General features: G+C 44.7%; 1 protein-coding gene and 1 non-coding gene across 3 annotated transcripts; one reads left to right on the top strand and one right to left on the bottom strand.

The window, feature by feature from the left end:
* Window positions 1-40625: 40625 nt before the first annotated feature.
* On the bottom strand, window positions 40626-141895 carry FRMPD2 (FERM and PDZ domain containing 2). Of its 2 annotated transcripts, XM_030335233.1 has the most exons (30): window positions 141771-141895; window positions 127009-127134; window positions 125298-125455; window positions 121244-121309; window positions 118611-118802; window positions 116927-117059; window positions 116176-116263; window positions 114020-114155; window positions 112045-112116; window positions 109782-109956; window positions 106280-106430; window positions 105520-105658; window positions 98557-98712; window positions 93434-93619; window positions 87625-87772; window positions 81708-81930; window positions 76185-76285; window positions 74724-74816; window positions 74025-74132; window positions 73819-73935; window positions 70315-70487; window positions 66395-66505; window positions 65245-65338; window positions 64296-64381; window positions 60731-60878; window positions 58569-58783; window positions 56164-56262; window positions 50770-51113; window positions 45259-45540; window positions 40626-41911 (listed from the first exon to the last, which is right to left on the bottom strand). In XM_030335233.1, the coding sequence occupies exons 1-30, from the start codon at window positions 141793-141795 to the stop codon at window positions 41908-41910; spliced, it is 4149 nt and encodes a 1382-aa protein (XP_030191093.1). In that variant the 5' UTR covers window positions 141796-141895; the 3' UTR covers window positions 40626-41907. The 2 variants fall into 2 exon arrangements, with proteins under 2 accessions (XP_030191093.1, XP_030191098.1); XM_030335238.1 differs by lacking the exon at window positions 40626-41911 and having other exon boundaries at window positions 45472-46503.
* Window positions 67948-68066, top strand: LOC115527864. Its single transcript, XR_003973090.1, has one exon. It is a non-coding gene; the product is annotated as a 5S ribosomal RNA (ribosomal RNA).
* Window positions 141896-144179: the final 2284 nt, after the last annotated feature.

The raw sequence follows: 144179 nt of genomic DNA, 5'->3' as shown, positions 1-144179 counted from the left end.
GAAAAAGTGGGGTTGACTATAAAAACTAAAAGTGAACTAGCGCAAAGAACCTACTGGTCTAGTGTGGCCTGGACATTTACCATAATGAAAATGATGCTCTCTTCCAGGATCCTCAGGAACTAACAGAGAGTAGCATAAACTCTGGGCTAGGTAGCTAGCTCAGGGCCTACATGGTTCTGAATAATTCAGAATACTGGACCTGATGCATCAAAATCACCAGAAATTTCAGGTCATTGTGGTTAAGTTTTAAGGAGCCTAAAACATGAAGAAGGCTGATGATCTTCACATAGACTTTGCCAATGGGACATATAAATGGCTAGTAAACTAGTTAAACTAGTAAATGAATCTCCTGTGTGTTCTACCACTTTTGGAATCCTAAAAGGATGACTCTTGACTTCAGCAAACATTGCTAAGTTCAAGCACCCATTTCACTTGCAAGGGATTCTAGGGAAGCTTCAGGGCCATGAAATTCTCCAAACAAATAATTTCCTGGGGTATGGAGGTTTGGGTCATCCTAATCTTACGGTAGCCAGGAAGGAGAACAATTACACTATCAGGATGAAGCAAGCTTCGTCTTGATCCAGGGCTGCTCTAGATTACTCTAGATGGAGATTGGTTTAATCCCTCTTGTTCTTAGTGAAGCTCAGTTCTTAAAGATCATTTCATTCACTTAATGTGTCATAAGCTATCTGTTTGGTTCATCGAAATTTGGCATAAATCAAAACTGCTAATCTGTCATTTCTTTAAGGACAATATATTGCAGAAACCACAGATCAGGGGTACCTCTTTTGTTCTTTGATTTCTCCCACCACTAAGAGCAGCTCTGAAATCATGTTCAACTCAACATTTATTAAACATTATATATTTACAATATACAAAGCACTGAGCGTGCTTAAGCAAAGAGGAAAAAGACCCAACCTTTATCCTCAAGAAGTCTGTACTTCAATAAGGAAGTATAGAAGTAACTATAACATGAGACAATAAAACAAGCACTCAAATAAGAATATAAATAAAGGCTTAAGGGAGCCCAGAAAAGAGAATATAAATTCAGCTGGAATTCCATGAACACTATAAATGCTTTCAAAGGTGATTTGGGGACTGTGTATGTGACTACAGATTTTAATTCATTTAAAGTAATTTAGTTCTTAGGGTGGACGAGTTAAGTTGACAGAGAAGTAGGGAGACCCTGGGCTTTCCACATCCATCAAACACAGCTGTGTTGAGGTCAGATCATGTGGAACACTTAGGAAATCGATCTGTGGCCTGGCAGAAGGATCTCCACAGTTGGAGGGAGACAGCATGGCAGGTGCAAGGCTCATTTTAACAAACAAATCAAAGCACACCTAGTTAAAGGTCCAAACACCACATGACAAGCAAGAAGGAGCTCTGATTGACCAGTGGGAAAGGGCAGCCAAAATGCAACAGCAGAATACACACAGCACATACCAGAAACACTTCCTGAAGCGTCAGGCTCTGGACAGTGTGAGACGCCTTTTAAATATAGCAGTACTCTCAGGTGCAAGAAATATAACAAGCTTTCAAAACACACACAAGACAGAAACATAGCCAAAATGGCAAGATGGAAGAATTCCCCCCCAAAAGAAAGGTCAAGAAGAAATCACATCCAGAGACTTGCTCAAAACAGATATAATAAGTAAGGGGCCCCTGGGTGGCTCAGTTGGCTAAGCATCTGACTTCAGCTCAGGTCATGATCTCACGGTTTGTGGGTTCGAGCCCTGAATCAGGCTCTGTGCAGACAGCTCAGAGCCTGGAGTCTGCTCTGGATTCTGTGTCTCCCTCTCTCTCTCTGCCCCTCCCCTGCTCATTCTCATGCTCATTCTCTCTCTCTCTCTCTCTCTCTCTCTCTCTCTCTCTCTGAAAAATAAATAAACATTAAAAAAAGGTTTTTTTCAAAAAAAAAAACAGATATGGGGTACCTGGGTGGCTCAGTCAGTTAAGCTTCCAATTTCTGCTCAGATCATGATCTCACGGTTCATGAGTTCGAGCCCATGTCAGGCTCTGTGCTGACAGCTTGGAGCCTGGAGCTTGATTCAGATTCTGTATCTCCCTCTCTCTCTGCCCCTCCCCCACTCTCTCTCTCACTCTCTCTGTCTCAAAAATAAATAAACATTAAGAAAATTAAAAAAATATAGAAGCAAAATATCTGAAGATGAATTCAGAACAGTCATATGACTACGAGCTGGGCTGAAAAAAGCATAGAAGACAACAGAGAAACCCTTGCTTCAGAGATCAAAGACATAAAAACTAGTCAGGCTCAAATAAAAAATGCGATAACAGATGCAAAATTGACTGGATACAGTCAAAATGAGGATTAAAGAAGCAGAGGAGAGAATAGGTGATATAGAAGATAAAATTATGGAAAAGAATGAGGCTGAAAAGAAGAGGGAAAAAAAACTATTAGATCACAAGAGGAGACTTAGGGAATTTAGTGATTCCATAAAATGGAACAACATCTGTATCATAGGATTCCCAGAAGAAGAGTGGGGAAAAGGAGCATAAGGTTTATTGGAACAAATTTTAGCTGAAAGGAAATCTGGGGAAGGAAAGAAGTATTCAAGTCCAAGAGGCACAGAGAGCTCCTTTCAAAATCAACAGAAACAAATCAACACCATGACATATCACAATGAAACTTGCAAAATACAAAGATAAAGAGAATTCTGAAAGCATCTAGGGGCAAAAGGTCCTTAACCTACAAGAGTAGGCACACAAAGTAAGCAGCAGACCTGTCCAGTGAAATTTGGCAGGCCAGAAAAGAGTGGCAGGATATATTCAACGTGTTGAATGGGAAAATTATGCAGCCAAGAATTCTTTATCCAGAAAGGCTGTCATTCAGAATAGAAGAAGAGATCGAATTTCCCAACAAACAAAAACTAAAGGAGTTCATGAACACGAATCCAGCCATGCAAGAAATTTTAAGGCGGACCCTTTGGGTGGAGAAAAAAAAAGACTAAAGCAACAAAGACTAGAAAGGACCAGAGAACATCACTAGAAACATCATCTCTATGGGTAACAAATGGCACTAAATTTATCTTTCAATAATCATTCTGAATGTAAACAGACTAAATGCTTAATCAAAAGACATAGGGTATCAGAATGGATAAAAAAAAAAAAACAAAAAAAAAAAAAAAAGATTCATCTATATGCTGCCTACAGGAGACTCACTGTAGACCTAAAGACACTTGCAGATGGAAAGTGAGGAGATGGACAACCATTTATCATGCTAATGGATGTCAAAAGAAAGCCAGAGGAGCCACACTTGTATCAAACAAACTAGATTTTAAAACAAAGACTGTAACAAGAAATGAAGAAGGGCATTATATCATAATTAAGGAATCCATTCATCAAGAAGAGCTAACAATTGTAAATATTTATGCCCCTGACTTGGAGGTACCCAAATATATAAATCAATTAATAACAAACATAAAGAAACTCATTGATAATAATACAATAATAGTAGGGGACTTTAACACCCCACTTACAACAATGGGCAGACCATGTAAGCAGAAAATCAACAAGGAAGTAATGGCTTTGAATGACACACTGGACCAGATAGACTTAATAGATCTATTCAGAACATTTCATCCTAAAGTAGCAGAATACATATTCTTCTCATGTACATGGAACATTCTCCAGAACAGATCACATACATGGTCACAAATCAGTCGTCAACAGTCATCAACATCAATCATACCATGCATATTTTCAGATCACAACACTATGAAAGTTGAAGCCAAAAGCCCTCAAATACATGAGAGTTAAAGAACATCCTACTAAAGAATGAATGGGTTAACCAGGAAATTAAAGAAAAAAAATTCATGGAAGCAAATGAAAATGAAAACACAGCAGTCCAAACCCTTTGGGATGTAGCAAAGGCAGTCCTAAAAAGAAAGGATACTGCAATTTGGACTTCTCTCAAGAAGCAAGAAAGATCCCAAACACACTACCTACCTTACACCTAAAGAAGCTCGGAAAAAAACAGCAAATAAAGCTGAAAGCCAGCAGAAGAAGAGAAATAATAAAGATTAGAGCAGAAATAGATAATATAGAAACAAAAAAAGCAGTAGAACAGATCAACAAAACTAAGAGCTGGGTCTCTGAAAGAATAAACAAAATTGATAAACCCCTAACCAGACTCATCAAAAAGAAAACAGAAAGGACCCAAATAGATAAAAATCACATTTTTTATCACAGCTGACACCACAGAAATACAAACAATAAAAAGGGAATACTACTAAAATTATATTCCAACAAACTGGACAATCTGGACAAAATGGACAAATTCCTAGAAACTCACACACTACCAAAACTAAAAAAGGAAAAAATAGAAAATTTGAACAGATCAATAACCAGCAAAGAACTTGAATCAGTAATTAAAAATCTCCCAACAAGGGGCACCTGGGTGGTTGAGTTGGTTAAATGTCCGACTCTTGGTTTCAGCTCAGTTCATGATCTTACGGTTCATGGATTCAGGCCCCATGCTGGGCTCTGTGCTGACAGCGCGGAGCCTACTTAGGATTCTTTCAGGATTCTCTCTCTCCCTCTCTCTCTGCCCTACTCACACTCTCTTTCTCAAAATAAATAAACTTAAAAAAAAATCTCCCAGCAAACAAGAGTCCTGGACCAGATGGTTTCCCAGAAGAATTCTACCAGACATTTAAAGAAGAGTTAATACCTATTCTTCTCAAACTGTCCCAAAAGAATAGAAATGGAACAAAAGCTTCCAAACTCCTCCTACGAAGCCAGCATTACTTTGATTCCAAAACCAGACAAAGACCCCACTAAAAAGGAGAATTAAAGGCTAGCATCCCTGATGAACCTGGATGCAAAAATTCTCAACATGATACTAGCAAATTGATTTCAATAGTACATTAAAAGAATTATTTGCCGTGGTCAAGTGGGGTTTATTCCTGGGCTGCAGGGTTGGTTCAATATTTGTAAATCAATCAATGTGATACACTACATTAACAAAAGAAAGGATGAGAACCATATGATCCTGTCAATTGACGCAGAAAAAGCATTTGACAAAATACAGCATCCATTCTTGATAAAAACCCTCAACAAAGTAGGGATAGATGGAACATGCCTCAACATCATAAAGGCCGTATATAAAAGACCCACAACTAATACCAATACTGGAAGTCTTGGCCTCAATAGTCAGACAACAAAAAGAAATAAAGGGCATACAAATTGGCAAGGAAGAAGTCAAACTTTCAGTATTTGCAGATAACATGATACTCTATGTAGAAAACTCAAAAGAATCCACAGAAAAATTGCTAGAACTGATACATGAATTCAGCAAAGTCGTAGGATATAAAATCAACATGCAGAAATCTGTTGCATTTCTATACACCAATAACAAAGCAGCAGAAAAAGAAATCAAGGAATCAGTCCCGTTTACAACTGCACCAAAAACAATAAGATACTTACGAATAAACCTAACTAACAAGGTAAAAGATCTGTACTCTGAAAACAATAGAACATTTATGAAAGAATTGAAGAGGACATACAGAAATGGAAAAGCATTCCATGCTCACAGATTAGAAGAACAAACATTGTTAAAATGTCTCTACTACCCAAAGCAATCTACATATTTAATGAAATCCCTATCAAAATACCACCAGCATTCTTCATAAGAGCTAGATAAAATAATCCTAAAATTAGTATGGAACCACAAAAGACCCCTAATAGCCAAGGCAATCCTGAAAAAGAAAAGCAAAGCTGGAGGCCTCATGATTTCACACTTCAAGCTGTATTACAAGCTGTAGTCATCAAAAACAGACACATAGATCAATGGAACAGAATAGGAAACCCAAAAATGGACCCACAACTATATGGTCAACTAATCTTCAACAAAGCAGGAAAGAATATCCAATGGAAGACTGTCTCTTCAACAAATGGTGTTGGGAAAACTGGGCAGCAACATGCAGAAAAATGAAAAACAGACCACTTATTTACACCATATACAAAAATAAATTCAAATTGGATGGAAGACCTAACCATGAGACAGGAAACCATCAAAATCTGAGAGGAGAACACAGGCAGCAACCTCTTTGACTTTGCCATAGCAACTTTTTACTAGACATGTCTCTAGAGGCAAGAGGGAAAAAGCAAAAATGAAATACTGTGACTTCATCAAGATAAAAAGCTTCTGCACAGTGAAGGAAACAGTCAATAAAACTAAAAGGCAGCCTCTGGAATGGGAGAAGATATTTGCAAACAACGTATCTAATAAAGGGTTAATATCCAATCTATAAAGAACTTATCAAACTCAAAACCCAAAAAACAAACAACCCAGTTAAGAAATGAAGACATGAACAGACACTCTTCCAAAAAAGACATCCAGATGGCTAACAGACACATGAAACGATGTTCAACATCAACATTGTTGATGTTCAACATCGTTATTAGGGAAACACAAATCAAAACTGCAATGAGATACCACCTCACACCCGTCAGAATGGCTAAAACTGACAACCCAAGAAACAACAGGTATCGGCAAGGATGCGGAGAAAGGGGAACCCTCTTGCACTGCTGGTAGGAATGCAAGCTGGTGCAGCCACTCTGGCAAAGAGTATGGAGTTTCTTAAAAAGACTAAAAATAGAACTACCCTACAATCCAGCAATTGCACTATTAGGTATTTACCCAAAGGATACAAAATACATATTCAAAGGGGTAGGTGCATCCCAGCGTTTACAGCAGCATTATCAACAACAGCCAAACCATGGAGAGGGCCCAAGTGTCCATCGACTGATAAATGGATAAAGAAGATGTGGTATATACAAACAATGGAATATTACCCAGCCATCAGAAAGAATGAAATCTTGCCATTTGCAAGGACATGGATGGAGCTAGAATATATTATGCTAAGCAAAATAAGTCAATTAGAGAAAGTCATTATATGATTTCACTCATATGTGGAATTTAAGAAACAAATTAGATGAATATACATATGGGAAGAGGGAGGGGAGAGAAGAGAGGAAAACAAACCACCACAAGAGACTCTTGATGATAGAAAATAAACTGAGAGTTGACGGAGGGAGGTGAGTGGGAGATGGGCTAGATGGGTGATGGGTATTAAGGAGGGCACTTGTTGTGAGGAGCACTAGGTGTTCTATGTAAGTGACAAATCACTGAATTCTACTTTGAAACCAATATTGCACTGTATATTAACTAACTAAAATGTAAATAAATAAATTTTAAAAAATAAAGTAACTTGGTTCTTGCTCTCTTTTACTGTGGACTTTATTTTTTTAATTTTTTTAAGTTTATTCATTTACTTTGAGAGAGAGAGAGAAAAAGAGAGACAGCAGGAGAGGCAGAGAGAGAGAGGCAGAGAGAGAACCCCAAGCAGGCTCCACACAGGGCTCAAATTCAGAAACCATGAGATCATGACCTGAGCCAAAACCAACAGTCAGATGCTCAACTGACTGAGTCACCCAGGCACCACTTACTGTGGACTTTCAATCCATCTATATGTTTAACTTTTCAATTTTGCAAGCACACTCTTTCCTCAAGAAAAGAATATTGCCATTCACTAGGTGGCAATAAAGAACAAAGCTGTAAGTTACCATATATATTTAGAATCTAAAAAGTTCTGCCAATAAAATATGACAATTGCTACTTTCATTGTAATTTCTTTCAGGAAAACCCACCCAGTTTGGTCACGTGCATAGTAATTACAAAGGTCTTGGGTAAATGGGTGCCTCAGCTATCTTTTTGTGTGCTGTTTTTGTCCTTTTCAAAAAACCTAAAATAAAGGAATGGAGTGTTTAGAACATAAAATAGGAAAGAAACTGATTCAAAATTGTATTTTAAAAGACCTCAGTAAAATGTATATGTTGATCATATTCTTATGTTTTTTATTTTTTTTAAACATTTATTCACCTTTGAGAGACAGAGAGTAATTGGGGGGGAGGGGGGCCAAAAAGAGAGGGAGACACAGAATCAGAAGCAGGCTCCAGACTCCAAGCTGTCAGCACAGAGCCCAACGCGGGGCTTGAACCCAAGAATCGTGAGACCATGACCTGAACGAAGTCGGACACTCAATCGACGGAGCCACCCAGGCGCCCCAAATTTGATCATATTCTTTAGTAGAAGGTCAGAAGATAATTGATAGAACTGTTGGTGAGTGCATAGCTATCTCAAAAAGGAAAACGCAGAACACACATTAAAAAAAAAATCAAGTTACACAAAATGAAATAGATAATCCTGAACAGTAATCATAGAAATGGAAGAGAAAAGGAAACTCAAGATATCATTTCATAAATTACCTTTCTTCTTGCTGTGATAACACCAAATATGGTGAGGTTACAGTAGAACTGGTATAATCCTGGTAATATGATTAACTGTTTCTGGAAAATAATTTGGCAATAGATAGTAAAAGCAGTACAAAATTCTTGGGGTGCCTGGGTGGCTCAGTCAGTTGAGCGTCTGACTTGATTTTGGCTCATGTCATGATCTCACAGCTTGGGATTCTCTCTCACCCTTGCTCTCTGCCCCTCCCCAACTTGTGCTGTCTCTCTCAAAATAAATAAATAAACTTAAAAAAAAAAAAGGCAATACAAAATTTCAGACCTGTTAGCTCAAGGAGCCCAATCCTGGGAATTTATCCTAAAGGAGGAATTCAACCAAAGAATAAACCTGTAAATGTTAACATGTTGTCAATAGGAATGTCTATGATGGACGGAAGGAAACTGGAAACAACATATATGCTTGGAAAAGTAATACCACAATGAGAAAAAAAGCTGTCTCCACGTCTTTCAGAATGTAGACAGGACCAGAAGGACTTCTGGAGTCAGAGGTGAAACAGCAGAGAAGCAGCCCAGCAAGGAGAGCCCTATGTAGAGCTCTGGCTCAGCCCTCTAGGCCAGGGAGTACCACTGATGACAAGGAGGGCAGTCTAGGAGAGGGACGAGCAGCTGAGCCCAACATGGAAAGAATGAGGACAGGTATAAAAGAAATGTTGAAAAATGATGGCAAGCTGCTAATGTTTGAGACAAGACAATGACAATATGGATCACCTGGGACACAGTGGCATCTCATCTAAACACCGTGTTAGTTATTACATACCAAAAGCCTTCCTTGTGTTTCTGTGCTTGTTTGTACTTTCCAAATTCTCTGCAATAAATACATATTACATTTATTATTATATATAATTATATATTACATGTTATATAGGTAACATATTATTTACATAATTGGAAAAATGTTCTATGGAAAGAGTATAATAAAACACTAGAATCTATTCCTTGCTACTCAAAGTGTGACAGCTTATTAGAAATGCAGAATCTTGGACTCCTGCACAGACCCAGTGAGTCAGAATCTGCAGGTTAACAACAAGTTCACAGGTGGTTCCCACATGTATTTATAGTCTGAGAAGCACTGCTCTGGTTCCTTCTGCTCCACATCCCCCAAAGTGTGTGAGGCATGAGAACCTACCAGACTCTGCTGTGGCCTTCCTAGGTGCAGACATGTTGTCCCCACACCTGGATTAGATGGGTAAAAGGCTTCTGCAGGTACCGAGCCTTGTGCCTTGAGAGTCAGGCAGAAGGTCTGATTAGTATCCTGGGGCCAGCACACAATTGTTGTTCACCTGGTCAAACACACAATGCAAAGAAATTTCTATTAGATTATTACTGATATTTACCCAGTCACTGTCACTCGGTGACTTAATTCTTTGAATGCCACACTTATGCTAAAGTAGGTGTTGGGGATTCAATATTGAATGGGTAAGAACTGACTACAGAGCCCATCTTCAAATAGTTCATGTTCAATCTATAAAAAATCCTCAGAATAAGCATGTTTTCTTTTCTAATCTTTGCCTGTAAATAACAGGCCTGTAAAATCACGGTACATTACTCCTTCTGGTTAAAACCTAGAGTACTTTTTGTTTGGCAACTTCTCCATTAACTACCTGCAAATGATATGGGATTGCTGTAATCTGAATCTAAAAGTTAATGTTTTGAAACATATTTTATTTTTTTTAATTTCTTTAAATGTTTACTTCTGAGAGAGAGAAACAGAGACAGAGCAGGAGCAGAGGGAGGGGCAGAGAGAAAGGGAGACACAGAATCCTAAGCAGGCTCCAGGCTCTGAGCTGTCAGCACAGAGCCTTGACATGAGGCTTGAACCCACAAACCATGAGATCATGACCTGAGCCAAAGTCAGACGCTTAACCGACTGAGCCATCCAGGTGCCCCTGAAACATACAAATTTTAGAATTTTGAGATATAGGATGTTAAAAAAGATTATTTAAAACATGGATATAAGGCAAAAAGGTAGGTGGCATGTCCTTTTAATGTTGACGTTGATATTTAACAGGCCCTTCCAAGGATTATCAATTATGTAGAGAATTGTTAACTACAACTCATTGTTTAAATCCTAGACTTAATAAAATTACATGTTAACCTATAGATTTTTCTTCTAGTAGGAAAGATAACATCAGAGATTATCATCTATTGCCCTGTCAGACCTTAAACCAGGCTTTCTAAATCTAACCTAGAGTTCTTATTCTAACATTCATTCCAATTGCCTATAAAAATCTGGATCATCAAACCTTCTCTGAACTACTTTCACCAACTTCCTGGTTTCTTCATTAATCAATAAATTGAATACAATCTCTATCATGGTTTCACTTCATAGTTTAATGCATCACAGTTTTAATTTTATTTTTAAATGCTACTTTGACGAAAGGAAAAAAAAAATCTCTTCTTTTTAAAAGGACAGCGGTGGCCTCATGACTGGTACTGTGGTAATGGACTTCAGTGGTGAGCCTTCCTTGGAAGCAGACCTGAGAAGTTAAAGACCTCACTGGTAACTAAGAACCACTGAGAATAATGCCCAAGTTTCTGCCTTCCAAATACATGACTGAAAATATTTTAAATGATACAATCTTAACTAAAGACAAAAAAATGAATATTTTTTAGAAATTTTGCCAGACAATTTTAAGATGCTCTTTGGTAACGGAGATACTCTTAATTAAATATCAGGGTTTAAATAGGCTATATACTGGGGGTGCCTGGGTGGCTCAGTAGGTTAAGCGTCCGACTTCAGCTCAGGTCATGATCTCATGGTTTGTGGGTTCAAGCCTCATGTCAGGCTCTGTGCTGACAGCTCAGAGCCTGGAGCCTGCTTCTGATTCTGTGTCTCCCTCTCTCTCTGCCCCTCCCCTGCTCACGCTCTGTCTCTCTCTGTCTCTCAAAACTAAATAAATGTAAATAAATAAATCAAATAATTTAAATATGCTATATGCTGCATTCCACCAAATCAAACATATAAATGGTCCTGCACTCCAACAGCTCATCATCTTTATGTGAATACACACCCCCCACACACACAAGATCTCTCTAGCACACAGGTAAGTAGACTGAAATTCATATTAATCCATACCAACAGTCACCAGTATCAAATCTTTCATATAAGCCAGTACTTCTCCCAGAGCAAACAACTCTGATCAGAAACACATACCCATTTCTAGCATTTATTAGTGCGATGAGTTTGAGACAGCCTATAGAAATATAAAAAATCAAACTGGATGAATTTCCCTTCTCTTACACTTGATCTAGTATATCGCAGGACAAATAGATAAAATAATATCTTAATTAAGCTGATTAACATTTAATTCAGTTTTTGAGTTGCAGCTACTATAGTAAATCAGCAACAGCATAAGATTATAAAATTCATCAAGTGTGTATTAAAGCCTAGAGGCTCTATAAAGTCTACAAAAGTAAATTACATAATAAAAAACAGAATCTTCACTTATTATAATGCAAAAGAAAACTTCTAAGGGAATATAGTGAAAGCTGCTACCATATTACCCACCTCCTCCAATGCTTGACTAAGTAAGCCCCCATCAGGGCTTCCCCCCATAATTTCTGTTTTTTATAATACTTTCTGGACTCATCTCCCCAAGTTGAACCATAAACGCCTTGAAGGCAGGAATTTTAACTTGTTGTATCTTCAGTGACTAACACATTGTACACACTCAAGAAATGTTTGATGGGTTCGCTAATTATTTAATTCCATGAAAAATGTGTATGCATCTGCATAGCATGCCAAGAACTCTGGAAAGTCCCAGAGGTCAGATCCCTAAATGAAAAGTTTCTCTCCCAACTCCTGAAGAAGTTTTCTACACTATAGAAAATCAAGGAATTAACCCTGAGAAGGGGGAAAACATTAAAAATTATTACTTGCTTTGGGATACAGCACTGAGGACAGACAAATAAAGTTCCAATATGGCACAAAGTGGTCCCATGTGACCACAAGAGGAAGAAAACACGTGTTTGGTTTCCCAAGAAACAAATGCAGGACATTTTTCTTTGAGAGGTAGAGTGACACAGAAGAACCAATGAATACTGTACATATTCTCCAATGCTCAGTTAAGGTGCGATTGTCAGTCTGTCTCACATGCTCTCAAAAGTAAAGCAGATGCCAGCAAAGGCCATTCCTGCATATCGGACTTTATGTTGGAAGCAAAATGCCAAAATATAGTTTGAAATGACATGCTCAGCACCTTGTCCTGACAATTCTAACCTCTAGGGCTGAGTACTTCCAATTCTTTTGAAAATTCTTCTCTGAGACCTGTGTTGGCCTAGAAAGAAGAGAATGAAAGAACTCCAAATGTCCAGTACTGAGTAACTACTGCCCTACCTGAAGTGCACCTCAGCTCTTTCCTGTGAACTCTGTATTTCCAGTGACTAAATTCTCAGGGCAAGCCTCTTGGACTAGTATTATGTAGCATGTTTCACGCCACTTAAGAATTGCTTTTAGTTTTGTTGTGTTTTTTAAAGGAATAGTGTTACTGCTTTTTCCAATTATAAAGATAACCGGTATTCATGTAGAAAGTGAAGTTCCCATCAGGAAATTTCACTTTTGATCAGTGCCTTACTAGTCACTCTGAAGTATGTGTGTGTGAGGGTCGGGGGGTACAAAGCAGGGAGGGATGAGGTGCTGAAGTGCACAAGAGCCGCTGGCAGTTCTGGCTGGCACAATCAGGCAAGAAAAAGAAATAAAGGTATTCGAATTGGGAAGGACAAAATAAAACTGTCTTTATTCACATGATTAAGATTTGTGTACATAATTATACCTCAACAAGGCTGATTTTTAAAAAGCCATAAAAAAAGGGGCGCCTGGGTGGCTCAGTCGGTTAAGCGGCCGGCTTCGGCTCGGGTTATGATCTCACGGTCCGTGAGTTCGAGCCCCGCGTCGGTCTCTGTGCTGACAGCTCAGAGCCTGGAGCCTGTTTCAGATTCTGTGTCTCCCTCTCTCTGACCCTCCCCTGTTCATGCTCTGTCTCTCCCTGTCTCAAAAATAAATAAAACGTTAAAAAAAAGCCATAAAAAGATAATCTACTTCAGTAAGAGTAAAATAAAACACAGAGGTGATTGTGCTAAAATGATTTTAAAAATCAAGTTATTAATGGAAGTTTAAACATTAAAGAGCTGTTATCCACCATCATGGAAATGAGAGAACTGCTACCCCTTCGCGGGTCCTTAGCATCTTGTTTGTATTATAAAGCACTGGAAGTCTGTGTCAACAATGCTCAGTCACTTGCAACCCAGGGACTGACATAGTTACCATGAGCCACACTCTGAGCAAATACTTTTTCAATTATTAGAATGGCATTAGTAAAAATAACTACTTACTAACAACATTTGAAAATGACTTCATTACCTAGATGCTTCTGCTATTTAGGTGCCAAGATAAACAATCTTCTACTGCTTGTTTCATTCACGACATAACTTGATTTGGCATCTTCCCTTGAACCTCCTGAACATCATATCCATCTGTCTGTTGTTCTTCTTTTTTTATCTTCCCTCTTACCTTCCTCTCGCCCTTTAGAAAATAAAGTTTGCCAGTAACTACATGAGAGTGCCTGCCTGTTTCAAAATATGTAGCTCCTGTACCTTTAATCAATAGACCTTGGCTTGTATATCCCAAGGAACTATTTATTTATAGGGTACAGCTGAGCCTTTCCATAACTAAGATTATGTCAGTCACAAACATATACACATGACATATGTGTGCAGAACAAGAGTTGACATAGCAGGCCTTAGGCTGCCACACTTAGAAAAACCTACTTGCAAGGGTGGCCCTTGGCTGTCATCCGGGAACTTTCCTGGCAAAGTCATTTCCAGGAATTGCCCTAAATGAGAAGTCATTTCCCTAAATGAGAAGAGTGACTCACTGTGCCTACACTGTATAAATGATGTGGTGTATGCTGAACATCTGTTTTCCTTCTGGACATCTGGAATTTCAGTGACCACCATCAGTCACACAAATACTGTGTGTCTTCATGACTGACCCCCAAGAAAGACCCTCAATGCCTAACCTCAGGTGGACGTACTTCACAGGTGCTGTCACAATTTGTTGCTGGGGGAATTAAATACATTCTGTGTGACCCCACTAAGAGTGGACTCTGGAAAGCTTGCACATGGTTTCCTCCTGCAAAGGACTGAATGTTTGCGTCCCTCCAAAATGCATATGCTGAAACCCGAATCCCAATGTAATGGTATTTGGAGGTGGGGTCTTTGGGAGGTAGGTCGTGAGAGTGAGACCTCATGAATGGGATTAGGGCCCTTATAGGAAGCAGAGAGCTCTCTTTCTACCAGTGAGGACACAACAAGAAGATGGAAGTCTGCAACCCGGAATAAAGTCCTCATCAAAACCTGACCATTCTGGCACCCTGATCTTGGACTTTTAGTGTCCAAAACTGTGAGAAAGAAATGTTTGTTGTTTAAGCTACTCAGTTTATGGTATTTTGTTGAAGCAGCCTGAACTCGGACAAAAATTGGTTCTGAGAAGTGCCAATTTCTCAGGGGTGCTGCTGTAATGCAGGAGTGCTTTAGAACCGGGTAATGGGTAGAGGCTGGAAGAGTTTCAAGGTGCATGCTAGAAAGCCTAGACTGCCATGAAAGGACTTCTAAAGGCAATTCTTGTGAGAGCTCAGGAAGCAAAGAAGAGTGCTACAGACAAAGTTTCTATTTTCTTAGAGAATACATAAGTAACCACGAATAGGATTTTGGTAGAAATATGGATGGTAAAGGTGATTCTGATGAGGTCTCAAACTAAAATGAGGAACATGTCACTGCACAATGTTAAAGGGTCGAGGGGAAAAGTGGACAACATATATGAACAGGTAGAGAATTTAAGTAGAGTGACAGAAACTACTTTAAAAAAATCAAATGGAAATGCTAGAAATAGAAAACAATATCAGAGATAAAGGATTTCTTAGATGGATCTATTAGAAGACTGAACACAGCTGAAGAGAAAAATCGTAAGCTTGAAGACAGGTAAATAAAGATGATCCAAAATGAAATAAGCAGATGAGTGAAAATCAGAAGATCATTCAAAAGTAGTGGATCATTATCGAATGGCCTAATTTCTGTATAAGTGGAGTCACCAAAAGAGAGAATACCTGAGAAATGTCCATAACTAATATATGATAAGAAATCGCAAATCAAAGATGTGTTCAGAACCTCAACTGGGGGGAGGGGGGAGTGTATGGATTACACACATCATAGTCCACATGCTGACAAACAAAGATATTGTGGGAATCTGGGAGGGACCTATGAAAAAACTGACAGAATTCAGGGTCAGCATACTTGCACTAAAAGGTGTTAACAGAAGTTCTTCAAGAAGAAAAGTAGGCCACAGATGGAAATTTGAAGTTACATACCAAACATGTGGAAAATACCAAAAACGGTAAGAATGCCAAAGAATGGTAAAAATATAAAGGATTTTTTAATCTCTTTAAAAGATAATTGCGACTTCGGGTTTAGCTTTAACGGGCAAAGAGCTAGGAAGTCATCACTCTCATCTTCACAAGAAAAAAAGATGAAGAAAGTAAAAATCAATGACTTTTCTTAGATCCACCAGCGGACTGAGGTGGCAGAGAAAATCGCCACTCCAAATCTGGAGAGACAGGCAGATACAGACAAGTGCTGCTGAGATCAGCTTACCTACAACAGAGGCATCAGAGCCGGTAGGGAGTAGGGAGAATTAAGCTCACTGCTTTTACAAAGTGCTGTAGGCTGAGCGTGGACTACTTTGAAAGTGAAAAACCCCTGAGGTGAAGGAGGTCAGAAGGTACAGACTTCCAGTTATAAAGTAAACAAGCCCTGGAGATGTCACATACAGCAGGTGACTAGAGTCAATAAAACTGTAGTGTATATTTGAAAGTTGCTCAGAGAATAGGTCTTGAAAGTTCTTACCACGAGAAAAGAATTACAATTGTGTGGTGACGGATGTTATTTAGTCTTATTGTGCTGATCTCCCAGTATATACAAATATCGAATCATTATGTGGTTCACCTGAAATTAATATAACATTCCATGCCAATTCTATCAATTCTTTAAAAAATGGGAAAAAGACAGAATTCGCCTAAAGGAGGGAAAGAAATTAACAATACGCCTTGAAAAATAACCCAACATGATTAAATAACAGGAAAATGCAAAATAAAACTGCAGTAAGATACCACTACTCCCCCAACTAGAAATCCCAAAATTACAAAGGCTAAAAATTGGAAGTGTTGACATGATTTGGAAAAATTACAAGTGTTGGCAATGATCTGGACAAATTATGTATTCTCACGTATAGTGGGAGAGTGTAAAATGATACAAATGCTTATAAGTAAAGTGTGGCAGTTTCTTTTTACATTACATATGTACTTACCACAGAAGCAGCATGCTCACTCTTAGATATTTACTAAGAAAAATTTATTAAGCAAAATGAAAACTTACACGCACATAAAGACTTGTTCATCAATGTTCATAGCAGTGCTTTTCATAATAATTCCAACCTTAAAACAGTCCAAATGCCCCTCATTGGATGATGTATAATCATAGAATGGAATGAAATACTGTTCCAAAATAAAAAGGGGTGAAGTGAAAAAAACAAACAACTGAGGGTCCAGACTTGGAAAAGCCTCAATACTTATATGAATTTTAGCTCCAAGAACTCCACTGGGTTCCCATGAGAAAAAATATTTTAAAACATACCCTTGTATTTTAGATGGGGGAGGGGAGAACAGCGTAACCAATTTGGGACAATTTGGACAATAGGGACAATTTGCATTGTCCCTAAAGCGTTCTCCATAACAAGAGCCTGCACTCCAAGGAAGAGTACTTGACTAGAGCTTTATCTGACCTGGAGGAAGAGCAACCGCCAACTCTAGCCTCCTCTAGCCATCTGTCTTAGGTAAAGAGATAAGAAAAGAGACTAATCAACGATTCAGAAAATCACATCCTAAGGACTCAGGCCCACCAAAAATACAAGATCTAATCCTAAAATTACACAATGCTTTTCTTCCTCAAAGCCCTACCATATCATCTAGGCTTCAGTATGCTAGCATATGTTAGCAGTGCATTATAACTGAAAAAGTTGCAAGCTGCAAGTTATAAACTCCATGTAAGGAGGAGTTCTTAGGAAAACCTAGAGACAACAGAGGTATGCAAAGATTTTTTTTTAAAAGAAAGAAAAAGAAAGAAACTAGAAGAAACTGCAAGCTCTGACACCTACAGCTATAGGAAACATTAGACAAGAGTCCAGTTTCCAGCCAGACTGACACAAAATCTCACTCTAAAAGCCTAAAGTGCCTGGGTGGCTCAGTTGGTTGGGCAGCTGACTACAGCTCAGGTCATGATCTTGCAGTCTATGAGTTCGAGCCCCACGTGGGGCTCTGTGCTGAGAGCTCAGAGCCTGAAACCTGCTACCAATTCTGTGTCTCCCTCTCTCTGCCACTTCCCTGCATGCTCTCTCAAAAATAATAAACATTAAAAAAATTTTAAAGCCTAAGGACCTCAGTTCTTATTATTCAAATACTATGTCTGACTTTCAAGAAAAATTACAAAACATTCTAAACAAGCAAAAGAAAAACCTTACCATCTAAAGAGACAAAGCAAGTTCAGAACTAGATTCCAATATGACACACATATCCAGTAGGATTTAACAAAAACTAAGAGCTCTAGGAAAAAGAAGTAATAATGTGTAAGAATATATGGGTCATGGTCACAAACAATGGCAAACTGTAAAAATAAATAAATAAATAGGAAATGTTCAAAGTAAAAAACACTGTAACATAAATGAAGAATGCTTGTGATGAACTCATCAGTAGATTGGGCATGGCTGCAGAAAGAATCAGCAAGCTTGAAGACACGTCAACAGAAACCTCCCAAACTAAAAAGAAAGAGAAAAAAGAAGGGGTGTGGGGGATAGAACAAAATATATAAGAACTACTGGACAATTTTAAAAAGTGTAACATATGTATAATGAGAATGCCAGAAGGAGCATAAAGGAAGGGAGGGAGGGAAGAAGAGAGGGAGGGAAGAAGGTGGGGAAGGAAGGAACAGAAATACCTGAAGTAAAAATAATCAAGACTTTCCTCAAATTAATGACAGACACGAAACCACAGAACCAAGATGCTCAGAAAACACCAAGGAGGATAAATATCCAAAGCATATTATATTCAAACTGAAGAAAACCAAAGACAAAGAGAAAATCTTGAAAGCAGTGAGAAGGGGGGTAAATACAATACCTATAGAGGAACAAAGACAAGATTTACATCTGATTTCTTGTAAGAAACCACACAAACAAGAAGACCATAGAGTACTTTAAATGATGAAAGGAAAAAAAAAACCCAATTTAGAATTCTGCATACAGTGAAATTATCCTTCCAATGTGAAGGAGAAATAAAGACTTGCTCAAACAAACAAAAACTAGGGGATTTTTCCCAGACCTCCACATAAGAAATTTTAACAAAGTTCTTCAAAGAAAGGAAAAGGCCAGAAACTAAGAACATCACAGAAAGAATAAATGAAGGTCAAGTAGAATCTCTTGTTTTTCCTATTCCTAATTGATCTAATAATTTTTCAAGTAATAATGGCAACAATGTACTGGGTGATTATAGCATATGGATAAATGAAATGAATGACAGCAATGTCATAAGGAATAGGAGGGAAAAATTGGGACTACTGTGTAATAAGATAAATATGTAAGGCAAAATGGGGAGTACCCATGAAACAGCATAATGTTATTTGAATGTAGACTTACATTTATTATAAATGTATACTGCAAACACTAAGGTAACCACTAAAAAAATTAATTTTTTAATTAAGAGGACAGAAAATGATTTACCATAAGTGACTGACCACAAAATGATCAATTAAAATCAAGGGAGGCAGAAAAATGGAGGAAGATAAAGAAACAAAGAACAAGTACAAGTAGAAAACAGTTACAAACACAGTAGATATTAACCCCACTATATTATTATCACTTTAAATATGAATAGTCTAATAAATACATTCACATGTCAGAGTAGACTTTTTAAAAGCCTCCAATATAACTTGTCTCTCAGAACCCCACTTTAAATATAAAGACAAAGATAGATTTTTTTAGATAGGGAAAGAAATAGATATAGCATGCTAACACTAATCAAAAGGAAGCTAGAGTATCTATATTAATCTCAGGCAAAGCAGACTCCAGAACAAGGAAAATTACCAGAGACAAGGGGTGGCACTACATAATGATAAATCGTCCATTCTCCAAGAGGATATAACAATCCTTAACAGGTACACATCTAACAAAGTGTCAAAATATGTGAGGCAAAAAGTAATAAAACTACAAGGAGAAATAAACAAATCCACTATTTTAGTTATAGAAATCAGCACCTTTCTATCAGTAGTGGACAGATTCAGCAAGCAGAAAATCAGTAAGGATACAGTTGAGCTGATCAACACAAGCAATCAACTGTATCTGACATTTATCAAATACTTCCTTCAACAATAGCAGAATAAGCACTCTTATCAAGCTTACATGGAACATTCACAAAGACAGGTCACATCTCAAGCCACAAAACATACTTTAAGACAAATTGGAAAGAGTATAAATCATACAAAATATGCTCTAAAAACACTGTGAAATTAAACTAGAAATAAGTAACAGAACGATAGCTGGGGATTAAACAATATGTGATTAGATAACACAGAAGTCAAAGAAGTCTCAAGAGAAATTTTAAAATATTTTGAACTAAATGAAAATTGAAATACAACTTATCAAAATTTGTGAGATACAGCAAAAGCAATGCTTAGGAATAAATTTAAAGTACTAAATACATATATATAAAAAAGAAAGATAAAATCAATAACTAAGCTTCTACCTCAAGACATTAAAGAAAAAGGGGCAATATAAACCTAAAACAAGCAAAGAAAGAATAAAAATTAAAGCAGAAATAAATGAAGTTGATAACAGCAAATCAATAGAGAAAATCAATAAAACCAAAAGCTGGTTCTTTGTAAAGATAAATAAAATAGATAAACCTATAACCAGGATAACCACGGAAAAAAGTGAGCCAATACCAAGTACTAATATCAGAAATAAAAAAGGATTATCACTACTGATTCTACGGACATTAAAAGGATAAGAGAGGAATATTATCATGCCCTCATATTTGATAACTCAGATTAAAGAGACCAATTCCTTATAAAACATAAACTACCAATATTCACAAAAGAAAAGGTTGATCATCTGAATGAGCCTATGTCTATAAAAGAAATTCGATCAATAAAAATATACCAATTACCTCCAATCTCTTCCATAAAACAGAATCATAGAGAACACTTTCTAACTCATTCTATAAAGCCAACATTGCCCTAACATCAAAACCAGATGAAGACATTAAAAGAAAAAAAAAAACTATAGGCCAAAATCACTCATGAACACAGATAAAAAAATCAACAAAACTATCAGCAACTGAATCCAAAAATATATCAAAATAATTATACACCATGACCAGCAAAACTTATTCCAAGCATGCAAGGTTGGTTCAACATGTGAAAACCAACTGACGTAATGCAACAAAACAGTCTAAAGAAGAAAAATTATATTATCACGCCAATATACATAGAAAAAACATTTAACAAAATCCAAACACATTCATGATAAAAAAAAAAAAACTCTCAGGAAACCAGGATTAGAGGAGGGGAACTTCCTCAACTTGACAAAGAACATCTACAAAAACATCTACAGGTAACTTAATGATGATAAACTAGACGCTTTCTTCTAAGATGGGGAACAAGGCAAGGATATCCTCTCCCACCATTCCTATTCAAGACCAAATTATAGAAGTCCTACCTAATGCATAACACAAGGGAAATAAAAGATACACAGATTGGTAAGGAAAAAATAAAACTACCTTTCATCTCAGATGACATGATTGCCTAAGAAGAAAATACCAAAGAATCAACAACAACAAAAGAACTCCTGGAACTAATAAGGAATTATAGCAAGGTTGAAGGTTGAAGTTAATATACAAATGTCAATTCCTTTCCTATATACCAGCAATGAACAAATGAAATTGGAAATAAAAAATACATCATTACATTAGCTTCATCCAAAATGAGATACATAGGCATAAATTTAACAAAATATGTACTGAATATGTACTGAAAATTTAACAAAATATGTACAAAATATGAAGAACTCTACAAAACTAATGAAAGAAAGGAAACGTCTAAATAAATGAAGAAATATTACATGTTCATGGATAGAAAGACTCAAAATTGTTAAGATCTCAATTCTTCCAAATGTGTTTTATAGAGTCAGTGCAATCTCAGTCAAAATCCCAGCAAGTTGTTTTGTAGTTACCAATAAACTCATGCTAAAGTATATGTACACAATGGAATACTACGTGGCAATGAGAAAGAATGAAATATGGCCTTTTGTAGCAACGTGCATGGAACTGGAGAGTGTGATGCTAAGTGAAATAAGTCATACAGAGAAAGACAGATACCATATGTTTTCACTCTTATGTGGATCCTGAGAAACTTAACAGAAACCCATGGGGGAGGGGAAGGAAAAAAAAAAAAAAAAAAGAGGTTTGAGTGGAAGAGAGCCAAAGCATAAGAGACTCTTAAAAACTGAGAACAAACTGAGGGTTGATGGGGGGTGGGAGGGAGGGGAGGGTGGGTGATGGGTATTGAGGAGGGCACCTTTTGGGATGAGCACGGGGTGTTGTATGGAAACCAATTTGACAATAAATTCCATATTAAAAAAAATAAATAAAGTATATGTGAGAAAGCAAAAGATTCAGAATAATCAACACAATACTGAAGAACGAAGTAGGAACTGACACTTCAGGATTTCAAGATTTACTATAAAGATATAGTAATCAATACAGCATGACACAGTGGGAAAAAAAACAAATAGATCAACAGAGAGACCAGACACAGACCCACACAAATTTGGTCAACTGATCCTTGATAAAAGAGCAAATGCAATTCAATAGAGAAAGAACATTCTTTCTGACAAACGGCACTGAAACAACTGGACATCCATATGCCAAAAAAAAAAAAAACAAAAACAAAAAAAACAAAAAAAAAAACTCCTAAATAGCTCAACAATTAAAAAAAATATTTAATGGGCAAAAGATCTAAACTGATGTCTCACCAAAGAATATATGCAAATGGAAAATAAGCATATGAAAAGCCGTTCCACATCATATGTCATTAGAGATCTGCAAGTTACAACAATGAGATGTTACTACATACCTATTAGGCTAAAATCCAAAAAAAACTAAGCAAACCAAATGCTGTTAAGGATGGAGATACATTGCTGGGAATGCCACTCTGGAAGACAATTTAGCACATTCTTACAAAGCTAAGCATAGTATTTCCATATGCTCTGGCAACTGTACTCCTAGGTATTGACCCAATTGATTTTAAATGTATATCCACACAAAACCCTGTGTTAAAATGTTGATAGCCGCTTTATTCACAATCATCAAAAACGGGTGGGGGAGGTGGAGCTGGAAATGCCCAAACTGTCCTTCATTAGTTGAATTGATAAACAAACTGTAGTACATCCACCCAATGTAGTATTATTTGGTGATAAAAGGAAATGAGGGGGCACCTGGGTGGCTCAGTAGGTTAAGCGTCCAACTTCAGCTCAGGACATGATCTCACCGTTCCCAAGTTCAAGCCCCATGTTGGGCTCTGTGCTGACAGCTCAGAGCCTGGAGCCTGCTTCAGATTCTGTGTCTCCCTCTCTCCCTGCCCTTCCCCCGCTCATGCTCTGGTTCTCTCTCTTTCTCTCAAAAATAAAAAAAAATATTAAAAATTTTTAAAAAATAAAGAAAAAGAAAAGAGCTATCAAGCTATAAATAGATATGTAGGCACCTTAAGTGAATGTTGCTAAGGAAAAGAAGCCAGGCTGAAAAGGCCACATACTGGATGATTTCAACTATATTACAAGTCTTTTATCATATATGTATTTTGCAAAATCATCTCCAAGTGTGAAACTTGTCTTTATTCTCTTAACAGTACCTTTCACAGAAGTTTTTAATTTTAATAAAGACTAAATTATCATTTTTTTTTCTTTCATGGTGATCCATGGATGATTCCTTTTGGTGTAGTATCTAAAAATTCATTGCCGAAACCAAGGTCACCCATATTTTCTCCTGTGTGATTGTTGTGGGCAAACTGTATTCCCTAAAAAGATATTCTGAAGTCCTAACCCCCAGTATCTGTGAACATAAACTTTTTTGGAAATAGGCTATTTGCAGACATAATTAAGATGAGGTCCTAATGCAATGACTGATGTCCTTTTAAGATAAGGAAAATCTGGACACAGAAGAAAAAATCCATATGACAAGAGAGGCAAAAATTGGAGTGATGTGTCTACAAGCCAAGGACAACAAGCATTGCTGGCAACCACCAAAAATTAGGAAGAAGCAAGGAAAGATCCTTCTGTAGAAACTTCAGAGAGAGCATGGCCTTGCTGACAAAATCTCAGAATCTTGCCTCCAGAACTGTGAAAGAATACACTTCTGTTTTCTTACAGACATCCAGTCTGCGGTACTTTGTTATGGCAACCCTAAGAACCAACACATATTTCGGTACCATGAAGTACAGTGTTGCTATAATAGATACCCAAAAAAAATGTGTAAGTGGCTTTGTAATTAGGTAATGGATAGAGGACATAAGAGTGTTGAGGCACATTATAGAAAAAGCCTAGTCTGCCTTGAAAAGACTGTGGGTAGAAATGTGGACATTAAAGGCGACCCTGGTGAGGGGTCAGAAAGAAAAGAGGGGAATGGTGTAAAAAGCATCTCCAGTCTTCGAGAATACATGTACCGTCCAAGAAAAGAATATTGCTAGAAACATAAACTTTAAAGGTTCTTCAGGCTAGGCCTTAAAAGGAAATAATGAGAGACGCCTGGGTGACTCAGGCGATAAGCATCCAACTCTTGATTTCGGCTCAGGACATGATCTCACCGTTCCCGAGTTCAAGCCCCACGTTGGGCTCTGTGCTGACAGCTCAGAGCCTGGAGCCTGCTTCAGATTCTGTGTCTCCCTCTCTCCCTGCCCTTCCCCTGATTGTGCTCTGTTTATCTCTCTCTCAAAAATAAATAAACATTTTTTGAAAATTTTTTCCAAAGGAAATAATGAATATATTATTGGATACTAGAAGAAAAGCAATCATTGTTACAAAGTGGCAAAAACTGCCTGAAATGTGTTCTACTGTTGGGTCGAAGTAGAACTTGTAACTATAGTTGCCTTAAACAAAGTGGAGGTGAGGGGCACTGACCACCCCCGCCCCCGCCATGGTAAAAAATACACCTATAACTTTTGACTCCCCCAAAACGTAACTACTTATACTCTACTATTGACTGGAAGCCTTACCAATAACACAGAGTCAATTGACACATCTGAATGTATCATATCTACGGATATATCGCATCTGTATGTCTCATATACTGTATTCTTAAAGTAAGCTAGAGAAAAGATGATGTTATTTAAAATATCTTCAGAGAAAATACACTTATAGTACTACATTTATCAAAAAAAAAAATCCACATATAAGTGGACCCATGCAGTTCAAACCCATGTTATTCAAGGGTCAACTGTAATGAACTTGGATATTTAGCTGAGGATATTCCTAAGCAAAGTGTAGAAGATGTGACCATGGGTTCTCCTTGCTGCCTATATAAGAAAATGCAAGAGGGAAGAGATAAATTGAGAAAGGAATTGTTAGGCAAAATGGAACCAGCATTTGATGATTTGGAATATTCTCAACCTATCCAATATATCATGCTCTGGAAACAAGACTAAAGGTATGGTTTGACAAACTTCGGTAAGAGCATGGCCCTGCTAATAACTTGACTTCAGACTTCTAGCTTCCAGAACTGTGAAAGAATGCATATATTAGGACACTAAGAGCACAAACCACAAACGAAAAAATTGGAAGACTCTTAAAAATTTTTCTTAATCCCATTCTTCAAAAGATTACATTAAGAAAATATAAAGATAAGCCACACACTGGAAGAAACACCTATATGGAAAAGGACTTGTATTCCAAACATGTAAAGACCCTTATAAACTCAAGAAGACAAACAACCCAAGTTTTTTTTTTAATGAGCAAAATATTTGAATAGACACTTCACCAAAGAAAAAACTACAGATGGTAAATTAAACATAGGAAAAAAACGCTCAACACCATTTGTCAACAGGAAAATGCAAAAGGAAACAATGAGATGCCACTACACACTTATCAGGATGGCTAAAATGAAATACAATCACACGAACAATACAAAGCAGTTCTGGCAAAAATGGAACAACTGAACTCTGATGCACCGCTGTCAGGACCCCTTTACTCACTACCTTGCTTTAGTTTTCTTAAAAGCACTTTTCATTACCTTCAGATTTACCTATGTATGCAAGTCCTTGTGTATCTGCTCATATGTGTACTGTTTAAATCCCTCCGTATAAGTACCATGAGGCTGGTGACCTGGTCTGTGTTGTCACCACGGTGTGACCTCAACACCAAGATGAATGGTAGAAAGTGGGCACTCAATACATATGTATTAAAAGGCAGTAAGAAGCAGAAAGAAGTGACACAAAGAAAAGTAAATTTGCAAAAGCAAGGAACCCAGTCATAGCAGCCCGCAGAGGGGCAACCTGATGTAAAAGAAAGTAAATTTAGACCGCCAGGACTGTGCGCATTCGAATTATCTGGGGAGCTCTGCAAAATACCGATTGCAGGTCACATCAAATGAATGAAATCAGAGAATGGGGTCCAAGTATTGATCATTAAAGTTCTCCAGGTGATCCTAGTGTGCAGTCAAGATTAAAAACTACTGAGGAAATGGAACCTAGGCTTTGGAGCTGTACCTACTTGGGTGAAAATCTTGGGCAAGTGACATAACCTCCCTCTGCCCCAAAAATCTCATCTATAAAATGGGAACAATTGGGGCGCCTGGGTGGCTCAGTCGGTTGAGCGCCGACTTCGGCTCAGGTCACGATCTCGCGGTCCGTGAGTTCGAGCCCCGCATCGGGCCCCTGTGCTGACAGCTCAGAGCCCGGAGCCTGTTTCAGATTCTGTGTCTCCCTCTCGCTGACCCTCCCCCGTTCATGCTCTGTCTCTCTCTGTCTCAAAAATAAATAAATAAACGTTAAAAAAAAAAATAATAAAAATAAAATGGGAACAATATATACCTCCCAAAGACTGAGATTCTATATAAAGCTCTAAGTAAATGTTAATGTGCCTCTCCAGGGCAAGCTTGATGAAATCTTCATTGCTTGGTATGACAAATGCCAATTCAATCATCAATTCATATCTTCCATTGTTACCTGATTATTGAAGTGAACATTTGCATTGGAGAAGTTTAGAAATGCTAAATTTCTCAGTGTTCTGATGATAAGATGCCACCTGAAGCTATGTCCATTTTAAATCTATGAGTAACTAAACTTTGAAGGGAAATCTAACTTATTATTTATACCAGAGATTCTCAAACCTGGATGCAGGTTAGAATCAACTTAAACTTTTTAAAAAATAACCCATACCAAATGTCCAGACCTTGCGAAAGCCCATTAGATCAAAATCCTTGGGGTAGGTCCAGAGCATGAGTATTCTTTAAAAGGCTAATTGATCTGTAATTCTAAAACACAGTCAGGGCTGAAAAATACTTATTTGCACTAATGACACCCCATGCTAACTACATATCCGAGTCATTTGTGGAGCTCTCAAAAAAAATAGATGGATTCCAGAACCCTGCCATAACTTAGTGATTCCGAGTCCATGGACATGGAACTTGTCATTTTGCAAAGCATCATAAAACTTCCCCCTGGTGATTCTGACAGAAACCTGCAGGGAACCACTACCTTATACTATGAATTTACTCTCCCTGTTGTGTACCAGCAAAGGTCATTTAGAACTTTCCTGGCATGTTTAGAACTTTCATGGCCGCCCATGCCAAGCCTTCCCAGTTTCTTTTAATCAGTAACTGATGCAATACATCACAGCAAGTCTAAAGTCTACAGACCTTTTCAAAACATTTTCATGTGCGGACTACTGACCCACATCATTTACCACACACTGTGCCCAGCACCAGCTATGCAGTCCGCTGGCCTTTCTAACCAAATCCCATTAGGCTGCCGATTTGGGAATGGCAAAATGGAATGCCCAGGCCTCATTTCCCTTTAAGTGGTATGTGATACCAGGACTAATGACATTAACCTCACTGGTGAGATGAGTCTGAATGAAATCCAAGTTGTTTTCTGCACCTAGAGGCAAACTTAAATTTGCTTCCCTCAGACATAATAAAATCTAAGGAAAGGTGATCTCTTAATTAGGAGCATTAACAGAGTGCCCTGTAATTTTCAAGCTCTACTAAACCCAGCAGCAGGACCCTTAGTGAATGATTTTAGGGGAGTCAATCAGTACACATATCACCCTGGCTGCATTACCAGACAGATGGTAATAGCATTTAAACAACCAGGCATTATTCTTAAGCTTATTAAATACATTAATTCATGTAATCCTCAAAATAACCCTATTGAGCACATACTGTACTTTTATTATTCCCATTTCATGAGTTAAAAAAAAAAATACACACGGAAGTTAAATGAGTTCCAAAGACACAGAGCTAGTAAGTGGCAGTTTTTGAACCCAGGCAATTTGCTTCAGTCTGTTAGATGAGTGATGGCCAAACAATCTTTAAAAAAATTTAAAAAAAAAATTTAAGTTAGTCCACAGCAAACACTGGATATCAGACTATGTGTACTGTGGGTAAGTGACTTAACCTCTCTGTGCCATTTCTGCACATGAAAAATAGAGATGACAGTACCTGCCTCAGTGAGTTGGGGTGAGGATTAAACAAGACAATGCATGTGATGTGCTTAGAATGGTACATGACATTTTTAAGAGCTGTCAATGTCAACCATTATTGTTATTTGTACCATAATACGGCCCAAGTGGTTGGGGAGAAATGACAACCTACTAAACTGAAAATCCTCTCTGGTGATCTTAGATCTGTAGATTCTGTAAAGTCCCAGTATATCAGACCCGATAGGAAACACAAAACAGACTTTCACGAGAACTTTGTAACTGTTACTGTGACAAAGCCCCAGCCCATCCAGGCCAAGACCGAATGAGTCTGCCAGTGACACCCCTGTTTGCTATAGTTTAGCCTTTTTAAGCCAACATCCCCTATTATCAGGCTATATAAATACAACACATTAGGAGACAGGCTTCGAAATAACTGCCAACAGTGGACTACAGGACCCTGTCAGTTGTTAAAGGTCAGAACCCCTCCCCCAGTTATATTTGCATAAACCAAAAGAAAAACAAAACAAGAGACCAAAAATAGGTAACATTCATCATGTGCTTGCCACTTATTAAATGTTTTCCATAGGTTGCTTCATTTAATCCTCAAAACACCGTTCCAGGGGCTACCATTCCCAGAGAAAACCACACAACCCCACTGGTCGATCTCACTCTAAATTCATTTCTACACACCTCGAACAGGTATTCAACACTGCCTGACAGTCCAATCCCATTTCCCTAGTCACTTCACTTCTCCACTCTGCGGAAGGACTATGTCACATGCATCTCCTCAAGAGTCTAACACCTCTTCTCCTCTCCCCTACTGTCCTTTCAGTCAATGACTGCATTACAGACAGATGGTGCCACTACCACCTACCTGCATCTGCACCTGTTGTCTCGGCTTCCCCTCTAGTGATACTGGAATATGTGCTCCTGATCAATTCAAAGCCAACCACCCACCTGCTCTGGATCTCCTCCCCTCTCAGATATTCAACGACCTACCCCTGCAATGTTCCCCTCTCTCATCTGCATCATTTCTCCCTTTCTAGGAGTTCAATCCTACTGGCATATAAATATATTCTAGTTTCTTCTATCTTGGAAAAAAAAAAAAAACCCCACTTGACCCAAAGGCCCCTCTAGTCCAAAAAGTTATTCTTGTTAAAATGATTAAAATCCTAATTCCAAATCCATCTTACACAGTGGCATTCGCCACAGTTAACCACCACTTCCTTCTTTTTTTGGCTTCCCTTTTTCTTTTCTGGGTACACTCTCAACCTAGGTGGTTTCAGCCAGTCCCTTAGTTTAAATACCATCTATGTGGTAGTGATTCCAAAGCCCTGACATCGCGCAGGACTTCAGATACAAATTTCCAATGGCCTCTCTGACATCTCAACTTAAAAATCTACTAGATTTGTCATGTATATTTCACCATAATAAAACAAAATAAATCTACAAGGTGACAGATGGAGAGAGGGATGGAGAGATAAATCAATATGTGAGAAAGAAAAAAAAAAAAACACAAGAACAAGTGTGGTTAAATGTTAGTGGTGGGACCTAGGTGGCAGGTATACAGAGTTCAGTGGAAAATTCTTTCCAACTACGTTGTTTGTATGTCGCACGTTGGGGGAAAACCTAGTAGGCATCTCAAACCTAACATATTCAGAACATTAATTCTTGGTTCCACCCCTTCCAGAAATGAAACCTACACCCCACCTACATTTTTCCCCATCTCATTAAACAGCAAGGCAAAAGAGTAGGCGAGGCAAAAACCCAGGACTCAGCCTTGACTAGCTATCTTCCCCCCTGGACTATAACTCCATCAAAGCAGGGGCCCTGCCTATCTTGTTCATGTATATTCCCAACTTCGAGAGCAGTGCCTGGCACACAGGAGGTGTTCAAAACTAGCTGCTGAATTAACTGATGAATCAATGCTCTGTTTCTTGCTAGGCCCCTCAACTCTCATTGGTCCTTGAGTGAGACCGGAGTTCTTGGCCTTGAAACCTCCCCAGCCCAGGCCAGCGAGGACCATACCATGTCTTAGTATCTGATTATGGCTTCTTACCAATCATATCGGCTCCATGCTTCTCAACGAGAGTTCAAGGCCTTTCTTTACCACAGAGCCAAAGTGTTTCCTGCCCCAAACCTGTCACACACAGGAACCACAACACATGTCACAGTACAGCTGGACATCACACTACACAGGATGAGTCTCCGCCCCCCCCCCCCCCCCCCCCCCCACCGCCTTGGCTTCTCTTTGCCCAGGGCCTGCCCAAAACCAGCACCTGCAGGCCTCCCGGGGACTGGGGCCACAACACACTCCTTCTGCCCCTGGGCATCAAAGGCATCTTCCTCTCCGGGCCACCGAGTGAGCCCAAGTCGGCCCTCTCACGCTGCTGCGCAGCAGCCTCCCCCACCCTCCCCGCTGCCACTTGGCCCCAGCCACCATTCCTCACCTGGCCTGCCCCGCCCTGCCTGGCACCAACCGCCCCCTGCCCGCCCCCAGCCCGCCTTGCCAGTTGGGTTCTCGCGGGAGCCCGCAGACCCAATCCCAGCCACGCCTGCGAGCCTGCGCACTGGAGCTTCACCCTGCGCCACCGCCCTCTGCTGGCCTGGCTGGAGCCTGCAGTACCTCCCCTGCTGGCCTTTCAAGGCCATACAGCGCTCCCTGCGGACCCAGCTGACGCCTCCCTGCGGGTCGCTGGTCCACCACCCCGCTGTACATACCCCTTTCCTAAACTAAGTCCTGACGCCAGCAACTCTCTGAGCCATGCCCACATCTTGAACCACTGACTTTGTTCCCTAGGGATGGCCTCTTGGTTCATACGTACCTCTGACTGTCCCCCTCTACTGAGTCGCAGAGCGGCCAGAGTAGGAGTGGATTTGCAGTGTCAGAGCAGGACAGAGTATTTAGGAACGTTGGACAGGATAGACTACTGCAGAAGTCACTAACCCGTGCCGGAGTGCGAGGTCAGTTGGCTACAGGTCGGTTGAGAGTTTCTGTTCGGATCGTCGGTGCAGGGGCAATTCAGGATGTAAACATTGCCTCAATCCACGAAGCTGGAATCTTTTTATCTTGGTGAGTACATCTCTCTCCATTTGGTCCTGACCCGAGCCATTCTAGCAGATCCATTTCCCTTGAAGTCATGACAAGACCTGCCTGGCTCAGCCCACTGTCGTCAGTGTTGGTCCAAAGAAGACAGCCATATCCTTAAGCTGAAGGCGGACTCAGCAAAAACGGCCACCCTCTGTCCAGGCATGGAGGGGTCAGCTTCCTGCTCTAGGAGTCACTGACAATAGGTAGCTGCCTTCTCTCCATCAGAGTCCTGGTTTTCCCTTAGCAGCCAAGGCACCCTCCAGGCAAGCCGTACCAGTGCCAGGGTAAGATTCCTCTTAAAGACGGACCCCCTTGTCTGATGTATCTTTTGTTTTTCATAGTCTCTAATATCAGAACTCTGCCGTGGTCACCATTTCACAAACATGAACAGCATGAATGAATTGAAATCTTATGTATACTGTAATATGTCCCTACATAGAAGGCTATCTTAGGGACACACAGAAGAAAGAATTCCCACCCACAGCGTCAGGAAATCCCCGAATGGAGACTAAATGAACACTTGGTCAAAGTGGATCCTGAGGTCTCTATCCACCAACCTTCTGCTAAACCACACAATAATCTCAGAGGCCACCAACCCAGAAGGCTTTTCTTGGTTGCTTCTGTGGAAAATTGAAAGAACGATGTAGTATGTTACCAAACTTTCTGCCATGCTTTGGAGGCCTTTTCAATCTCTTGTGTCTAACCAGTCACCAGTAGTGCAAAGAGTCTTGCAGGCCTAGATTTCAATCCCTGCTCTGCTACTGAATAGCTGGTGACCTGGAGCAAGTTACTTCCTAATTTCTGCCTCAGTTTCTTTAAAAAAAAAAAAAAAAAAAAGTCCAGGGGCACCTGGATGGCTCAGTCAGTTAAGCACACTCTTGATTTCAGCTCAGGTCATGATCTCATGGTTCATGAGATTGAGTCCCAGCACAGAGCCTCCTTGGGATTCTCTCTCTCCCTCTCTTTCCGGCCCTCCCCCGCTCAAGCTATCTCTCTCAAAATAAATAAACTTAAAAAAAAAAAAAGAGTCCATAGGGTTGTAAGTGCTTAATGAGACAAAGTACAGAAGCATCCAGCACTGTGTCTGGTGCTAAATCCTGTTTCCCTTTCCCAGAAGGATGGATTCACAGAGTTTGCTAGGGCTGTGGATCTTCCAGAGTTTCTGTGCTGTTTCTATCTCTCATTGTCTGTTTCTCTCTAAGCAAAGGACCCGCTGCAGCCATGGTCTCTGTCCTGTTGTGGGTAAGGCTGGATACCCTCCACAAATTAGACCAGGCATATTGATGTCGCGGTCATTCCAAAAGCAGGTCTAAGAGACTAGGTTGCTAATATTCCCTTTCCTTTGGGCTCCAGAACTCAACCTTACAGGACTCTTCACCACACAACCCTTGGTGCTTACTGCAGGCCTGGTCCCAATGTGGTCCTCCAGCCCAGTTCTGCCTCTTGTAGTCCATCCATCCAGGTTCCCTTTCCAGGCTAGCTATGGAGTCTCTTGCTTATCCCCTCTCTGCTCCCCCCACTCCCCCCCCCCCCGCCAGACACCACCTCCTCCTGTCCTGCTTTGCCTGGGGCTCACTACAGATCCCTGGGAAGGCTCAGATGGGAGAATAGCAGTGACCAGCACAAAGAGGTAATGCTGATTGTTGTCATCTCACAGTCTGCACCCCCACCCCTGGTCTGGACATCCAGGCTCCCTCTTGGATGCACCTGAAGGCCAGCCAAAGACCTGCTCTCTGCTGAGGTGGGGCCCTTCTGATTCTTTCGAGTACAAGAATTTACTGACAAAATGGCCCCCCATCCCAAGCCATGGGTCTCCAGACACAATCAGAGAGGACCCATGAGAGGCTTCCAGACTCCAGTAAGCAGTGTGCACCCAGGACCTCAGAACCCAAAGGCATGTTTTCACAATCCGCAAGGTCCACGCTCCAGTCCAGAGTTTTCTAAACTTGGTTTGACCCAGGGAAGAGCACATAACTAAGAATAAGAAACACCGGCAGGAAAGAAAAGAATCTTTTCAGCAACACTACCCTTCCGTCGGATCCGTCACGGCCCAGGCCTCTGCTTGGCAGCCTGATTTATTTTTAGATGATGTTCTTCACACCCAGCGTCACCAAGTGTGAGTGAATGGGGATCGTGAGCTTGGAAGAAGCCATGGGGCCTTTCTGTGTGTTTCTTTCTCTCTGCTTAGCTTTGAGACACTTCACATAAAAGGCTCTATAAAAATAAATTGTGGAAAGTGCAACGCCAATAAAAAGCCCAGTGGGAGCCGAAAACTGTTTTATTTAAAGAGCAGAAGGACACACACTTACCTCGTTGTGAATTCCCCGCTGCCCGGTCCCTGAGCCTGGCACATGGTAGATGCCCAATAAATATTAATTGATTGACCATTAGCTGCTGCTCATCTGTTTGCAGAGTGTCAACCAGCCCATCGTTCTGCAGGCACACACCACACGGAGAGGGAAGGAATCCGGAGGCTTTGACAAGGAGAGTCGCTAAGTTGGCAGGCTCGCCTGCCACCAACTCTTGTACATAAATGCCCCGCCTTCCGCTTCCAGCTCTACTTATTAACAGTAAAATCATGATGTGGCAGAAAGTGAACTGCAAACACTGACAGATTCTAACAGGGGAGCTGGATGGATGCCTTTCAACCCTCATGTATTACCGCTTGGTCTGTGCCAAGCCCTGGGCTCTACAGCAAGAATACAGATGTCATCAGCTGATTGCATCTTATTAGCTAGACAGAATAGGGGGCACACGGAAGACAACGTCTTTGTTTCCTTCCAGTGCCATTCAAGTTCAATATCCAGATGCATCTTTTTCCTGGGCCCTTGTATATCAAATCTTGGGCAGGCCCATAACTATGAGCACCCAGAACAGTCCCGTTTCAGTGTAAGATTCCCTCTGTCTTCTGATCTGTTAAGCTCTCTGCCCTTGAGGCTGGGACTGCTTTGGGTTGGAAACGGGTATGGGAAATGGACGTATCAGTTTCTCCTCCTCACTCAGCTTCACACCCACATCCTACTTTGTAGACCCAGTGCCTGATATCTCTGCAGCTGGAACGCAGCCCTGGGCCCTCTGGGCTCTGCAGGTATTTTGAGTCAGCTGTTTGTGCTGGGAGAGAATCTTGTGGCTTCCCCAACAACTCCCCTGCAAGGTGTCTCCAGGCGCAACTCCATTGCCTGGGTGATGTTGTCTCTGGACAGCTGTTTACAATGCCCTCCCTCTGCCCCCCCACTCCAGAGTACCAATGAGTTTATGTACTCTGTGCTATGAGTACAGGTTCCAGACAAATGGGTAAGTGGGGGCCAAAATGCCAACTTGGTTTTTGTCCCCCGATGAGGGGTTTGTCAAAGGGAGAAAAGGCCACCTTTGTATAATGTATCAGCCACAGAAGGGGGCTTTTTAGGATTCTCACTGACACACCCTCTGTGTGAGCGGAGGCTCTGACACTCCTCTCTCTCTCTCTCTCTCTCTCTCTCTCTCTCTCTCTGGTTGGGTCATGCCTACTTATTTTACAAGAGCTGTAGGCTGTGCCCCACCTGTAGGGCCACTTGACTGTAAGAAAAGCTTCCACGTCCTTACCCTACCAAGGGTATGACAATTTATTCCTGGGCAGTCCTTTTTCTCTTTGCTCCCCCACCAGGCTTATTTTTTCTGCCATCACCTCTCACCTTTACACAGCTCAGGCATGGATTAGACACAAAGACTTTTGTCCCGTACGTGCTGGATAGCTAGCTTGTGCGAGCACACTGTGAGTGTCCATGTTCATTGCTGTCTTGAGAATGCAGAGATCCCACCCTCCTTGTATATTCCCATCAAGAAGAATATGCAGAAGAACATGTTGTTCAGCATTCAAGGTCAGGGGCTCTGGGGGTAATCAATCCAGAGCGTCTCCCTTGTAATGAAGAATGTCCAGACAGCAGGCCTTCATCTCCTTGGAATGCTGGCCATGTAGGAAGGAGAGGCTACAGATAGTTGCTAGGCTAGTTGCTACATTATAAAAGCTTGCTGCATGTAGATCCCAGCAATGGTTGCTTTGTCCAGTCAGCCACTTACGGACTCCTTGGATGTAAGTTGCAGGAGTAAACCGATGTCTTGACATCTGTGTCTGGGTCGTTTCTTTGGCCTCACTGGACCATCACCCACACTTGGCTTCAAGTCTGTTGGGATGCAGCTACACACCCGTGTGTCCCCCCCCCACCACCACCTCCAACTTCAGGAGACACACATCAAGCCTTATAAATTATTCTCTTAAAGTTCTCTCATACAGGGAAAAGCACCACCCTCCCTCACAGGTATGGAAGGGAAAATACCATAGCATTCCAACATCTGTTTTCAGGGGAATTGTCCATTACTGGCCTCCTTACCCTCTAAACCCTTATAAGCTATGGGTGGGTGATCACCAGTGCTGCTGGCTTGCCAGGGGAGGTGACTGGAGTAGTTCACCGAATGAAGAAGGGAGACCGCTGCATGGGGCTGTCCCTCTGCTGCTGCTCCCTTTATATGTTAGCACCTCATAGCACTGTTAGCCTTAGGGTCTGTTCTATAGAAACTCTCGTAGATAAAACCACACCATGGCATTACCTTGAGCCCTCAGTGATGGCGCCCTTTGCAATGGAATTCATGATGATCCCATCTTAATGAAAACATCCTTCTGGGGTACCTCAGATCCAGAGACATCTCAAATTCAGAATGCATAAAACCAAACTGATCACCAAATATGATATTCCTTGATCATCCCCATCCTAGTTGATGGGCCCACCATTCCTTCTGCTCTGGAATCAGCAGTGGTCTCCAAAGTGATCTGATTACTTTTTGTCTCTCCCTATACCAATCCTTCCTCCACCCCACAAACCAGACTAATCTTTCTGATGAGAGTTCTTATTATAACAAACACTGCTGAAAAGCCAAGCTTAGTTCATAATCTGTCCACACCCTGTCCTCGGCTCCTCTCCTGCCTCTCAGCCCCCTGCTTACTCTGTCTTTATGCTGAATCATTCCCATGCTCTTCAAGGCTTATGCCTCTCCTCTTAGAGGAACATCTTGCTACCCCATTGCAGACCCTCCCCTCAGGTAGCATTAATATTTCCTTCTGGGGAAAAAAAAATCCCTTCTCTCTCTACATTACTTTTTTCTATACCATCATTCTAGCACTATTCCCATTGATAGTAACGTGTCTGTGTTTTATCTCCTTCACAAGACACAAGCCCCCAGCGAGTAACTGCCATCCATGGTCATCTCTACCCCCTGCGCCTTGCCCAGAGCCTGCTATATGGTAGGTACTCGGTGAATGTGTGTCAAATGGAAAATGGGGCAGAAACATGTAGAGCTGTTCCGATATTCTTCCTGATGATTTCTCTCTAGGATTGCTTGACTCTGAAGCTGAGTCACTTATTCGGCAGCCGAGATTTGTGTAGCTGAAGGATGAAATTGCAATTTATGAAAAAAATATATATACTTGAAGTGTCGCAGCAATAGCATGATGTAGATGTACTGTGGGAGAGTCACACACAGACTGGCGGCAGAAGCTGAGAGCTCTCACTCTTGGTCAATGGATCTATGACTTAATGCAGAACCCGCCCTGCCAGTACGTGGAGCAGCCGCAATATGGTTAAAGCAGAGTTGAGAAAACCATTGTTTTTAATTAAACTTTTTTATTTTGAGGTAATTATAGATTCACATGCAGTTATAAGAAACAATACAGATGATCCCCTGGACCTTTACCAGTTTGCTCTAAGGATAACAACTTTATTATTATACAACTAGTATAGTATCACAACCAGGATATTGACATTGATCTATCTCTCAATCAGATAGATTGAGTGTGTGTGTGTGTGTGTGTGTGTGTGTGTGTGTTCTGTTCTATCCAATTTTATCATATGGGTAGGTTCTCCATTTCTAGAACTTCGTCACTTCAAGAGTGTCATACAAATGGAATCATACTGCACACACTTTTGTGACTGGCTTCTTGGCAGAATTCTCCAGAGAACCATCCAAACATGCATAATTCACCCTTTGGGGTATGGATATACCATGGTTTGTTTAACGATTCGCCTGGTTGAAAAGCATCTGGATTATTTCCAGTTTGGGGCTATTATAAATAAAGCTTCTCTGAACATTAATATACAGGTCTTTGTACGAAAATGTTTCCACTTCTCTGAGATAAATGCCTAATCTCAAGTTCTGAGTCTCATGGTAACTGCATACTTACTTTTTTATAAGAAACTGCCAAACTATTTTCCAGAGTGACTACACCATTTTACAGTCCCACTGGCAATGCATGAGTGGCCCAGGTTGTCCACATCTTCACCAGCATTTGGTGGTGTCACTATTTATTTACCATTCTGATATGTATATAGAGATACCTTATTGTGGTTTGATTTTTGCATTTCCCTAATAGCTAATAAGGTTGAACATCTTTTCCTGTGCTTGCTTGTCACCTGTATATAATCCTCAGGGAAATACCTGTTCATACCTTTGCCTATTTTCTAATTGGATTTTGGCTTTTTACTGTTGAGTTTTGATAGTTCTCTGTATATTCTACATACTAGTCTTTGTTGGATATGTGGTTTGCAAATACATTCCCCCACCTTTTTTTTTTTTAGAGAGATAGAGAGAGTGCAAAAGAGAATGCACACATGAACAAGAAAGAGGATCAGAGGGAGAGAGAGAGAGAGAGAGAGAGAGAGAGAATCTTAAGCAGATTCCATGCTCAGCATGGAGCCCAACACAGGGCTCTGTCCCACAAACCTGGGATCATAACCTAAGCCAAAATCAAGAGTCAAATGCTCAACCAACTGAGCCACCCAGACACTCCTGTTTTTTCACCCTTTTAATAGAATCTTTCACAGAGCAAAATACCAATTTACCATTTTCGTTTTATGTGTCATGCTTTTGATGTCAAGTCTAAGAACTCCTTGCCTAGCCCCCAATCCCAAGGCTTTCTTGTTTGTTTTTGTTTGTTTTCTGAAAGTCCCATAGTTTTACATTTACATTTAAGTCTGTGATCCACTTTGGGTTCATTTTTGTACAAGTTGTGATGTTTAGGTCAGTCCTTTTTTTTTTTTTTTTTGTCTGTGGATGTCCAAATGTTTCAGCAATATTTATTGAAAGGCTACTTTCTCTCCATTAAATTTCTTCTGCACCTTTGTCAAAAATCAGTTGGAAATATATGTATGGGTTTATTTCTGGGTTCTTTATTCTATTCTATGGATCCGTATGTCTATCCCTCTGCCATACTACACTTAATGAAGGTAGCTATCTAGTAAGCCTTGATGTTGGACACAGCTATTCCTCCCAATTCATTCTAAATGTTCAAAATTATTTTAGTTATTCTAGGGCCTGTGACTTTTCAGAACGTATTTTTTATTTATATAAATTATATTTAAAATACAAAATGTATAAAATAAAGTTTAGAAGACACTTGTCTATATCTGCGAAATACCTTGAAGGGAACTTGACAGGAATCCCATTACACCTCTAAAGTAAACTTTGTCAGGGAGAATTCACATCTTTGCTAAGTGGAGTTGGGAAGCCCGTCTTAGCTCTACAATTTAGTGGTGACCGTGTATATGTTTGGGCAACCTCATACACATGGCATACTGGCACATAACAGAAGCTTAATAAATATTTATGGCAGAGAGGAAGGATGGGAGAGCCAAGCAAAGACTTGAAGAGTGTGCATCCATGCTTTCCAAATCTGGCCATATATACGATCCTCTGCTGAGCTTGATAAAAGGACAGTTCTCTGGTTTTTACCCCAACCCTGCTGGTTTAGAATCTCCAGGGGTGAGGCCAGTGAAGCTGTATTTTTAACACCCTCTGTAGTTGACTTAGGTACAGCCAGATTTGAGGATGTGCAATGCAGAAGCCAGACAGGGAAGCAGTTTGCGCTCAGTGGTCTGAGTCCCTTAGGACTGCACTGTCCTTTCCAACATTTGCCCTGAAACAAAGCAAGTAGCAGCTGCAGTCAAGTCCACCCAAGGCAAATTAACATGTTCTTCATGAGATATGGCTCAAATGGGTTAACAGCCCTGGGGGAAAGGGGGGTCCTTTCCCCTAAGGAGGAGGACTAGATTCATTTTGAACCTGTAGGCATCCATTTCTTTTCCAAAAAGGAAATAAGCAACCAGGGTTCAGCAGAGCACAAGCAGTTCCAAAATTGTAAATACTGTTATTTATTCACTTCATTGCATGCTTGATTAATTCCCTAAACTTGAGGTCTGTGAAACCGTGTAATAGTGCACCGAGGAAGCTGGCTCCAGCCCTGAGTGCATTTGAAACAAGACTGTTCAGATGCCCGGAAATTTCTCTTTAATTAATAACAAAACAAGGCAATGGATCTATCAGACTTCTCTCATAAAGAAAACAAGAAATTAGGAATCAAAGCACATGGAGAAGAGTTCGTAAATTAAATTTTAGAGCATAGGCTTTTCTAAACCTTTGTGTTTGTCTGTTGTCTCTCTCTTTTTTTTTTTTTTTCTGGTCCAGTCTTTTTATTTTCAACTTAAAATTCGTTATACAAGTAATATAGAAAAGTAAAGGTATTTTTTAACAAAATGTATTCTCTTAATCTATCATCCAACCCCTGGGTGATTTCTACTCCCTCACTATACTAGTCTGTGTGTATGTGCATATGCCTTTCTGTGGATGTCATTAGTACGCCATTTCAACATGCAACTTGATGTTATTATACCAAACACTGCTCTAAGTCGTGACTTTCAGTATTTGGTTTATTGTCCTCTTCCCTACATAATATCCCATTATGCTACCATCCCATAATTGTCTCTCTTTTTTTTTTTTACCATACTGTCTTTAATATCACCATATTTTATTCTCTGCCATTTTCATTCTATTCAATTTTTTCACCATGCTGACATAGCTGTCTTTAACATTACTATATTCTAAGGGATTTTCACCATTTTCAAGTTGTTTTCAGAGAGAGCACTCCAATGAACATCTTGAAATATGTGGGTATTTTTTTTCTTATTCTGAATTATTCCTTTAGGATACATTCTGAAGACTGGCACTGTGAGGTATTGGGCATAAGCATTTATACGGCTTTTGGTATTTCTGATTATACCAATTTCACCCAAATTTTGCCAAAATTGGATAGTATTTTTTTTTTAATTTTGCAAATGTGAACACAAACTAATCCATTGAGATTATTTTGATTAGACTATGTATTTGTCAGGGTGCCTGGCTGGCATAGTCGCTTAAGTGTCCAACTTCGGCTCAAGTCATGATCTCATGGTTCACATCTGGGCTCTGTGTTGACAGCTCAGAGCCTGGAGCCTGCTTCGGATTCTGTGTCTCCCTCTTTCTCTGCCCCCCCCCTGCTCACACTATGTCTCTCTCTCTCAAAAATAAACAAACGTTAAAAAAAAACTTTTTTAAACAGAATATGTATTTGTCCACCATTTGCATTTTTATTGTGTACACCAGCTACTGAAATCCTTCATTAATCTATTATAAACTATAATGGGATTTCTAAATATTATAGGTATTAATCTTTATTCACAATTATGTTAAGTGCTTCCCCATCCATTGCACCTATTTCTACATTAATTTTGTCGTTGCTGCACAGAAGTTTTTACGTTCTCAATACTGTCAACTCTGTAGTTCTTCCTTGTTATGTTTTTTTATTGCTGTAGGCCAGAAGAAGTGTGTTATTCCTGTGTAGATCTGGTGAGACTAGAATCTGCTTTCACCAGCTTTTCTCTGTGTTGCTTTTTTTTTCCTAATCAAACGGTCTGTAATTTTAATAGATGAAGTGAGATTTGAATCAAATCCTCTTTTCCAGTTATGTGTGTGAAGGCGTCTTCCTTCCCCATGTTGAAATGCTGACTGCCACGTATCCCCTCTTGTGTCATGCTAAGCGTGTTCCTTGGCGCACACTGTGTCCCCCAGCTAATCCCACATAACATTAGCTTCTTACTATGGCCGTGGCTATATATCATAATATCTGATAATGCCGGATCTACCACTTTGCTCTTTCTTTTTTATTACATGTTCCCATCTTATTTTTCCTTCATAGAATCTTTAGGATCAGGTTGTGGAGTTCAAAAGGAAAATGCTTTTAAAAGAATCTACAACCATATGGAGTTGCACAGGAGGAACACAGAAAGATGTCAAAACACATTACTCCCATGGCCTTTGAGCCGTCTCTCAGCAGATTCCCTTGAGGGAACTGACAGCACTTTGAAGGCCATGGAAACTCCTTCAACCAATGGAGAACTAAAAAGTGGAAACTGGAACACTGCATCTGTCCCAGAAGGTGTGTACCAGGGCAGCAGCGAGACCTCACCCTGGGCTGGCTTATCTTGACATAGGTGGTTGGTTCTCAAATCCTTTCACAAGGGGAAGCCCTTGCGAGCGCACTTGTGCACGCACGCACACACACACCAAGCTTTATTGGACATAAACCCCAGAACCGAGGAGAGGTCATGACCACTATTCAAAATGAGTCTCAGAACTGACAGGCGTGATCTTCTTGAAGTTAGTTCTCAACTGGGCCAGACCCTCCATTCCATGTTGCCTTCTCGGGGACCCACAGGCTTCTTTCCTGGTTGTAGAGCTCGTGCGTACATTCTCCGGACTGAGGGCATCTGAGGCCTCTTCCATGTGATCACTGTCAAAAGGATGTGTATGCAGAAACCTTGGGTTCTGCCTTGGGTGACTGTCCAACTTTCTCTGTTCACCTAAAACAATAGGCAGCTTTTACTGGTTGCCCTCACCATTTGGCCCTAGCCTTTCCCAAAGAGAACAGTTTAATTGCCTTCTCGATCCCACCAGACAGCAGGGATTGTTTTAGCCTCCTAAGAGAGAAATACTTTGTGAGAGAACTAGTAGGACTCATGACATCTGAGGCAAAGACATGTGTGTTACACAAGTGCATGTGGAACACACATTCTAGAGGAAATGTAAAAATGCACCAAGAGTTCAATCAGACAGATGCAGCGTGAATCTGCCCCTTTTGGCTGTGTGATTTTGGGCAAATTAAATAAACCTTCTAAGTGCCATTTATAAAAGAGGAATAAGAATATCTTTCAAAGTTGATATGAGGGCTAAATGAAAGTATTTATTATCTCATTGTCTAAAAGGACCAAAGAAAATAACGTTATATGGTTTTAAAGAATGCATGACTCCATCCATAAGGAAAATCCTCTTTATACCCTCCCCACTTCCAGGATGAAAGACAGAATATATACAACAGAGATCCTTAATCTTTAGGGGATTGTGGACCACTTAGAGAATTTAAAGAATGTTAAGAGTTGCTTTTTCAAACAAAAAAAAAAGAGCTGCTTTTTCCAAAAGAAGCATGCAAGTCAATATTCTAACTGTAGAGATGCACAGATGCCTTGAAGCTCATCTGTGGGCTGCTCCGAGGAGCCCAGGCTGAGAGCTCACTTAAGCACTCCCCTGCAGGCCTGCCTTCTATCAGCAGCGTGGGATAAGTGACTGTGGCAGGCCTAGGCCTAATGACATCCCAAGCCACTGTCATAGCAGAGGGCTATTCAGTCTACCCAGATCCTGACACCCTTGCCATGGACCAATACTTCTACCCACCCCTCAAGTTAGAGGGCAAGTCTGAAAAAGGTGCCCAGTTCCTTTGTCTACACAGAAAAAAAAAACAAAAACAAAAACAAAAAAAAAACATTATTGAATGGGTTCCTAAGGTTGCACCATCTCACTGGAGAGATAGTCTCCTTTGTGATTTATGACTAAAATGCACTAACACTTCTTGAGTCCTTACTCACCAGGCAGTGTGCTAAACCCTTGACACGCATTGTCCTCTCTTACAGAATGAGGTGGCTTTTGCTATCTCCATTTGGTAGTCAGCTGAGTCTTAGATGGTTTAAAAGTCGTTTGCTGCAGGTCACCCCCCTAGTAAGTGATGGAGGCAGGCTTGGAGCCTGAGCCCCTCCAACCAAAAAGCTCTATTGTCTCTTCTCTGCTATCTGCTCCAGTCTCCAGAGGAACAGCAGATTTCCTGGGACATTTCATAAGTACTGACACTTGGGGTCCTTACTTGTTTCCCTGTAGGTCCCAAAAGCATTGCTTACCCCATCTTCTCTTAGCTCCCCAGCCCTGAGGAGCCCACTCTGGAAATATTTCCCTCCACATATAAGCCACACCCTGCCTGCTCCACACTTGTATGAATCCATCATTGCATTATCCCCAAAGCTGTCAGTGTCCAACTTTCCCATGGATGGCAGGCATGGTCTTCAAAGCCCCCACGTGATCTCCTCTATGAACTTGTTGCTTTCTATTTCAGATAAGAACCAGTCCTTTTGTCATATTTGAATTTCAAATAGCCACCCACCTTATTAGCTTGCCTGCCATTGTCCTCTAAGAAATCCAGGTCAGTCATTTGTGGTGAAAATGTAGCTATGACACAATGGGCTAAAAGTGAACAAGACTGTCTCAGGTACACCCAAATCTTCATGAGCTGATGCCTCAGTAAGTTTCAAGGTGCCTTGAAAATGTGTTTATATGAAAGTTTCTTGAGTATTTAGCATTTTTAAAATAATGGAACAATTCTCTGTCTCCCTCTCTGCCCCTCCTCTCTCTCTTTTTTTCTCTCTCCCTCACACACACACACTCAAAAATGAATAAATGTTTAAAAAATTTTTTTTAATTTTTTAATGTTTATTTATTTTTGTGAGACAGAGAGAGATAGAGCACAAGCAGGGGAGGAGAAAAGAGGGAGACACAGAATCTGAAGGAGGCTCCAGGCTCTGAGCTGTCAGCGCAGAGTCCAATGCAGGGCTCGAACTCACAACTCACTTCAGATCATGACCTGAGCTGAAGTGGGATGCTTAACCAACTGAGCCACCCAGGCACCCCTAAAAAAATTCTTTTTTTTTTTTTTTTTAATTTTTTTTTTCAACGTTTATTTATTTTTGAGACAGAGAGAGACAGAGCATGAACGGGAGGGGCAGAGAGAGAGGGAGACACAGAGTCGGAAACAGGCTCCAGGCTCTGAGCCATCAGCCCAGAGCCCGACGCGGGGCTCGAACTCCCGGACCGCGAGATCGTGACCTGGCTGAAGTCGGACGCTTAACCGACTGCGCCACCCAGGCGCCCCTAAAAAAATTCTTTTAAAGAAAACGGGGCACCTGGGTGGCTCAGTCAATTGAGCATCCCACTTTGGTTCAGGTCATGATCTCCTGGTTCATGAGTTCAAGCCCCACGTTAGGCTTTTTGCAGATAGCACAGAGTCTGCTTCTGATTCTCTGTCTGTCTGTCTGTCTCTCTGCCCCCCCCCACTATCTCTCTCTCTTCCTCTCTCTCTGTTTCTCAAAAATGAACAAACATTTAAAAAAATTTTTAAATAAGTAAATAAATAAATAAATAAATAAATAATAAAATACTGGAACAACATATGTTATAGGCACTTTAACAGAACGTTGGGTGGGTTTACCAACCTGTCAAGAGTTTAACCCGCTCTGCTCCTAGTCAGAGGATTTTTGTCACATTTACTCTTCCCTCGTCTTCATCGGTACAATCTGCCTCCAGCTCTCTGACCCAGTCCCAACTTCTGGTGGCATCCTGAGTTAACAGAATGACTTCCTCGATCAAAAAAGAGCTCACTGTGAGCCACAGAGGCTGTTGAGAAGGACTGCACTACAGGGCACCGAGACACTTCTCTGAAATCTATGTAGCCCAAGGGTAGGCAAGAGCACACAAAAGAGGAATGAGCACTTCACAAGCAGCCCTCCCAAAAGAGACAGGGCACTGGGCCACATATAGATGGCAGCAGAGGAAGGCCCCGAAAATGTGGTCCATGGAATAAAAGAGCTGGGATGATTTATGGCTGTCACTTACCCACTGTGTGACCTTGGGAAAGTCCCAAATGGGAATGACAGTGACCCTATCTTATAGGGTGTTGTCATGGAACATGGGCCGTGGTGAATGCCATGACGAGGTGTGACCCCCCCCCCAAGGGGATGCAAGGGGAACGAGGTGATGCCCACAGACCATCACCCAGCCAAAGTGGACTGAACACTGAGCCCAGCCTCAGTCCACCCAGAGTGACACCCACCTGAGGGTGCCATCTTCCGGGTCCACAGCCTCCTCCAGGTCTTCCCATTCACTGTCACTCTCACAAGCCTCTTCTGCAGGCAAAGACTCCGAGAGGGCACTCCAAGAACAGAACTGTGGCAAGGGAATGGTCCCTGAATCTTCCTCCAAACATTCTTCACAGAGTAGCTGGCCTTCCCATGCAGAGTTGATGGTAAGATAGGCTTCATTTTCCACAGTGGGAGAAGTGGCTTCAGGTAGATGGCACATGTCCCCTTCCTCATCATCCCTGTCCAATTCAGGACTAGAAAACAGAAACCCATGTGTCTTCCAGCATTGATAAGAAACTCCTCTCCCCATCTTGCCTTGCTTTCAGGATGATCATCACAGCACATCGTAGGAGAGCCAGCCAGGGTCCAAACAGCTCCTGCCAGAGACTGTTCTGAACATTGGATAAGATATGGATGGCCCCTGTGCCTGAGGATCCCCTGATTTAATGGGAAGAGTGAGTGGTGAACAAATGTTACAATCCAGGGAGAAAGTGCTATAGGAGCGGCAGCACAGAGCATTATGGGAGCAAGGGGAGCTCCTTACGGAGCCCAGGAGACCATGGGGGACTTGCCAGAGGACATGGCATCAAAAGCAGAGCTATGCCTCCGTTCTGGGCCATGACTTCGGTTCTCGGGAAAGCTTATTAACTTCTCTGGGACCTCAGTTTTCCCATCTGAAAAGTGAGAAGGTCGAGAAATTTATAGGATTTCTGGGATGCTTGGAATACATAATTCTGGTACATCCGTCCATGGCTCCTGGTGCAGGGTAAGTCCTCAGTAAATAGGAGGGGCTGTTATCGCTATGACTATGAATGCCGTTTCAACAGAGGGGTTAGAGGGAAAGGGCCAAAGCGGGAGGCTGGGAACAACTCAAGCAGGTGACCTTCAAAGCACTCTGTGCAAATATCGAGTCCTTTTCTGAGCGCTGAGAAAGTGCCTATTTGGAAAAGCAGCCAACTGGAGTGACATTTACTCCCGGTGTGACACAGGAGGCAGATGAACGGTGAGTGGGGCGCATTGTCTGGCAGTGAAGACGCAGACACAACATGAAGAATAAGCCTTCCAGGGGCTGCCCAAAGGTCACCACACACGCCTTTTGATTAGAAAAAGCAGTCCATACAGACGGCAGAGCATTTTGTACAGTGCTTCAAACATGCAGAGAATGTGCTCAGAAAATATCTGTCGAAAGCCTGGTTAGAGAGGGTGAGTAGGAAAATCTAAAAAAAAATGCACAGGTTTAGCTTTTCACCAAACACGCAAATCCTCATTTATCAGCCTCTGTCACCACACCCAAAGCAATGGGTTAGCTTTATTATGTGCCCGCTATCCTCCCTTCCCTTTCTCGAAACGCCTCTTTCTTGTAAACTCAGCTCTGGTGCCCCTCAATAGCTACAGGCCCCCAAACCCCCAGAGAGCCTGTCCTCCTCCCTGGGAGAAGTGGCATGTCTGTCCCAACCTGAGTTTCACTGTCAAAAAGACGTTATTTCTGCTCAGGAGACCTACAGGTATATGTCAATGTGTGTTTCATGTAAATATATGCACATTCACATGCACAAAAAGGAGACTGTATGCTACCAGGAATAAAAGGAGAACACTCACTTTAAGAAAGTAATATTTAAAATCACTAAGCACTTTGAGGAAAAATCAGTTTAAAACCTTAAAGCACTTGACCAAATTGTGTAGAAAATGCATTTTCTTATAAACATGGAAGGGGACAATGTGGAAGTTTCATCAGAAAATGGGAAATCCAGCCTGCTGCCGAGGTCAGCCCACACCGCACCCCACCCTGTCCATAGCAGGAACCTGCCTACCCTCCTCCCTCCAGGCAGAGGACAAGCAGGTGGCAACACGTGCCCACGGGCCACTGCAGTGCCTGATAGTTCACCCCTTACCGCCCACCACCATCTTCCTCCAATCTTTCTAGTAAGCTCCTTGCAAGAGGTGAGGGGGTCAGAGTGTGTGGAGAGGGCGTGGTAGCCCCTAGGCCAAGTGGAAGCCTTGAATCTGCCATCCCCATTCATTCCTCTGAGTCCAGCATTTAAAGATAACCATTTGGCAGACAGCAAGGCCCTTCACCTGAGGCTCAACCAAAGAAAAGGTGATCTGTCCCCCTACCAGGGGAGCAAATAACATTGCGCCTTCCAAAGTGATGTTCCAGGGTGATGTGACTTGATGTGATTTTTGCCTTATGCCCTAACTTTAGAAATAAACCTTGCATAAGATGCAACTCTAGCCAAGTGTCAAGCCATCCTGCCAGCAGGCACACAGTTCTAACCTTCCTCCATGGAAATATACTGTACTGCTTTATTAACATGCTTTCTAAAGATCTACTGCGATATGGCAGTCTCCAGATATACAACTGTAAAAGAAAAGAGAAAGGAAGGAAGGAAAAGTAAAACCTCATCTTCTCTATGACTACTCTGGGCTTGCTGAGGTGCCGGCAGCCACCTGGCTTTAAGAGTAGCCACCTGGTAGATGGTAAATTCTGGCAGTTTGCTGGGAATTTCAGTTGACAGGACCTGTTCTTTAGCTGGAAATAATTCAAGAAAGAGAAAGAAATTGACTTGTGTTAAGTTCCCGCTGCGAGCCAGGAGCCAGGCGCTGTGATAACACTCTGCCTGTGTTACTTCTTTTGACCCGCGAGGTGCCCTGTGGGGCTGTTGTGGTCTTTGTTTACATTTGAGAAACCTCAAGCTCCGAGAAGTCAACACTCCAGGCACACACAGTATGTGGTAGAGCTGAAGCCAAGGCTAGACAGTCAAGGAGTCCATGCTCTTTTTGTTCTAAACTCCAGAAAGAGCAGTTGCCTGGGACAGCCACCTCAGAACTGAGGTACAGACACTTCTAAAAGGCATCTGCGAAGAGCCACAACCCCACCAGGAACTGGGGGAATGTGTTCAGAGACGGCTGGGCATGTGTCGTGCTTTTCTTCCCATAGGAGACAGTCACTATATATGCATCTAGAGCAAGCTAGTGTCCCATTAGAGGAGAAGCTAACGTGGTTTGAGTCCTTCCTTCAGAGACAGAGAAAGGTCCCTGAATAGGGGGAAGAAAACATGGTAAAAGTGAAGTAAGGAAATGTGAGAAGACAGAGCATCATCATTACCAGGACCATCACAGGAAAGGTCAAGTGCAAAGGGAAGGTGTTGACCACGGAGGGAACCAGGACAGAGAACCAGTAAGACCGTCCTACTTGTGGCTCCCTGGACCACATCGGCCTGGACAACAAGCATGGGGCAGCAACCACAACCAACTGAATATCAAAAGCACTCCCAGAATGTTCTGGAAAAGCCCTCAGGATTCTTGTGTAACTCTAGGAGAGAAAAACCCCCTCCAAAGATGGAATATTTTGGACATCGGGTACACCCTTTCAAGTAGGAACACTAAGTCAAATTTAATTTGATTCAGAAAAATAATGTGATATTTCTTGCAAAAATAATGACAAAAAAGATAGGAGGACACAAGCATCTATGTATAAGTAGAACAACGGAAAAAGGCAGATTTCACTTTAACACAAGGAAGCACTTTCTGATCAACAACCACATGGTGATAAAATGGGCCACTTTAAGAGGTAGCAAGTTCTGGGGTGCCTGGGTGGCTCAGGTGGTTGAGTGTCTGACCAGCTTAGGTCATGGGTTCGAGCCCCGAATCGGGCTCTGTGCTGACAGCTCAGAGCCTGGAGCCTGCTTCGGATTCTTTGTCTCCCTCTCTCTCTACCCCTCCCCCACTCATGCTCTGTCTCTGTCCCTAAAAAATGAATAAACCTTAAAAAAAAAAAAAAAGAGGTAGCAAGTTCTGCATCCCTGGAGGTATTCAAGCAAAGCAGGCCCCCTACTGCAGGGATATTACACAACAGATTTCACGACGGGATATGAGGTTGGATTAGATCATTTTTTATCGAACAACCCCCAGATTCTGTGACTCCATGAATGAAACAGTGACCAAACTAACAATTAGTAAAAACAAACAAGCCAATTATTAATAGCTGATAACTATATCAGATTACAAGCACATGGCAAGTTAAACTCCAGTATTGTACCTAAACCCACAGTCACTTTATAATCCAATGCTCGTCATTTCCATCCATCACCCTGAACTCTCTGGCAGTAAAACTTTTAAAAATCCAAAAGAGGAGCTTCATGCCTATAAGGAAGTACAGTTCCTTCTATATTTCCTATAAGATAACACTAATAGTTGTCCTTGGATAAACCTCTGTAGATTATTTCCTTTATCATGTGATCAAGTGTATCTATTACTGCCTAGAATGCAATTGTAAGAAGCTATAAATACACTTGTATTTATGCATTTTCAGACAATGAAAATGAATTCTACTGGTGAATCGTGCTTGCCCACTCTGTTCTACTTGGCACACTAGTTTTTGTTTGGCGGGTGCAGTATACTTAAAAAAATTGTGTCTGGATGCTTTTAGGGAACACATGCCTGGCACCTGTTAGTCACAGATCTCGCCCTGCCTAACTGCATTCATTACACCTGCTGCCTCAGACTTCATGTCACCTATCAGTCCCTACAGATCTGCCCTAGTTAGTCTTCCAGGATGAGCAACAAAAAAGAGCCATTTCATAGCAGTGGGTTTATACAGCGTCAAACACAAACCATTGTTCCTCATTATTTGCCTGCTTTGTGCCTGTGTATCTAGCTAGCACGTGCCTCAAAGTAGTATCTCACCCTTTCTTAGTATTTGTACCTTCTCTCTGCTCCTAATGGGTTCCCCTGCACCTTGACTCTACATGATAAATACCGTCAAATTGAATCAAAGAGAATGTTTTTCAGCAGAACAGGATGGAAAACTGGAAATACTTGTGGGGGATGGGCACAAAATGAAGCCTGAGTTAAAATGGCTATTAATGGGGCACCTGGGTGGCCCAGTTGGTTAAGCATCGACTCTTGACTCTCACGGTTCGTGGGTTCAAGCCCCTCATCGGGCTCTGCACTGAAGGTGCAGAGCCTACTTGGGAGTCTCTCCCTCCCTCTCTCTCTGCCCCTCCTGCCCCCACCTCTCAAAATAAATAAACGAACTTTTTAAAAGCGGCTATGAAAATGAACGTTTCAGTCTGGTGTTTGAAGACATAGATTTTTTTTAAGCTGGTATTGACTGTAAAGTGTAACATTAGCAATAAAAAATGGTGATGCATACCAGGGACCTTCTTTCTTACCACAATGCTTTAAAAAGCCATGCAGAATGCAGCACAAAGGTTTGTGTGCTGGGAAAAAACAGAGGCCTGCCATCCTCAGGCTCCAAGGGTACTAGGGGACCATGGGGTGAGGGTAGCTTTCCCAAAAGCTCACAAACTGTGGTTGCAGCCACTCCAAACCTTATGCTTCTTTTTTTCCCACCTCCCCTCCAAAGGCCTAGCAGAGTCCTGGGCCCAGTAAGCATCTGAACACAGTTATTAACTGATTGCAATTTCTAGCAATGAAATGCATACCATTTACAAAGTGTCTGCGAACGTGGTGATTCTTACCTTTCAAGTCCCCTGATATCGCAAACCGAATAGCAGTTTTGCCTCATATCCCTTTCCAAAGAGGTGGCCAATGTGGATGCATCCATTTCTTGCTGAAGTCTGCATAAATGAGGGGGGGAATCCTGACGACGCATCGAGGAAGTGGCCCAGGGTCTCTCTATGTCCTGGTCCCATTGTGCCTTGCCAGTGGCCTTTTGGAAAGACTCGGGCCTGGGACCCAAGCTTTCCCCTGTGTCTGGGGAGGCACTGTCCCTCCGGCTGTCCTCTTGATCCAGACTCGGGCTCTGCTCAGAGTCAGTGCAAGTTGCCCTGATGAATTCTTTGTCTGCTGAGAGCACAGGTGTCTATTAAAAGAAATGCTAAGGGTTATTGGATCAATGGTGCACACTAAGCAAAGTCTAAAAAGTGCTTCTTTTAAAAATAACCATTTTTTTTTTTTTGTGATTGTAGGGCAAAGCAGTTAAAAGATGGACTCTGGGGTCAGTCTCCCGCTGTCAGGACCCCAGCTCCCACTGGGCCCGAGATGACCCAAGTAACCATCTCTAAACCCCTTAGCTTCAGGCATTGGAAGCTCTTGATAAATGTAAACATTATTTTTAATAATTTAAAAACTTCAAAAAAACATGGAAGCAGAAGTAACACTGACTCTTTCTCTCACTTTCCAATAAGAAATGAGTTTTGTAAACTCTTGTCTTTATCTGTCCTCATCCATGATGGCTCCTTTTCACAGCCTCATCTCCCTTCCCATCCTGATTCCCTTCCCTAGGTGTCCCCCTCACTTCTCCAAACATTACTTGATTGCTCTCAACTGTTTACATCCCTGTTGGGCCTTTTAGGTTCTGATTTTGATGACACACTGTGCACATTAACACCGTTCAACTTTCTATCGGAGAAAAAAATCTAGACGTCGATGGAAACTATGCATTGTTTACAGCACAACTTTCTGGGTTATCTGACTGTACTGTATTTTCCACTTTGAGCTATTTCATAACTCTGTATAAACAAATTTGTTTTCCTCTGAAATCTCTTTCGAACCAGTTTTAATATCTACCTGGTTCCTTCACTGAATGGGTTAGATAAAATCTTTAACATATATTCATTTCTACATCTATGTGAGAGTCATGATTTTACCTTTTCCTGAAAATTATCTTTTAGCACTTCCGTCCCATGACCTACACCCCTGATGTGACAGAGAACACAGACTTTAGAGCCAGACAGGGCTGAGCTCCCATCCCTGCCCTCACCTGTAACACAGATACTATTGCTCTGCCCCCGACACTGGATATCTCCTCGCCTTGCCAATTGCCCACTCCTCCAAACGAGAGGGAGCTATGTTTCCAAAGCTACACTTTTATTTAATTATAAACCACGAATTCTTATTAGTCTACTGATACACAATGTAAATTATAAGGGATATACCAAAAATTAAAATTTGAAGTGGATGAGATAAGAATAAATAGTAAGAGCATTTATATTTTCTCTTGTAATGAGACCTCCAAAATCTCATTTTCAACCATTCCTCTCCCGCCAACTCATCATCCCCAGTACTCACTCTATAGCGATCCTTCACCCTCTTCAAGGCTTCCAGTCCATGGTACGTTACCACCACCACTTCCCTACTAACTCCACCCTCTTCCTCTGCTAAGATTCCATGGTTCTATCCCATAAACACGCCCTTAAAAATAAAGAAAACCCCGAGTTCCCATTCTGTGTTACGTGCCTCCATTTTGCCTCGATTCAGTGTTATATGCAGGTGCCATATTGTAATTCCAATTCCTAGTGACATTCTATGTGGGCTTTATGCCTGCTTCTGAGCCACTGACTAATGCCAAACGTATGGGCACAGGTGTCAAGTGGGCACTCAAGACTTCTAGATAATCGTTCTCCACTTCCTTTGTGAAGTCAGTTTCCTGTTCTCTCCTATTCTCTCTCCCTCTACTCTATTTCTCATCTCTCTCCTCAACCATCCCCCTGACCTTGCCTCTTACTTGACAGTGAAAATGGGCACATTCAGATAAGAATCCTTCACCTCCCCACAGCAATCAGTCGACCAGCCTGCATCCCTGTCCCAACCTCCTCCAAGAACCAAGTCATTCATTTCTCTGTTCTTCAAATGCGTGCCTGTACTCACTATTTCTGTCAGTGTCTCCCCACTTCTCCTGGCACCCACTCCACCCAGGCCTCTGCCTACATCATTCAAATAAAGGAGCTCTGATCAGGGTCTCCAGTGACCTATGTCTTCTAAAGCCAAAGGACAATTCTCTGTCTTCACCTCACTCTGTCTCCTGGCAACATAACTGGTTTCTCCGTCCTTGAGAGCATCCTTTACTCACTTACTCTACTTGAGTTTCCTTTGAACTCTGCCCTTGCTGGTTTTCCCACCACTCCCAGGCCCCTACTCTTCTGCTATTTCTTTTTTTTTTTTTTAAGTTTATTTAGTTTGAGAGAAAGACAGTGCGAGTGGGGAAAGGGCAGAGAGAGAAGGAGACAGAGAATTCCAAGCAGTGTCCACATCATCAGCATGGAGCCCAGTGCAGGGCTCAAACTCACAAACTGTGACATCATGACCTGAGCTGAAACCAAGAGTTGGACACTTAACCGACTGATCCACCCAGGTGCCCCTGCTGTCTCATTTCTTTGAACTGGACCTTTCAGTGTGTGGGCAGATCCCATGGCTTACTTCTCTGCACTCTTTCCCAAGGTGATCTCATCCACGTCATGGCTTCAAATAACATTATTTGCTGACAATTCCCAAATCTACCTTTTCCAGCCCTGACCTCATGCCAGGTCTCCATAAACAAATGCCTAATTGACATCTCCCCCTGACTGTTCTATGGCATTTCAGTTCTAGATGCTATTAAGAACTACCACTTCTCTGCCGCGTACTTTAAGCTGCATTCTGTAAATACATTCCATCTCGGCAAGTAGTATCGTCATTCAACCAGTTGTCCAAGGCAAACTTTGCTCTCTTTCCATCTGACCACATCTAAGCCAAAAGTAATCCTTTGGGCTCTACCCCCCAGATGTATCCTACATCTGACTACTTATTATCAACTATTTGCCTGCAACCTGATTCCAAGCTGCATGCAGTATCTTACTCGAATGACTGAGGGCTTCTGTGCTCCAGTCCATCTCCAGCTCAGTGGTCTTTCTAAAGTATAGACCAGACGAGGGTATGCTCCTGCCTAACCCTTCACCCTCAAACCACTTCCAGCCCCGTGGCCTCCCATCGCAGCCAAGATGCAATCCGCACATGGCCAAGACCTATAAGTCCCTACACAATGTGGCCCCTGACTCCCGCTATAGCTTCTCCCCTTCCACATTCCCCTCCATTAACTGCAGTCCAGGCACACCTGTTACTTTTTGTCCCTCAAACATCCAGGTTCATTCCTTCACACCTGCTATCACTTCTGCTTGGATTGACTTTACTCTAGATTTTGTATGACTGCCTCCTTTCCATGATTACTTTATTCTAGTTATGAACTAAATGCTCCCTTCATTGGTCTTCTATCTGACCTCTGAAGCCACATGAATGAATGAAAATTCCTCTTCCACTTGGCCTTCCAGTCTGAGGAGAAAGAAAGCATGCCTACCACACCTCACTCCAAGCCCTCACACGGGACTTTTCTGGGTCCTCCCAGGTGGATCTATTCTCCAGAACAGAAGGACCATTTTTTCCTGGCATTTCCCAGATACCTCAGCAAAAACACAAGACACAAGCCCTGTGGCCTGATCTTTGTGCGTGTGAAGCTTGACCTTCGCACCCTGGTCAGTTGCTCAACACAACTGCTATACCTACCTTCTTTTCCAAGCTGGCAGCTTTCTGATTTCCCTTCCTTGGCAATTTTATACACCAAAGTGTATATCAAATGACCTCTTGGAGTCCAAGAATCAAAAGGATCTGGGTCACAAAATCCCCTGTGATATCTCTAGTGACTGTCACCCCAGTGATAAGGGACCGATTTTATCCACATCTTATAAATGATGACTCATGAGACCTAGAGAAGTCAGGCAATTGTCCCAAGGTCCATGCAGCCAGTGAGTGGCAGAACAGGTGCAGGTGATTGCAGGGTACCCACACAGATCCCTCCCCAGGACGAATCCCTCATCTTCCAGCTGCTGGGAATGCTGGGTACTGGCAGCTCACAGCTAGCCTTTCCACAGGAATCATGCTCAACTCAAGGGAGCTGTCTCAGCCAATGTCAGGTCCCCTCTGGGGCAGCCCCACTCCAGCGCTGGTTGATACAAAATGCAAAGGCACAGGTTCTCTTGCCCTAATTCAAGACGGCTCAGAGGGGCCATCCCAGCTCCAAAGCTCCCTGTGGCATGAACACAGGCCCCCGTTGCAGCTGCACACAGTAACTTCCCTGACTGTCCAACCCTGCCTCCCTCACCCTCACAGGGGTGTCCCCAAGAGCTGGCTCCATAAACCTCCTGCACTCAAATCTCTGCTGCAGAGTCTGTGTCCCGGGGACCCCACAAGTGGCATTGCGATCAATTTTATCTGTCAACTTGGCTAGGCCACAGAACCAAGGCACGTGGTCAAACAGGAGCCTGGATGTTCCTGGGAAGGCATTTTTTAGATGAGATTTGCATTTAAATCAGCAGATTTTGAGTAAAGCAGATTACCCTCCATGATGTGGGTCAGCCTCATTCAATCAGTTGAGGGCCTTAGGAAAAAACAACTGACATCCCCAAGAAAGAAGGAATTCTGCCTCCAGTATGCCTTGGGATGCACACTGCAACACCAACTCCTCCCTAGGTTACCAGCCTATTCTTCAGAATTTAGACTGCAGCCCCCACAACCACGTGAGTCCATGCCCTAACTGCCCCCCACCTCCAACTACCCATATACCCGTACACATACACACCCCGTAGATTCTATTTCTCTGGAGAACCTAATATAGGTATCAAAGCAAAAATTCTGAATTTTCCTGATTTCGATGCCTCTTCTTTGCACTAGACCATACATGTCTAATTCATGCTTTAGGAGGGTGGACATACACCCTGTTCTCCATTTCATTCCTCACAATGGAAATTCTTACCTTCCCTCAGTCTGGTTTTGTATGGATTCCCCTTGATCCTCGTTTCCCCTCTCTGAGGCTTGGGCTGCCAGAGGCCCTGGCTCCAGAAGATTCACAGACAAGATCTAAACATGTTACTTCTCTACAGGAAGACCCAAACATTGGACAGGCAGAGTAGGGAGGGCAAGGAGAAGAGAGAGATAGAATCTCATGAACTTCTCACAGACTGACGTTTGGAGGCCAGCTATTTTCCTGCCCCAGTGGAAGAAAATGGCATTGAACCCTACCTAAAACAAAGTGGGGTTTCTCAGGACCCACCAGACAAGAAAAGGGGTGCTTGAAGGCACCAGCGGGTACCACCCCATCTTACCTGCCATCCCTGGTCTATCTCAGGCAGTGCACCTGGAGGGGGTCGGCAAAGTAGGAGCGTGACTTCCTGTGATGCCCCTCGCAGTAAATGGAGCACCTCCTACGAGAAACCAAAATCTGTGGTTAGATGTGGGAGTGGCATAGCTGTGACAGCTCCTCCTTCGGGCTCCCCACTATCTCTCTGGCACCATCCCCTTGATCTGTTTCTCGCCTCCAGAGAATTCTGGAGAACACTGCTCTGGGCCTGACTTCCTGAAGGGAGAGAAGCCAAAGCCACGGGCCTGAAGTTCCCATGCAGGCAATGCAGACGTGCTGGGCTAGAAGTGGCCAGGGTCTGCCCAGGGTCTTTTCATGGCAGCACCTGCCAATACTGATGCCTTTTCTTCACTGAGAGAATGACTCAAGCAAATAGCTATTCATCACTTCAACCTCCCTTTCCTCTCAGCACCCCCTCATCTCAGGGGCCATCAGTCATGTACGCTCCGCCACCCCAATCTCTAAAGATTGCCCCTTGGCCCCGAGCTTTGCTCCACTGCTCAGCTCGGCGTTCAGAAGCTCTCACCTGTGAAATTGCAGTGCCTTCTTCTCTGCTCCCTGCCTCCTCCAGTGTCACCCACCTCCCTTCCTCCACATTGTTCAAGAGAGCTCTTTCCAAGCACAGATATAACCAGGTCCTTCTCCTGCTGAGCTCCCCCTCTGGCTCACCTCACACTCAACGAGCTCTGCAGCCCAGCACGCAAGACCCGTTCTCACCTGCCTCTCGCCCCCACTCTCTCTCTCCCACCTGTCCCCTCTGCTCCCATATCCTAAGCTCCCACCGTGCTGAGCCTCTCCCTCCAACCCACTCTCTCAGAGCCCAGGGTGCCTTGACAGCTCCTGTTTCTTATCTAGGCCAGGATTTCTCGGCCTCTCGGCATTACTGACATCTTAGTCTGGATAACTCTGTTGTGGGGCTGTCCTGTTATGGTAGGATGTTGAGCAGCATCTCTGGTCCCTGCCCACTAGATGCCAGATGCCAGTTGTGACAACCACAAACATACGTGAATTTTTTGCCAAATGTCCCCTGAAAGGTAGTATCATCCCCACTGGAGAACCGCTAATCTGGACGCCATATAATACCCGCCCCCCCCCCCCCTTGGCGACAATGGACTTCCACAGAATGTGTTTCTTCCCTCCCCGGTTCCCCGGGGCAAGCAGCTTTGTCTCTCAGGACACTTGTTTTCCACAGTCGGGTCTGTTTTCTTGTTTGTCCACACCACTGCGAGCTCTGAGACCACGTGTATGGCCCGCCTCTGTGTCTTTAGTTCCTCAGAGAGCTGCTGACCCAGCACTGGTTCTCTCAAAACAGTTGGCTCCCACACTAGATAGATGAAGGTATCACCACCCAAACATACGCTGTCCCGAGGATTCCCCACCTCTCACAACCTGGTCCAGAGTGACTAATCCACCTTGCTCTGTGCTCTGGAGGTGGGCCTGTGCAGACTGAAGCCACGATTCCTGTTGGGCTCAGCCAATGGGAGCATGGGCAGGGATCAGAGACAGGAGGAGAGGGAGGTACTTCCTGTTGGGCTCAGCCAATGGGAGCATGGGCAGGATCAGCGGCAGAAGAGAAGGGAGGTGGATGTCTGTTTTTCTGTCTTCCTCCTCATGGGGTTGTGCAGAATGGCTGGGTCTGCCACCTAATATCACAGCTCATGTCACCACGTCCACTTCACCAGCTCTCTCAGTTTCCCGGGTTGTATAATTGCTCCTTCCCATATGCCTTTGGACTTGAGAGGGGTGGACGGGGAAACTGCACCCATTGTTCCCAGCCCCAGGGCTCTATACTCTCCATTGAGCTTCTTAACAACCAGCTCACACCTTTATTAAACTCTCCTCAAGTGACTCAATTTCCGGCCAGGACCCTGACTGATATGCATAATACTTCATTGAGATTTTGTGCATATGCATAATATTTCATTGAGATTAAGACAAGTGTCCACTTTTCACTCTCTCCCTTCTTTTAATTACATTTTTGATCACATACAGGACAACCAATGCAACACGACACATCAAAAACTGTAAATTTAAAAGAGAAATGTGAGGAAGGGCAGAAAAGGACCTACTGTAATCTCTTCAGCCCATATATCCCCCTTCTGGAATTTTAGGTGTGCTTTAGCCAGCACAGAGCCAGGGTTTTATCTTCGCTTCCATTATAAACCTAATTAAAAGCAAGGCTTACTCAAGGTCAGATATTTAAGAACTGAGACAGAAAATTAAATGTGAGAATGTTCCACCAATTGCTCTCTTTATCTGATCCAGGCCCCTGGTGTGACTTTCGAGAGCCCAGGGTATTCCTTATGTTAGGTGGGCCTGAAAGAAACATGGGTGGGGTCAGTGTGCACACAGGGCCAGATGGTCTCCTACCTGGAAGACGAGGCCTTCTGTGGGCCTTCCATTCACCGCCAGGATAATGTCACCAACTGCAATGGCCCCGTTCTCCTCAGCCGGCTGCCCTGGGAAAAGCCTCTTAATTCTCACCAGATCATTCTTGAGATGGCTGCAGCTCTCTCTTTCCATCTGCATGAAGCTGAATCCCAAGCCACTGGCATTCTTTTTCAGAGTGACTTCAAACTTAGGACCTGTATTGTGGGATGCGAACAAGACAAATCTGACAGCAGATTACGAACGAAACTGACCAGCCTTAAAATGCAAACTGTCAAGCAGGCAAGAATTATTTCTGCTTTACACAAAAAGATTTCATTTTGCTAATTTTTATGACAGAGTCCGTTACACTTAGATCCATTAGATCAGTGCTGTCCAATGGAAACAAGGTGAGGTGCAAATGCAAATGACGAACCATGTATGTAATTTCAGTTCTCAAACAGCTACATTTTAAAAAGTAAGATGGGGCACCTGAGTGGCTCAGGCCCTTAAGTGTCCAACTCTTGATTTCAGGTCAGGTCATGATCTTACGGTTCGTGAGTTTGAGCCCCGCACTAACAATGCAGAGCCTGCTTAGGATTCTCTGTTTCCCTTTTCTCGCTGTCCCTCCCCCACCTCTCTCTTTGCCCCTCTCCCACTTACACTCGCTCTCCCTCTCTTTCTCAAAATAAATAAGCTTAAAAAAAAGTAAGAAGAAATAGGTAAAAATAAACTTAATCATATAGTATACTTAACCCAATATATCTACAATATTACCATTTCAACATGTAATCAATATGAAAAAATATTAGTGAGAGATTTTGCATCCTTCTTATGAACTAAGTCTTCAAAAATTGAATATGTATTTTATTAATTTGGATTGGCTATATTTCAAGTACTCAATAGCCACACATGGCAAGTAGCTACCATATTGGACAAAGCAATTCTAGATAATCGGCAAAGTTTATATGTAAAGATATAGTTTATAGACAGACATAATATGCCCATATCGTTTAGTAAAACGTATATCATATATATTCCTACTACTCCTTTAGAACCTCAATCACTTTTAGCACACTTCAAACAAAATTTTGATCACTAGACCATGGAGAAAATTATGGTAAACTCTGTGGAAATTTTTTAGCTGCTGTTTTGTTCAGCCATGTGGATGGACCATAAGACAAAACAGCTACCTCTGGGCACCAAAGAGGGACACAGCCTCAGGAACCTCCATAGTCTAACAGCAAAAGAGGTCTCTGGGTCTCTCCTGGTCTGCCTTCAACTCAGTTGGCAATCGATCAATAGGACAGAGCACTGGCTGGTAAACCTTAATTTGGGGCAAGAATGAAAGCATCTAACGCTTTTAGGTTCAGGTGTATTGTGCGACCAACTTCACCATCACTGCCATTAGGCCCCTCCCCCCATCTGATAGTTTGTCAAAGGGCCTCACTGGAGTGAGCAGAGGAGCAATGAAAAAGGAAACAGACTCATCTTATGCACACGTGTCCCCCTCCACCCAACCCCGTCACTCACTATGTCTACCTTATATTCAACCTGACTTACACCTTCAGGAAAATCTCTATAAAGGGATTGAAAAATGGCTAAGCTCCAAATCATGAAATACAAAAGAAATACATGTTTTCCTAGCAGGAAACAAAGTCACCAGGGAAGTGCAAAGAGGCCACCTCTCAGAAGATACGCAAATGATGTCCCTGCAAACCTATGGAGGTTTACGGTTTTAAATGATGCTAATAGCAAGGTTAGATTTCTGAGCACCTTCCTCTCCCAGCCTGCCTCATCATTCCCCAGATCTTTTGTTACAAATATCTTGGCTGGAATGTGGAGATCTGGTCAGGAAATGCATGATCCTTTCATTCCAATTTCATTCCTACATATTTACACACAAGCATTCGGGCAGCTGATCAAGAAACCTCGGAAAACTGGGGGAGAATTATGCCTAGCAATTGTTTGGGGACAATGTATTTTTTTTCCCAGAAACATATTCCATCAGATTGGCTTCCACTGCATCCGAAAGCCAGCCACATCGTGCTCACTGTCCTTTGAGAACCCAGAGGAAGCCTTCCTGCTCTCTCTTTTGAGTTGAGAATTCAAAGGCAGCACAGGATGACATAACAATAGTAACACTCAATTCTCTCTTCTCTCACCATCTGTCGCTGAGACACAGCTCGCAGGCCTGCCGGGCAAGGCTGTTGCCAAGGAAACAGCCGTGCATCCGTCTGCCATCCTGCCATTAACAGAAGGACACTGCTGTGTGGTCCTGGGGCCTCTTCTCTCTAAGACCAGTCTTGCAACCTAGAAGATGGGTGGACAAGCTCAGTTTACACTTCATGTAGCCACCAGGAGGCTCTCCCTTCGCCCTGCAATTGCTTCTTAATTTTCTGATACTTCCACCAGCTGCTTCATTTGAATCTCAAATGAAAATCTTCAATCTAGCCTCCTTGTTAGGATCCAGAGCCATATTTTCAAGTGCCTGTTAGACAAATGTTCCTGGAGGTAACACATGTACCTCCATTTCTGTGTATTCAAGGCCACATTCATCTTCTTCCTCTCTCACATCCTCACTACCCTCTCCCCATACTGCCTAAAACATTCCTCCCCCCGCACCTGCTTTCTCAGAACATGGAACCATCCCTCAATTAATTTCCTAGAGGCCACACTTGCAGTGATCCAGCTTGCCCCCTTCTGCCCTCCAAATGTCCATCTGCTTTCTAAGACTTGCCTGTTCACCATCAGAAACATCTCCCCCCAGGGCTCCCCCTCCCCCATTTCCTCCCCTATTGCCAATGCCCAGCTGGACTGTGGCAAAGCTCCAGCTAACTTGGCTTCCTGGACCCTATCTTCTCCTCCTCAGTCCATTCTGCCCTTGGCTACCCGTGGATTGATCTAAGACACAAACTGAACATGTAACACTTTTTTTTTTAACTTACACCCAAGTTAGTTAGCATATAGTGCAACAATGATTTCAGGAGTAGATTCCTTAATGCCCCTTCCCCATTTAGCCCAACTCCCCTCCCACAACCCCTCCAGCAACCCTCAGTTTGTTCTCTATATTTAAGAGTCTCTTATGTTTTGTCCCCCTCCCTGTTTTTATATTATTTTTACTTCCCTTCCCTTATGTTCATCTGTTTTATATATTAAATTCCTCATATGAGTAAAGTCATATGATATTTATCTTTCTCTTACTGACTAATTTTGCTTAGCATAAGATCCTCCAGTTCCAACCACTTGGTTGCATATGGCAAGATTTCATGCTTTTTGACTGCCCCGTAATACTCCATTGTATAGATATACCACATCTTCTTTATCCATTCATCCATCAATGGACATATGGACTCTTTCCATACTTTGGCTATTGTGGATAGCACTGCTATAAACATTGGGGTGCGTGTGCCCCTTCAAAACAGCACACCTGTATCCCTTGGATAAATACCTAGTAGTCCAATTGCTGGGTGGTAGGGTAGTTCTATTTTTAGTTTTTTGAGGAACCTCCATGCTGTTTTCCAGAGTGGCTGCACCAGTTTGCATTCCCACCAGCAGCGTGCAACACTCTTGATCAAAAGATATTTGAAAATGACATATCGGATAAAGGGCTAGTATCCAAAATCTATAAAGAACTCACCAAACTCCACACCCAAAAAACAAATAATCCAGTGAAGAAATGGGCCGAAAACATGAATAGACACTTCTCTAAAGAAGACATCAAGATGGCCAACAGGCACATGAAAAGATGCTCAACATCACACCTCATCAGGGAAATACAAATCAAAACCACAATGAGATACCACCTTACACCTGTCAGAATGGCTAACATTAACAACTCAGGCAACAACAGATGTTGGCAAGGATGCGGAAAAAGAGGATCTCTTTTACATTGCTGGTGGGAATGAAAACTGGTGCAGCCGCTCTGGAAAACAGTGTGGAGGTTCCTCAAAAAATGAAAAATAGATCTACCCTATGACCCAGCAATAGCACTGCTAGGAATTTACCCAAGAGATACAGGAGTGCTGATGCATAAGGGCACTTGTACCCCAATGTTTATAGCAGCACTCTCAACAATAGCCAAATTATGGAAAGAGCCTAAATGTCCATCAACTGATGAATGAATAAAGAAATTGTGGTTTATATACACAACGGAATATTACCTGGTAATGAGATAGAATGAAATATGGCCTTTTGTAGCAACGTGGATGGAACTGGAGAGTGTTATGCTAAGTGAAATAAGTTATACAGAGAAAGACGGGTATCATATGTTTTCACTCCTCTGTGGATCCTGAGAAACTTAACAGAAGACCATGGGGGAGGGGAAGGAAAAAAAAAAAGGTTAGAGAGGAAGAGAGCCAAACCATAAGAGACTCTTAAAAACTGAGAACAAACTGAGGGCTGATGGGGGGTGGGAGGGAGGGGAGGGTGGGTGATGGGTATTGACGAGGGCACCTGCTGGGATGAGCACTGGGTGTTGTATGGAAACCAATTTGACAGTAAATTTCATATTAAAAAAAAAAAGTTTCCAATGATTCCCATCACCTAGAGTCCAAACCCCTAGCAGGGTATCCTCAACCTCTGCCAATCTGGCCTCCCTTTTCTTTCTGGTTTGATTTCCCATCCTTCCTCCCGACACACTCTTTACTCTTGTTACACAAAGCATATTTCAGGAACCAGTGGCTGGACATCACCTGGAAGCTTTTTAGAAATGCCAAGCTTCCATTCAGGGGCTTTGGCCCTGCTAACATTCCTTCTGCTGCCATTGTCATTCAGCACCAAGCCTGTGATCCCAGAGTGACAATTCCTACCTGTTATCGCTGCCAGCAAGATGCCAGCAGCAAGCAAGAAGTACCTTTTCTAATCACGTTCATTAGAAAAAGTCTAACAGAGAGTACTAATAAATTATGACTCTGTTCTCAAGTTAGGTCAACCAAGATCACCAGCATAAGTTAATTGCACTACAAACCAGAAGACTGCTTTTGGAAAGGAAGCAAGCAGGGGCCCTTCTGCTCCCTCAGTTTGCCAGAAGGGCCCACAGGAGTCCTTCCTCTCTCTGCCAACTCCCCAGTTACTTAGAGGGCAACGCCAGCTCTGTGGCTTAGACACTGAGACATTAAAGGCTCCCACCTTCAGGACAAGAACTGAACACAGCATGGTAACATCCACATGCTGTTTGGGCGCTGCACAGAATAACGGCTTCATGCCTTCGGCTCAGGGTGTCTTGAATTTCTACTTCACTGGGAAAAGAATCCCAGGACAATGTGGCCTGAATTTACCCAGGGTGATGGGAATAGCATGAACTGGGAAGAGGGTGCCTACAAGTGCAAAGGCCAGCTGGTGACCGGTCCTGAGAGCCGATGGAAGCACTGGTCAGCTCAGGCTGGAGCGGAGAGTGTGAGAGGGCAGCCAAAGCGAGGCGCAAGAAGTCGCTCCAGCACATCAGCTCTGTTAAGCTCTCTGATTCTAGAATCTCAGCAAGGGAAAAGCAAGTTTTCCAAGGGTCTTTGCAGGGGTGAGGTATTCCACTTGGGAAATCTTTCTGCTTCCTCCTGGCTTTCACATCACCATAGAAAAGTGAAGAAGTGAAAGAGAACAAAAAGACAAAGAAGAAAGTCTTGTTTGGTTTCCTGCCTGTCCGTCTCCCACCCAGAAGCAACTGCAGCTTCTGATGTTGTCCAGGAAAGCTCTGGAAGGAAGAAGAACAGCTCCCAATAATGGTGCACTCACCTGCCCAGAACCCTTGAGGCACTGCACAGCCTGCTTGTGGGTGAGGCCACACAGACTCACTCCGTCCACCTGCAGGAGCCGGTCACCTGGGAGGGGGACAGATGTCATGTCTCTGAGCTCCCGAGGCTGAAGGAAGCACTCCTCTGGGAGGCCCCTGCCCAGCACCCTTCCATGCAGCCTCAAGGAGGGACAGGAAGCTGAGCTGTGAGGAGCCCAGATAGGTCCTGGCTGCCAGCCACCTCTCTGGACATCTTTATAGATAAATGATACAGAAATCTTTCTATTATTGGCTCACAGAGAGGTTGAGCCAACTCTGTAGAGCCATATCCTTCCTCCTGTTTTCCTCCGAAACCATTCTTGAAAGTATTTTCAAGTCACTTAGGGATTGTATTTATATCCCGAGGATGTTTTTTATCTCAAAACAGGTCAGAAAGACCTGGTTGATGCCAGAGACACAGGAATTCTAGAGAAATTAGAAGTGACTAAGATCCGAGGTTCCCTTTCTAGCTCAACTGGCCATTTTGGAGAGCAATAAAAGTCACCCCCTTGCTTCAGTGTAGTGACTGTGAGGAAGGCCAGAGAGGAGGCTTGCCAGTGTCCTCCCTGGATACCAAAAAGTGGGGTCACCAATGCATGCTCTGTCCTCCATGGGAAGCACTACTTTCTCCCATGAAGGCCAGCAGCAATGGGCTTATTTAAAATCTCATATTTTAAAATCACCTTTTGCTTCCCAATGTGCCACTACAAACATTTGATCCCCTTGTTAACTTATCATGCAGGTGGAACAGGTTAAATCAGCCCCTTTCCCAGGTGAGGAAACCAGGACCTGGAGAGGCCATCATTTGCACAAAGTCTAGGGTGGGAGTGAGGCAAGGCCTGGAGGCTGGACCCCCCAGGCCAGGGCTCATCACACGACTCAATGCAGTTCCCAACATACTCTGTCCCTTACCCCGCAGGATCTGCCCTTCCTTGGCAGCTGGCCCTCCAGGAACGATGGATTTCACGTAGATACCCCCACAGGGCACGCTTGTGTTAATGCCACCCTGGAAAACACAATGAAAAATTCACCACCTGTCTGCCCCCTCCTGAAAGAGCCTCCCCAGCCTCCCTAAGAGATTCCCCCATCTGCCTGACACTCTATCCCAATACCTCATTTCCATGTGACAACGTCACATACTCACTTGTTCGTCCAGACTACATTATTCGCTGTGCAGCAAGGTTAGATGCCCAAAAGGAGTATAACAACACAGCCAGCATGAGGGAGCTGTGCCCCACACCCAGCCCAGCACTGACCCATGGCAGGTGTTCAGAAATTGAAGTCACATCGACGCGCCACATCATCTCTCCATAAGTAGCAAACAGCATACATGGATGCAGGCACAGGCCCAAAGGCGGGCCTGACACATCTTGTGTGCTTGAGTTTTGATTTGTAGGTACAAACTTAGAATTAACTACACAGTGTTCTATTACTTACGTTTGTTTTTCTAACTTAACAATAGATCGCGAACATCCCTACAGGTCACGAGATGAAGATCTAAGTTTATCTTTTCTTCTGATTTCTTCACACATGTATCCAGCAGTGGGAGTATATCATTTTTGTGCAGTTTTTTTTTTCCCCCTTCCCTCCTCCAGGGTCTGCAGATAGAGCTTAGAAGCCAGTGCAAAGTGATCACCCTGGACTCCACTCTGGCCAAGGTGACTCTGTTCTGTCCTTGGAAGTGGGAGCACCAAGCTTCACCGTGACGCTGCTCTGGATGACCATGGGTCACCCCCACTCACCTTCAGCTTATGTCCCTGCAACCCCACTCTGCTGCGCCTTCCTGGTTGTACAGCATGACCACAGAGTCAGGACCCCATCACCCAATTCCACCTGCACTGCTTGGAGTGCCTGATCATCCTAAATCTCCCAGTTTGTCTTTGAACTCCTAGCCCCACCCCAACGGAGGCCCCACTGACTTTCTTGGCTCACCACTTCTTGCGTGCTTCTTGTACCCAGGACCACATTATCAGAGGTTGCTATATGAGTGGAATGCCCACCAAGGCTACAGATGAACATCTTTTCAACCGTGTACTTCCCGAGCTTGCCTAATAATTCTTACAGTCACGCTGAATCCAAGTGTCCCATCTTCTTTAACCAGTTCCACAAAGTAGATTTCACTGGCATTGATTTCTGAAGGTGGTGGAGGACAAGACGTACCAGCATCCTGCCCCTAAAGAACACAAAAATAAAGAAGGCATGAAGGCACTTGCCCTTCGTAAGCCGATAGCACCTCTCAGCTCTCACCAGGATTACGCACCAAAAGAAGCATGAATTTCAGCTTCAACAGGGATCATTTCCAGCTTTATCAGATCTTCCCTACATGACCTTGGCCCAGTCCCTTGGTCTCTCCAGCCTTGGTTTCTCAACCCACAGAACTGGCATGAGAGATCCCCTTCTCACTGTGACTATGAATCATACCCAGCACATAGCAGGGCTCAATAAATATAGGTTCCCTCATGTTTCCACTCAAGATGCACATATCATTTTGAGAACTAAAGCCATCTAGGCACTTCCTGGTAGCTTCACGCATGACACCAGCTAAGCGATGTTGGATACCAGATATACAGTAGCTTCTTGAACAGAAAAAACCTCAGGGGAAACTCCGATCATCCCTAGCAAGAGTAGCTGCACTGGAGCTCTACTTAACAGTGGTTGAATGCCTGAGGAAAGGTCAGAAGACAAGAATTATCTACCACGTGCCAGGGATTTAACTCCATACTATGGCAATTATCGTGTGTGATTTGTTTGTTCATTCATCCAGTCATGTAACAACGTTAATTGAGCACCAATTATGTGTCAGGCATTGTGCAAGTTGAGGGGACAGCAGTGATAATACGGACCTGCCCCTACTGAACTACTGTTTAGTAGGGGAGAAACTTTTAGTGAACTGTACCCACGGGTGGAGATAGAGCCACGGACTCTGGAGATAGAGCCACACAGACTTCTGTCGTGTCTGCCCCCTTTACTTAGTTGCTTTTGGTTCACCATATTGGAAAATACCATTACTACAATAGGAAAATAAACAGGCTGAAGTAAGCTAGAAAATTATCAGTCCAACAGAGGAGGTTCCAAAGAGACCGGCATAAAACAGACGAAACTCCAATTGTTCCAGAGACAGTCTACCCTACAGAGTCTGGCAAGATGTTTTGTCCAAACTTTAAAATCCAAAGAGTAAAGCAGCCACTAAGGGTGAAGTCCAAAGCAAGAGTATAAACCCCACTATGCCACTGAAAGTTACCAGCCTGCAAAACTGGCCTTGTGGCCCAGAAGAGCCTGTCTTGCACAGGTTCCATAGCCTGTGCCATGGTCAGCTGTGGCTTTGGAACACCATCACTCCCGTCAACTGCTCACCAAAAACTAGCTCACAGGTTTGCAGCCTCAGAGACCCCAACCTGAATCCCTCTTGGCCCTGCTTCCTGCCAAGGAGGACCTTCTGAAGTACAGCCCTATGGTGAAAGCTTCTGCTCTACAGTCCCACTTCGCGGATTCAAATCCCAACTCTACCACTCACTCCCTGAGAGACCTCGAGCATATTCCTTTCCTCTCGTGCCTCAGGTGCCACACCTATAAAAAGGGTTGATGATAATAATTATCTCATAAGCTTGTAATGGCATCTACGGCCATACCACCCTGAACGCGCCCTATCTCATCCGATCTTGGAAGCTAAGCAGGGTTGGGCTTGGTTAGTACTTGGATGGGAGACCACCTGGAAATACTGGGTGCTGTAGGCTTTTGCCTTTGGCCTTTGGCCTTTGGCCTCCTTTACCTCTCCTTTGGCACCCTCCCTCCCCAGGGAGCACGGCTCCGGCCAAGCTTATATGATATAAAACATATAGATGCTCAGGATCCTGCCTGACACATGGTTAATCACTCCATAAATGTCCGCTGTTAGGATTATCCTCATACTGACCCCTTATCCCTGCTCTTCATGGGGTACACTGTCCAGCTGAGGCACCATGACTGATTAGGAAGGAGCTAACATTCCTGGAGCCCTACTGTGAGGCAGATCCCAGGCACTTCTGTCCCCACAGCTCTGTGGATAGACATTACCTCTACTCATAAAGGATAAAAATGAGATGGAGAGAAGTGGGATAACTTGTCTGTGTGAACCAGAGTCCCAGCAAGAAAGCAAAGGTGTACAGGCTCAAACTGGGCCATGGAGGAGAGCCTGTGTGAGGCCTGCTTTCAGAGGTGGTGGCATTTAAAGAAACCAGCAAGGAGGGCTAAGGACACTGGGGCCAGAAACAGTAGGGTCTCTTACTTTCTCTGAGCCTGAGAAGCAAGAGGAGGGAATGAGTGATGGAATCTACAGGGTAGTTCTATGGTGAAGAGCACCTCATACGAGCTGTGCTTTCAGAAGAGGGACGAGGCCAACCTGAGCACAGGCAGGGTGACAATATTGCCCCCACCCACCCCCAACTACTGACTCAACCAGGGTATAAAACAATAGCATATACATATATTGGTCTCTCTTCACTTCCTGGCACAGAGCTCCTTCTACCCTTGTAATTTCTTAAGTCTTAAGAGACTGGGAGAATATTTTATACTAATTTTTGGTCTTTGACCCCAGTTCCTGACACAAAGCTCTCAAATCCCTTGGAATTTCTTGAGTAATAGTCTTTTGTTCTAAAGGGGCAGCTCTCGGTGGGTTTCTGGATAACTTCAGGATGGGGGCTAGTTACCAGAAAGACCAAGCCATGATTAGAAGCTTGGAACTTTCCACCTCACTCGACTCCCCATTGATTTTGGGGGGGGAGGGGGAGGGTGAGAGGAGCTGGAGAATAAGTTAATGATCCACCATGCCTATGTGATAAAGTCTCCATAAAAATACCAAAAGCATGTATGTGCTGGAAGGATGGCATACCTCAACCCCATGAGGACGAAAGGTCCTGTTTTCAGGATCCTTCCAGGCCTTGGCCTATGCATCTCTTCACTGGTTGTTCACTTGCACCCTTTAAAACATTCTCTGTAATAAATTGGTAATACCGAGAAAACTGTTTTCTTGGGTTCCATGAACTGCTGTAGGCAATTTTCAAACCCAAGGGGGAGACATGGGAACCTCCAATTTGTAGCCAAATTTGGACAGAAGTGTGGGTAACCTGTGGATCTACTACTTGTGATTGGCTTCCCAGATGGAGGCAGTCTTGTGGGACTGAGTCCAATCCCACAAAACCTGTGGGACCTGGTGCTAACTCCACTCAGTTACTGCCAGAATTGCTTCTGGTGAGAAACCCACACAACAGTGCCGTAAGTCTGATGTCGTAAGTGGGGTCCTGGTGTGAGAGTAAAGGAAAGCAGAGAGTTTTTTCTAGACATAGGGCCTCTCCTGGGCACAGCCAACGAGTGGACAGAAGGCTGACACCATCTATGAACATCAGCTTCGTGGGGCCCAGAGCAGAAGGGAGAAAGTTCTGGAGGGCAAAAGGAGACCTTTCTACCAAGTGTCCAAGGAGACACAGCTCAAGGCGGTGGTGCTGGGACTGAAGCTCATAGCCCTCTGTATCCCAAAGGTGGCTTGTCTTCTTCCTCCCTGGCGTTGTCAAGAGAAAAGCCATTGAGTTGGATCTCGAGGGACAACTAGAGGCCAAGAATTATGGAATGCCTGATTGTCCATACATGGCCCTTGGTAGCAGTCAATGTTATTACCAGTAACAATTATAATCAGTGACTGAGGACACTGAAGGTTCAAAGACTGAGCCCTACAGCCCGGGAACGGCCCAGGCATGACTTTGCCTTTTCCCCTTTATGTTCTTCTCCATAGCCATGCAATGCAGGCATTTATTTCCATTTTGCAGACAAGAAAGCTGAGGGTCAGAGGGAGTAAGTAAATTCTATCTAGCTAACATGGCAAAAAAAGAGCAAAGAAGGAATTTGGAGCCAGGACTATTGGAGTCCACATTGTTCTCTTTTCTCCAAATTCTAGAGAGTGAACCAAGGGATGATTACCATTAATGACAGAGGGGAAAGCTAAGGCCTCACCCTGGGCAGTAAGCTCTGAGTCTGAGCCATTTCCAGTTCTTCGGTATTTTTCTCCTGGTCCTGTGCGCGTGATGAAAAACTTCCCAGGTGCCCGTTGCTTGGGCTGTCTGTAGAGAAGACCCCAGAATTGGCTGGGCTATTCTTTTCCTCACTTGGGGTATTTCCACAAATACCTATGAAAACAAGCCAAGAAGTCAACAGCTTGGAAAGGCTGGCATTTCAGTGGCATCATGCTACATGGGGTACAGTATTTTCCTCCAATGACAGAGAGACCTTTTATAGCTGCTGGGAACGATGTCAGTTTAGCACCTCGGAAAGGATGATGCATTTAGAATAGAGGAAGGGAAGATTCTGAGTGTGATTTAAAAACCTAAGTAGAGGTTTGTGACCCAACTATGAAAATATGGGAGCAAATGGAGAGTTAATAATGCCAGCTCCACCTTATTAATTTATTGCCATGTGATGAGCAATACATAAACACACACATAAGCACACATATGTATACACACACACACACACACACATCTTTTCGACATATCCACCAGGATGGTGTTATCCCAGTTCAAATATGAGAAAGCAGAGTCAGAAGGATTAAGTAGCTTGCCCAGGATCCCACAGCAAGCATGTGGTGGTGCTCTTAAACTCAGCCTCTTCCAGAGATCCCGCTGAGCGTGCCTGTAATCACCATGTGATCCAAAGACCAACATGTTAGGTCTTTGGGGGAGGATTGGGTAATAACAAGATGGCGGACTCCTTGTGGGTGAAGGCTAGGCAACTAATTCGTATTTACCCCATGTCTGACCCTTGACCTGGCACAAAACAGGGGAAAGAACATGAGGTCAGGAATCAATAGACAAAATCTTGGGCAAGGTACTTAACATTTCTGGACCTCAAATTCCTTATTAGTTAAAATACAGATAGTATCAACAACCTTTTGGGGTTGGTAGGGCTTAGAAGTTATATATGTAGAGAGATCTTTCATATAGACAGAGAGAGATGAAGAGAAATTAGTTAAGTACATGGTAGAGCCTCAATAAATGTATTTATTATTTTTTTTAATGTTTATTTATTTATTTAGTTAATTAGTTAGTTATTGAGAGAAAAGGTGCAAGTGTGTGCAGGGGAAGGGCAGAAAGAGAAGGAGAGAAAGAATCCCAAGCCAGCTCCATACTGTCAACATGGAGCCTGACCCGGGGCTCGATCCCATGATGGTGAGATCATGATCTGAGCACAAATCAAGAGTCTGATGCTTAACCCACTGAGCCACCCAGGCGCCCCAATGTATTTTCTATTAACATGTTAATATTAGCTGCTTAACAAATAAATGTGGGAGGAAGGTATACTAGTCTGACTTTTTTTAGATCTGGATATATAAACACACAAGTAGGTTTACTTTTGATACAGACTCATTAGCACACAGGGAAGTACCCAAACTCACACATTGAATGAACTGTAATTTAATGAATTAGATTGGAAGTTATTCGAGCATAAAGGTATTCAGTAGGGAATGGTGGGGCCATTGTTCTTTAATGCCTTATCCCTAGCCATTTCATTCACAGATTCTACTGTCATTGTCCTTCTGGCAATGTTGTAAGCATCTATTCATTTTCTTCCACACACTCCATGAGAGATGAGGACAGGATTTATGATTGAAATAAAAAGTCAAGCTATACAATGTGAGCCTGCCTAATGGAAGTTCAAGCTAGGAGACCTTCTGCAGAAATTAAAAGTCAGTCTGTCATAGAGAGTGATGGCTCCCATGATGGGAACGTTATCTGTCTTGTCCTTGACCTTGGGTCCAGAGCGCCTGCCCCCAACAGCAGCCTAACCACAGACAAATGCACAGCAGTCAAGGGGTGCCTGGGTGGCTCAGTCGGTTGAGCATCCAACTTTTGATTTTGGCTCAGGTCATGATCTCAAGGTTTGTGGGATCAAGCCTCATGTTGGGTTCTGTGCTGACAGCATGGAGCTTGCTTAAGATTCTCTCTCTCTCTCTCTCTCTCAAAAAAAAATAAAAGAAAAGAAAAAAAAAGAAAGAAAACTTTAAAAAAATGCACAGCAGTGAAGCCTTGGCAGCTGTGTGAGGAACGCCAACTGTGGTAATACACACTTACCAACAGGTAACTGGGGCCCTAAGGTGGAAAGACATGTAATTCACAGGCATTATGGGAAGGCCGCTGTCCAAAATTCTAGTGTGAAACTGTGGTTTGAGCCTCACAGACTCTGGGGGCCAACTGCTGACACCTCCCATCCCAATAGCCAGCCTTGAACGACGCCGAACCGATCCCAGCCCAGCTGCATCGTTTCCTGACAAAAAAAAAGGATGCTTCGATTCCTCCTTTCTGTCCTAGTCCTGTGCCAAATGTGGAAGGGAATGAAAGGAAGGCTAAAATAGGATGTGAAGAACAGGGACAGTGCTGGGAAATCCAGCAGCCAGTGTGAACCGGGGCTGGTGTCTCACAAGTGCTGGGGCCGAGCCCCCAGGTCAGCTCCAAACACAGGGTAGAAAGCACATGGCTGATGCTCCAGCTTTGCTGCCGCCTCCCATCCCCTGTGGCTTCTGTCCAGCGACAGCTACCACACCTGGGAAAACCATCTGGCCACGGGGGTCAACGTGTGCAAGACTGAGAGAACGCACGTGCCTTTCACAGGGCAAGGCAAATGGGGTGCCTACGTTTAGGACCAAGAAAACGTTGGCTGGTGTGATGTGAAGCATTTCCGTACATAAGGGGAAACTGTCCAGAGAACCAGGAGTGTGAGAAAGAAATCCAGGAGCTGGGATTTGCGGGCAGTCTGCGGTTCAATTACAGGATCGTTCAACCGAAACGCAGTAGTGATTCCAGGTAACTGGGAGGGAAGGGAAAGTTAACATCCCTCCTTACTTCCACTCATCTCCCCAAACCTGCTCCAAAAAAATAGCATGTAATAATATTATTCTCTGATGTGGGAAATTGTTGCTCTCTCATACTTACCTAAGGGATAAATACAAGTGTCTCTTAAAAGAATTTGACTCTCTAGGTTGATCTCCAACATGCCAAGTCTTAGCCAGGTAAGACCAGTGCGCTTGCTATACGAGCTCACCTTCAAGAACAGCTCTCCAGTCTCCTCCCCAGTTGATTGCCATATCCAAGCCCCAGCTATGTAGAAACTCTGGAGCAGCCACTTTCCATAAGGACTTGAGTGACAAAAAGAATGTCCTCCCTGTCACGCAAGAAGAGTGAGCAGGAAAACACACAATGGCTGTATCGGTCACATCTGGTAAAGAACTGGATGGGGGAGACCACTCCCATTGGGCAGACCAAGCAAGAGTAGAGCCCATTCTGCCCAAAGAACTACAGAATTTAGTGCTTTGTGCCACAACATTGCCTCTCTGCAAGCCACCAGCATGAGAAAAGCAACACCAAACCTATGTAATCTCAAAGATCCAGTACCTCGTGGTGATAACAAACTCCTGCAAATGGGGGAGGTTCTCCGGCTTCTGAACACAGATGAAGACATACACACCTTTTGACTGAGAAATGGTTAATTCTATGCTCTCGGGAGAATTCTGAATCATTCTAACAGCCATGTCGAACGTGAAGCCCGCCAGACTGATGTGATTCAAGGCTAGAATCTGCCCTCCTGGAAAAATAGAGCATCTTAATAATACCATCAAGGAAAGAAAGAGACATTCCTTAAGGTAGTGTGTCTGGCAATTTAAAAAGACATACCTGGTTTGATCCTTTTAGCTTTTTCAGCTGGTCCCCCAGGTATAATAGAAGATATGAAGATGCCAGGGTCAACTTTGCCAACATCTTCTCCCTCATTGATGACAAAACCTATAATCCAATGGTATTTAATAAGATGATACTTAATGATTTTGCTGCCCAGAGAGGTTAGGTTATTTGCTTGAGATCACACAGCTACCAAGTGGCACTGCTTATATCTAAGTCCTCTGATTCTCAAACAGCTCCTTCTACTCTGCCGGACACATGGATAAAAGTTGACTGCTAAAGCACAGCTAAAGCTGGGAACACGACCCATCAATGGGCACTGAATTTTGCCCCAGTAGATTCAGAAATAGGAAAGAGATGTTTTTTTTAATTTGGGTGTACTGGAAACACAATGTTACATTAGTTTCAGGTGTACAACATAGTGATTCAACAAGTTTATACATTACACTATGTTCACAAGTGTAGCTATGATCTGTCCCCATACATCACTATTACAGTATCAAAGGAAAACTTTGACCCAGAAATTCCATTGTTTGTTAGGGACACTTAAAGGGAAGAAAAAGAAGTGATCACTGAAAAAGGCAAGTTGAGAGAGAGGCAGGAGAGGGGAGTAGAAAAGTCAAAAGGGAAAATGGCACAAGCCTCCCTTCTGCCCAGAGGGAGAGGCTGGGTCTCACCTACCAGAAGCCTTCTTACCAAAACCACGACGTGGATCCCGGCGCAGTGTCACATGCACGATTTCTCGTTCTGGCTCAGCTATAAAGCTCTTTCTCCTGTTACTTTGTGGCTCTAGAGGTGGAAACAAAGCCCCACGTTGTGCTTTTCCTCAAATTATCTGAGACCTAACACAAAAGGGGTAAACAGTGTTTTACAGACACACGTGCACAGGCGCACACAACACTGGGAATGGATCACTGAACACACACTTCTGATTACCATCACTGGGTCAACATGCTTGCTTCATAGAGCCTCACTGGGTCAGTACAGGCTCATGACGAGCAGAGACAAAAGTGGGGGTGGGGGGCATGGTACTTGTTTTCTATACAACTTCCTATAGCTAGTATTTTTCTGCATCGGTCTTGGGACAAGACAGAATTTGAGCAAAGATGTACTTGCAGGCAGTGAAAAGTCAAACTAAAGTTAGAGCACGGACATGGGACAGCAAAGCCTTCCCCTCCTGGGTCTCTAATAATCGGGGGTGACATAGTCCCATAGCTCAGCAAGGGTACCCTGGAGGGCTTCCCCCAGAGCCTGGGTCTTAGAGGGGACCCAAAGCAGAGCTCTGAGGTTGTTCTGGATGAGCTGGAGTCCTGGGGTGAAGCACTCCAATTCAGGCCACAGAGCACATGGGAAAATCCCCAAATGTGACCCACAGCTCAGAGCTGTCCACATCTCTCCTCCCCCCCCAGGGACCTTGGCAGACCCTGGCGGACAATTATGGTACAGAGCAGCACAGAAGGGACTGGGTGGCTCAGTCGGTTAAGCATCTGACTCTTGATTTCGGCTCAGGTCATGATCACAGGGTTGTGAGATTGAACCCCGCGTTGGGCTCCATCCTCGGTGTGAAGCCTGCTTAAGATTCATTCTCTCTCTCTCTCTCTCTCTCCCTTTCTCTCTCCCTCCCTCCCTCCCTCTCTCTCTCTCTCAAAAAAAAAAAAAAAAGAAAGAAAAAGTGCTGCTCAGTGGGATTCCCCAGGCTTAGGGGGAATTGTCAAGCCTAAATATCTTCTCTAGTTCTGGAATTATTTTGTCTTTACTTTCCCTAGGGTCCTCCCCAGAGGATGTATGACAGGGAGAATGCTGCCTACCCTGTCTATGTTTTCTGGTGATATTCAGAGTCGGGGAAGAGTTGTAGCTGAAACGGACGGTGCATTTCTGACCACAGCACTCCACAGAAGGTCTTCTTTGTTCAGGACCAGAGCGCTGAGAACCTTCACCAGCACTGACACATTTCAGACCCACATGCCCCCGGCCCAAGCCAAAGTGGGACTGCAAGGGCTCTTCCTGACCATAAGTCATTTTGACATTAATTGAAAAATCACAAAGACTGTGAATACGACTGGGAAGGCAGCGTGCAGTGGTGGCAAAAGCTTTAAAAGCAAGTGTCACGTGTAGGATTTCCTTTTTCCCAAACCTAGCCCACGCCCTGGCCCATACCCCTGTGCACGCTGGGAACAGGTGGCCCGGAGAGACGGTCACGAGTCGTCGGCTTCTGGATCAAAGAGATGGTCTCCAGCTGCTCCCGACCCATGCAGGGGCTGCAGGGAAAGGCCACAAGATGAGAAAAGATGACTCTAAGAGGCAGTTTCCTGGCATTTCTGAGTATGGTTCGTGGGGAAGGTAGCCGCATGCCTGGCCAGCCAGCAGACCCGCAGACACACCCCATCACGGGCTGACGTAGCTGTCAGGAGTGTACTAGAAAGAATAGCTTTGGGGTCTTTCTGACTCAGAGGGGACCCTAGAGTCACCTGGGCCCCCTATAAGCCTCCTACTGTCTCTCCTTTGTGTTGGATATGCGGCCCTTCCAAACCCCCGTTTTCTTAACCATATAATAGGAATAGTATTCTTATTTCCCACACTCGTGAAGTAATATCACACGTTTGGCTCCAAAACAAAGTAACGAGTATGAAGGGTCTTTTTTGTTGTTTACTTTTGTGTTTAGTCCAGCCCCCCCCCCCACTGTGATGGGCCCTGAGGGCTCCACGCAGTAACTCACCTGCCTGACCCTTGCAGGCTTTGGGTGGGCTACCCCCTAATCATACCAAGCTACGAACAAGAACTTCTCACGCAGGCTTTCAACTGGCCTTTGCTGAGCCAGCATTCTAGAGAACAAAGAATATCCTATGCCCTAGGGGAATAATGAATTCAGCGGTGACACTGCCCCACCCCCAGGGTCAGCTGTACATACGATAAGCTACCTTGAGCGATGAGCAAAGTAGAGAGTAAGAGGGAAAAGTAGATGCACAGCCACGGGGGCTCAGAGCCCTGGAAGAAGCCGGCGTGGGCCTCATCTGAAGAAAGGAAGGCCAGGAAGGCCAACCGTCTGAACAGATTTGGCCCTTCTTCCCCCAGACTGTCCCCAGCCTCAGTGAGCTCACAGCCGCCCCACTGCTTCAGGCAGCCAGACTAAGGCAGGGATGCGGGCGCAGGCAGCTTCCCACGGAGCCTCTGGCCTTTCCCTTGGATCAGTGATGCCAGGTGCTCTTGGCATGGAGCCTGGCACCGCTCTGTTCAGACAGGCCAGAGCTAGAAAGGGAAGGACAGGAGTGAAGGGGGAGAGGAGGCGGGTGCGGGGGCCAGGGGCAAGCACAGAACCATTCTTCAGAGATTAGGAATGAGGCCTCGCTCTGGCTTGGCTTCTGTTTGTACTGTGCATTTCAGCAGGTTCAACCCTAGTCGACTGGGCCCCCGCCAGGTGTCAGGCCCTGGGCTGGCAAGACACTGAGGGCAAAGGTGGATCAGAGGTGGGCTCCGCCTTCCGGGAGTCCCCAGCCCAGGGCAGAATGTAGAACAGGTGCCTTTCGCACCACGTGGAGCCCACCAAAGTGCCCAAGGAGAGGCACTGCACAGCGCTCCTGGGTTTACAGGAAGGACACTCCCAGGAGTCCTGGAGGGGCCAACAGAGGCTCTGAGGACAAGGTCACTGGGGAGAACCTTTGGAGAAAGGGAAGGACTTTCATGCCCCAGGTTTCTACGGCCTGCCTGATCCCGCCACACGTGCCACTGTTGTTTAAAAAGGATAAGGGGCTGGCACTTCCTGCCAGTCCCACAAGGACAAAACGCTGCATGATTCCATCCCTAGGAGGCAGCTAGAGTGGTCACAGGCATAGGGACGGAAAGTAGAATGGTGGCTCTCGGGAAGTCAGGGAGGGGGGGTGGGGATTGTGGGTTTGTGGCTAGAGCTTCAAGTCTGCAGGATGAAAACGGTGCTGGAGATCGTTCGCACAACAACGTGAGCGTGCTTAACACTGCTACTGAACCATACCCTTAAAAATGGTTCAGATGGCAAAATTTATGTCATGTGTATTTTACTGCAAACTTTAAAAAAAAAAATAAAAGAAGAAGACCATTTCCTGGAAGCCTCCACACGCTGGCCACAGAGCTGAGGAAAAAGCAGAGGTGCTACTGTTCTCTGGAAGTTCACTGTTTAACAAGCAGACAGGTAGATACATGTGGATGTCAGGGTAGAAGGGCATGAAGGGCATGGGCGGTTGCTCTTTTTTTTTTAATTTTTTTTAAATGTTTATTTATTTTTGAAGGAGAGAGAGAGAGAGAGAGAGAGAGAGAGAGAGAGCATGAGTGGGGGAGGGGCAGAGAGAGGGAGGGAGACACAGAATCTGAAGCAGGCTCCAGGCTCTGAGCTGTCAGCACAGAGCCCAACATGGGGCTTGAACTCATGAGCTGTGCGATCAGGACCTGAGCCAAAGTCAACCGACTGAGCCATCCAGACGCCACAAGGGCGGCTGCTCTTAAAGGAGCCAGTGACATCAAGGAGCCACCCCTTTGCAGGGACAGTCAGGAAAGTTTTCACAGGAAAGGTGATGTCAAATGGGGAGCCGGCTTCTCAGGGGAGGAGGGTGAGGCAGGGGTGGTGTGTCAGGGTTGATGCCCCCACTGACATCTCCATTCTAAGGCGTGCTGAGCAAACAACTCGGGAATGGCGCCGGGATTGGGGTCCCCCCTCGCCTGTGTGAATGCCGGCATGCAGTGCCACCCTTCCTGTCCCGGCTCCAGCGACCAAGACACAAGCTCCAGGCTGCAGGCCAACAGCACAGCCTGCTCCTGCCCACACAGGCCCCTGGGCTTGTCACGTCTGTGAGTGCCACGAGGCGGGGACTGTGTCTATCCTGCTCATATTGCATCCTCCGCCAGTAGCCCGGGGCTGGCACACAGCAGGTGCTCAACCAATTTTTCCAGCAAGCCTAACTCGGGCCTTTACTCAAGGAATCCTCCCCTCCCTCTCCCTGTGCGCAAACCTACCAGCCATCACGACCTGGTGTCACATGCCCCATGCGGCCTTCTCCAGCCCCCTCATTTGGAAATAACCACATATGTTTAACCCATTCTATCCCTCTAGGGGGTGTTCCTACCATGTCCTCTAGAGACAAGGAGAAGGGACCCCCTGTTAGGACACTGACCACAGACCCAGCCCACGTTCAGTGCTTTCCAGCATGGTCTAATTCCCACAGCCATCCAGGGGGTGGGTGTGTTATCACCATGGACAAATGAGGAAGCGGAGGGAGTCATTAAATAACTTGCTCAAAATCATACAGCAATAGATGGCTGAGCAGGCAGCAAGACGCTGAGCTGGCTCCAGAGCCCCGTCTGAGGGGCCCCCGGCTGAGCCATCTTTGCACCAGCCACAGTAGAAATGCTGAGCATCTCATTCATGCCACGGAGACAGACAGAGCCAGATGGACGTCCGCTCTCGGCCCACCTCAGACTCTGGCCACGGCAGCGGTGAGCAGTCCCACGGGAGCTCAGGCTCGGCTCGTGCTGACGACGTCCAGTGTGGTCCTCCTTCTGCCCTAGACATTGTCGTACATCTCGGCTGCCCTCTGCCCCCGCTATCCCCCACTTGCCTGAAAGCACGGGGGAATTCGTGCCTCCCACGGACAACGTTCCAGCAGAGGGGGTAGGAGCCAGTCCGGAAGTGTCCGCCTGCCTGTCCTTCAGACAGACAATTCTGGGAGGCCTTCTGTACACTTCTTATTGGGAAACAGCCCTGGATGCCCACACCAGCTACTCCGATGGCAGTGCCCTCCTTGGTTCGATTTCCCCCTCCTGTCTCACCCTGCTCACTCCTGGTTCCTGGCACCATCTCCACAAACCACTGCATTCAGCCATTGTCTACGGCTGTGCTTCTGGGGCCTTCCAGATGGCCAAGGACTCCGTTTCCCTTTGCACGTAAGGGCTGCTAGTAACCTCCAAAGCGAGTTGCCAAGATCTCTGAACGTTGGGCATTTGTGAACTAAGATGGAAGTAGTAGCAGGGTTTGCTGAGGACTCTCACCCGGCTTTCTCTGGAGTAGGCTGGCTGCCATGGAGTGCTGTGAGGCCCTACTGTTCGAGCCCGTGGGCAGATCGCCGGAAGCCCCTCATCCTCGGGAAGGATCCTTTGCAATCAACACATTCTCGAGGTGGCCTTGAGTCAATCATAGCTTCTTCTGGCTTTTAAAATGTTGTAAAGCACTATTAATTTAAATGCCAGAGTAAAAACGGCCACAAATTCTTTGACACTCCTGCATCAAGAGGTGAAGTCTGTTTGTCCTACCCTTGAATCTGTGCTGACCTGTGACTGCTTTGACCAAAAGAGTATTTCAGAAGCAACACTGTGTCGGCTCCAGGCCCAGCCTTTAGGAAGACTGCCAGCCTCCCCTTGACCTGTTGGAGTCCTGAGCCGCCATGGAAAAGCCTGGCTACCTGGCTGGAGGCACCATGTGCGGGGGGGGGGGGGGGGGGGGGGGGGGGAGCGAGGGGGGGACCTGAGACCAGATAGGGAGTAAGAGGTGCCCAACAGAGCTCACCTTCCCAGCCATCCCTACCAAAGGGCCACACGTGTAAGTGAAGTCATCTTGGAGCCTCCAGACCAGTCCTGCTGAGTACTGTCCTGCTGAGTGCTGTTGTTAAGTGACCCCAGCCAATACTACATGAAGCAGAAGAATCACCCAGCTGAAGCCTGCCTGAATTTCCATCCCAGAAAACTGGGAAACAGAATAACAAAATGGCTGATGTTTTAAGCCACTGTGCTTTAGAGGAGTCTGTTACGCAGCACTAGGTACACTAACAGTCGTGCTCGGTCATTGCTGATTTTGTTTGAGGTGCACGGTGATGCATATCTGCATCAACAGAATTTGGGGCATGAATCTAAGAATTACATATATATGTATTTATATGGAAAAGAATTATAGATAGATAGGTAGGTACATACATACATTGCAGTTCGGATGAATTATCCGTACCCTCTTGCTGAAGCAAATGTATAACTCATTCCAGAAAAACACCTCCTCCAGAAAACCTCCATTGGTCATGTGCTGCCTGTGAATCCAAGCTATTTATATAACTTGCCATGTAAGTGTAATCCAACTTCGAGGCTGTTTCTACATTTACGGATCCATGTGTTATAATGTAAATTTGTGTTTAGAAGCTCATTATTTTCAGTTACAAATCAAATGACAAGCAATCCATCAGTAGAGAGACAGCGTAGTATAAAGGTTAGGAGCGTGGACGCCAGGGCCAGATGGGCTCAAAGCCCGAACTCTCCATTTTGTCCCCTGTACACCTGGAAGAACCACAGAAACCTCTTCGCAGGGTGGTGAGGGTAAAATCAGTTGATGTGTGCAAGTGCTTAGAACAGTACTTGGCTCATGATAAGGCCAAACAGGCTAATGACAACTTGTTTATTTTGTCCTCTTCGATTTTGTACCATCACCTAGTTCTTTCTCCACCAGAACAACATAGAGCAGCCCAGGGGGATGGTGTGTCCCCCCTGTAGACATTAGCATAGACTTTGCCCAGAGCCCGCCTTCACGAAATCTCCATGGAACTGGCTGATAGTTGAGTGAGCATATACTCCCCTTAGATATCTGACATCTTTTAAGTAACTTCTTCAGGTACAGAGTGCCCTGGAGGGCCAAGTACAAGGTGGCGTGGACTTAGAGAACGGATGTGTTAAACCCACCTGCCTCGGATCCCCCGTGCCGCAGTCTCCTTGCTGGTTTCCAAAGTGAAGTTATCCAGAGACAAGCGCCGCAGGCCCCCTGCAGTGGCTTCCGGCCCGGGTGCGGGTGTGAACAGCGCGTTTTCCGAGTCCGACAGCCGCTGAATCCAAGTGAGAGGCTGAGACTGGGCCAGGTGTGCAAGACTCGTATTGGCCATTTGCACACACTTATCATGGTCTGAAACTTGGAAGAAAAAGATAAACAACATAAACACACGCAAGCATGACCCTCGATCTATCACTCTCAGGGCAACAACACATCACAGACCCCGGTTTCTATTGTTGCTTTTCTTTCTCCACAATTCATCCTCAGGCTGACTCACGGGGTCCTTGCAGTTAGCCAAGCCTTCCTAATTAGCACTCACTAGTGAAAGCGACCTTGGAAACACAGCAAGGGTAAGAGGACTCTCTCCCTCTCCCTGCAGCTGACAAGCCCCCAGCCAAGGGTCTGATGGGTGTTAACACTCAGGGCGATGTCACAAATGTCAGCAGAGCCTTGTGTAACATCTGCTGTCGCATCCCCTCTGCTCAGTGCCTTTACAAAACTGTCCTCCCAAATGTAACAAGTGGGTCTTCAAATTACCTGGGCTCTAAAACCAGGCTCTGGCCCCTGGATTACAGTCTTTAATCTGTACGCAGTTTAGTTTCCCTGGTAATATTTAAGATCCAATATTCTTAAATATGAATACGTATCAGGTGTATTGAGCCTCCCAGCCTCAAACTTCCCTTTCTCCTTCATGTGGAAGGATGTAATAAATGGCTCTGATGAATCCCCTGACTCGAGACCATGCATGTAAGTGACTCTTACCACTTCACTATTCATGTCATTCATAAGAAATTGAGATTTGATTGATAGAGTTCTTAAATTAACTAGGCTTTATAAAGCCAAGTTTGTATTTTGAAAAAGGAAAATGATGACTATATTCGGGCCATCTGCTCCCTGCTAAAACGGGGAAGGAAAAAAATGCTTGGGCACATGGCGCCTGTGTGGCTGCAGTTTTCTCTGTCTGCATATACGCGTATCTAAAGCACGGTGAAGTGCTTCCACTTTGAGGGTGTCCGTGAGCATCGATTTTTCTCAGGCAGAACCCCCTTTGCTACACTCGCGTCTGGTTCCTTGCCAGGGCTGTGCCCCCTGAACAAGGTAGCCTTTTACAAATATTTCTTGAGAACTTTCTGTGTCCGAGACGTTTAGTACTATTACTCACCCACAGTGGGCAAGAAAGAACAAAGGACTATAGTCAAGTTAAATATGACCTGCAGCTTTTGCACAAGTCGTATAGTATCTTCCTCCAGAGCCTGGGCCCATTCAGACACGAGGCAACAACAACAGTAACATCAACACCAACAACTCACATATGCTGAATGCTTATTATGTGACAGGGACAGTGGTGAACATGTTCGCTATATGGCCTTATTTAAACTCCACAATAACCCTGTCGGGTAGATATTATTATACCCATTTTATAGAGGAGGAAATTGAGGCTAAGAGAGAGCTAATGATTTGCTCAAGGTCTCAGGGCTTGTAAGTGGTAAGGCAGGACCTACACTCAAGTCAGCTGACTCCACAGTCTGTACTAGAAATGGAGGTACCCAGGACACAGAGACAAAGGCAGCAGCATGGGGATGTATCCGAGACATGCTCAGCCTTCTGATCACCAGGGCCCAAAGGGACAGTGATCTCAGGCTTAATTATGCACGTGAGATAACTTCATGTGTTCAGCAGCCTGCAAGACAACATGCAGTGTAGCCAGAGAGCAAAGAGAAGGACTCAGGGCAAGACATAAGTGAAGGTTCAGGCCAGGCTGGGAAGAGTCTGACATGCCATCCTAAGTCTGGGCTTTTCCCTGCAGACAGTAGAAAGCCCCTGCAAATTTTCAGCATGAAAGAACACAATCATATTGGTGCTTTTAAAAGGTCACTTTGAAGGCCAAGAGCAAGACAAATTAGACGGACATGATGGCCAGCAGTGAGCCCAGTTGAGAGCACTTGGGGACAGGTGGGATGTGATGAGAGGATGAGGGTTCAGACCCCCTCCCCCACCCACTTTCTTGCAGAGTGAGTGGGTGGTCTCAATTGAACAAGACAAAGATCATGGTGGAGAGAGTTGTATGGGAGGATGAGATCAATCATGGACACGCTAAGTTTGAAGGCCATATGGGGCCGTTAGATAGATGGACGTGGCCAGTTCCTAGCTGGATGCGATCACTGAAAATGGTGTCTGCAGACAGAGTTTCTAACGTGGAGAAATATTTTTAAAGGCAAAGAAAAATTGTCTAATTTTTCCAAAGAAGACATACAAATGGCCAACAGGCAAATGAAAAGGTGTTCAACATCACTCAAGAGAAATGCAAATCAAAACCACAATAAGATGTCGCACCTGTCTGAATGGCTACTACCGAGAAGACAAGAGACAACAAGTGTTGGTGAGGATGTGGAACAAAGGGAACCCTGGTGCCCTGTCGGTGGGAATGTAAACTGGTGCGACCACTATGGAAAACAGTGTGGAGGCTTCTCAAAAAATTAAAAATAGAGCTACCGTATGATCCAGCAATCCCCGCTTCTAGGCATGCACCTGAAGGAAATCAAGACACTACATTGAAGAGATACGTGTACCCCGTGTTCACTGAAGCGTTATATACAATAATCAAGACATGGAAACAACCCAAGTGTCCATCAACAAAAGAACGGAAGAAGCAATGTGTGTATATGTATTTTTATATATGATATATTTTATATATGATATATTTTACATAATGTGTGTATATATACCTCATATATGATATTTATACATCATATATATGATATTTTTTAGCCATCAAAAAGAAGGAAATCCTGCCATTTGAGACAACATGGATGGACTCTAAGGGTATTATTCTAAGTGGAATAAGTCAGACAGAGAAAAACACATATTGTATACTCTCATTTATATGCAGAATCTAAAAAGCTGAACCAGCAGAAGCAGAAAGGAGAATGGTAGTTGCCAGGACCTGGGGGCGGGGGGTGGTAAGGGAGATTAAGGGAGATGGGGAAATGTTGGACAGAGAGTACACACTCCCAGCTATAAGATGAATAAGTTCTGGGGATCTAGTACATAGCATGGTAATTATAGTTAACAATACTCTATTATATCTTTGGAAGTTGTTAAGACAGGAGCTCTTTTTTTTTAATTTTTTTTTTAATGTTTATTTATTTTTGAGACAGAGAGAGACAGAGCATGAATGGGGGAGGGTCAGAGAGAGAGGGAGACACAGAATCGGAAGCAGGCTCCAGGCTCTGAGCTGTCAGCACAGAGCCCGACGCGGGGCTTGAACCCACAGACCGTGAGATCATGACCTGAGCCGAAGTCAGACGCTTAACCAACTGAGCCACCCAGGCGCCCCAAGACAGGAGCTCTTAAACGTTATCACCACACACACACAAAATGTAATTAGGGGAAGGGATGGAGGTTTTAAGTACGTTATTGTGGCAATCATTTGGCAATATATAGGTGTTCAAACAATCATATTTTACACTTTAAACTTACATATTTATGTCAATAATAATGCAGTAAAAGAAAAAATACAAGAGAATAGCATCACCTCAACCCAGCCCAACAAAGAAAAATTGCCTGAAATAATCCTTTTAATGCAAATGTTAGATTCCTGAAAACTCTTAGGATGGTAGTATTTGCAGTTTGAGAGAATAATATATTATGAGCAAAATAAGCCTACAAGGTCTAGTTTCGCAAGGGAGCCTGTGGGTCTGTATAAATATTTTACATTCAGTGGTATTAGGCAGTAAAAGCAATATTGATGATGTTTCACGCTGTATCTCAGCAACAGCAGGTAAAATATAATTAATTTACATTCATTATCTCCAGCTCCCCGCAAACATCCTAAAACTGCCACTCTGTGATCTCAGTGAAATATTTATAGCTTATTTTGGTTTGCTGCTAATATACCCCCTTTGTTTTCTATGTTTCGTTCTGCATCAAAACACTCAGTGATTTCGTTTCCTGGTTGATGCCGTGTCCCAGGACCACAGAACCCAGCGTTCACAGTCCCCACATGAACTGGCTAGCACTGAACAAAATCCCCACAAGCAGAAGCTGCTATTACTTCCCACACGGAGCCATGAACATGAGACATGGACCTAGAAACCCCATACATACTAGCCCAAGAGATGCCGGTGTGCTCACCTGAGGACACCAAGGCTCAGAGAAGGCAAGTGAGCTGCCCAAAGTCACACAGCTAGTAAATGTCACTGCCCTGAGTCTACTGGGCTGCAGGGGCCACATTCCAAGCCAGGGATTCTCAAATTTTTATGTGTATCCAAATCACCTGGGTTCTTTGTCAAGTGCAGACTTATTCAGTAGATCCATATGGTGCCTGAGATTCTGGATCACTAGCAAGCTCCCTGATGATGTGCATGAAGAGACCACTGGATGAATATGAAGGCTGAAACGACTATATTATATTGTTCCCTTTCCTAAGTAAAGAACAAATAATGCTTAGAGATCAATAGCAAATGTGATAAATCCAACACGCAAAGCCAAACTTCTCTAGTCCGAAAGTCCCTGTTCTGGCAGGTTATGAAAGGCTGTACTGCAGAGTGAAATGCACAAGCACTAGGCTAGGGAGCCACAGGTTCAAACCTCAGCCCTGGCACCCAGCTGGCATGTCACTTAACTGCTCCATGCTTCAATTTGCTTCCCCCAGTAATGCTGGTGCCTGCCTCATTCAGCTGCCAGACAATTGGGGTTTAAGGAAACAGTGTATTACAAGCATAAATGAGATAATTCATGGAAGGGCTTAGCATACTGCCTGGGAAAGTACTAATAACAGTAACAAATGGTTCCCTAGCACTTCCTAAATATTCAGTAAATATGAACTAGTCTTTTGTGATGTGTGGCCTCATTTTCACTAATAGTCTCTTTCCTAATTAAAGCAATAATACATGTGCATTGTTAAAGTTTGGTGACTATTGAAAAACACACAAAAGGGGAAATAATCATGCCTGTGTGCCTGACTCACAAAGGGAATAACAAGCCCACAAAGGTACTTTGGTGCAGTTCATTTCCATATTCTTCCTTTCTCATTTTATAACACATTAACACCGACCAAATTACTATCCTGGTGTCTATGCCCGTGCTATCCAATACAGTAGGCACATGTGGCCATTTAGGTTTAAACGTAAGTTAGTTAAAATTACATAAAATAGAAAATTTAGTTCCTCAGTTCTATTTGCCACCTTTCAAGTGCTCAGGAGGTACAAACTGGTAGTGCCCCCCATAAAGAACGGTGTAGATAGCCCATCATTGCAGAGAGCTCTACCCACGCCAAGATACGGCTTCGTGTTTTGCTCTCCCTCATTGAGCACCACATTATGTACATTTTCACGTGTCATCAGTCTCCAAAACTGACTCTAATGTCTAACTTATAGACATGTGTTGTGATTTATTTCGCTAGTCGTCCGTGTTTGGGGACTTAGCTTGCTTCCAAATGGTCACTATCACAAATAACATTCCAGTGAACACCCATGAGCCCATAAACAACTGTGTGTTTCCATATTTATCACCTTTGGATACATATTTGTCAACAAGCAAAATTGCAGGGCTAGTGGACATGCACTTTTTTTTTAAAGGCTTTTGATATATGTTCCCAATTGCACTTCAGAAAGATGGTATCCATTTACCCCACCCACCACCATGTTACTTATTTCAGCATTTACCAAAGAAAAACAAAACGTATTTCATTTTAAGATGGTATTTCTTGAGTTGTTAGAGACATCTAAAACTTTGTGGAGGTTTCTGGGTCAACTCTATACATTTATACAAATTATTTTATGAAACAACAAACTTTCCGACCTGGAGGTTGAGAATATAGTGTCTACTCACCAGCTGCAACTGGCAGGAAGCTCATCTGGGCATTAAATCCATGCTGGGCAGAGCAGAGTCCCAGTAAATATTTACAGGTCTTGGCTGAATCAGTGACAAACGTGTGCTTTTTCCCAGTGATGCCACTTGTGATGGTGAACTTCTTTCGCTGAAGGAAGCAAACACGGACATGAATGTATTGGTCATTTTGACCATCCTTGAAGCACAAGTGTCCAGAGAGTTATCAAATGCTGGAGCCCTCCGTTCAATATCAATGTACTAGGCATCCAGAAGTGTGCGACAGGTACTGTCTGTCTGACCATGGCCCAATATGTTTTCTTAGATTAAAGAAAATCCCTTTTTTTTTCTTCATTCACAAAGCAAATGTTTGTTTATCGGGTCATGGCTATCTGCCAGGAAGTACGCTAAAATAAAATACGAAATGAGCCAGGCACACACGTGGCCCTCGGCAAGGAGTGAACATAATCCCCCGTGTGCATTTTGAAAGGCCATTAAGTTACCTACAGTTTTCATTGCACAAACTCCCAGAAGGTGCAGACAAAATTTCAGCTGGTAGGGTTAGAGAAAAGATAAGATCGCTGTATGTATCCTCGTATTACTTACTGTATGGACAAGGCTCTGTTCTAAGTGCTTTCTGGGTATTGATTCACTTCATCCTCAAGGCCACAGAATGAGGGAGGTCATACCATTATCCTCATTCTACAGATGAGGAAACACACCGAGAGTCCTCAGAATGCAGCAGGAATTGAAGCCACATCACCAAGAAATCCTTCTCCTCATTTATACCTTCAGGGCCCATATACAAGGTGATAATATTGTTCAGCTCAGTGGGAGAAACTGGAGAGGATTGTCTACATGGGATTATCTATATGGAGCTTTGTGGAAAAGATCCATAACTATTTTCAATGCACGATGTTAATAAAAACAATCGAATACAAAGTAAATAGAGATGATGTTAAGTATGGATTTAAATATAACTTCTAAATAAAATCTCTAGTCTATGGGGCACCTGGGTGGCTCAGTCAGTTAAGCGTCTGACTGAGGTTTCAGCTCAGGTCACAATCTCATGGTTTGTGGGTTCGAGCCCCACATCAGGCTCTGCACTGACAGTGCAGAGCCTGCTTGGGATTCTCTCCCTCTCTTTCTCTGCTGCCCCCACCCCACTCTATCTCAAAAATAAATAAGTAAACTTTAAAAAATTTAATAAAATCTCTAGATATTCTAGGTATTTCAGTAAGAACTTTGAGCTTGCTCTTAGAAAGTTAACTTTATAAATACAGGGCTTATGCTTGAAAGGGTTCCCTGAAACTCCTGATCCTGGTTAATGCTAATCCCTTTTAATTCATAGTAGTTAGCATTTCCAAGAAGCTCCATCCACACTGTCAAGTATTAACAAAAGGCAGATAATTATTCGTTACTTTTCCTCTGAGAAACTTTTTTGCCCATAACCTAATTTTAAAAATCTGAGCATTTTCTGAATATTCTTTCACTGTATTGACACACGTAATGTTGAACCTCCTTATACTAATGTGAGTGGACTTGGAATCCAATCGAACTATACCATATCTAGTATTTTTTTAATAATGTATTTTCGCAAACACTCAGACGCTTCCCTAACATCCTTGATAATTTTTTCTTAATATTCCAATTATAATGATGCCTGAACTCCAGCAGTCGAATATTTGCTTTTCCAAACTTGAGTATTTGCTTGGAATCCATCCCTTTGGTCAGTACATGTTGATATGCTCTCATATAGTCTTGACAATGTTACATTAAGTGCACCCAAGTATTAAAAAAAATTTAGATAAGTATTGTCATTTTGTAAAAATCTAATACCTACTCCTTGACAAATCTGAAAAGAGAATCATCCACATCCACACACACACGTTTCTTTCAACTCATAAACTCTTGGCAAAACTCTCCTTTTAGACACTAATGCTTTAAGGTATTACACACCACAAAGAGTGGAATTTCCTGTCAGAAAGCTGCAAACAATCTTGACTTTAGTAGTCTGGATTTTTTTTTTTCCATGTTGATAACGTCATTTAATGAGACACGCACATCCGCGAGCAAACTTTCACACAGGCGAGCTGCTCTGTGAACAAGGTGACGTAAAACTTGAATCTCAGAGTTTTCCGTACAAACAAGAAAAACGTATTTACACCCCTGTCGTTGCACCACAAACACACTCGGTGCTTCCATAACATCACGTTCACTTCAAAGCATTGTTTTACCATTTTGCCATTGGAGCTAATGGAGGGGCTCTGGCCAAGTCTTCACGTGTTCTTGCAAAGCGTGGAAAGCGAGCTTTGAAATGTTCAGAGCCAGAGGCCAGTCTGACAGAAATCTTCAGTTGTAAGAAATGAAAAACTGTAGTTTAATTCTTAAATTTTTTTTTCAACATTTATTTATTTTTGGGACAGAGAGAGACAGAGCATGAACAGGGGAGGGGCAGAGAGAGAGGGAGACACAGAATCGGAAACAGGCTCCAGGCTCTGAGCCATCAGCCCAGAGCCCGACGCAGGGCTCGAACTCACGGACCGCGAGATCGTGACCTGGCTGAAGTCGGACGCTTAACCGACTGCGCCACCCAGGCGCCCCCGTAGTTTAATTCTTAAAAACACCCCTATCAACTGGCATTTCCATCCGATCAGGGATATGCTTTATAACTGTATATACTGCACTCTCAATACATCACACGATATTTTTCCTTTATGGATAGGAATCACATGAAATAGAATTTACTAGATTCCCTTCACTTGTTGCACAGAAGCCCACAGCGGCACTGCAAAGAGCAAGTGCATCTCTGTGCAAAGCTGCCTGTTTTATGCATCTTACCAATAATAAAAATAACTTTCAGCCAGCCATGCTAGAAGAAAGTCTGAATTATATTTCTATTGCCTCTAGAGAAAATACTACAGAAGTGCCATGACATGGAAACATAATCAGAGCACATGCCACCAACATTTGAAAGAAGAAAGAAATTATAGCTCATCAGGGAGTTCATTAATAAAAGTAGTACTTTTTGGCTTCATAGTTTTGCAGTATTTGTTCACTTTTTTAAATTCACAAGCTTTGGTGATTTCTTTTCTCACTCTAAATGAATATTCACTTTCATTTCATAGTTTGTACTCAGAACTTCATTTTCTTTTTTCTTTTTTTTTTAATGTTTATTTTCCTTTTTTGAGAGAGAGAAAGAGAGAGAGCATAAGCATGACTGGGGGAGGGTCAGAGAGCGAGAGGGAGAGAGAGAATCCCAAGTCCCCAACACGGGGCTCAAACCCACAAACTGTGAGAGATGACCTGAGCTGAAACCAAGAATCAGACCCTTAACCAACTGAGTCACCTAGGAACCCAAAAAGGACACACTACATACAGAGAACAACATTTTCTTTTTTAAGGAGAGAGAGAGAGAGAGAGAGAGAGAGAGAGAGAGACTCCCAAGTAGGCTCCACCCTCAGCACGGAGTCAACTAAGGGTTCCATCTCACAACCTGAGACCATGACCTGAGCCAAAATCAAGAGTTGGAGGCTCAACTGACTGAGCCACTGTATTCTTTTTCTTAAAGAGAGCCCTACAAAGCCTGTATCCTCTCCTGCCCTCGTGCATTTCTCTTCAAGCATTTTAACTACTGCTAATCATCGAGAACAGTTGCTAACTCAGGGAGGTTCATCATTCTACAACCAACACTTTCTCAACTGAATAACCTGAATTGATGTTGTCTCTGTCACAGACAGGCTGCCAACACACCTATAAATCACAGTCTTCGAAAATGACATCTTTTTCTATCTCGATTGCTACTTCCCTGCAGGCTGGAAAGATGAATGGTCTGCAATTATTTGAAGTATCTTGGCTTCTGCTATTAGGCAAATTTCAAACCAGCTGCTGGAGCTCACTCCTGTATTGTTCATAGAGTTCCCCGTTTTCTGTGCAAGATGCCTAATTTGTGGCAAGCAATTGGTGACATTATTTCATGGGATGACTTTGCCACAAAAAAGACATTCATGCTGAGGAAGAGGATGATCACCAGGGCATGGAAATCCTAATTAGTGGCAAGGTTGTTTTGTTTTGTTTTGCTTTGCTTTGTTTTATTATTTTAAGCTACTAAGTTTGTCTTGTAAGCCTGATGACTTTCCAGCTTTAATCAAGAAATTGTCCCTGGCCATGGGAAAATGAGTATCTATAAACATTAAAACAACTTAAATATAAAGCATTTACTTAAAGGGATTGTTCAACTTTATAATGTCAAATTTCTACTTTTCAAAATTATATTTTAGGTTATCTGCCTTTTTACAGATGTTTTAAAACAAATTTCTTTGAAAATTTTTAATTAACCATGACCTAAAGAAAATAAGAAGCAATGCAATAGTATAGAATTAATTTAATCATTAAAATTCCCCAAATAATCTTTCAATTGAATTAAAGTAAGTCGAATCATTAAAATTATTTTAAAAATTAAAAATATAAATGTTGTTTACTTTTAGATATGGTCAAAAATATTTGGGAAAAAGTCAATTTCCTGATAGTGTATTATAAGCCACTTTAATGAACTCAAATTCTGTTCAGGTATTACTTTTAGATATAAGCTTTTTTTCTAAAGACAATTTTTTTTCAGACAGAGAAAGAGCGCATGCACACGCATGCACATGCAAGTGGGGAGGGGCAGAGGGGGAGAGGGAGAGAGAGAGGGGATCTTAAGCAGGATCCACACTCCGCACAGAGTCCTATGCGGGGCTCCATTCCATGACCCTGGGATCACAACCTGAGCTGAAATCAAGAGTCATATAGATGCTCAACCAACAGAGCCACCCAGGTGTCCCAAGACAAACAATAATTTATCATTAAATACTATCAAGAGTGGTATTTGAACAAAATGTTATCTTCAATGGCCAAGATGGAAGAAACAATTAGGTTCCACTTAGGAAAAGCTAACATCAGATTGCTGATTATTAAAACAGCAATCTAATCAGTAGGAAAATTCTTAAAACCCTAAAAGAAAATTAAATGGAAAGAAAAAGCTAATTTTTTGCATGGGCCAAAAGACAAAGAACTTCACCTTTGATAACGAAATCATCGCTAAAGTAATGGCATACTGGCTTCAGTGACCCACAGGACAGGCAGGTAGATTAGGGACCAGAACACTCTCATGTGGGGACACACATAATGCTTTGGGTGGCAGATTTACTGTAACTAAATTCAGGAAGTATATAAATACTCATGCAAATGGCGTTGAAATACAGTTTCAAACATTATACATTTAACAGGGATTTTTTGTTTCTAAAAAAAGATGCTCTTCAATTTTCAATGGGTATCAAAGGTTTGCAGTCCCCAGTGTCCTGTAGCACACCTGTAGTTCACAGGAGACAGGCCAGATGCCTCAGCATGCTGCGAGCACGGGAAAATTTGAAACACAAGGGAAATGTTTCAAAACCTTGCAGATTTCACCCCGCCTACAGCAGACTCTCCCCTCCCATCTCCCACCACCAACCTTGCTCTCAACATCAGTGGATTCCCCAAATTAAGAGATCTCTACACAGAGGAAAGGCGTAGTAGCTCTTTTGGCTGATGGCTGATGGGGATATAGAGGGACTGGGCAAGACATGGTGGGGAGAAATAGCCCCCTGAGAACTCTCCAGGCCCCCGGTAGGCTTCTTCCAAATATGCCACAGTACCTCGGAGTACTGGTTAGTACTGGTTAGACAGGCTGTGAGCTTATCTGGTCAGAAGATGATCACAGGACCCCACTGCTCCTTTAAAGGGCCAACAGATCAAAGGAAATTGAAACCTTTATCAACTGAGTGATACTCACACAAGTAGAAATCTTGCCAATTTCTCTCCACTGAAAGCGTAAAGTTGCAATTCTGCTGTTGTTTTTCACTTCGTACACTATGATGCCCTTGGCACAGATCCCCAAGGCCATCTCCCTTTCTCGTGTCATCTTCTCTGGGAGGACTCGGTGAACCAGCACACCATATTCTGGGAGTTTCTGAGTGACCTACAGCAAGAAAAAGGCCAGTTAAGAAGAGACAAGTCACACTAATCCAAAATAATGGGCTCCAAACCATTTTAACAGACACCTTGAAAAAATTTTAAAAAGAGTAGAATTGCAAACTGAGTTTAGGAAACACTGAGTCAAACAGATCTCCTTACTACAAAATTTCTCACCTCTAATATGATAGCATTTCCTATCTTATTAACCCTAGGAATCCTTTTTTCATGAAGTACCTAAAACAAAACACTTGGAACACGTTATTATGAAAATGATACAACAGAGTAATAATATTCTGAGCAAGTTTTTAGAATGCAGACTCTTCTAGGTCACCTCAAGGTAAAGGATTCCTTTTCACAATTGTGTCCACCAAGGCCTATTGCAATATTATCTCGTACAAACCCTTCATTTTATAGATTTTTACAGAAAAACTGAGTCCCAGGCACAGAAAGCAACCTTCCAGGTGGCTAGCATCACTGTTAAAGCAAGATAAGCCATGAACATCCCGCAGAAAAAAAAATGAACAATCACTGGCACTTCTCACCATGTGGCAGTGCCTTGGCCAGGTCCCCATAGCCCAAGGTCTGTCCTCAGTTTACCAGGTCAGGAGACTGAATTTTGTCAGAGCCCTGAGGGTCAATCAGAGATGGGGACTGCATCAGGCCCACCAAACTCTTAAGAGATCGGGGTATAAATTTGACGCAAATGTTTTTATGTCTGATTGGTAATCACATCTCTATCCCGGGGTCTACCACCCTCGTCTTCACCCGAAAGATTCCAGTCCTCATCAGAAGGCTGATGCACCGGGACTCACAGCAGGGACTTCTTGCTCCGGGAATTGGAAACCCTCTCCGAAGGGTTTCATTGGTGAGATCTGGTATCCCATCTCTACCCTGCAAAAGAGAGCAGTCTGCCCTGGCCAATTTCTCCCACTGCCACACGGGGTAACAAAAATAGAGAGAAATTACGACTTCTGAGGGCTCCTTTCTCAGGATCCTTGCTGTATTTTTTATTTCTGTTAATAATCTCTGCAGATAGGGTCACATGGGTGGCTCAGTTGGTTGAGCTCCTGACTCTTGATTTGGGCTCAGGTCATGATCCCAGGGTTGTGGGATCGAGCCCTGTGTCAGGCTCCACACAAGGGGGGAGCCTGCTTAAGATTCCCTCTCTCTCGCTCTCTCTCTCTGCCTCCCCTGCTCACATGCACTATCTTTTCTATAAATAATAAAATAAAATAATAATAAATAAGTAATCTCTTCAGACAGGTTCTGCTGCCTGCAGAGCCTACAGCTCTTCACATGACCTTGATTAAGTTTCTGGGCCCTGAGCCTGCTTGTTTTAACTTTGGAGACACTGTTCATCACCATCATTGTCATCAGCAGTAGCATCCAAAACACTATTTATTGAACATTGGGGCTGAAATATCCAATGGCCAGGCTAGGCATGTGCTTAAGATACTAGAGTCATCCCAAACCAATACGATAAAATTCTTTTAAATAATTTGATGTGATATTTCTAAAAAAGTGTAAAGTCTTAAAATGGTCTTCACTAGAATAAAGAGGCCTTTGCTAGACTTGCTTACATTTTGAAATTGTTTAGTATTTAATTTTATTTTTTAAAGGACGTGATCCTCAAGTACTTAGAGGGACAAAATTTTTAAGTGGTGAAGCGCCATCCTAAACGTTTCCCCTGGATGACGTCACTTAATCTTCACGTTAACCTTCACAATGATCACAACAGACAGGTGTAGCTATCTCTTTTCAAATCAGAAACCAGAGATACGCTTCGGAGTCACAAATGGAAGTACGAGTCTGATTCCTTCCGCAACTCCACTCTTCACAACTAAAATTCAGAGTTTCTGTAAAGTTTAGAAACATGGGTGCATATGCATAAGATCCTCGGGGGCATTTTCAATCTGTAAAAAATAAATAATGTTCTCTATGTCTCCATGCTCTACTAGGGAATTTTCTGTAGTGCCTCTCCTGGTCATTCCATGTTGCAGTTGCTGATTGCCCTCAGAGGGTCACTGTATTTCCAGGTGCCTAGAGGCATCTCACTATTTTCTCCTGCCCCCTATAGTAGCAGCCAGGTTTAGACCGGACCCAGGCTCTCCTGACTCCCAGCCTATGCAGCACTCTTGCTGTACTGAAAACTGTTGAAACAAACAGGCTGGTCCGTCAAGAAATTCATAACAACTCATGATCCTTTGACCCTGTAATTCCATTCCTAGGGATCCGTCCTAAGAAAATATACTGCGTAATTAAGACAAACCCTTCTCATGGTTGGTGTCGACTAGCAAGGTTGGGTTGGGGGACCAGCTGCCAGAGATAAATATTTCCTAAAGGCAATAGTGCTTTAAAAGGGATCATTAGGCAGCCTTTAGAAAGGAGATTTACAAAGCCTTTGTAATTATCTGGGGAATGCACATGTTACAATGCTAAGTGGGGTAAAACACAGGATACAGCCAGTATGATTTCAACTGCTAAAAAAAAAAAGAAAGAAAAGAAACAAAATGTCTTAATAGAATATGAAACCCCTAGTTAGGTGGGAAAAAATGGTTCCATGGCTGAAGAAGTTTGGAAAACATTGAGTAAACCTTGAACAGGTTGTTCTGGGATTAATATGCTAATGCAGTTGTGAATCTTCCAGAGTATGTTATTCAGCGTTACCCAAACTGGATTTCTGCCAAGTCTTCTCGTGGGAGATGATGAACTAGCAGAATTAGTCATCGGTGAACTGGAGGCCAAGAGGCACCATCTGATAATGGAAAAGAGGAGCCACGAGGAACTGTAATTAAATAATCCAGTGACTGTTCGTGAAGTAACTGGGCTCTGTGATGGGCTCTGAGAATTCAGGGCCCTGACATTTACAGCCTAGTAGAGGGGACAAGAAAAGTATAGAAAGGACTAAAACGTAGAGTGTCTTAGCAATATTTGTCAACAACGTTTACAACGTTCTTAACCTGAGACCCGGTAACTCCACTCATGAGATTCTATCCCTAAGAAATTAAGCACCAATGCAGCTAAAGACTTATGTAGAAAAAGTGCTAATCTCAGTATTGTTTAAGATAGTCCCCTATTAAAAACAATTTATGTGCCAAACAACAGAGTATTGAGAAAAAATTTAGGGTACACCGTGTGCTGATTTAAAATAAAGTTTCAAAATGTTGGTGAGAGGCAATTATAAAAATACACAAAACTGCATATATAATATAAACCCAATTTTAAATGTGTATGTGTATGCACAGTGTGAACGCACAGAACAAAGAATTAATGCAACAAAATATAACTGTGCTGTCTCCACAGAATTCTGAGCAAATTGTTACTTTTATCATTATGGGGGTGGGGGAGATTTTGCTTAACACACACTCACCCAAAAGAGAAGGGTCGCAATGTGCTCTGGGGGTCACAAAGCCCTCTCGTGTGGGTGTCTCACGCCCCAGGGCTGGCACACAGCCTTAGCAAGCCCAACTAGCCACCATGGGGAACTAAAAGCCAGTATTCCTCAACACTGATAAGATGGCATGCGAATGAAGCCAAATCTATTCGCTGTTTTCCAGCAATGACTGAGGCAAAGTCTTCCTGTATTTCTGCTTATGAGATGGTGGCTTCCTTCACAATCAATTTCCATCAACCAACCAGGAGAGGGAGGGACACAGAGCCAGGCAAACAAAGCTGGAGCCTCGGGAGGGGGGATCAGGTGGGCATTCTCGGTCCTACAGGGGCCCCCGCAGGCCCTAGCCCTTGGCTTCCCCCCTTGTTCTGTGGTTCTGTGGCCACCCTCCATCAGATGTGCGCTGATGGCTTTGAGGTGCGCACTTGTCCCTCATCAAAGGAAGGCCGCATCCTCTTACAAGCAGCATGCACGAATGCTGGGTTATAGAAAGCGGTGAGTGCCTTGCCATCAGGGCGTTTCAGATGAAGTGTTTGTGGACTCACACGTGCGAGGTGTTGCAGACAGTCTATTAAATGACACACCAAAAAGAAAAGGCCAGATCTCCCCTGGGCAGGTCTGCTTTCCAATGCCCATCTCTATTAAAGGCAAAAAATAAGATAAAAATAAACCATGGACATGTTTCTATCCATCTTGAGAGACTTTTGCACAGGGAAATGTATAAATTCGGAGCTTCTTTTGAAACAGCTCCTCAGCTGTAAAGGCAGCCAAGCGTCCTGCCCTGGGGAAGCCAGGGGGTCGGGGCTCCCATGTGCCCCCCTCCCAGCTCCATCTGCCCAGGGCAAAGCGCCCCTCCCTCCTATCCTGACACATTATTATTGTTTTCATCAGATAGCACACTATGCAAATCTCTGGGTCCCTGTCTTTCCTCCCCAGGAGATGCAGAACTCCCTGGCGGGCAGGGAGCAGGTTCTCTCTGTCTCCATTCCACGCAGCCCTCGGCCCAGAGCTGGTATGTTGTGGAGGGTACAAAGGCTATCCATCCTAGGATCTGTGTGTACCACAGATATCAGGGACCGGAATGCCACTGCTTTTGCTTAAGGGCTGAAGAGAGTGTGGACCAGAGCCATACCCATATGCACGGACCACACCATCTGTGCTGTGCGGAGGACAGTTGCCTGGAAGGCCAGAAACCAGAGGCCTTCCCATGGCTTTGCTTTTGGCTCGTACCCCAGTTTTGTACTTGAGTGTTCTCCCGTATGTCTCTGTGAGAAAAGTGACTGTGAACTCTGTGATTAAAGAAGGGCCCTACCATCCCCACCCCAGCCCACTAAATTTGGGGGGATCATTTCCAATATGCCACCTGCTACCAGAACAGTCTCCTTGCCCTGCAGGATGTTAGGGCTTCCTTCCTCCCAGTCTCAAGTCCCTCGCTCATACCTCCTTATGGGTCTAAGCACATCCAATCCCCCAGAGAAAGCTCCAGAGGGGAGGGCTGGCTGCATTCCCTTAAACACCAACACCCCCTCTCAAGAGTACAGAAGCCTTACCCTCAAGAACTCCAGCTCGGCATCCTCTCCCCAGAGCACAGGACTGAGACGGTGCATCTCCGAGACTTCAACTTGCAACCGGAGAGCAGTCATCCTCTCAATTAGACTCACTGGGATGTAATCTTCAACTCGAAAATAAGCTTTACTCTCTATCTGCTGGAAAGATGCAGGTAAAAAAAGGGGGGGGGGCATAGTCAAGGTGCCTTTTATGGAACTCTGAGCACAGCAGAAGCCTCTGCAACCCAAACTCCAGTTAGGGCACCAGGGCAAGGATGCTCCCTTGAAGTGCCCACCAAGGGTAACATTTTACACTGTATTAGAAGTTGGCCCAAACCATATGACATGAATAGAAGGGAGAGAAGAAAGGAGCCACCTGTTTTTGAGACCTTCTGTATGCCAGGTGGTCCTCAGAACACATTAGCTCTTTCCATCCCACAGCAATCCTACGAGGATATTTCTATTGCCACTGGCAGGATGAACAAAATGAACAAGGAAGGAAGTCATTCAACAGGGCCGAGATCACACCACTTAGTGACAGAAACAAGATTCAGTCATCCAAAGCTCTCACACCCTCCCCGATGCCACACCGCTTCCCAAAAGTCACAGCAAAACCCTAGCCCCAAAACTTTGTTCCTTTTTATGCATTTAGCATTTCCGGTCTGCATATGCTCTTAGTACACTGTCACATTCTCACAAAGGAGGTCTTGCCTATGCCGGCATCTCACCACGAGGGGATCAAGATGTTGTCTCCTGAACAAGAGATCTGAGAGCCCCACCTTACCCCAAGCCTGAACCTCCATCCAGTCTGCTCTCTAGGGAACCTGAGGCTGCCACCCTACAGTGAGCAGCTAGGAGATCAGCATCACTCGCCGTCTGATGCAGGGTTCCCTGATAAAGACTCTGGGGCAGAGAGGTATGCAGAAGTTTTGGAGGGGTAATCTCAGCTCAGGTCATGATCTCACAGTTCTTGAGCTCGAGCCCCACATCGGGTTCTGCGCTGATGGCATGGAGCCTGCTTGGGATTCTGTCTCTTCTTCTCTCTGCCCCTGCCCCGCTTTTGCTCACGCGTGCACGTGCTCTCTCTCTCTCCCTCTCTCAAAATAAATAAGCAAACTTAAAAAAAAAAAAGTTTTGGAGGGGTGGTCTTGGGGTCCACTATAAGGAATGAGGAAGGCAGAACTTTCAGAGGAAGCTGAAATTGCCCTTGTATTCCTGAATCAGCATGTCCTGGTCTTAGGCAGCCCCTCCCAGCTTAAACTTGGCCAAGTCATTTCCCCATAGGTGAGGATAATTACCCATGAGAAAGGCAGCTGGGAACTAGGAGGATCTTGCCTTCTCAAGGCTGGTGATGGGCAGGTTGGTCTGGTGAGGGGATCTGAAGGGAAGCATCCCCATTTCCTGGTATGGCACAGACCTATCCCCATGTGGCCATGGACTAAGAATCCTCAACTGAGAGCTAGCCCATGCCAGTTTTGAGCTAAGCTCAGACACAAATGGAAAGAAATTGCTCAGCAGTCTGCTGCATAAAAAAGCATTCAGAATGCTATTAGCATGGCCAAAATCCAGAATACTGACAACACCAAGTGCTGGTGAGGATTTGGAGCACCAGGAACTCTCATTCATTGCCGGTAGGAATGCAAAATGGTACAGCCACTTTAGAAGACAATTTGTCTTCCAAACATAGTCTTACCATATGATCCAGCAATCATGTTTCTTGGTATTTACCCAAGGCAGTTGAAAATGTATGTCCACACAGAAGCCTGCACGTGGGTGTTTATAGCAATTTTATTCATAATTGCCAAAACTTGGAAGCAAAAGATGTCCTTCAGTAGGTGAAATGGATAAATAAACTATAGTACATCCAGACAACAGAATATTTTTCAGAGCTAAAAAGAAATGAGCTACCAAGCCATGAAAAGACATGGGGGGGGGGAGGGAGGCGGGACTTAAATGCACATTAACTGAAAGAAGTCCATCCGAAAAGGCCACATGTTGTATGATTCCAACTATATGACATTCTAGAAAAGGCAAAACCATGGAGACAATAAAAAAAGATCAGTAGTTGCCAGGGGATGGTTGGCAGGTGGGGGTGGGGGAGAAGGAAGGACAAATATATGGAAGACAGAGGATGTTTAGGGCAGTGAAACTACTGTATGATACTCTAATTGTGAACACGTGTCATTATAAATTTGTTCAAACCCATAGAACGCTCAACACCAAGAGCGAACATGAACATAAACAATGGATTCTGAGGGACGACGACGTGTCAATGTAGGTTCATCAACTGAAACAAATGTACCATGTCGGTGAGGGATGTTGATAATGGGGGAGGCTGTGCATGTGTGGGGGCAAAGGAATACATGGGACATCTCAGTACCTTCCACTCAATTTTGCCATGAACCTACAAGCACTTAGGACCTTTGACCCAGCTAGGAATATGTCCAAGAGAAGAAGTCAATATGCAACTAAAAATGCCCTAGCAGAAGCATTTACTTCTATGTCATTCATCACAAAGAAAGATCGGAAGCAACAGGAACAGTAACAGCAGTAGTTACCACTTACGTGGCACTTCCGGGTGATGCCCGACAGGGGCGGGGATGGAGAAGTGAGCAGAGGTCCAGCCCTGCTAAGGCTCCCACTGTCATCGTCGCAGATGATGACAAGGAAGGCCGCAGGAAGGCGCGTCAGCAAGCAGAAAAGCGGAATGCAAATGCAGGCGGCAATGCTTACACCTGTATAACATCCCCACGTGTAATCAAAGGCTGGAAGGGGAGGCACCCAGAGGAAGAGCTGTTCTGTCGCATTGATGTGATGAAGGAGATTTATTTTTATACCAACGTGTCTTTGTCTCCCTTTCTAAAATGCAAATGTAATCATGTCACTTCCCTGCTTAGAATTCTGCAGCGGCTCCCAGTCTTTCACTACAGTGGTTTCCAAATTAAATTTTTCCCCCCAGCCCTAGAACCATTTATCCAACAAGATATAAGCCCCTTAGAGGGGCACACGAGGTTTTTCCCGGATCTGGCTGGTGGTGCCGCCCAGCCTCACAGCCGCCTTAGCTAGGGCTGCAGGGAAATGCCTGCAGCCCTCTCCTCCTGCCACACCGCTCCCCCCTCCCACGACACGGACACAGGCGCAGGCCCTCCTCTCTGCGTCTCCCCAAGCACCCTCTGATGCGACCACCGCAGTGCCTGGCTCACAGTGAAGCAAGGCCCTGGAAGTGAGTCCTGGCTGTGCTCTCACCAGCTTACCTAAGCTCACAGAGGCACAATTTTCCTCAACTGCCGATGCAAATAACACGGACTTTGCAGGGTTGACATAGGGCTTAGATGATACCAAGAGTAGAGCAGGCCCTCCATAAATTAGGACTGAGGGTGTGGGTGCCCAAATGAGTGGGTTTGTGTAATCTGTTGCCTTTACACATACAAGAGAAAAGGAAAGTGTCTGCCTTTGGGAGCCCACGTGGGGACAGCAGAGAGCGTCTTGGAACTGCTCTGGTCCACAGCAGTGAGAGAGGGCGAGGCTCCGTGAATCTGGGGAAGGTGCTGGAGGTGGAGGATGGCTGATAAATGGGTATACCACGCAGGCGGTGGTAAATGCTCTGGAGAAAAATGCGGCAGAGTGAGGAATAAAGAGGGCCTTGGAAGACTCTGGACATGGCTGTCCCTTCTGAAGATGTACTGGGAAGAAAGCAAAACAAGAATGCTATGGGCTAAAAAGTGTTTTTCGAACTGCAGCTTGTAACACATTAGCGAGCTAATGGTTAATGGTTCATAACCAGCATGAACTACAATAGAATAGGAAACACCAATGTGTAACAGGTACAGAAAGGGTACATCTTATTCCCTAAACTTTTGTTTCAGTTCTGTTCTATGTACATACCCACGTGGGTTGGGTTATAATGTCTATCTTTTTTTTCTTTTTCAATCCTGGGTCACAGCACAGCACATTTGAAAGCCACTGTTCTTGAGAGCCATTTTAACTTTTGAACTGGTCCTTGCTCTTAAACCCAGCTACTGAGGCAAACAGGCACACTCCCCACCCCCCACTGTGTGAGGACTAAAGACACAGATCTCCACCAAGGCGTCCAGACTCTCTGGTGGTTGCAGCTTCTCCCTCTCCGACTCCAGGTGCGTTAGCCTGCTGGGATGCCATAACCGACGCCACAGGCTGGATGTCTTCAATAACAGACATTTATTCTCTCACAGCTCTGGGGGCTAGAAGTCCAAGATCAAGGTGTTGACAGGGGTGGTTTCTTCTGAGGCCTCTCTCCTTTACTTGCAAGTGCTTATCTTCTCCCTGTCTTCACCTGGTCTCTCCCCTGTGCTCCAGCATCCCTGGTGTCTCCCTGTGAGTCTTAATCTTTTCTGATAAAGACTCCAGTCAGAATGGATTAAGACCCGACCAGAAAGCCTCATTTTAATGTAATCACCCCTTTAAAGAGCCCGTCTCCGAATATAATCACATTCTTGAGGTACCAGAGGTTAAGGCTTCAACGCATAAATTTTGGAGGAACATTCCTCAGCCTATAACACAAGGCCAGACCAAAATGACCCCAGCAGACTCAGAACTTCGGCTAAATGCAGCTCCTTTGTTCACCAAGGATGTAGCATGGCCAACCACTAAGTGCCCACTGGTGGTAGACACATTTTTAGCCATGTGCAACCATTTCTTCTCTTTCTGGAAATGGGAACCATCCTTCCTTCCCCTCAGTCCATGTATTTGCATAGTGTGAACTCTACCCTGGTTCTCAGGGTGGCCATGTAACTCAAGTCTAACTAATCAGAGCATGGCATCTCCCTGCACAGTGACTGGCTTGAGTAGCCACATGACCCCATCAGAACCAATGAGACAGAACTGTAGGATCTCCATGGCATTACTGAGAGCAGAAGAGAGAAAGAGAGAGAGACAGACCCTCCCTTTGGTGCCAGGCTGCAACCTGGAGGGTAGAATCCAAAAGCCACCGAAGGCAAAACTGAAAGAGGAGAGCACGGCCCAGAGATACAGAAGCCCAAGTCCTGTTGATGTCACTTGAATCCCTGAGCCCAGCAAGCCCTAGGCATGGTAGGACCCCAGGCCTGGAGGCTAAAAAGAGATAGGAAGAAGCTACCAGGTAAGCAGTAAAAGGACTAGAAGCCTGTCATAACGGGCAGGACCTGAACACTTCAGTCTTGCAAACCAGTAAATTACACGTTTCATTCAAGCCAATCTGAGCTTGATTTTCCATCACTTGCTATCAAGAGAGTGCTGAATCATCCCTTCTCCTGGCCAAGGGGTGTGGAGGAGATGTCAAAAAGGACCAGAGTGGGGTTCCTTCTACCTGTGGGGAGGCCAGGAAAGTTGTGAGGTTGGGGTTGGCCTTGGAGGGTACGTGAGGTGGGGATGGGTGTACAGATACTTTCCGGAAAGCAGTCAAAGGCCCCGGGGAACAGGGATTAAGCCTTTTACATTTTTCCCTTTGAGCAGTGGATTCTTCCTTCATGCAGTTCTCAGGTTCTCTCTTGAGCGTAGCTTCTCCAAGGTAAGCACTTCCTAGAGGCACCCAGCTTATGTCACATAAAGATGGCAATACCATTCAAGAGAGAGCCCAGGGGGCTGGTGGGGAGCCCACCTTGCTTGCTCACTTTTCCCTCTCCATTTCTACCGATGCAGCCAGAGATGGCCTCCACAACTGCATGCCACGTCACACTGCTGGGTCGCATGACTCAGTCTCAGTTGAGGTCTGTTGCCAAGCCCCTTTCCCTTCATCTGGAACATGGGTAGGGCCTTCCTGAACCCAGAGCAAAGTTGCACTGCTCTCTGTCACAGCTTACCTGGCTGGTCCCTCCTTCCTGTCTTGTGTCCCCACTTTGAATCCTAAATAAGTAAGTAAATCGCTTAACATCATCCCTCCTTGCTGTGATGCATCTGCAAATTAAATAGCCAGTAGCCTCTACTAACTCCCTGAGTACTGTAATATGAGACCATCATAGGCAAAATCAATCAAAGGAATATATGTGTGATTCTGTTGCAAGGACAAGGGTTTGGCCAAAAAGAGTAAAGCTCTGAGAAGCAATGTTTCCAGCAGACTCAGCACTAGCCTTGGAGTCAGACACACCTAAGCTCAAATTTAGACTTTACCATTTTCTAGCAAATGAGTCTCAGACTGTTCTTCTAGAAAATGTGAGTAATACCATGTTGCTATGAGGATTGAGTGAGTTAACACTGTGGGAAAAGTCTAGGTCAACGGTACCTACCGTTAAGAGTGATCTCTTAATAAAGGTTGTCTTTTCCTGTTGGTGATGATGAAGGGGATGGGAACTCAATAAATTAGCAAATTATTATTTTTAGGAGAAACCTCAAATTAGAAGTACATTACAATGTAGACACTTGACTTGTCCATCTTTGTACCCCCAAAGCCCAGCAAAGCACTCAGTGAAAGCTTGTTGGATGGATGGATGCATGCATGGACGCATGCATGCATGGACGCATGTGTGCATGCATGCATGGATATATGGAGGCACGGATGGATGAATGGATGCATGGATGGGTGGATGGATGGACGGATGGATGGACACATGCATGGATGCATGAATGGATATATGGGTGCATCGATGGATGAATGGATGCGTGGATGGGTGGATGGATAGATGGATAAATGGATGGATGGATGGATGGATGGATGGATGGACGCGTGCATGGATGCATGGATGGGTGGGTGGGTGGGTGGATGGATGGATGGATGGATGGAAGGATGAATAGATGGATGGATGGATGCATGGACGCATGCATGAATGCATGCATGGATGCATGGATGCATGGATGGATATATGGATGCATGGATGGGTGAGTGGATGGATGCCATTTACCTCAGTCTCAGTGGTAGGCTGAAAACTTCTCAAAGTCTCAGTCTCCACATTTCTAATAGTTCCCATCACTGCTTCTCCAATGACCCCACCACAGGCCCCAGGTTTCCACCCTCACCTCCTCGGGGTAGTTGCCAAACTCAGCCTGTAAGGCAAGGACCGCCAGCTGCAGCAGCGTCTCATCATTGCAGTACAGCTTCTCCTCCAGGATGTCTTTCCGAAGCTGCAGATAAAATTGGTGCCTTGCCTGGCTGTTCCTGGGAAAGAGACGCAGGAATAAGGGTCACTGGAATGCTGAGAGGGGGAAAGAACACTAAAACCGGAGGGTTTTCTCAGTCTGGGAAGCAGGGAAAGGAGAAAAGATGGGGTGCAAGCTAAAAGAACCCAGAGGGCGATGCCAGCAAGATGAGTGTGGTCTCCTTTACCCACATCATGCCTCCTGCCACAAGTTGAGGGCTACTGTGAGCCAAGCACTTGACACAACACCCACGGAGATGTTTGTTGCCGTGGTTCAAGTGAGAAAACTGACGCTCAGATGTTGTTTTCAGGAAGCAAAGGAATAAAGAGGCAATTACCCAACTCCGAAGCCACACATAACCCTTTCCTCCAACCCTGATCTGCTGCTCGGGGAGGGTCATTTTGGGGTCAAGGGAGAACTTTGGCTTTGAGTGGACCACGTTTGAAACAAAAGGGCAAGTTCTCATTTTGACCAGGACCCAAACACGGATTTCCCCCTGTTCTGTCATATTGGAATCTAATCAGCAAGATCGACCACAATGACTGTTGTTATTTATGCGTAATTTGCCATTCGCCAAGCACATCAGCCAGCACATACACAGGTCCCTGAAGGAACAAATGAAAAATTTTGGAGCACTCACTGGAGCTGTGCACAGCAAGTGACAAAGAACTTTATCCTCAGAAAGAGTGTGAAGGTATTTGAGGAGGTCTTCTTCTGGGGCTGCTCACTCCAGCCTTCAGGGGCTATTTTGCATAGCCTGGTTTCATCGTCCAAGAAAAAGAACTCTTTGTCTGAAACAGAGAGGGAAGGGCAGTCAGACAGACTCCACCCCTTCACACCCACAGCCCTGAGCTCTGCCCAGAAGGGTCAAACAGGAGAAAAGCAAGTCATCTGGACACCTGCTGCCACAGGACCTTTGCTGGGTCTGTGGAGGGGCCAGGAGGCAGAAACAGACAGGAGAGAGTCAAAGAAGAGGAACTCAGGCCAAGAGGAGAAATGTGATTATTTATCTCAGAGAAGATATCACTTAATAGCTGCCTTCCAGCTATTTATCTATAGAGATAAAGTAAAAAACAAAGAAATGACTATTTATTCTGCTCTTTGCCATGGGCCAGGCCCTCTGCCTCAACTGGACCATTCTTAAACTTCCCCAGCCATGGGCATGAAATGGGCTGAATGTCTGTATCTCCCCAAAGTTCTTACCCCCAATGTAATGGGGGAATGGGGAGCCTCTGGAAGGTAATTAGGTTTACCATGGGGCCTCCATGATGGGATTAGTGTAATAAAAGGAAGAGACCAGGGCTCACTTTCTCTGCCATGTAAGGACACCATGAGAAGGTGGCCATCTGCAAGCCAGGAGCAGAACCTCAAACCTGACAAAGCTCAAACCCTGTTCTTGGACTTGTCAGTCTCCAGAACTGTGAGAAATAAAGATCTGTTGTTTAATCTCCCCAGTCTATGGTATTTTGTTCTAGCAGCCCCAGCAAACTGACCGGGCTTAAGTGGAGTCATCTTTGCCTTCTGACCTGGATGTTGCCAGCTTGAAAACTCCACTCCAAGCTCAGGACTTCAACCCCTGCTGAGTTTGTCCTCCAACACTGCCAGGAGGGATGGTGAATCAGCCCCAGCCACTGCAGGCACTGCCTCCTCACCTCTGCTCTCTTCACTTGAAGCCTGACCCCCTCCCCCACTCCCTCTGGGACCTCCGCAGGCCTGCCCCAGCCCTGCTCTGCCCACACCCTTCTCCATGCGTCAGTCTCTCAGCCCAGAGGCACACTGCAGCAGGTTCCTCGGGCACAGGAGTTCTGCCAAGTTTTGGAAGGCAGACCCTTTAAGTGGATAACCAGCCTTTCTCAAAAGCTGTGTGTGCTGGAGAAAGGGAAGGAGGTCTCCAGAGAAGACAAAATAGCATTCACCGCACAGCACCCAGACCTCTGCCCCCTCTGCCCTCAGCCCTTGCTCCTGAATCTGACCACTCACACCAACTCACCCTTCCCTTGGGGCCACTTCTCCCCAGTTGATACACAGATGTCCATTACTGTTTGGCTAGCAAACCCTCCCAGTGGGTTTATTTCCAAGCCCCACACTGGGGACTTTTGAGCATTTTACTCAGAACATCCCAGTTAAGCGGCTCAAGAATGCCCACATGGAGGGGTCTGGGACACACACCTGACTGGGGAGAAACAGTCCAAGATACACACAAGGTTGGGACTCAGAACAAGCACACTGGTTTTCTTTAAGTTGCATGTTACAGATCAATAAAGATACAGTGTTTCCTAAAGATTCTTCTTTTCACACTTTACAAAAGATCGAGCCAACATCAGTCCATCACATCGAAGCATATCGTGCTCGTTCTTTTACTTGGGAGAGGGGTCTCTTGGAGGTCTGTGGAGAGCTATGGGGAAAGGGCACCCCCTACCCCATCCTGTCCCCCCGCCCCATTGGCCACTAACCAACCCCACAACAAGCTCCCGAGCCCCTCCCACTGGGGATGGGAGAATAGAGAAACACCAAGATTATGATTCCTAAGCAAGAGGGGCTGGCCAGGATTGAACCTGAGAGCCCAAATAATCCAAACTCGACCTCCTTTCCATTCTCCCACACAGCACTTAGAGAGCATCAACTACAGCAAAGGTATAATTGCGTGGCTGGAAATAGGAGTCCCTAATGGAAGGGCAGAGCTGGTAAAAGGGAAGAACTGGGCAGAACTGGGAAAGGGGAAGGTCTTCATAACGGCTCCTGGGTGGGGTGCTGAGTTCCCGTTAGTCCTGTATATTTCGATGGAAATTAAAAAAAAAAAAAAAAAAAAGTTGTTGTGGTAAAATACACATAATAAAAAAATTTTCCATCTTAACCACAGTTGAAGGTACAGTTCAGTACTGTTAAGTATATTCGCATTGCCATGCAGCTATCTTCACCACCCACCTCCAGAATTCTACTAGAACTGCCACCCTGTACCCATTAAACCACACCCCCTACTCCCCCTCCGCCCCGCCCCTGGCAACCGCCATTCTTTCTGTCTCTATGATTTTGCCTCTTCTCGGTACCTCCCCCAGTTGGAGTCATACAATATTTGTCTTTTTGCAACTGTTTTATTTCACACAGCACAGCATCCTCCAGGTCCGTCCCTGTTGTAGCATAGGTCAGAATTTCCTTCCCTTCTAAGGTGGAATATCATGTTCTATCATACGTATATACCACTCTTTGCTTACACATTCATCTGCCAATGGACACTTGGGGGTGCTTCCACAGTTTAGCTACTGCACACAATGCTGCTACACACATGGGTGCAAAAAACCTCTCTTGAAGACTCTGCTCTCAATTATTTTGGGCATGTGTGCAAAAGTGGAATTGCTGGATCATGTGACAAATCTATTTTTAATTTTTTGAGAAACCACTCTGCTGCTTTTAGCAGTGGCTGCACCATTTTGCATTCCCATCTATATGGAACTGCTTTTTTTTTTTTTTAAGTAGGCTCCAGGCTCAGTGTGGAGCCCAGAGTCGGGGGGACCCGACCTCACAACCCTGAGATCAAGACCTGAGCTGAACTCAAGAGTAGGACACTTGGGGCACCTGAGTGGCTCAGTCAGTTAAGCATCCTACTTCGGCTCAGGTCACGATCTCACGGTTCGTGGGTTCGAGCCCCACGCCAGGCTCTGTACTGACAGCTTGGAGCCTGCTTCCGATTCCGTATCTTCCTCTCTTTCTTTCTGTCCCTCCCCTGCTCACGCTCTGTCTCCCTCTCTTTCAAATATGGATAATAAAACATTAAAAATTAAAAAAAAAAAAAAAGAGTAGGATGCTTAACTGACTGAGCCACCCAGGCATCCCTACATGGAGATGCTTTTAACATTCACTTATCTAGCATCAGTGCTTTGAGACTGATCAACCAGATCGACCAGACCCAGCAAATCACAGAAACCCATAGCCTCTTACATATACGATTTCATTATAATCTCCTGCACTCCCTTGACACTTTGCAATGAGCACTTGAAGCTTCACCATGCTAACTGATGTCTAAATGCGCAAGGTGAGGCATCCCAGCCTCAAGCAATTTTCGTAGAAGGAAGAGCGTTCGGGTAACCAGGTATCTGGGTTACGTGAGGCACCAGGCCAGCAATAGGTTATGCACACACGCTTACCTTTCATGTAAGCCAAGCCAAAGTAGGTGAGCTCCCCAAGGTTGACAAAAGACATGACCGCACTGAAGACAGCTCCTGCCGTTGACATAATGTCACATTTCACCTCCAGACACTGCCCACTCAACAGCACCACGCAGAGGGCCCTGAGAGCCAAATAGGATTTCCCTTTTTTGGTCTGAAAATGATAATAGTATCAATTGTAACAATAACTTACGAGACAGGAGTCTTGACTGTGGGCTAGCTACTGTGCTAAGCACTTTATACGCATTGTCTCACTTAATGAAAAACAACCTTATGAGATAAGTATGTTAGGGTTCCCATACCGTAGATGAAAAATGAGGTTCAAAGATACTAGTTAAGGGATGACAAGCATAGGAAGGGACGGTGCCAGAATTAGTAGGAGGCGGAACTGGACCCAAGTCCGCATTCTATAAGGCTCTGCAGGGACTCTAAAGGCTGGTTGCTGAAACCCCAGCTGCCCCTTGGGCTCCGCTTCCTAGAAGGGCTTAGGCTTCTCAGGGACCTCATCCATGGATCATATGTCCCAGGGGTGTCAATCACCCTGATTCTGTTCCTCCAGCCCCCACCCCCACCCCCAGTGCACAGCAGAGAGAATAGGGGTGGGCACAGATCCAATGAGGAGATAGGAGTTAAGGGGATTGCTCTGAACCAAGAAGTTGGTCAGCAGAGCCACATCCAAAGATAAGCAGCAGCCAGACTTCTCTCTTCACCCTGCTGAGATTAATTCTAGATTCATCTGCTACCACAGCCCCACCCTGACCACAGCTGCCACTGCTCAGCCACCCATCATTCTGCCCCCACATGGGCTTGTTGCCTGTGTCTTTGCATGCAATGTCCCCTGCTTAGAATACTCCTCCTCTCCTTCCCCACATGGCAGGTTCCTACCAGTTTTTTAGGTCTGGCTCAAAATCCTTGTCTGTGGCCTGGAGGGCAGAGCCACCCACTCCCTTTTCTACTTCCATGGCACCTTGTGCTCAGAGCCCTGGCCTCTCTAAGGACATAGGCTGAGTGTCGCCTGTGTCCAAAGCCCAGCCAGGGGTCTGGCCTGGACCCCCATCCAGAAAGTCCTCATTAGAGGACAGTCATGGATATGGACACTGACATGTGTGACTTTAGTGTCATGGAGACCATGCCTGTGACCACATCACAACCCTTGTGTCACCCAGGGGCAGCCCCCACATTCCAGGGGCCAGTGTGGAACTGAGGTCCCTGTATGAAAGGGTTCCTACATGATCCTGGGCAGGGCTGATCACACAATACACTCTGAGGCACTCTGGTGCAGAGGCTAAGAGAGAGGTGTGGGGGCACCCATGTGCTCTGAAGGGCCCTCTGCTTGGGTTTAATGTTCTACAAGGGCCCCCTTGAAATTCTTAACAGTTGTGCCTTTGAACGTGTGTTTTCTAAGTGGGGCCCAATGGGACAATGAAGCTTCTGCTGCCCACCTGCCAGGACAGGTCCTGGCTGCAAACTCCCTGACACCCTGGTGCTCCAGCCCAGCCCAACCTGTCCCTCCCGCTGCCCCTTTCCACTCTCCAGGGAAGCCTATCTCTCCCCTTCTCTGCAGGGGGCTGGCTCAGGAAGGTCTCAGAAAAGCACACATACCCCCAAGACATCTTGGAGCAGAGCATGGCAGTGGCTGTCCCCACTCTGGTCTAGTATCATCAAAGCTCTTTGAGTGTGTATCAGCAGGGACAAGCCTCTTGCCCACCCTCAATCCAGACACCGAGTGCCCCTCCAGACAGAGGCTGAACCCCTTGGGGCCCACAGTCTTCCCTGGGCTGGGGCAACAGAGCTAAGGGAAAGGAGATTGACTTTTCCACCTCAGCAAATGGACGAGTATGAATATGCTAGAATGTAAGCTCCAGGTGGAAAGGACTCCATTTTGCTCACATTACATAGATCTGGGTTCTGGAGTGGGGCCTGGCCCCGACTAGATGCTCAAACAATATTTCCTGACTCATTAAGGTGACAAAGTTGAGCTGCATCTGGAAAGCCAAGCAGGATGAGCTGGAAGTAGCAGAAGGCTCGTCTTCAAGGAGAAGAGGAAGTGCTGAAGGACAGGAAGCAGGAGTGGGACTTGGCAGAGGGCTCTGGCAGGAGCCTGGAAGAGAGAGTGAGCACCCCCCCACCCAGGGCCCTCCCAGCCTGAGACCCCACTCAGGGGTCAGTCGGCCTCCAGGCCTTCCCAGCAGTGTGGTTCCCTCCCCACCCTCCACCCCTGCCCAATCAACCCAGAGGTTACCACAATTGATCCAGGCAGGTGCACAGTCACTGGGGCCTCTCCAGCCAGCAAGACGAACTCCGGCCTGGAGAACTGTGGGAAACACTCGGAGTCACTCGTGGTCAGAAGAGAAGTCACATTCCAGGGATCTGTGCCCCCCCCCCCAATTCTGGGACTGGGCTTCCCCCATGGGCTCATCTCCCCTCATCCCCTATCTATCCCCCCTTCCCCACAGCCAGCAGGAAATAGACTCCAGGGAAATGGGGCTCAACTGGGCTGAGGCCCCACCTAGGCTGGACATTTCAAAGCCAAAGTCTTAACGGTGAGTATAGTGCTCTTATGTTGGGTGTCTCCTTCATTATATGTTTCATAATTCACGCATCATTACATAATCTTTTATATGTGTCAAAATCATAAAACACATTATATGAGACAAATAGATATTAAACGCAAGAGATTTTCTAAAGTAAAAATACCTTTAGATTTAAGTTTGAGGAAACATTTTCCTAGCTCTGCAGTGTTGAGTCACTAAGGTACATGGGCAGCTCTTCCCAATTGCATATTGTTTGTATCACGCTTGTGACCGGGAAATACTCTGATAACCATCGCTGTTTAGACCTAGCCATCATCCTGTGGGGTGATTATTCTCGACGCATTGGGCAGGAAATTGAGGCTCCAAGAGGTTAAGAAACTTGCCCAAATCTAACACCAGAGAGTGATAGGATTGGGTGGGCCCACAAATGTGTCCCCCAAAAGAATCAACAAGACTCGTGTCTCAAAAGGGCAGCTGGCACGTGACTTGTGTCCTGTAAGAGTTTCCAGTAGAAGCGTCCTTAGTGAGTGATCATGAAGAAAAATCAAAGAAGGTGAAAAAGGCCTCCTTGACCCTGTCTACATCCCCCCCTGCCCCCCCACCAACCAAGCTCATGAGAACCTGCGAGTGGCCTCTGAGGGCATCAGGGCCTGGCGGAGAGCGTGGGAGCTGAAAGTCACAAGGGGGAGGATGTCCTGAAGCTGCTCTAGGCTCAACTACTCTCGAATTAAAGAGCTTTAAGCAAATCTCTCTGCAACAGACAAAGGTTTTCTGGGGGCACCTGAGTCTGATCCCCAAAGGGATCTAGATGCACTGGCAGAACGCCTGGCAAAGGCAGCCTCCTCAGCAAGCAGCCAGCCCAGCGGGGGTGCGTCCTTGCTCTAGGGGGCCCTGATCCCCTCGGGATCACTGAGGGCTTGTGTGATTATTAAGACAATTTTTCAGCTCATGGCAGTGTTGTTCAAGGAACGGGGGTGCTTCTCTTCTAACCACCACAAGTGGCTGGTTCCAGGGCTGTGTCCGGCAGAAGGTGCACCCTGGACCACCCCTGATCTCACCCTCCAGCGCAGGCTTAGTAAGCTGGACCCTCAGGAGAGACCGGCCTGCCTGCAAGGAGACACTGTTCCCGGAGGCATGAGCACACTGCAGGGACCACTGGACATCCATCCCCCCTGTCAACCTGGACGTCAAGGCCAAGGCATCCTGGCCTGGCTACCCTGTAGCCTCTACTCCTCACACTTGCCCAAACCCTATTACCCTGTGTACCAAGCAGAATGGAGAATCTCCCTTCCCTTTCTGCTCACCCAAATCTTTGCTCCTGCGTTTTGCCTGCTCCCAAGGCCCCCTTCCAAGTACATTCGGCCTTGTCAGCACTCTTATTTCATATGCCTTGTTTTGCCATTACCCCACATTGATGGCAGTCAACTTCCTGAACAGCTGGACCTGGCTACTTCAACCTTCTATCCTACACAGCACTTACCACAGCAAGGCCACTCAGTAAACACCTATCGCCCGGATTGCAACTGTAAAGTTTATTTTAGTTTAGTTCTGCAAATCTCAGCCCAGGGGGCCTGGCCACCCCACCCCCAGAGGAACCTGCCCACTTTCAACTACTGTGTCAGCCACACACAGGTCCCCACTCACACCTCTCTGGAGAATGTCCTTCGGTCCCCTTTTGCTCACCTTTCCTTTCCTTTGCAGAAAAGCCTTTTGAGAAGGAGTTGCCGGCTGTGAGATTTCTGCTGCCACAGACAGAGCGGTGCTGGAGCTGAGCCGCGGTCCCTCCTGAAGATTTGGGGGAACTTCAATTGGAAGAGCACTGGCCAGTGGTCAAGAAGGGGAGAGATGGTTAACAACGGAAACAGCCTCCAACAGTCAAAGCCCACACGTGCAGGTGCTCAGCTGGACAAGGTGTGTTCGCACTTAGCCTTGGCCCCACGCCTATGGGAGAAATTACCATGTCCACTTTTCCAATGAGGCAGCTAGGGCTGCATAGGGAAGGAGCGGGGCGGGGCCTGAGGTGCAAGGCCACAGTCTACTTCTTCCCCACCCCCAAGACCCTGCTTTGGCTCACTGTGCTCAGGACGGGCAGGTCCTGTGACGCCAGCTCCTGAACACCCTGACACAGGTGATGGGATCACAGGAGGTTCTGACTTTCCTGCTTGAAATTTAATATATTGTCCAGGGGCACCTGGGTGGTTCAGTAGGTTGAGTGTCTGACTTTGGCTCAGGGTGTGATCTCACAGTTCGTGAGTTCGAGCCCCCTATCAGCTCTCGGCTGTCAGCACAGAGCCTGCTTCAGATCCTCTGCCCCTCCACCACACAAGCACACACACGCTCTCTCTCTCTCTCAACAATAAATTAACATTTGAAAAAATAAAGGAAGTGTTTCAAGAAAAAAGAATTTTATATATCGTTCAAAATGTTTTGGAAGTAGGGGAGCCTGGGTGGCTCAGTCGGTTAAGCGTCCAACTTCGGCTCAGGTCGTGATCTCACGGTTCGGGAGTTTGATCCCCATGTCGGGCTCTGTGCTGACAGCTCAGAGCTTGGAGCCAGCTCTGGATTCTGTGTCTCCCTCTCTCCCTGCCCCTCCCCAGCTTGGTCTCTCTCTTCTCTCTCTCTCTCTCTCACACACACACACAAAATTAAAAAAATTTAAAGGAACAAAATGTTTTGGAAATAAAAAAAACACATTGTTTCCAGCATCAGAAAAAAAAAAGCTATTTTCATTGGGCAAATAGAAAATAGACGGTTTTTTTTTTTAATGTTTATTTAGTTTTGAGACAGAGAGAGACATAGCATGAATGGGGGAGGGTCAGAGAGAGAGAGAGACACAGAATCTGAAGCAGGCTCCAGGCTCTGAGCTGTCAGCACAGAGCCCGACGCAGGGCTCGAACCCACGGACTGTGAGATCATGACCTGAGCCGAAGTCGGATGCTTAACCGAGTGAGCCACCCAGGCGCCCCAAAAATAGAGTTTTAAATAGCAGGCAAAATCACTGTAAGGTGAACTCGACTGCATCCTGTCAAGCCCCACCTCTGTATTGGACGTCAAGTACTGCCACAGCTCTTGGCCGAATCATGGAAGGACAACAAATCAATACATAAAAAAATAAATACCCAAGTTACAAAATTCCTAATGTTCCAGATGCAGGAGGATATCGTCTCATGTGGTTTTGAGCAGATTCAAGTAGACATTACATTCATCCCCAAACCAACCACTTCTCCCTGACCCCTGTCCTTTGCATCTCTCTGTCCCTCTGTCCTTTCCTCCTTCCCTCTCTCTATTCCTTCCTCCCTCCCTCCCTCTCTTTTTCTCAACTCTGCCATTGTCATGAGAACAATCCCCGGGCAAGCCTGCTGGTGAAGAGCCAGGGCGCCCCCAGATAACAGCCAGCCACCCCCAGAAGTGAGGCTGACTAGCCAGGCTGCAGCCAATCACAAAGGCATCTGGCAGAGGCCAGAAGAACCTCCCAGCGGAGCACAGTCTGAATTCCCAACTCCCATAATCAAGAGCTAAATAAACCATTATCTTCAGACAGCGTGTTTTGTGGTTGTTTGCTATGCTGCCTCATGGGGCAACAGAAAATCACAACATGGAAGGGTGCACTTGGTTCCCAGGGGAGACAGAATGGCCCAAAAGCACACCTGCCATCAGGCCCCTCATCACCTTGGCTACATATCTGCTTAAATGTGTTTTTTTTTTTTTTTTCACCTGCCAATGGAATAGGGTCAGCTTTTTCTGGAGAAGCAAAGGGTTTTGTATCAGTAATCAGTAAAGAAGCAAGACACACCGGTGCCCACGCGGATGGCCCACCCCCTGGACACCTTACTGCTTACCTGCTAACAGAGAGGCTATGGTGACTGGGTGCTGAGGTGCTCAGACCGGGCTCCAGGGAGCTCTGGGTCTCTGTGCTTCTCTCTGAAACTAACCAAACAGCACGGTAGAGGGCATGAGAAGAGGCAAAGAGCATGGCTCTCTTGAATCAAGTGGATGTCAGCAGCATGACTTACAGGCTGTGTGACATATTTACCCTCTCTGAGTCTATTTGCTCACATGAGAAATGGAAATGACAGCTACAGGGGGTTCAGAGGAGTTTTTTTGTTTTTTTTTTTTTGAGGGGGAGAATAAAACCTAGTGGCAAAGAGTAACTTGTTTTAGGGACAGAAAACAGTAGTATTATTTTTTTTAAAAACCTCCGATTCAGTTGAAGAGTAGAGACAAGATTATTCTAAAAACCATTCCTTGGACACGCCTACAGCAACAACAGAAACAATCTTTTACAGATTGCTTTTCCTTTTGCTCCGCCTAGAAACTAACGAAAAGAAAGTCTTCCATTATGTTGTGTGTTGAAATGTGTTCTTATCAGCTGGGACAGTTAAAACTCAATAAAAAAAAAATTTATGTGTGATTTATATCACACAAAATTATAGCTCCAGGTGAAGCTTTCCTCAGGACCCAGCCCCTTCCCTGTGGGGGCTCTCTGGAAGAGGGGAGCTTGCCCGGGTTTTCTCTGCCGCCACAGCACGGACATCCGGCCCACTCGGGGCGGGAAACAGTAGAGTGGGAGTCTTGGGGCACCATACCCACCTCTGCAGGGGTGCAGACGCTCCAGGGCCCATACTGTTGTGTTCTCGCAGCCCGCCTGATGCAGCCTATGCCTGAGCAGGCAGCTTCTGTCCTGCTGCGCCAAGGAGCTTTCTTCCATGAGTCTCCTCTCCACCTGAAGGTCAAGTGCATCACACATCCACACCCCAAAGTCAAGAGGGGACATTTATATAGACACATACAGACTGGCTGTCAGATTAAGTCAGTTCAGAAGTATCTGTCCACACAGTGAGAGCCTAACAGTGGCAACCAGAATGTGCTCCGGACCCCACCACCCACATGCGCCCTAGAGGTAATTCACTCCCCTCCCCCCATATTAGCGCACTCAAGCACAGCCATGCCTTTGCTCATGTGCTCCCCCGACTGGCTAGGGTCTCCCTGCTAAGTTCCTCTGTGCCTTCAAGACCCAGAACTATGTTCTTTGTACTTTCAAAGCTCTCCACTTCTGCCCTCAAGGCAGAGGGAAGTGTCTTTTTGTCACTTTCCCTCATCACATCACTCACATCTCCTTCTATGACACATTATATCATGTTTGCTTGCTTGTCTGTCTGCTCCCACCCCCACCCACCGACCTTACTGTGTGCTTTATGCTTCATTGTAGCTCCTCCGGCTCAATGAATAGGGGCAACATGTTCAGATGCCAAGAAAGAAGGGATCCAAGAAGGAGGACAAGACAGAGCAGGCATTTTCTGATTGACTGTGGACAGCATCCACCCCAGCAGTCCCCTCCTCTCCATCCACACTGCCCCTGTGTTAGTCTTGGTCTCAGTTCTCCAACCAGCCCCCTGGACTGGTGCACAGGCGCCCAGCCAGTCTCCAGCCCTGCCTCTCTCTGGTTCCTCTGAAGTGCAGACCTCCTTGCATTTCTATCACAGGCACCTCGCTTGCCTCTCCCCAGTCCCAGCACTGCCCCGGCCTCAAGGGGGCCAATGCTGAAGTAATTTCTGCCCCAGAATCCCCACTCCACCCCTGTGCGGTCAGGTGGAGGCTGTCTCCACCTGAGACCACCTTCTGGGTGGGCTTATCTCCCTTCCTGTCTTCCCTCCACCACTCCCGCTCTCCTATGGGCACTTACCCAATAAATAACATGCGTAAGCATCACCATTTCTGGCTTTGTTTGGAGGGAACCCCATGTAAGCCAAATGCCTACTATGTGCCAGCCTCTTCCTAGGCGGTGGGGAGCACACGGGGCAGCAAATGTGACAAGTGCAGCAGGGGGACCCTCTGCAGACACAAGATAGCAGAGGGAGGGAGGGGCCAGGGACTGTAGGCACAGTCAGGGAAAGTTCCTTGCATGAAGCCTAGTTGAATTTTGACAGGTGACCTGACTCACGGATTACAAACATGTAATGTAATTGTTTTTGTGTAAAGAGCTTCTTTGAAAGATTCCAAGAATCTCAGCCACATTAGAAATCTGGGCTTGCTCAATCGTCTTTACCAGCGCTGCCCAACAGAACTGCAAGGCTGGGATTGTTCTAGATCTTCCGTGTCCAGTATGGTCATCAGCAGCTGCGTGTGGCTACTGAGCACTTGAAACGTGGTAGGTATGACCGAGGAGCTGAAGATTTTACTTGCATTTCAATTAACTATAATTTAGCTAATGTAAATGTCAATAGCTCCCCCTAGCTAGTGGCTCCTGGGTTGAGAAGCGCAGATCTACACTGACCTCCGAGATGGTGCCCAGAACCAAGCCAGCCAGCCGTCTAACGTGGAGACCGGCAGAGGTTGGGTATACGGCCACTTCTTCCCAATGAACCCGACAAGCTTCCAGAACTGACTGCAAGGGGAGCCGCCTGCGAGGCTGGTCTTCACACATGGTCAGCAGAATGGAGCTCAAGGGCTCACGGAGCTGCAGAGGCTGGAGAGAAGAGGGGCTGCATGAGAAGCCTGGACAGCTGAGTCCAATACCTTGTCGGGTGTGCGGTGGGGACTAATGGAAACAGATGATCTCATTACCACTAGACAGACACCTGCTCCTTCTGGAGCGTTTGGGGACGGACACAAGATATATGACCGAGGCCACAAAATGCAGAGCAACGATCTCTACGCCAGCTGTGCGAAGTTTGCTGCTTTCTAGTCTGGAATGTTCTTTGGTACCCAGAGAGCACAAACCTGTGCTTGGAATACTTATGAAAAATAGGTGCTTGACAAAGTGGGCATCCACCCATGCCAAGTACACACATCAAACCAGGGATCGCCTTCAAATCACACCCACCTGGGTAACCTGTCAAATTATTTCTCGATTACTTCTCAAATGCAATTACTTCTCAAATTACTTCCTCAATTACTTTCTGCCAAATTACTTCTCGAATTATTTAGGTGGATCTCACTGGGCCTTTCCCCTAGAATGTGAGCTCCAGAAACATAAGGGCTGTGCCTTTTCATCCTTGGGCATTTCCAATGGTCAGCACAAGGTCAATAATCACTGGTTGAACTTTATGTCACATGCAGCCATGAAGGAAAAGAAAAAATATTTGCTTAAGCATTTCCCTCGTGCATTCAAGTGGCCACCATTTATATTGGGAAAGTCCTCAAATTCAGACTCAAAATCAGGCTTTTTGTCCCGCTCACCCATACCGTGAGTCATTTTCGAGGTAAGGGCTGCCCTACCATTTCCTGCCATGGAGCATCAGTTGTGAATTCCCATCTCCATGTGTAAGAGGGATGCTGCGTCCTAGACTCATACAGCAAATCCCAATGCCTGAACTACAAAGTGGGAGACAGTCCCTGTCTTCAAGGACTTCACAGTCTGATGAGAAATATGGTCACCGAAAGAGACAAGGACCGGGACGCCTGGGTGGTCAGTCAATTAAGCATCCAAGTTCAGTTCAGGTCATGATCTCACAGTTTGTAGGTTTGAGCCCCGCTTCGGGCTCTGTGCTGACAACTCAGAGCCTGAAGACTGCTTCAGATTCTGTGTCTCCCTCTCTCTCTGCCCCTCTCTTGCTTGCACTCTATCTCTCTCTGTCTCTCTAAAAAATAAATAAACATTAAAAAGAGAGAGAGAGATAAGGACTCAAGTCTTAGGACGCACAGACATGGTGATAACACAGAGGAAAAGGTCTAACCCAACCTGGGGAGGGAACGAGGAGCTGGGGGAAAGAACTTGAACTAAATCTCAAAAAGCACACTGGTGTTAACCAGGAGAAAAGTGGAGGGAGGAACCGCAGATAGAAGGAGCAGTATATAGTAAGGATGCCATGTCTGAAAAGAAGGGCACTGTGGGCAGGACAGAGCCCAGGGGAAAATAACAACACAGGGCCCCTTGTTCAAAACTTTTAAGAATTTCAAGACGGTGACATCAGAGCATTACATCAAGCATGGGCCCTTGTAAGCGCAGGGCACTATTCGATTACACAGGCCACACGCCCGTGAAACTGGCCCTGATTATGGAAGAGCTCCAGAGGGGAACCAGAGCTACAGGTAAGAGCCCAATTTGGGGCTCCAGGTATGCCCTGCTGAGAAGTGGAATCTAACCCCATGAGTAGAGTGGCAAGGTAAGAAGGATATCACACGAGGAGGGATGAGAATACAAAGCACCAGGAAACACTGGGATGTTGAATTAGAGAGACAAAGGTGAGATAGAAGGAAGGAAGGGAGGGAGGGAGGGAGGAAGGAAGGGAGGAAGGGAGGGAGGAAGGGAGGGAGGAAAGAAGAGGGAAGGAGGGAAGGAAGGAAGGAAGGAAGGAAGGAAGGAAGGAAGAGGAGAATTCTCTGGCTCTTGTTACCCTGGTCTAAGAAATTCTTATAGTGTGAGATGAAAATTTGCACACACACACAAACACACATACTCTGTAGTCAAAAGTTTTATACAGTGCTGTGATAAAAGTTTAAAATTTTTCTATGCTTTAAGCTTTCTTGGAGTCTTTAATAAATTACTCTGCAAAATCTTGAAGAGGAAGGTAATAGAGGGAGCATTTTCCCAAATCAATTGAGCACAGAACCCTTTTTCAGGAAAGCATCTCACGTCAGGAACGGCTGCTTTAAAGCCTGTTTTATAAATCTGCATCTTCGCCATCTACAAAATCCTCTAGTTTGCCACTTCCTCTGAGCAGATAAGTCTTATTTTGCTTGCCAACCCTAAATCATGGCTGCCTGGATGGCCATGTTAAGTAGCATTCTGCGGTGGTTTCTACTCAGCGGGAACACTTCTGTAACCCGTTGGCAATGCCTTCCTAGAACCCAGGAGGACGGAGTGGTGACACAGAGCTCAAGAGAAGTGGTCCCTGTCCTGAAGAAAACTGCTCATTAAATCCAAAGACATGACCTGGCAAGACTTTGAGTACCTTGTTTACAGACCTGATTTTGTGGGACATGAAAGCCTGCTGACCAGTAGAGGGTCATTCCTAAAGAATAGACGTGCACCTGCTCAAGAGAAAAAGCACAAGATTAGATTTCGGTCACCTCTGGTATTCCATAGTCCTGCAAACAAATCACAATTCCATTTCCACGTGCGGCAGACAGTGTTGGCCGGCTAGCCCCCCCACCATCTGCAACTCCCGTGAACTTCCCGTCTCCCACTCTAGCAGCTTAAAACCACAGTGACCGTGACACCCCACTTTGGCAAGAGACGCAAGGGGAGTCTGTTAAGGGGCTTTTGAGAAAGCTTTTGCTTTACGGACAATAAGAACACAGTCCATGGTCCCACTTTTTCCTCAATTTTGCCTCGAATGCTGACAACATATATGGATCATAGCTGCCATCTTGGGACCATGAGGCAACAGGCACCAGAAAAAAGACCAGCAGCTAAAAAGGGTAGAATGTAAATACACAGCCTGGGTCCTCGATGACATTTACTGAGCTGCCGACCAATCCCAAGACTCCTTGTGAAACAAATAATAACTCTATCTGTGGTGCCAGCCGCTGCACTTTAGGCTTTCTGATGGCGCATAGCTGAAACCATCTGCACGTGAAACACTATGGGACAGCCTGCTTTAAAAGCATCACCTGTCAGAAAACAAGATGAAATGGAAGAACATTATCTGACTTCTGCACCCTCACTTCCTTCATCTTCAAAATGAGGATTCTGGGGCACCTGGTTGGCTCAGTCAGTTAAGTGTCTGACTTTGGCTCAGGTCATGCTCTCCCGGTTCATGGGTTTGAGCCCCCCATCAGGTTCTGTGCTGACAGCTCAGAGCCTGGAGTCTGCTTCAGATTCTGGGTCTCCTTCTTTCTCTGCCCATCTCCCGCTCACACTCTGTCTCTCTTGCTTTTAAAATAAACATTAAAAAAAATTTTAATAATAAAAAGAAAATAATAATAAAAAAAGTGAGTATTCTACCTGAATACTCATGAGGATTGAGTAAAAAGAACCTGCAAATGGTCATGATAATTTTTTATCATTATCAGACGCAGAGCACTTACATGCCAAGCTCTGCTCCAAGCCTTTTACTTACATTAACTCATTCGGTCCTCACCACCATCCTGTGAGGTTGGTATTTTAATTGTCTCCATTATACAGAAGAAGCGATGCAAAGGCAACATTGGGAACTTTCCCAAAGAAGACCTAAAGCCAGGCACCAGAGCCTTGGCTACGTTGCTTCTGGATTATACTAAGTTTTCAATCAATGTCAATCTGTTATTGTTGTGGGGCTTCTACTGTAATTGACAAGGCACATTCCCCTTAGGATCACGGGAAATGACTTTTGGGAACTTCAGAAGGGACACGCTGAATTCATAAAACATAGTATGTGGAAAATACACGCTTATTTGAGCCATCCACTCAGTTAAGTACAAGTGACTTTGGTTTTGGCTTCTGGCATCCCTAGGTCAAGAGCATGTGTCCAGTATCACACGTGCCAATTGTCTCTCTGACCTTATATCCCCAACCTGATCAACCAGCCCTCTGAGGAACGTGACTAGACACCTGCAGACAAGTTCACAGATTTCATCCTCACCTCTGGAGAAATGGTCTTGAGAGCAGATGCTGGAGCCGTGCCCTGAGCACTGCCAGAGGCACCATCCACACTGGGGAAGTGACCTGGATTCCAAATGCTCTAAGTACCCTTGGTGGTGCCTAAGGCCAAAGTGACAACAGGCTTCCTCCCAAATCCCAAATCCAGCCCCTTAGTACATGCTGCCTGAAGAAGGGTGGTGACGGTTTTGAATGCGACTCCTGGTGCCACGGGAAAGAAGAGCATGATCGATTGTTGATGTCTGCCATGAGCACAGGATGGGGTGATAGTGGCTTGAGTGACTCATAGTTAGAGACCAGCCCACACCTTCCACCTGCACTGGAACTCGCCAAGCAGTGGGAAAAATGTCTCTGTGTGCTGGGAGAGCTGGATATTGGTCTGAGGAGAGGAGTCGGCATACATCCTCCAAAGCTCAGGACGGAGCCCAGAGCTGGGGGAGGATTGTGAGCACAGCCTCTGCTGAGACCACTTTCCTGACTGCTCACCTCACCTCCCACAGGACCTGAGCCAAGTTGGATGCAGAGAGGAGTCTGCAGTGGACGGAAGAGAAGAGCAATTAACAGAACTGAATGGCAGGGATGTGTTAAGAGGGGTAATGGCCAGGTGACCTGGCCTACTAAGCACCAGTTTGCCACAATTCATCCCCCCCCCAGGAAGCTAAGTCCCCTGCATTTCTGGGGTGCATCAGCATGCACCCCTCTAGTGGCTGCTCAGAAAGTCAGATCCCCCTGGGGTGCCTGGGTGGCTCAGTCGGTTAAGCGTCCAACTTGGGCTCAGGTCATGATCTCACAGTTTGTGAGTTGGAGCCCCACATCAGGCTCTGTGCTGACAGCTCAGAGCCTGGAGCCTGCTTCTGATTCTGTGTCTCATTTTTTCTCTGCCCCTCCCCCACTTGTGCTCTGTCTCTCAAAAATAAATAAAATGTTTTAAAAATTATAAAAAAAAGAAAAGAAAAGAAAAGAAAAGAAAGTCATATCCCCTGGCTCCAGCTGTGGCATGTCAGCTGACTCCAGACTGTAGGAGGCACCACCAGAGAGACCCAAACAGAGGGACTGAGAGGCACCCACATCTGTATCTAACACAGGGGTCCAGGGATTTATCCCTGAGATTCTGTCAGTGCAGGAAAGAGTAGAGGGGCTCGGGGTGCTGGGTGTCTGCCTGTGGGTGACAGAGTCAGGGCCACTGCAATGGGGAACTTGATGCTTTCGCTATTGTGATCTGACTTGGAGACACGTGGGCCCAGATAAACCAACCCTGGAAGCCACCAAGCCCCTGTTATCTGAGCCCGAAGGAAAAGCAGCCTCCGTTCCAGGACGCCTTCTCCTTCCAAGAGAGGCGGAATTTCCAGGCTGTACTTTTCTCCTGAAAGGATGGCAAGAAGAAGCAGAACTCGCTGATTAAGAGCCCACTATGCCTTGAGTGCTGTGTGCCTGCCTTACACCACTTTCTCCTTAGATTTTCTTCTTATGGGGGTGCCTGGGTGGCTCAGTCGGTTAAGCATCCGACTTCAGCTCAGGTTATGCTCTCGTGGTTCATGAGTTTGATCCCCACATGGGGCTCGCTGCTGACAGTGCAGACCCCACTTCGGATCCTCTGTCCCCCCGCCCCCCTAGCCCCTGCCCTCCTTACTCTCTTTCTCTCTCTCTCTCTCTCTCTCAAAAGTAAATAAACATTTAAAAAAAGAATTTCTTCTTTTAAAAATTGAATATAATGTTTACTAGACCTTTTGCTATCCAGAAGCAAAACAAGTCCGTGAAAAAACTAAAATTACCACTGATGTTGCCACCCAGAAATAATCACTGCAGGCACCTTGGTGTATATATTTTTAGAACTCTCTGTCCCCTGTGTGTGTGTGTGTGTGTGTGTGTGTTTACTAAACTAGGGTCACATTATACATGCATATATTTAGGTTCTTTTCAAGCCATTAAATAAGCCCCCACAGCCTCATTTTAATGCTATCTTATTTACTGGACATTGTTTCCAGTTTATCACTAATGTCAACAATACAACAATAAACATTACTGCAGTTAAATCAGTCTTTACTCCTACCTTAGGATCAACTCCTGGTTGGGGACGTTTTAGGGTTTTGCTACATGCTGCCACAGGTACCCATGGCTCAGACCGTGTACCCACAACTTTTCCAACACTTCTTTTTGAATATTTATAATAATCTGATAGACTAAGTCAAATTAACCCCGTTTTACAGGTGTAGAAATTGAAGCTCAGAGAAGGTGACCTGTCTTCATCGAATAACTAAAAGGCTGGCAAAAAAAAAAAAAAGCCTGGGAATAATATTCTTTAAATCCATTCTGCCTCAGTGTTCCTCGGTGCTAAACTGGGAGCTGGGGATGCCACCCCGAGGACAGATCCAAAGTCCTAGGACCAGGCCTTTCCCCGGGACAGGCCCAAAGGTGCCACAGAGATGCCCCACAACTTACCTGAGATGCGTCGGGCTGTTCATCGTCACTCTGTTCCTGTAGCAGTTCAGGGGCCTTGAAAGGAGCAGCCTCTATGTGAGAAATGTGGTTCTGGAAAGAAAGACTTCCGGCTGCAGACAGCAGGGCTGACCAGGGACAGACCACATAGTCCGAGGAATCTGAAAACAAGGCCATGATGGGAGTATAGAGACATGACCACGTCCGGAGGGCCAGTTGTAGGACTGCAACCAGCAAGTGCCCCTGGGATGGACTGAGCAATGCCCAGGGAAACATGAAGTGGATACAACCCTGATACATGCGTGCACAAGACCACGTGTTACCAAGGGCGACCACAGTGTTGGCCAGGAAACCAGCCACCTGCATCAAATTCCTCAGTGCCCCAAGCGTCTCAAGGTCAGAGGTCCACTTGGAAATAAGCCCAAGTCTGAGTTCTTTGGAGCCAAGCCTGGGACCAAGGCAGCTGATCTTCTGGGCATACTGTAGGGGTTCATCAGTCTCCCTTCCCCCATCCCGGAACCGACACCCGGGGCAGGGAGGAGGGAGTGAAGACTCACGGGGAGGGTGAAACTGAATGAAGGTAGAGGTGCACAGCAGCCTCCTTTATCTTCCCACACTGGGACCCGCCTGATTGCTCATGTGGTCTCACTCATGTGTGGGGAGTCTCGGCTGCGGTCTCGCGGGTGACTTCGGAGCTGACATGTGAGTGTGCGTGCTCAGCCTTTGTTCCAGTTATTAACGTAAGGCTTCGCAGCTCCAAATTCACCTTTCAATACCTGCTCCCTGAAGCAAGCTCTCCTTTACAGCGAGTGCGACATGCAGCTTTCTCAGTAGAGGGCGCTAGAGAGACATGGCGGGAGGCGGGGCCCTCCCGCTGTTTCGGGTCTCAGAGCGCGGGCGGGAGGACACTTGGTGACGCTCTGCCCTGACAAAGGACCCGTGGTCCAGCACGCACCTCCCGGCCCCAAGTGATCACTGCTTCTGCACAGACGCCGCGGGCTCCAGGCCTCCTGGCAGCACTAGCTCCGGAAGTTATGTCTCCCCGCTGCCCTCCTCCATCCAGAGGGTCACCCTCGCCCCTGGTAGCTATTCCTGTGCCTAGCTTGTCCAGTGAATGCCAGACCCTTCTGGCCCCGCAAAGCAGCGAACTTCGCCTTCATCGTGGGCTCCAAGCACAGCAATTCCAGCAAATCTGAACCCCGATCTGGGGAAGGGGCTTCCCTTCCTAGTTTGTCCCTCACTGGTACTTCCCTCAGTCCTGGGGAACCATATCTTACAATTACTCTTCTGTTGAAATTTAATAATTCTTTATATTAACCTCCCTCCCGCTCTTTAGACCACCTAGCGTGTGGGTTCTAGCCCCTGATGGGGCACAGGTGATACACCATCTGGCAGGAGACAATATGGGAGTGTCAGCAGGGCAGCCCCCTGCCTCCTGTCCCTTATGCTCAGACTGTCCAGGTGTTGGGAGAGGCCCATATAGCTGCAGCCACTAGAAGCTCCCTAGAAGCAAGGCCTTTTTTCAATTCTGCTGCATGCCATGGGTCCAAGAGACAGGCCTGCCTTCCCAGGGCAACTCCATAGGCAGGTGTCATTTGACTACTTGATCTAATGCTTTGGACTGATAACAGATCTGAGAAGCAGCAGTCAGAGATGGCTTGGGAAGCTTTGCGTTCAACTCCCTGCAATTCATGTGGCCCAAACACCCTCTTACCTTCACGAATGTCTTCCAGGAGCCGCTCCGCAGCTAGGTACAAGAGGGACCAGATTTCCTCCTCCGACAGAGCTTCGCCCCTGACCTGCAGGGCGCTGGCCAGGGTCACAGAGGCCGGGCTCATGCCTGCAGAGACATGCGTGTGGCAGAGTCCCCACAACGTCCACCAGCTCTCTGGGCCCGTACTCACCGCTCCAGCCCAGGCACAGCCCGGCCCCCTCTGCGGCCTGGCAACACCATGTTTTCATCACCTGCATCCCCGGGGCTGGGCACAGGGCTAGGCACACAGAGGAAGCTACAGAAATGTTTTCTGGAGGGACCTGCAAGGCTGCCTGGCTGAATCAGTGAATGAGGAAATAAACTCCGAAATGAAAGCTTAGGCGAATGAATGAATGAATGAATGAACAAATGAACCATGAGAATGGCACCGCCCTCTGAGCTGGGCTGCGCTGTTGAAAAGAGCTCCCTTGGCCCAGGTAGCATCCTCTGCCTGCTCTCCTCTCTGTCTGGGAAAGTAGGTTAACGGCATTTTTTTTTTTAATCTCCACTACATGATTCATGGCTTTTCCCCTGCCACACGCCGAGTCGGATGTGGCGCCAGCACCAGCCCTGTCTGTAATGATCACGACACCTGCTTGAGGAGTGAAAATCACTGGAAGGAAGGCGAGTCCTGTGTTTTGAAAAAGTGCAGGCTCAGGGAAGCGCGGGACTGACCCGCCGGAGGAGGGGTGAGGGAGGCTGGTCTTCTCTTTTCCTCTCTTCTTAGAAGGGCTCCTTTCGACCAAAGCTGACATTTAAATGTCTGTCCTCCTGACACAGCTGCCACCCACTAATCTCCAGCCCCAGGTGGGGTGACAGCAGGAAGAGGCCAGGCAGGCTTTTCCTAATCCATTTACGTCATTGATCTTTTCTGCGGCCTCAGGGAGGGCGGGAGGGCAGTGTGGGGGGCAGGGCGGAGAGCACGTTATGGCACCCTCATCCCTCTGTCCAACATGGCCAAGCCAAGCTCTCCACTCACCGCCTGCTCAGCTCTACGTACGCCTGTAGTCCAACCTCCTCCGGCCTCAGGAAGAGAGTTGGACTCCCAGAAGAAAAAAGCCTTGCACGTCCTCCTCTCCCCTGGGGACCAGAGGTGTGCTGGAGCCAGACCTAGGCCGGAAGCTTGATGTGTGAGATGTTACAACAAGGAGTCTGCAAAGAAAGCCCGTCGTTCCCATTGGCAGACAGGAAGGCAGTCCAAGGTCACCCAGGTAAAAAGTAATAGATTCAAAGCTAAAGTGCAGGGCCTCTCTTGTCTTTCTTTTTTCTCTTCCTCCTACTTCTTTATCTAAACTTGGCTTGAGACATATGGATCAGGCATCCCCATGCTGCCACATGTTCCCAGCTCTCTGCAGCCAGCATAAAAGGCTACTTATTAGAGAACAAACAAAGGGACAAGATTAGGACTCTCAAATACGAAATCTCTGAATCTCAAGATTTCTCACGAAATACCAAATGTGGTGTGGTTTGTTTTCCCATCACTATATGACTAGAAAAAAATTGCATTAAAAGTATTTTAGGCTGGTGTGGTGTGGCTAGTCAAGACCATCATTTCAATATAGTAATTCAACTTTCAACAAATAGTGCTGGATTCATCACGGGAGAAAGAAAAAAAACCCTCTTATCTTATATAAAAATTAACTCAGGGCACCTGGGTGTCTCAGTCGGTTGAGAGTCCGACCTTGGCCCAGGTTAAGATCTGGGGCGCCTGGGTGGCTCAGTCGGTTGGGCGACCGACTTCAGCTCAGGTCATGATCTCACGGTCCGTGAGTTCGAGCCCCGTGTCAGGCTCTGTGCTGACAGCTCAGAGCCTGGAGCCTGCTTCGGATTCTGTGTCTCCCTCTCTCTCTGCCCCTCCCCTGCTCATGCTCTGTCTCTCTCTGTCTCAAAAATAAATAAAAACATTAAAAAAAAAAAAAGATCTCACAGTTCGTGAATTCAAGCTCCACATCAGGCTCGCTGCTGTCAGCACAGAGCCTGGAGCCTGCTTTGGATCCTCTGCCCATTTCTCTCTCCACCCCTCCTCTACTCATGCTCTCTCTCTCTCTCTCTCAGAAATGAATAAACATTTTAAAAAACTAAAAATTAACTGAAAATGAATCATAGACCTAATATAGAACATAAACTGTAAGTTTTTAGGAAATAACACATCGAGGCAAATATTCAGGATCTAGGATGAAGCAAAGAGTTCTTAGATTTGACACTGACATCATAGCTTAGCCTCGCCTACCTTACATGTGTTCAGAACACTCAGATTAGCCTACAGTTGGGCAAAATCACCTAACACGAAGCCCGTTTTATAATAGAGTGTTGAATATCTGATGTAATTTATTGAACACTGTACTGAAAGTGAAAAATAGAATGGTTTAAGCGTCTCGGTTGTTTACCCTTGTGACCACCTGGCTGACTGGGAGCTGAGGCTCCAGGCCACTGCCCAGCATCACGAGAGAGGATTGTAGTGCATCCTGCTAGCCCAGAAAAGGATCAAAATTCAATGTCTGAAGTACAGTTTCCACTGAATGTGTGTGGCTTTTGCACCATCGTAAAGTCAAAAACTTGTAACTCAAGCCATTACAAATTGGGGTCATCTATAAATAAAGAACTCTTGGGAAGCCTGGGTGGCTGAGTTGGTTAAGCGTCCGACTTTGGCTCAGATCATGATCTCACGGTTCAAGAGTTTGAGCCCCGTGTCAGGTTCTGTGCTGACAGCTCAGAGCCTGGAGCCTGCTTGGGATTCTGTGTGTGTGTGTATGTGTGTGTGTGTGTGTGTGTGTGTGTGTGTGTGTGTGTCTTTCCGCCCCTCCCCCACTCAAGCTCGGTCTCTCTCTGTCTCAAAAATAAATAAACACTAAAAAAAAAAGTATAAATAAAGAACCTCACAATTCACTGTAAAAAGACAACCTAATTTTAAAATGGGTAGAGACGTCAACTGTGCTTCAATAATAAATAAATTCAAAGTAGAATAAAAAAATGACTACAATAGGCAAAACTGAGAGTGTCAAAGGCCAACTGGAATGTATGGCCACCAAATCTTTTTTTAAATAGGCAAAGACTATGAACATACATTTCTCCAAAGATGTACAAATAACTGATAAGCACATGAAAAGTGCTCAACATAATTAGTCATTAGGTAAATGCAAATCAAAACCACAATGTGATACCATTTCAGATCTATAAGGATGGTTATAACCAAAAAGTGTTGACAAAAATGTGGAGAAATTGGAACCCTCACATATTGCTGATAGGGATGTAAAATAAGGTAGCCACTTTGGAAAACGGTTCAGCAGTTCCTCAAAGAGTTAATCATAGAGTTACCATGTGACTCCGCAATTCCACTCCTTGGTATATACCCAAGACAAATGAAAGCATATGTGACACCAAAACTTACGCACAAACATTCATAGCTGCATCCTTGATAGTATCCAAAAAGTGGAAACAACCCAAACGTTCCTTAACTAGTGAATAAATATACAAAATTGTATCCACATACAATGGAATGCTATCTGGCCATAAAAAGGAACAAAGTCCTGCTACATGCTGCAAGATGGATGAATCTTTTTTCTTATACCCCTTTATTAAGGTGTAACTGACATACGAAAATCTGTATATATTTAATGTATGCAACCTGATGAGTTTAGAGATAAGTACATATTCATGAAACCATCACCACAATCTATGCCATACAAGACCGATGAATCTTGAAAACAATCTGCCAAGTAAAGGAAGTCAGACACTAAAGGTCACATTTCATATGATTGCATTCGTAGGAAATATCCAGAAGAGGCGAATGAATAGAAACGGAAAGATCAGTGGTTTGGCAAGGGTTTGGGGGAAGGGCAGGTGGAGAGTGACTGAAGTGGGTATAGATTTCTTAACAGCTTAATGACAATACTCTGGAATTAGTTGTGATAGTTATACAATCTTGTGAACATACCAAAAACTTCTGAATTGTGAACATTAAAAGGTGACTTATGGTATGTGAATTACACCATAAATGTGAATAATTTTTTTTTAATTTTTTTTACATTTATTTATTTTTGAGAGACACAGAGACAGAGTGTGAGCAGGGGAGGGGCAGAGGGAGAGGGAGACTCAGAATCAGAAGCAGACTCCAGGCTCCGAGCTGTCAGCACAGAGCCCGACGTGGGGCTGGAACCCACAAACCATGAGATCATAACCTGAGCCTAAGTTGGACGCTTAACCGACTGAGCCACCCAGGTGCCCCCATAAATGTGAATAATTTTTGGGGCGCCTGGGTGGCGCAGTCGGTTAAGCGTCCGACTTCAGCCAGGTCACGATCTCGCAGTCCGTGAGTTCGAGCCCCGCGTCGGGCTCTGGGCTGATGGCTCAGAGCCTGGAGCCTGTTTCCGATTCTGTGTCTCCCTCTCTCTCTGCCCCTCCCCCATTCATGCTCTGTCTCTCTCTGTCCCAAAAATAAATAAACGTTGGAAAAAAAAATTTAAAAAAAAAAATGTGAATAATTTTTAAGAGAAAAGCAAGGAATGGAAAGGAACTTATAATTAAAAGACAGATCATGAGGTGCGTGGGTGGCTCAGTCAGTTAAGCATCTGACTTCAGCTCAGGTTGTGATCTTGCAGTCCATGAGTTCCAGCCCCACGTCAGGCTCTGTGCTGACAGTGCAGAGCCTGGAGCCTACTTCAGATCCTGTGTCTCCCCCTTCTTTCTGCCCCTCCCCCACTCATTCTCTCTCTCTCTCTCTCTCTCTCAAAAATAAATAAACATTTAAAAAAAATTTTTAAACACAGATCAAATTAATAAATGAGTAAAAGTAAATATAGTATCTAGGAATGTACATGTGAGGGACAAAGCTACAGAAACAAGAGGATGACTGTAAAAGTCTGGATAATGATTACCTTTGGGGGAGTGAGGGCCTGTGATTGAGATGGAGGATATGGAAGGGTTTCTGGAATGGGGGGCAAAGTCCTATTTCTTAGCCTCAGTGATGGCTCAAATAAGGTGTTCATCTTACAATGACTCGGTAAGCTAAACATTTGTTGTAACGGTTCTCTCGGTCCGTTCTTTTATAATAAGTTTAAAACAATTTCAAGCATTGCCCTGCTAAAAATGTTTTTAGGCAAATCCAAAAAATAGCACTCCATTTCCACCTCCTTTCTTGAAATACAAATCCAGCAATTTTCATCAGTTATGTTAGACTCTATCTGAAATCCTGCCAACAAATGCCAACCAGATTAAGAGGCCCAACCATTCTTTCCATCTAGGGTGGATAAGGAAACAGCCAACATCTAGAAAAGCACATAACTGCTCGGGTTGGCTAGTCAAACACCCCTCTCTGTGGTTGGAACCAAGAGTTCTTTGAGGCTTGAAGTTGCCATTCTCGTTGCTGGTGTATCAGGATTACAGCTTCCACGTCAAAGGCAACAAACCCCCAAACACAGGAGGTAATGCCAGCAAACTAGTCATCAGCCTCTCCATTAACAAAAAACAAAAAACAAAAAACAACAACAACAAACCCATCCCACTGTTCCAAGACATGTGCATGCTCCCACTGCAGAAAGAGATGTCTACATTCTGCTTTTCTGTACAAACTCTCTCTGACCCCAGGGCCACAGATAAACGTGACATTCTGTCCACAGGAGTGAGTTGTGCCTCCAGGGAGTGCCAACACTTGGGAACCATTGGTGGCCCCGAATTTCCACAGCAGCCCTGACCACACCCCTCCACTCTGGTAGGCAGTAACCTGTTTGGGGATATACTTCAGGGACTCCATTTCAGTCCACTAGTCCTTAAGAAGCAACCCAAATATATGTTAACATTGCAATATTGCAAATTCCATTTCAGGGCCAGCTGACAACACCAATACAAGGAGACACTCCCTAGCGCTTACTGTGCACCAGGCACTGTTCCAAGGGCTTTATGTGCACCAGTCCCGGTTTATGAGACAGCCGCCATCAGCCCTGCCCTGGCATGCCGTGATGCCTCCGGGCTTGCATCCAAGTGTTTGTCTACACAGTCTGGTGTACCACTGCACCGTGAACTGGAAGGGGACCATTAACCATCTAAGGGACAGAGAGATCCCACCACACAGATAAACCCTGCCTTCCTGCCACTGAGGATGCTCTGGGAAAGCGTCCAGCCCATGGCCATGCTTCTGGGGGGACAACTCTGTTGTCTCTCATTCACTTCCCAGGCTCACACCTCTGTGGGCCAAGTCCTGTATGTTGACTCGATTCTCCGAACGCTTCTGCAGTCATCTCGTAACCCAAAAGTCTCCTCCATCTGAGGCCTCATTGCTGTTCAGGAGTTTCCTCAGGCTCCCTTCCGTAAGTTCCCATGCTATGGTGCATTCTGTCTCTAGGGACTCTCCTCTACTGGCCTCCGGCTTCATAGCCCTTCTCTGGTCTGGCTCGGCCTAGAAGCTCTGCCCATGCCCTCGACATCCTTGCCTCAGCCATCCCTTTATTTAACAAATCCTACCAAGGAGTTAGTATATTTTAAGCTGTAAATAGAAACATGAAAATATAACATCCTACCCTGGCAAGTCTTACATTCTAGTGGGGATGGGCAGAGGGGCACCGATACCAAACAGGTAAACAGAGGAACAAAATAAGTCCACAGAGAGATAGACTGTGAAGAAGAGGTAGACAAGGCTGTGCACTTGAGCCGGAGTGGTCAAGGAAGGCACCATATGAGCTGAGACTTGAAGGTTGAGAAGGTGCCTGCGAGGGAAGTGGAAGGGACAAGGCACACTGCCTCTGGTCTCGTGGGGACAGCCAGTGGGTGACCACTCCCTCCCTGAAACACTACCCGTTGCTTCAGATCCCGGTTTCCCGTGACTCCCTCTCGCTGTCCCTGGAACGTCGTCCCCCAGGATGCTAGCTCCGGCCCTGTGCTGGTTTCCTATGGCTGCTGGGACAAATTACCACCAGCCTGATGGATGAAAGCAACAGAAATTTATCATCTCAGAGAAATCAGTTTCACTGAGCTGAAATCGGGCTGTGGGCAGGGCCGCATTCCCTCCAGAAGTTCCAAGGGAGGGTCTGCTCCTTGTCTCTTCCTGTTTCTAGTGGCAGCCAGCATTTCTTGACTTGTGGCCACATCATTCTAATGTCTGCCTCCATGGTCTCATCACCTTCTCTTCTATTTTAAATCTCCCTCTGTCTGCCTCTTACAAGGATATTTGTGATTGCATCTAGTAGGGCCTGCCTAGATGATCCAGGATAATCTCCCCATTTCAAGACCCTTTAACCTCATCACATCTGCAGTTGTTTTTGCCATTTAAGGTAGTATTCATGGATTCCACAGATCAGGATGTATATATCTTTTTTGTGGTGGGGGGAAGCATTGTTCAACCTACCACCAGCTCTTTTTCATTCAACTGTCTACTGTTGGCTAAAAAAAGACGTGAGCTCTGGGAGGTTGAAACTCCAGCTCCCTAACTTCCTGGCTATGTGAGCTTGGGCACAGAGCATATATATACTTAACCTCTCTGAGCCTCAGTTTTGTCATCTGGGATATAATGTTAATCATAGCATCTACATCATGTAACTGTTAGGAAATTATATTCAAGGGCTCAGTATGTAAAATGTGATGAACACATCTTATTTCCATTTCTTTCCATCTCTGCTCTAACCACCCAGAAAGGGATTTTAAGCATCAAAGCTGCTGAGAAGTTTCCAAGTATGAGATTCTTAAGATATGGTGTTAATTGTTTCCATCTGTCTGCCAGGATTGAGGTGCTATAAACAACCCATTTTAAACCTTAGCAAAATGCCTAAAATATCTCAAGGTCCCCAAAATAGACACCCTAGGGAGGAACCAGGGAAGGATGTGGGGCTCCCAAGGAATCAAAGCTCTCAGAATGATCCTTTTGCCTTCCTCCTTTTGGTCCTTATGTTTCCCTTCATTCCTTCTCCCTTTGGACATTCATTAAAAACCATCTGCTTGCACTCAGACCAAAATCTGAGCAAAACTTTCCAGAAGGCAAATGGCATCATTCCCCCAGGAGGGAAAGTCAGCTTCTGCCTCATCTGGGCTCCATTGAAAGCCTCATCTGGGCTAAAGGTGTCAGGGCTCTTAACTTCCAGCACTCTCCTACTGGGAGATCCTTGGAAGCTGATCTCAGTTCTGAGTTCTTCACACAGATCCTGCCCTACTGCCCTATATAAATACTGGCTGTAGCACCAACGTAGTGTGACCTTGAGCAAGATCACTCTCAAAATCTCTTCTCCCCGCTGTAAAATGGAGATGATACGTCCTGCCTTACAAGATGGTTGTGAGAAGCAGAACAAGCTAATGAGAACGTGGCAACTAGCAGATGTCCTACCTTTCTTCAGTGTTCCCAGATGGAACCTTGCATTTGTAGATAAGAGAATGGATGTTCCAGTACAGAAAAACATTTAGAGTGTTTTAAAGGAGGGTTTTCCTCATTGCCCATATTTGCTTACATTCGACTTACCTCATATTTGCTACATTCCTATATAACCCGTGCTGATAAGACCAGTTTTTTATTTGAGTGAATGCATTCAGGGACACGGCATATTTTATAGGAAATGGAAAATTAGTATTGGACAACAATAGAAGGTAATTATCTATTTCTTTTAAATCCTTGAATTCTTGCCAGATAATATTGCCTTCCAATGGTCCCAAAGCCTGGTCTTTCATTGTGAAAGGAGCCATTCGTTTGAGAAATGTGAAAGCCTAGGGTTCCAGACAGACTTTCTTCTTGACATAATCGGAAGAATTTAAGTAAAATGTCAAAAATATAATTCACTGTTATTAATGCACTTCGTGTTCCACCTGTGTTCTTTGGTCCTGCTTGTCCTTTAGGAAGAGCTGTATCCTCCATTTCTAAGGCTGCAGGGCCAGTTTTAATGTAATTCATACTCAGAGATGATTGATTGAGTCCTCACCAATTTTACTTGAAGGCAATGCCTTCCAAGGAGAATAGCCCTTTGCAGCTTATAGAGTTTGCATACATTTTTGTGATTCCCACAAAAATCCTTCAAGGCAAGGCAAAATGATCCCCATATCCAGATGAGGAAACTGAGAATTTAACTGACTTAAGGTCCCCAAATTTGCATGGCTAGTAAGTGCCATTTAAGTTTCTAAAGGAGGGGATGGTGGGCTTGTAAGCTAACAAGACTAATTGAAGCTACGTATGTTTAAATCATTATTCAGTTTATTCAAAGTTGTGAATTTTAGGTGAGAATCAGTCTTGTTAGGTTGATAAGAATGGTCTGGTATTTCAGGACAGCTGCTTTGGGGCTGTAGAAAAATAATAATAATAAAATAAAATAAAGTTGTGAATTTTAACAGCTGCTGTCTTGAGCCTTCAAATTCAGCTTTAAAGTATTAAGATCCATTCATCTGGTGATTTATATATAAAAAGAGCTACTTCACATGATTTTTTTTAATGTTTATTTTTGAGAGAGAGAGAGAGAGAGAGAGAGCAGGGGAGGGGCAGAGAGAGGGAGACAACAGAATCTGAAGCAGCCTCCAGGCTCTGAGCCGTCAGCACAGAGCCTGACATGGGGCTTAAACTCACGAACCACAAGATCATGACCTGAGCCAAAGTCGAATGCTTAACCGGCTAAGCCACCCAGCGCCCCTATTTCACATGATATTTGACTAATGTTCACCTAATTTATAATATAACTGTTGTCAGCAGTTCTCCAGAGAACCAGGTTTATGGATATATATGAAGTTAAATATATTTATTTAAATTTAAATATATTTATTTAAATATAAATTATATTTATAATTTTTTGTTTAAATTGGCTCACATGAATGCGGGGCTGGCAAGTCTGAAATCCACAGGACAGACTAGTGGGCTAGAAACTTGTGTAGGCGTTGATGTTGTTGTCTTTTTGTTTTTAAGTTTATTTATTATTTATTTTGAGAGAGAGAGAGAGTAAGTAGAGGAGGGGCAGAGAGAGAGAGGGAGAGAGAGAATCCCAAACAGGCTCTGTGCTGTTAGCGTGGAGCCCCGATGCAGGGCTCAATCCCACAAACCATGAGATCATGACCTGAGCCAAAATCAAGAGTCAGATGCTCAACCAACTGAGCCACTCAGGTGCCCTGATGCTATAGTCTTGAGGCACAAGACTATATTCTCCTTTGAGGGAACCTCGGTTTTGCTTTTAAGGTTTTTCAACTGACTGGCTTGGGCTCACCCACATTACATATATTCCTTAATTTAATGTCAACTGATTATAGACGTTAACCCCATCTATAAAGCACCTTCATAGCAAAAGTCTTACCATTGCCCCAATCCAGTCTCCATCCTACAGAGAGACCTCTTCCTAAAACACATTTGACCATATGACTCTTCCACATTAAAGCCTTCAGTGGCTTTGTGTTTTCCATAGAATCATTTCCATTTCCTGACTCCTAAACAAAGCTTATGCGACCTCCAGTCCACCCTTCCACACTGATCTCCAGCGACTTCCCCTTGCCTCCATAGCCTCTCTCCAAGTTCCAGATGCACCACACCCCTCTCATCTCCTGTCCTCCCCAGGGTTGTGTGGGGACACTCCCACCTGGAGCTCCTTCTTCCCTGAGTGAGTTGGGAGCTGTCTGCACTCTGTGCACCAGCAACATACAGAAAAGATACCAATACATGAAATGAATGAAATACTTAGGTGACACTTTCTTTAAAGGTCCAACACATTTCCTACCTAGCCAGATACTTTTCCACACCTCTTTAACCTACGGAGAAGTAAGTTCTGACCACTTAGTCTCAAAATATACCACTTGACTGGCACCAGCCCACCACGAACTGGTCCTTTTCCACCATTCTGTGGATCTCCTTCCTGCTTTCCTTCACCACCTACTCTGTTTCCGACGATGTTGGGCTATTATAACCATTTTAACTCAAGGAATTATAGGGAAAAGGAGGTAATTCAGTAAGAACTAAGGCAAGAAAAAGGAGAAGAGCAATTAGAAATAGGGCTACCAGTGACCAAGAATAAAATGAAGACCAAGTCTGGGGCAGGGGAGTTAGTCTGACTGTCTTAGGCAAGAGAGTTCAGAGAGGAAAACGGCTAAAAACATTGACCTCAGGGCCAATAAATATTGAAAGGAAAACGGAAATAGCAAAGCATAGTGGCTGAGAGGGCAGGTTCTGAGGTCAGAGTCGGGCTAACCCCTGTCTACCTTGGGTAACTTATTTTTTCTCCTCGATACTCGTCTGTAACATGAATTATTGCATCTGACACGTGGTAGCTTGTCAATAAATGCTAGCCGTTCATATGATTAACATTGAATATAAAGTGAGGGCAGGGGATAGGGTGGGGACAAACCCACAGAACTCGGGCTTGAGAGCAGAAATGGCTTTACCAGTGGGACTACAGATGCCAGCGACCCCAGTCCTTGCTACTCAAAGTGTGGTCCCTCAGACCAGCCACGTGGGCATCACCCAGGAACTTGTTAGAAATGCAGACTCAGGCCTTCCCTGGGCCCTTTAAGTCAGAATCCGTATTTTAACAGGATAATCTGCACATTACAAGTTCCAGACAGAACTGCCCTAGGTCCCATTGCTTATTTGGAAGACCCAGTTATAGATGGGCAATGACTGCAGCCAGTTTGAATTTAGAGATAGAATTACTGTGTGAGGTAACCAGGGAGACCCCCTACCTAGTCCTTGGCAATGCTCCAGGGTATTTGGGTGACTATTCTCTTAGATTTAAGGGGAGGAGTTTGGTGGAAGACTTATGAACTGAGGCCATAAACTCAGGCTGGCTGCACAGTGTCAGGCGGGCTTACATGGCCTGAACACAGAAGCCGTGAGTGGAGGGGACCTGTACAAGGGGACAATAGGTGGGAGAGAGGTGACTACCAGGATCAGAGACTAGGCAAATTGAGAGGGGGAGAGATGGTGAAAAGGGCTGTTTTCCTGTGTCCTCCCTTACAGGCTGCACGCCCACCCCACACTACCCTGTCCCACCGAAAGCACTCCCTTGGTCCAGCCAGACCCTCTGAGCATGGCCTGCCCTTCCTCCATAACCTCACGTCCAATGAGCACGACTGACAGAGAGGCAGCCTGGGCAAGGGGCAGCACCCAAGAAGGGTTGCATCACTTTCCAGACATCCCTGAAGGCTTAAAATACAGTTTGTAGAGAGCAGAATCACCTTCAATTTCTAGAAAGGCAAAGTAAACATTACCTTAAAAATAAAAGGATTAATGCAGACCAACTTGGCCAAGATAAATTCCATCAAACACAGATATCCCCTAGCAGGGGAGTGAGCAAGGATTCTGCAGGCATCTGAAAAAGTCCAGTGACTTCTCTTCAAGACTGCGAATAGCCCTCAACCTTCTCCACTCTGTATTTAAATCCACAGTCCTCTTTCTTTATCAGTCTTTTCAAATAATCTAACATCGCTTTGCACCCCTGAATCCAATCCTGTATTTCTTGTTTTGGTGGTTGATGTGTTTGTCCATAGAGAGAAACACATATTCCTCTTAACTCCTTTCTTCATCCCTGCTTCTCCTGATCATCATATTCCCCTCCCCGTGGATTCTGCCTCTTTAAAACTCTCTGGGCCCCTTTGCTGTGCTGAAGAAGACTCCTACTCACCAGTGAGAGTCAATGAATGTCCAGGGATTTTGCAAGCTGGATGTTAAACATAGCTGTTGTGAAAAATCAAATTACAGAAACTTCCAATTAAATAAATTATATTAATAATATATTCAATATATTTCCTAATTGTTTCACTACATTTCATTATTGTCCATGCTCTTCAGCTCATTTAAATCAATTGCATTTGCATGGTGGAAATACTATATAATGGTGTGCTAATACACAGCTCTTCAAACTTTGCGTTCAGTGATATCACACTGGGAGCTTGGAATTGACCATAGAGGCAGTATTCACACCACAGAAACTGACAGAAGCTACAAATCAGGGCTTGGTTTGTTGTTTTGTTGATTATCTAGACTTAAGAAAGTGATGGAGAAAATGTTAATAATTCAGATTAAATCTAAAAGTGTGTTGTGTCTACAGCTGTTATATTGTGAATAGTGCAAAAATTGAGGAACTATTCTTCCAGAATTCAAAAATTATGATCCAGTTCAGCAGTTCCTCATGTCACGGAGAAATGAGCAAAGTTAAAACATTCACGTTCATTGCTTAACTTTCTTCTGACTTGTCAACGTAAACAAAGATATCAGCCAACATTCATGTTGGAACTATATTCAGTGGTCAATTGCAAACATAGACTGACTAAGGATGTAAGAGTTCAGCAAAATCAATGTTTGCATTCTGTGTGAATCTATTGGCTGTACGGAAGTTGCAAAAGAGACTATGCTGTATTTTACTACTTATAAATTGTGCAACATGAGCATCCTTCATATAAATAAAATTTATAACAAACCTATATTATGTACATGTATGCATGTTTGTTTATCTTTCTTTTCACACTGCTGGCAGCCCTTGCTTGACAGGTCTATACATCCCCAAACTGTTTCCTTAGGTTAGTCTATCTGTCAACTTTTCAGGCTTCATCCCCTCCAACCCAACATGTATATTACTACCAGAGTAATCTTTCTAATATTTAAATGCAATCATGACATCCCCTCATTAAAATTATCAATGGCTTTCCAGAACTTTCTGAATGAAATGCAAGCCATAGAAGGCTTTCCTTGCTCTACCCTATTCACCTACGCAGACTTCTTTCTTATCAGATGCCCACACTCACGTCTCACTACAGTTATGCCAAACTGCCTGATATTCCCAGAACATGCTTTACTTATTCATGCCACTGGGCTTTTGCACATGCTTTCCTCTGCCTGGCATAGCTTGCCCCAACCCCTCTCCTCCTACTCCTGCTAGTTCCCACCGAACATTCAAACCGCTCTCAAATATCATCTCTTCCGGTAGCCTACACCACTTCAGCACTTGCTGCTGCCACATGTCACCTTGTAGGCTCACCTCTTTTGGCTCCTGCGCTCACCCGGAAGAGCCTCTGAGCAGAGAGAGGTGTCCCCAGTACTTAGCACTTGGCTTGGCAGCCAGGAGATAGGTGGTAAGTGCTTGCTGAATTGATTACTTCGTCCATTTCAGCTCTAATCTGTAGCAAATGACAGGATGTAGCCAGGAGAAATATGCATACCTCATCTCTGAATTTAATTGTTACTTAAAAAACAAAAGCCAGATGAATCATTGATAATTTTATTCCCCATTGTTTTGTGGAAGTCAACCAGATAAAACCTGAAACTCTTTACTCTAAAGCATTGACCTTCTTTAAGCACAACCAAATTACTCATTTCTGAAAGATAGTGAGTTATCACTTACTAAGAGCTACGTCTATGCCTCAAGCATGTGCTAAGTGCTTGATATATGCCATTTCGTGTATCCTTAATCGCCCTATAATGTAGGTATTTATTATCCCCATTTTACAGATGAGGAAACTGAGTCTCAGGGAAGTTGCCTTTGCTTTGAATTTGAATTCACGAAAAGATGCTGAATAGCAAAGCAATGACTTAAACAAGGGTTGGTCTGACTCTAAACCCCATGTTTCCTCTGCTGAGCCCATTCGTTACTGCTTTAAAGCAAATTCACCATTTGAATCAGGTCCCACTAGTAGCCTGGAACAAATAACACTCCAAATAATACCACAGAGTCACTAGCACAGGACTTAGTCCAGTTGTGTTCTCCTTATTCCTGATACCCAAGCCAGTGAATGGATTTGCCCTTCCCCCGACCCAGATTTACAGAAGAAAAGTGAACAACACGGAGAAATACCTGTGTTCTGAGTCAGAGGTTGCATGTGAAATTCTCTGTGATCGTGATCGGGTCTAGGCCTCCATCACACAATTTTCCAACAATGAGCAGGGATCTCGTTCACCTCTCTGCTGAGCTGCCACGGCCACGGGCGCTGCCGCCTCTGTTTACTGTTTGTTACTAAGCACTTGGCTGCCCAGCGAGTGAGTCAACGGGGCCTTTCCTTTCCTGCCACTGGCTCTCTTGCCCTGAGCCCTGTGCAGTCTCCAGTCGCAGGCAGAGCCATCCCGCCATGGCTTCGTCCCCAAGGCCGGTGACCTGTGAGAGAGCTTGTAAGAGCTCAACTGGATTAGGTGCCACTGAAGACAATAGGATTGTGGCTCAGCAGGGGCTTTTACACTGATGTCACTTTATCTCCTGGTCCAATCAAAAGAAAGAGCCCTGCGAAGAACCAGGGGGCCCGCCAAGAGCCGAGTCTTAGTTTCATTAATTCAGCAGCCCTCCATGCCCTTTAACAGAGGCAGACTTTAGACTTGTACCCAACGGGGCAGAGTAACATGTAAGATCGTGATGAGGAACCGTGACCTGGAGCTGCGAACGGGAAGGCAAGAGGAATGCCTTGATCACAAGAATCACAAGAAGGTTGTGATTTTTACACACACACAAAAATAATCCTCACAATAATATAAATAAATAAAGGGGCAGAAGGAAATTTTTGCAGGTGACGGATATGTTTATGGCATAGATCGTAGTGAGGGTTTCACTGGAGGATATTTATCTCCAAACTCATCAAATTAAATCCACGAAATATAGACAACTCTTTTATGTCAGTCATACCTCAATAAAATGCTTTGTTTTGTTTTGTTTTGTTTTTAAAAGAAGAGTGTGTTTGGAGAAGGAGGAAAAGGAATTCCCACACTCTCTGGTATTTGGATGCAGAAAGGAACCAGCAGAGAAGGATAGGAAGACTTGGATCACAGTTCTGCAGAGGTAAGAGTGAAAGAACGGATCTTTGGAGCCCTCTAGATCAACAGCAATTTCAAAACTGAAATTTTTGTTTTTTTAAATTTGTTTATTAATTTTGAGACCCAGACAGAAAGCGAGCGAGCAGGGACAGAGCAGAGAGAGGGAGAGACAGAATCCCAAGCAGCCTCCACGCCATCAGCTGGGCTCACACTCACATACTGTGAGATCATGACCTGAGCCAGGATCAGGAGTCAGATATTTAACCAACTGAGCCACCCAGGCACCCTGCAGAACTAACTTCCAAAAGAAAATGAACGTTTTACTTCACACATTGACCAAAAAATAAAATAGTGACACTTGATGAAGCCCAGTGCGGGTGAGGGCATGGTGGATGAGCAGTCCCGTGTCGGTAGTGGTAATGTACGTTAGCATACCCTCTCCGTGGGGCATTCGGTAATATTCATTAAAGCTGTAATTGCGCACATTATTTGCCAACCCAGTTGTGGGGAACTGACCCCATGAACATGCTTGCAAACGTTCACCCACGTATATGAAAAAGGATACTTATTGTAGTATTTTGTTGTTGTTGTTGTTGTTGTTGTTGTTGTTGTTAGGGGGAAAAACTGAGAGCCACCAAAATGTCCATCAATAGTGGACAGGTAAGTAAATTGTTGTTCACACACAGTGAAAATCCAGCTACACAGCTGTGCAAAGGAGGTGGATAGACCTGTGTGTGCTGGCATTCAACACTTGCCCCAAAAATCTTTTAAAACACCACAAGTGTGGATTCACCCTGTATAATTCCTCTTAGTGTAAATGAATATATATATATATATAATGTTCTTTACATATATATTATATTATATATTCAATTGTATGTATTACACATTCATGTATAGTCTTAAGGAGGAATCACTAGAAACTTAATAGTGTTTGCTTTGTTGAGACCATTTTATTTTTTTTTTTTTAATTTTTTTTTTTCAACGTTTATTTATTTTTGGGACAGAGAGAGACAGAGCATGAACGGGCGAGGGGCAGAGAGAGAGGGAGACACAGAATCGGAAACAGGCTCCAGGCTCTGAGCCATCAGCCCAGAGCCCGACGCGGGGCTCAAACTCACGGACCGCGAGATCGTGACCTGGCTGAAGTCGGACGCTTAACCGACTGCGCCACCCAGGCGCCCCTGTTGAGACCATTTTAAATGCTGTTAGTCATTAGTTATGACTTAATCAGGAAAAATATTGTCCGTGTTTGGACTTTCCCCCTATACCCTGTGTTATATAGGTATTTTTTTAAGTGGTGAACATTATATAATATCTTACAAAATTTATGTTTTCTCGCTCAAACCTATTTGCATTCCACACTAGGCTAGTAACGCACTTTATGATCATTGCAATCATCTTGTGCTGTTTCTCCCAAATTCATCAATTCATTAGATTCAGAATGGATCTTGGTAACATGTAG

Source organism: Lynx canadensis, chromosome D2 (genome assembly GCF_007474595.2).
Source record: "Lynx canadensis isolate LIC74 chromosome D2, mLynCan4.pri.v2, whole genome shotgun sequence".
Classification (NCBI taxonomy): Eukaryota; Metazoa; Chordata; class Mammalia; order Carnivora; family Felidae; genus Lynx; species Lynx canadensis.
This window is presented reverse-complemented; position numbering and strand designations above follow the sequence as displayed.

What these genes read in the sequence shown, in the direction of transcription:
- FRMPD2 (XM_030335233.1), bottom strand. Translation starts at nt 141,795, where the DNA reads ATGCAACCTCTGACTCAGAACACAG. An exon ending in TGTTCCCAGCGTGCACAGGG is followed by an intron (nt 74,817 to 76,184) that starts GTATGGGCCAGG and finishes TTCCACCTCTAG; the next exon opens with AGCCACAAAGTAACAGGAGA. An exon ending in AACCATTTCTCAGTCAAAAG is followed by an intron (nt 70,488 to 73,818) that starts GTGTGTATGTCT and finishes TTGTTTTCATAG; the next exon opens with GTATTTGTGGAAATACCCCA.